The 141,279-nt window shown below is 53.4% G+C and overlaps 2 protein-coding genes and 2 long non-coding RNA genes across 12 annotated transcripts; 2 read left to right on the top strand and 2 right to left on the bottom strand.

Annotated features, from left to right (window-relative positions):
- Window positions 1-35,436: 35,436 nt before the first annotated feature.
- Window positions 35,437-79,108, top strand: SIRPA (signal regulatory protein alpha). Of its 6 annotated transcripts, none has more exons than XM_054723771.1 (9): window positions 35,437-35,552; window positions 36,498-36,585; window positions 54,967-55,326; window positions 61,258-61,578; window positions 62,132-62,455; window positions 64,371-64,481; window positions 67,112-67,136; window positions 74,102-74,153; window positions 76,488-79,108. In XM_054723771.1, the coding sequence occupies exons 2-9, from the start codon at window positions 36,507-36,509 to the stop codon at window positions 76,740-76,742; spliced, it is 1,527 nt and encodes a 508-aa protein (XP_054579746.1). In that variant the 5' UTR covers window positions 35,437-35,552; window positions 36,498-36,506; the 3' UTR covers window positions 76,743-79,108. The 6 variants fall into 6 exon arrangements, with proteins under 6 accessions (XP_054579746.1, XP_054579743.1, XP_054579745.1 ...); XM_054723768.1 differs by lacking the exon at window positions 35,437-35,552 and adding an exon at window positions 35,559-35,678; XM_054723770.1 differs by lacking the exon at window positions 35,437-35,552 and adding an exon at window positions 35,933-36,020.
- LOC129150855 (uncharacterized) lies at window positions 41,846-51,897 on the top strand. Its single transcript, XR_008557608.1, has 3 exons — window positions 41,846-42,137; window positions 42,787-42,913; window positions 51,548-51,897. It is a non-coding gene; the product is annotated as an uncharacterized LOC129150855 (long non-coding RNA).
- Window positions 79,109-90,674: 11,566 nt separating the features above from the next.
- LOC114231331 (uncharacterized) lies at window positions 90,675-122,129 on the bottom strand. Its single transcript, XR_008557737.1, has 3 exons — window positions 121,908-122,129; window positions 108,039-108,188; window positions 90,675-91,431 (listed from the first exon to the last, which is right to left on the bottom strand). It is a non-coding gene; the product is annotated as an uncharacterized LOC114231331 (long non-coding RNA).
- Window positions 122,130-123,681: 1,552 nt separating this feature from the next.
- On the bottom strand, window positions 123,682-138,691 carry PDYN (prodynorphin). 4 transcript variants are annotated; one of them, XM_054724246.1, is made up of 5 exons: window positions 138,311-138,691; window positions 137,029-137,086; window positions 132,803-132,891; window positions 127,207-127,354; window positions 123,682-125,831 (listed from the first exon to the last, which is right to left on the bottom strand). In XM_054724246.1, the coding sequence occupies exons 3-5, from the start codon at window positions 132,805-132,807 to the stop codon at window positions 125,202-125,204; spliced, it is 783 nt and encodes a 260-aa protein (XP_054580221.1). In that variant the 5' UTR covers window positions 132,808-132,891; window positions 137,029-137,086; window positions 138,311-138,691; the 3' UTR covers window positions 123,682-125,201. The 4 variants fall into 4 exon arrangements, with proteins under 4 accessions (XP_054580221.1, XP_008139222.2, XP_028000472.2 ...); XM_008141000.3 differs by lacking the exon at window positions 132,803-132,891 and having other exon boundaries at window positions 127,207-127,351; XM_028144671.2 differs by lacking the exon at window positions 132,803-132,891 and having other exon boundaries at window positions 138,311-138,689.
- Window positions 138,692-141,279: the final 2,588 nt, after the last annotated feature.

Genomic DNA, 141,279 nt, shown 5'->3' with positions numbered 1-141,279 from the left:
GTCCTGCCTCTGCCTCTTGTGTTTCCAAAGCATCTGACAATATTCCAGAAAGTCCACGGCTGTTGTCCCATTCAGGCTATCCCCCTCCAAACGGCCTCTCACCCCCAGATGTAGCGTAGAAACACCTGGTCAGACAACACATCGGGGTGTTGGGGTTTGGACACCTGGCCAGCCCACCTATGCCATGTTTAAGGCAATTCCCTACGCCTCCCAGAACCAAGCACCCAGGAGCCAGCTTCACCCTCCCACTCGGCCTGCTTCTGACCTTTAACCTTGTATTTTCAAGGATCAAGTGGGACCGACCAATCACCTCCCACTCTACACGCGGAACTCTAGTCTTTCCTGCCACTGTCTGGCCTGAGCTCTCAGTAAGAACCTGCCTACCCTTCTTTGGGACTCAATTTCTTCTCTGTCCCAAAGAGGACTGTTAGGGCCCCAGTATCAAATTCCGGACCTCATTCGTCCTATGATTAAAACACTGAACCACTGACCAAGTCATTTCTAAACTTCGGAGCGAGAAGATAGACTTCATAGGTGATGATGATGGTGATGGTGATGGTGATAGGAAGATATACCGAGTACTAGCTAACATTGTTACAATGCTACCTATGCACCAGGCGCTTAATATGCATTATGTTGTTTAATCCTCACACCAACCCTAGGAAGAAGGTGGTATTGTAAGCGCTATTTCATAGGAGATGAGATTAAAGCTCGTCTTGGAAGTGATCCCGGAGCCCATGCTCTGAGCTACCACTCTGATGTACACCCCATGTCTTTTCCCATGGTCCCAAAACGTAGGGCTTATTGGCGCTTTCTCCATTTCTCCATCTGTAAGCCAGACCACACCAGGCCCCTGCGGGCTGAGCAAGATGCTGTGTTTCCCGGGAAACCATCTTGAGCCCCGTAGACTTACGAAGGAGTCCACAAACTTAGGGGAGAGTTTGCAAAAACGGTGCAGCTGACCACAGATCCCCAGAGAGGTGGTAAGCTCCCCATCCCTGCCGGTGTGTAAGCGCATGCCAGACAATAAACTTGGGGGAAGGCTGCAGCACGGATTCCGACGCCAGATGGGGAGGCAGAGAGGATGAGCTAAATCAGTGGCTTTCTGGGAGAAAACAGCAGTGACGAGCCAGACTGCCTGGGTTCGAATCCCACTTTCTCTGCTGTGTGACCTTGGGCAAGTTGCCACCCTATTCTTTGCTCAATGCCATTGCCTTTATAACAGAACTAGTAATAGGACCCAACTCATGGCATTGCTGTAAGGTTACACAAGTTAACGTGTGTGAAGCGTTTAGCAGAGTGCCTGGCACATGGTAAGTCTACAAGACCTTAGCTATTACTTTCAAACTTTTACTTTTAGCTTTGGGAGTCCCACCTTCCAATCAAAACATCAGTGGCTGCCAATACAGATCAAAGAGAGGCTGCCGTCTGAGAAGGTGGGGGCTGGGGGTAGAGTCTGTCAGATCTGCCCCTTAGCCTCAACACCACGTCAGGGGACTGTGGGGCCGACCACAGCCTCTGCCACGGCTGGTCCTCCACCTCGGAGGCTCAGAGTGCTCCCTACCATCCAAATACAGTCTGCTTGGGCCTCTCAAATGATGGCATCCAGCTGCCACGTTTCACAGGTGGGGAAACTGAGGACTGGAGAGGAGTGGGAGCTTGCTGAGGTCATCAGCCAGTTGAGGGACAAGTTCCCGGGCGGGCAGAGGGGCCTCTCAGCCCTTTCCCAGAAAGCACAGACACAGGCCACAGGGGGGCCCCGGGAGCCTCCTCTGGCCCCCTCCTCCCACGCAGGAAGCGGCTGCAGAGCTCAGCTGCTGCTGCTGGGAAGGCAGCAGGAGGAAGTAACATTTAGAGAAGGAAAGAGGGGTGGCAGGAGCCAAGACTGAGTGTGGCAAGAGGAGAGAAGGCTGAGGCTGAGGCTGGAGGAGGGGCGGGCAGCTCACCCTCCCAGAGGCAGAGAGTGTCTCCGCCCAGCACCACCAAGCCTGGGAGGGGGACCTGGGATCAGCCAACCTAGAAGAGCCCCCTGATTTGCCTAAATGTCCCCTCCCGGCCCCTGCTGCCCTCTATGAGGAGACCCACTTGCAGGGAAGGTGTGACCACAGGCTGCCTGAGGGGTGATGTCTGAGTCCCATCAGGGGAGGTCTGTAGAGACCATCGGATTCCAGACCCTCATTACACGGACGGGACCCCAGCCCAGAGAGGGACAGCAGCGTATCCGAAGTTACACAGCAGGCTGGGGCGGGAGGGGCCACCCCTCAGACATTTGGGGCCCGGTTGCTTTCACTGGCATCATAGCCTTATCCTCGTCAGCACCGTCATAATATGAATAACAACCGTAATTCCAGAGCTGCACTTTTTTGAAGTGTAGGGAAGGCACAGGTCTAAGTCCTCATAAAACAACCCCATGGGGCAGGACCATGATCCCCATTTTACAGATGCGGAAACGGAGGCTGGACCCGCCTGAGATCGCACAGCGGGTCCTTGGTGGAGCGGGATTGCACAGCGACTCTGTCGGAGCGGAGCGGAGGCACTTCGGGGTCTGGGGAACCACTCGAGAGCTGTGGAAACATGTGTGGGCAGCTGCCTTCCGTACGGCCTATAGTTCCTGCCACGCTAGCAACAAAAAACCCGAAAGCCAGTTTTCCCAGCTTCCTTTGTGGCTAGGAGTGGAAGGTGACACTGAGCTGGCCAATGAGATCGGGGTAGACACCCCAGAAAGCGCATTGCTCCACCGTGAACAAGCCCTTTCCTCTACACTCATCATCCCTCCCGCGTCTTCCTACAGGAAACAAGGACGCAATGCCCGAGACTCCGCGGTTATTTTGAAACCACGAGGCACCAGAAAGGAGAGCAAAGGGCTGCTTGCTAAAGATGGCAACGATATTGGCAAACAGGCCTCGGTCCCCAGTGGCATCAGTGAGAGCCACCTCGGACCCGGTGGCCTCCCCTGGGTTTCTTGCCACCTCGGACAAGAAGCCGCAAGCCGGTCGTGCCTCCGCAGCGAGGTTCTGTCATTGGCAGCTGAGTGCGTTTCCCCCTTTCCTAACGGCGGGGCCAGATGACACCCAAGGACTGCCTGCTCCCTAATGGGACCACACACACTGTGTCCAGGCGTCGCGCTTTCTCTCTTCCTCTCTCCCCCCAAATGCACCAGCATCAGACCTCTGCCTGGATCCGGGCTCAGGAAAGGCTCCCGAGCAATTGCCCCTGAGGCCACATTGTCACTGCGAACCCAGGGATGAGTAGGGGTCTTGCCCTGCCCCCACCTACCATGAACATTCCAAGGGTTCCGAGTGTCCAAGCACATTGAATGCCCAGGCACCGCCTTTGATCTGACCCACAGTTACCAACTGTACCCACCATTCATTTGACTATTTAAACAAATATCGACTGAGGGCGTGCCGTGTTCCAGGTGCTCACAGGCGAACAAAAAGCCAGCACAGGCCCCGCGGTCAGAGCTCACATCCCAGCGGGGGAGGCCAACAATAAGCAAGCAAATGGGTGGCTCCTCTGAGTACCGCCCTGGCTTTTACGAGGCCCTTCCCGATTTACATCACCTACCTGCATCGCCCCATGGCCCTGCCTGCAAAGTAGGGGCCCTTTCCCTACTTCATAGAGGAACCCACGGCGCCCAATGGGAACTAAGAAGAGATATCCCCAAGACCACCAGCCGTGTCCACAGGCAACAAGGCTGTGGACCGGGGTTGGCCTGGCTGCCAATGCCCTCCCCCAGGCGTGCCATGCCCGCCGTCCACTGGAACAGGCTCATCAGGCCGCTCTGCCGTGGGGGATCTGCTGCTCTGGGCGCCACTGACACAGGCGTCAGAAACAACAGCCTCAAACCCAAAAACAGAGTCAGGCTGGGACGCAGTTTTGCCAGCTACACAGCAACTCCCTCGTCAAGCGGCTGGCACCCGATGGTTCTTTAATTATTCATCCCCACTGAACACAGGCCTAGGGCTTCAGCCATGCGTTTTGGATCTCACCCATGAGGGAGCCCGGGTAATGAGTCCAGGCCTGTCGAGAAGTTTGGAATCTGTCTGCCCACAACCTGTTCCCTGGTCCTCCCACACCCTCCCCAGCACGCACGGCGGCGGGTGACAATGAGCCAGGATGCTTCAACGACTCCAGGGCCCAGGTGGGGTTGCAGTTTTATGGCTAAAACTTCTTGGGCTGATTTCCATTCTGTTCAGCCCAGGGTCTCTCAGGCTTTGAGCTAAGCAGAGTGTTAGGCAACTTGTGAGGATCGGTGGCGAGGAGAGATCGAGGGAGCCATTTCTTCGGGGTGGGAGGCAGTGACTTGAAGAAGCCACCAGACAGGGAAGATCTCTCTTCTCAACATGGGCAGCCAAACGGACCTGCTTACATCTTGGCTTTGCCACTTGCTGGCTATGTGTCCTTTCTAAACAGGCACCTTGAATAGAAAATGGAGATTCATTTACCCCATAAGTGTGTGCTGGGCCCCTAATATGCACCAGGAATTGGGAACATGGAGTGGAAATAGTGGACCAGTCCCTGCTCTCACAGTGGGGTTTTTGTAAAACTCAGAGTTAATATATCGAAAGCTCTGTCTCCCTTATGTAATAAGAACTCAATACACAGTTGTTATTATTACTCTTGCTATGGTAAGAGAATTTAGGCTTTATATATACAACTAGAGGCCTGGTGCATAAAAATTCATGCACTGGAGGGGGTTCCCTCAGCCCGGCCTGCCCCCTCTCACAATCCAGGACTGCTGGCTTCTAACCACTTGCCTGCCTGCTTGCCTGATAGCCCCTAACTGGTCCCCTGCTGGCCTGGTCGCCCCCTAACTGTCCCCCTGCCAGCTTGGTCACCCCCTAACTGTCCGGAAGGAAGTCGAAGTCCAGAAGATGTCCCGTCGACCGGTCTAATTAGCATATTACCCTTTTATTAGTATAGATTATTTTCTATCATCCACCCTGTATGATCATTTTTATTGCAGCAAAAAAGAATCTCCCCCCAACACACACACACATATACACACCCACATGCGTGTGCACACGTACATACATACACTCACACCCACACACACACCGGCCATTTGGAGGGAATTTATTTCCTCCTTCGAAGTTGCCTTTAACATTCATTTTTTTCTAGCCTGTGCGTTTTTTGTCTCGTTCATTTCCCCTGAGTCCTAACCTATCCTGACTTGTCTTGACCTAGCCTGGCATTTAGCAGGATCCAATACGTGTTTTCTTCATCCACTCACTCACTCATCCATTCATTTGCTACACAAACATTTATTAAGTCCTACAGTGTGTCAGCACTTGCTGCAACTAAGACAGATGAAGTCCCTGCCCTCATGGCGTTTTCACCCCGGAAGGGAAGACAGACAGAAAGGTCACTATACCCCCAGGGGTGATGGGTGCCAGAGAGAGTGAGGTGGGAAGGCCATTTCAGATGGGCTTTGATGAGCAGGTGACATTTGAGCAGAGACCTGGGTGGGTGGGGTGGGGAAGGCAGCTTTGTGAACTTGTGGGGAAGTTCCAGGCAGAGGGAACAGAATATGCAAAGCTCTGAAACAAGAAGTAGGTTGGCAAGGAAAGTTAGCCCAAGGATTCCCAATCTGCCATGGGGGAAGTCAGGCATAAGCATAAAAATAGGCACCAATGATGCCTGCCAACTCCCTTAGGCTCACTTAGCCTCCCAGATTAGGGACTTGAGGGTGTTAGAAACTCTCCCAGACTCTCACCCTCTCTGAAGAATTGGGAGAACAGGGACCAGAGAGGGAAAGTGGGTTCCCCAAGGTCACACAGCCAGCAATGGCTGCACTGGACCCAGATCCCACATCTCCTAATTCTAGCCCGTGTGGTCTCCATGAAGTTACTCGTTGCCTCTCTGGGTGTCAGATAAAGGAGTTCAGGAAGGTTCCAAGAGACCCAGAGGGCCACACAGGTTCAGAGAAAGACTAGAGAGAGAAAAACTCAGTCTCCCTCCTCCCCAGCTGTTGCTCGGAGAACCACCAAACAGAGAGAATAGCTCTCATCCTGGCTTTGCATCTGGGAACCATGGTTACGGCTGCCTTTTGATTGGCAGGGGGTCCGGAATGCCTTGAAGCCCCTGGTTCCTAGAGGTTGAGCCAGAAGCAGGGGGAGGGAGGGGGGCAAGGGCTTGGGACAAACTGGAGTCACCAGCAGCCCTTCACCTTCCCCTCCCGAGCTGATCATCCGGGCCCTTCGCCACCACGAAATCCTTTTTAGAGCTCTGAATTAAAAATAAATTTGCAAGCACATAACCAGATGTTACATGGAGAAAAGATAAATAACTCAGCCTGTCAAGGAACTGCCTCATCTCAGTCAACCCTCTCTCTTTCACAAGGTTTTAATTTTTAATTTCACAGCGGTAACTATAGCAACCTGCAAAAATAATATATTCCAAAGCAAAACAACTTTCTTGGTTCTGGCTCTGCATTTCCATGTTCCCTCCTTGCGTCCTCTCTTCCAACTTCCCGCAGGTCTGTGCCCAGAGTTGACGAACATTCTCAGCTTCGAACTCCCTCATTCATTAAGTAATTCATTCATTCATACACAAGTATCTCTTGCCATCCAAATCCATGCCACTCCTAAGTGCAGGGTGCGGGATGTTGGACCATGGGTTCGGAAGCCTGAGGGACTCCATGTTATCCTCAGTGATTTGGTTCCTAAGCTTTGAACAGATAAGAGCAAGAGTTTGGCTAGCAAGGAACACCTGTATTCATTAGAAGCTTAATTTGACCCAGGGACAGTGCTGGGCGTTGAGGGGAGAGCTCTGGAAGACGGAGCCAACTTTCAAGGAATCCACAGTCCTGTGGGGAAGACGTATACATAGATCATTATAATAAGGTAAGACTTGTATAAAAGGGGTGAATAATGTACAGACGGGGCACAAAAGAATGGAGGGGTTGTCAAAGCTAGAGTGGTCTAGGAAGGCTTCAGAGAGGAGGTGACTTCTGAGGGGGGGTCTTGCTGAATGAGTATAACTTTTCTGAGTGACCAAGATAGGAAAGGGCATGCCAGGCAGGGAAACAGCAAGTGCAAGAGACAGGCTAGTAAGACCCACCCTGCACAGGGCGAGGGTTGTGGCTCAGCGGGGTGCTAGTGAGGTCAGTGGAGCAGAAACACACGGAGCCTGGACCACTATGCTGCGGACTCTTGCTTCAAGGCCAGGACACACCAGCAAAGTCATGGGCGTGGACAAAACACATTTTATAAAGGTGGCTCTGGCGACAAGAGTGGGGAATGGATTGGACGGGGGAAAGAGTGGAGACAGAGCCTGTGGGGATACAGGTGGGAGAGGCCTGAGTGGGTGGATGGTAGCAAGGAAGTCATAGTTTGGTTCCTTAAGAAACAGACCCTGAACCAAGGACTCAAGCTTCCGTGGGAGCGATCCCAGGAAGCAGTGAAGGGGGTGGGGAAGGGAGCCAGGGAAGGGAAGGAAGCCAATGAGTGTTTGTTAGCCAGTGACTGACGCTGAGCCCTGCTGGGAGCTCTGGGAGCCAGAGCCTCAGAGTTGTGCCCCCTGAGGGCAAGGGAGCTGGATATTTAAATGCCAGCTGCTGTACTAATTGGCTGAGGGCTGCTCCCCGGAGGCCTGTTCCCTGGCACGTCTGACCTGCGGTGCAGGCTTGGGAGGGAGCAGGCTGCGCTGGCCAGAGAGAGTCTCCACACCGACTCGTGTGCTGGCAGCTGCACACAGGGCCAGTGCGCCCTGAAATAGAAAAGGAAGGCCGAAGGGATGTGAGCGGGGGTTCCACTGTAGCTGCCCCGTGAGGTTCTAGAAGATAGTGAGTGGGCATAACAGAAGACCCGGCACCTGGGAGCCCGGGCAGACTCACTGGCACGTGCAGCCTGGTATGGGGAGGGGGGCAAGGGCAGCAGGACCCGAGTAAGGATGGACCCAAGGCCGTCCTGGGTCTGGGCTGGCTAAGGCCGGTCACATGGGAACTGCCCACATGCTGGCCGGTGCCCCAGCACAGCCCTTGGGGTGGGCCAGCCCTTCCTTCCCGATGGGAGTCCTAGCTCAGGGAGGCAGAGATGCCCCCTCAGTTGCCCCCCTGGTTCAAAGTAGAATATGGCAAGAAAGCGCCCGGCGGGAAAAGGCACGCACAAGGCTGTGTTTGTGCGGAGACGCGGCACGGAGTCGTGACCTGGGGCGAGTGCCGTCACCTGTCCGGGCCTCGGCTTCCTCATCCGTAATCAGACGTGGTTCATGGACGTGCCCCCTGCATAGGCTTGTGCGAGGCTGTGGTTCCATGATGCACTGGGAAGCCTAAAGTCCTCTAATGAGTATTTTGGCTGTTATTACAGTTATTTTCTGAGCATGGTGCACGTGCGAGGCCCCAGGGACACAGTGGCCATCAGACACGGTCCCTGACCGGCCCTTGCGCCGCCCGCAGCCCGTGGACACGCTGAAACGCTTCGTACAGAGCACTAAAGGGAGCAGAGTGAGAACTTGTGCATAAAGCATGTTTCTCATTTCGTTTAAACACACACACACTCACCAAGGCCCGAGGGGTATCTGCCAACCTGTAATGACAGTTAACACTAGACGGTGGAATTAAAGGTGGCTTGTGTCTTAACCATTCTTTTTTTTGTTTTTGTTCTTTTTCTCCTTCTTTTAAAAGTTCACAGTGGCTTGTATTATCTGAGTAGTCGTTTTCCAAAGACAAAGGGAAACAAGCATTCTTCTTTCTCTGGCTCCCTGCTCCTCACACATTTCATCTGCTTGCTCAGGAAGCAGGCACTCCCCCCGTTAGGGCATGCTCATTGGTACCTCCCAGGGTCCCAGGGTCCCAGGGTTCCTGGGTGGGAGGCCTGGCTGATGCCTGAGTAGGGAGGAGAGTTGAGCTCCCTGCAGCCCGCCTGCCCGCCCTCCTGGCCCGTGTAGACGGGCTCTGGCCCTGGGGTCTGAGGACAGTGGTCTGTACTGGTCCATAGACCGTGCCTAGGGGGCACGCCTGCCCGGTTCTGAGAACCAGGGCTGGCAGTTGCATCTGCCTGCGTTTTCTACGCGGCTTTGTCTCCACGCTGGCATTTGTTCTCTATCTCTTGACTCCTAGCTCTCCTTCTACTGTTTCTGAATTTGAGTGGGAGAGAAAAAAAAAAAAAATTATGCTGACACCATAAAATCACAAGGTCCACACCTCGATCTGAGAAATTGCCTATTAATACAGATATTAACCACCAGTTTTTCTCGCTCCCAATCCTCTTTGACACCTGGAACAATGTGGCCGGCCCAATGCTCTTGAAAAATTCCACCAAGGTCTCCCATCGCGGACTTGGTGGTATCATCTGAGTCCCTCTTTGTGACAGGCCTCCCCGCCCCCCAACCACCACCACGTGGCCCCACAGGCCTTCCATCAAGACCATCCAAGCAAGAACCAAAGTGACTTTCCGGGCTTGGGGAGGACATGCACATGGACCTACGGCTTGCAGAAAGAAGCTCTCTCTCCTGCTGGCTGCTGGGCTCCGGGCACTTGAATCTGGGCCCGCGTGTTGGTGACCGTCTTCCCTACGACACGTCGAGAGCCTGTCGCTGCATAAAGCCCAGTGGAAAGACGACGGTTGAGTTCCTCTGTTCAGCCATTCCTGAACCTGCCTTCCTGACCCGAACCAACACATCCCCTTCGTTTCTTAAGTGAGTTTGACTTGGGCTTTTGTCCATTGAAGCCGAAAGAATCCCGACTAGCACATGGGTGTGGACCTCTGTTGGTTGGAAGTGTATGGCCACTCAAATTCATACCCTACGCACCCTTCTAAGCAGCCTCATTGTTTAGGAAAACTGTCTCTCCCCCAGTGAAAATACCTGGAGCAATTTCTGGGTGCTGACACCATTCCCTCCACTCCGACATCACTACCTGGATCCCCAAACATCTCAGGTGAGTTGGCCACGAGCCCCTTCTAAGACCATGAAACCTCCCACATGGTCCTCCATGCCTCCCCCTTTCCTCTCCTCTGATGGGGGATGTACAAGATCCAGGAAAGAACCCTGACCCCAAAGGATATCAGAGCCACTGGGGGGAAGGGCCTGGATCTCTGGATCTCTGCCCCATGTAGGACTGTGACTCAGTGACAAGCAGATTGTGCTGAGCCTCTGAGACTTGGGGAATGTTTGTTACAGCAGTGTAAGGATGGACCCATCCTTCTCGAAGAATGCCCGCCCTTCTCGATAAGGTGGCACTTTGGAGAGCTACCCAAGAGCTATGATCCCGCAGGAATCCCAGAGCTTTGCATTTAAGCACAAGTATATATTGAGCTCCTCCTATTCTGTGCTTACAGAGCTCCCCTGCATTTCTCTTCATTCTACTCTGTCCATGATTGCCCCTTTTCTCATCCGTTTGTCTTCTTCACCTGGAACATAGGTCCCCCAAAGCTGAGTCTTTATCTGTCTTTTTCTATGCAGTGTCCCTGGTGTCTTGTTTAATGCCAGGCACATAGTAAGTGCTCAATAAATATTAACTCATTGCCTTAGCAAAATGGCCAGATGCACACATTTGTTGTGAGTCTTAAGTGAGGTTCTGGTTGTGATGCTACATGGCACACCGTAGGTCCTCAGCAAATACCCATGGAGTGAAAAGGAGCGGACTAAAGACACCTGAGGGCTAGGAAAGGCTTTCAGAGGGAGGGCAGGTTCTAGCCTACCCCAAAGCCAACAGTCTGTTCTCTCTGGTCCCTGGCTGGCGCCGGACTCCACCGGGGAGGCGGGGCCCATGCATAGCAGGACAGGAGAGGGGACCACGTGCTTCTCAGAGGGAGGCCCTGCCCCAGAGGGTTTTGGGGCTTTGGTGGGGATGAGATGACAACACTCGGGGAAATCACATTCTGAAGGCTTTGGCTGTGGGTGCAGACTTCTCACCCTGGCCTCGTGGACGTGGACGTGAGTGTGGGATGCTGCTGTGCTTCTGGGGTAAAGCTTCTCTTTCGCGGTTTGAAATATCATCTCAGGAAAGGTTAACTCCTTGCATCCAGTTCTATTTGCTGGAGACCAGCTTCAGGGATTTAGTCCAAACTGCACGCCTGTGCTTGGGGTGGGGGGTGAGGGGTGTCCAAGCCGCATATGCAGTATGTGCTAGTTAATTGCTTGAGCTCTGGAGCCAGAGTGCCTGGGCTCAAATCCTGGTTCTGGATGATTATTAGCTGTGAGATTTTGGACTAGGTACTTAGCTCCTCTGAGCTTCAGTTTTCTCATCTGTAAAGTGGGATGCTAATAGTAACCACACTAGAAGTTATTGGGAAGATTAAATGAGTTAATGTAAGTCAGGCGCAGGATGCCCTGGGACCACTGGGCCTCTCGCACTTGGTGGTGGGCCGTGTGAGTTTTGTGGCGTCTCTACTCTTGTGCTGTGCAGACCAGTCAACAGCTCCGATGTTTGTTAACCCTGTGACGCACTATGCTGCATTTTACGTGATTGGGTCTTTGGGCTTCCACTTACGATGTCCGGGCAGCTGGGCAGTAAGTCCTTCTTCCTTCAGGGGAGACGGGCACCTACCATGCCCCCTAACTTGCTGTGTGACCTTGTCCTTTTCTGAGCCTCAATTTCCTCATCAACAAAATAAAGGAAATGACTCATAGAGGGATGACGATGAAATGAGATCATCGTTGGTGTTTGCATTAATTCAACAATTGCTTATGTTGAACACCTACTATGTACCAGGAATTGTGCTGGACTCTGGGGATACAGCCACGAACAATACAGACAAGATCCTGTCCTGATGGAGCTGACATCAGAGGGGCAGCCATACACTAAACAGGTAGAATACATAGTGTCTTGGATGGCGATAAAGGGCTGTGAAAAGCAATGTTAATCAAGGAAGAGGCACAGGGAGTGAGGAAGGTACAACTTAAAATAGGATAGTCAGGGCCCTCGCCAGTGTGGCTCAGCGGTTAGAGCGTCAGCCCACACACCGAAGGGGGGTGGGTTCAATTCCTGGTCAAAGGCACATACCTAGATTGAAGGTTTGATCTCCGGCCCCAGGGTGCATGTGGGAGGCAGTCAATTTCTCTCTCTCTCTCTCTCTCTCTTTCTCTCTCTCTCCCCCTCTTCCCTCCTTCCCTTCTACTCTCTCTAAAAATCAATGGGGAAAATACCCACAGGTGAGGATTAACAACAACAACAAAATAAATAATAAAATGGGATAGCCAGGGGAAGGCTTCTGTAAAAAGGATTTGGCAAGGTGCGGGGCCACAGAGATGGCTCAGAGAAGAGCTTTGCCGGCAGAAGGGCCACAGAGTGCCTGCACGTTCCAGAGCCTGTGGCTGGAGCCACGTGGGCACCGGGAAGGGGGCTGGGGTAGGCCCGAGGAGCCGCGGGGGTCAGCGGGGCAGGGCCTCGCAGGCCACTGGAAGGACTTTGGCTTCTCTCTGCGAGCAACAGGGAGCCACAGGAGCGTGCGGAGCAGAGGAGGGCACGACCTCACTTTCATTTTCCTGACAGAGCGCAGCCCAGTGCCAACAGGCGCTCGCAGCCCCCCCCACCCCGCAGGAGGATGCTGGGAGGGGCTCGCGGCCTTCGCCTTGGCAGCCACTCTCCCTCACTCTGCCTTCCAGCTGCACTCCACACGCCCAGGCCCGGGGCTCTCTCCCCGTTCCCTCCTCTTGACTCCTGCCCATCTCCTGGTCTAGCCTAAATCCCAGCTCCTCAGTGAAGCCGGCCCAGAGCCGTAAACCTGCCCTTGTCCCTCCTTTCCCGGAGAACCAAGAAGCAGGACCAATGGACAGGCCTTGGCACCTAAGTACCAGTTTCAAATCCTCCCTGCTTGAACCCCTGTGCCTCAGTGTCCCCATCTGTACGATGGGGTGATGATGACTGACGCACCTCACGTAGTGAGTGGAATCCTGGAGGTCCAATCGTGTAGAATGCAGCCTGGTGTCAGCTCAGCGTTAATGGACATCAGAGCGTTAGCTGGTCTGCACAGTCACAAGAGTAAAGACAGGAAACTCTCACTGCCCCCCTGCACCCCTGGAGAGGGCTCAGGGGCCGCAGGCGTGTTTCCTACCCTCCCCACCCCACTTCCCATTCAACCCAAGACCACCCATGTTTCAGAACAGGTGCTGGACCCAGGTGCTCATCACCGCCCACCTGTGGACAGGGTAGTGGGTCTGTATAGGAAACACCCTTGGGAGTGCCCTGGTGGGCTGGGTGAGTGCCAGCTGCTGCCCATCACATGGGGAGGACCGCCTTCCTCCTCGGCTTGCCCCCGGCCTGTAAGAGGGGGGAGTGAACATGCTCTCGTGTGTCACCAATGCCTAGGGAACAGCAAGGGCTCCATAAATGCTTGTTGGAGGCAACAGAACACAAACAGAGGTAGGTGTGTGTCCTGCTTGTACCATTTCCTGGCGTGTGATCTGGGGTGAGTTACTCTACTTCTCACCAATAAAATGGGAGGACTCGTTCCTCCTGGCCGGTGGATGGGGTGTCCCTGGCTCCCATACCTCAGCTGGGTCCTCACCCAGACACCAGAGGGATACCTGCAGGGCCCCGGGGGACACAGCAGTGCTGTGGAGCCGGGGCAGCATCTGGGCAGAGCTGACGTGGGTGTGAGCTCCGGTGAGTGACAGGTTGAGGACTCCCCGTCAGACCTGGTGAGGGGCTCAGGACTGGGCCTGGCAGCAGCAGGGCTTGAGGGGAGCCGTTGTTCCTGCTCCACCAATGATTCTGTATTGGGTAGGTTTGCCCTGGGCTCAGCGAAGGGCAGGACTCACTGGGAGGGAGCCTCTCCCCCGCCCTTGCCCCAGTTCAGGGTAAAGAGAGCCCCAAGAAACCCACCATTTGTGAGGACCTCTATGTGACCCCTGGGCTTCTAGGTGACCCCTGGGCTTCTAGGTGACCCCTGGGCTTCTAGGTGACCCCTGGGCTTCTATGTGACCCCTGGTGCTTCTAGGTGACCCCTGGACTTCTAGGTGACCCCTGGGCTTCTAGGTGACCCCTGGGCTTCTAGGTGACCCTTGGTGCTTCTAGGTGACCCCTGGGCTTCTAGGTGACCCCTGGGCTTCTAGGTGACCCTTGGTGCTTCTAGGTGACCCCTGGGCTTCTAGGTGACCCTTGGTGCTTCTAGGTGACCCCTGGGCTTCTAGGTGACCCTTGGGCTTCTAGGTGACCCCTGGGCTTCTAGGTGACCCTGGGCTTCTAGGTGACCCCTGGGCTTCTAGGTGACCCCTGGGCTTCTGGGTGACCCCTGGGCTTCTAGGTGACCCTTGGTGCTTCTAGGTGACCCCTGGGCTTCTAGGTGACCCCTGGGCTTCTAGGTGACCCCTGGGCTCTTACTAGTACCGCTATTGTTTGTGTGCTTCTCATGTTCCGTCTCAGATGAGGCCCCTCAATGAGACCGTTTGAGATAGGTCTTATTGCTGTCTCCAATTTACAGGTGGAGAAACTGAGGTACAGAAAAGCAAAGTCGCTTGCCCAGAGTCACACAGAAAGTAAGTGATGAAGCCAAGATTTGGGCAAAGGTCTGAGCCCCTGTTCTGTCTGCCTGGCGGGAGAGAGAGCAGACAGGCCCCAGCCTGCGGCTCCCTGCCAGCTGGGCCTCCAGGGCTGCAGGTAGAGCCCAGACTCCAGCCTAGGCTGTGGGCGAGCTCTGCTGCCCCTGGGAGCTGAAGCCTGGCTCTGCTCCTGGTCTCTCCTCTCTCCAGAGCAGCTTCCACTTACGGGGCAGCCTCGCTCGATGGCCAGAGCCATGGCCTCTTCCAAAGCCAGGCACTGGGGCTCAAAGCCTGGCTCTGCCCCTTTGTTCTCCAGGCCTCGGCTTCCTCATCCAGAAAATGGGAGCAGTAGGACCCATCTGATGGGGCCACAGTGAGGGCCAGGTGAGGGGTTCTGTGTGGACTGCCAGGCAGGCGTCGTCAATAAAGCTCAATCTGGTCCTACCAGGTTGCTCCCTCTCTGAGTTCTGTGGACTTTCCTCAGGTGTCTCTTTCTTTTCTAAAAAATATATTTTGATTGATTTCAGAGAGGAAGGGAGAGGGAGAGAGAGATAGAAACATCAATGATGAGAGAGAATCATTGATTGGTTGCTTCCTGCACGCTCCCTACTGGGGACTGAGCCTGCAACCCAGGCATGTGCCCTGACCAGGAATTGAACCGTGACCACCTGGTTCATAGGTCTATGCTCAACCACTGCGCCACACCGGCTGGGCCCTCAGGTGTCTCTTTCTATGTTGATTCTCTCTCTGCCTCTCTGCCTACTCTTCTGCAGCGTATCTGTCTTGCTTTGAAAAGCTTCTCTTTGTCACTTTCCCCTCTTTCTTGCTCCCTCTGGGTCCTAAGTCCTGGCTCTGTGTGTCTGTGCTGCATACACTTAAGCAGAGTGCGGAGCAGTCATCCAAAGTGGATACTCTCAAACTCTGCTCTCTAGAAAATTCTCCCCGGGGAATTCACCAAATGCTGACTCCTGGCCCCACTCCAGAGATCCCGATTCCATAGGTCCAGGGTAGGGTCAGGGAACCCGCCTTTTATCCATCCCCCTTTCCCTACCTCCCAGGTCAGGTGGGCTGGCTCCTGCACTCGCCTTTGGGAAGCACTGCATTGCCCTCAGTTTCCTCATCTGTAAAATGGGAGCAAACAGAATCTACCTCCAAGGTTGTCAAGATGAAATGAAATGCTTTATCTGGGAAACAGCACATGTGTCTTCATTTCCCCCCGGTCTTGGCTTTTATAGAATTAATTTTGTCTTCGTCTTCCTTCTATTCTCTGTTCTGGTGTTTTGTTTTGCTTTATTTCTTTTTCTCACCTCTCTCCCCACTCTCTACCTGAAAGTGAACCCAACCCCAGAGCCGATGAAAGAATTGAAAAAGAGTGGCCCTTTGGGAAGGGGCTGGGGGCCCCGAGTTGGTCCAAATGGCCTGTCAGCGCCTCCTGGCTCACAACCCCGCTGCCCTCCAAGTCAGAGCCGCTCCCACACCTGCCGCCCCACAGCAGCAAAGCCCGGGGAAGATGGGCTCCGTGGTGCAGGAATGGATGGCCCTGCTGCTATGGAAACCAGCGCTTAGGAACCGCTCAGAGCTGATCCATTCCGGGGAGCAGCCTGGCCTTGGGGGAGGGGGAGAGGCCAAACTCCGCGCCTTAAACTTTGCCCTCCTATTACCGGCCTGTGACGCTGGGCAAGTCACTTAACCTCTCTGAGCCCTCGCTCCCTCACCAGCCTGGGAGCAGCAGCCCCCATTAGCGGTGGGTAATAACGGCCGCCAATGACTGAGCTCCGCGCCGAGGCTTTCAAGCCTGAAGACACAGCAAATTGCCATTTGCTTTCATTACCGCGAGCTCGAAATATTCTAGTGCCAGCTTGCTGTGCGACCCCGTGCCACCTGAGGGCCACGAAACGATTTCCATGATAGAACTCCCTCTTGAAGAGGCGTGGGGTCCACCCTGAGTCACCCTCAAACAGCCCCCACCCCTCCCTCCACACACACACACCCCAGCCACTGAGCTAAGCTGCCCAAACAGCCCCTGACCCCGCGGAGACCTTCGCGCCGTGGTTCCTCTGTGAGGAGGCGAAGGAGAAGTGAGCAGGAGGGCTGGCTGATGACTCCATCTGCAGCTGCCGCCGCAGCGCCGGCAGCCAGGGGACGGCTCTGAGCTCCTCGGGTCTTCCGGCCTAAGTCTGGGCTCATCAGCCTGACCTTGGAGACCCTCCAGCCACAGCCCGACTCTTCCAGAAGGCCTGTCCCCTCCCTGCTCCATGGCATCACCCCCCTCAACTTGGTCCCCATGAGGGGGTGAGAACTGCCTGCCACCCAGCCCCCGAGGGGCGCTAGGCAAGGGCTTTACCCTCTCTGTGCCTTCGCTTCCTCGTTCAGTGAGACACACACTGCACTTGTGTAACACACCCTTGCACACGCCGAGACATAGCTCCCTCCCACACACACTGCAGTGCGGGGCGAGCTCTGGTCCCATGGAAGTCTGGCCCTGCGCTGTCACGCCTCCCGCCCTTGCTCGGGCAGTTTCCTCTCCCTGGAATCTGCTCCCTCACGTTCCCCCAGAACTCTCTGGGATCCCCCTCCCCCCCCCCCCCCCCGAGCCCCACCTCTCCTCACCAATTCGTCTGATTTCCCAGAGGACACTGTGACTTGCCCAAGATCACACAAGAAGTGTGTGGCTGCAGAGCCTGGGTTAGAACCCCGGCCTCGGAGGGGGCGGGGGGGAGAGACACTGAGTCCAGCTGCTCCAAAGAGCATCCGTACATTCATTCAGCCAGCCAGGCGTCTGTTTGCTTCCCCAACAAACACTTATTACACCCCAGGCAGGCTGCTCGGTGCTGGGGACCCAGCCATGAACAGGCCAGACGAGAACAAGAGCGCACAGCCCAGAGAAGCAGACAGATGCTAAACAAGTAATTACAAGCATGATGGATGCCACTGAGGAAAAGCCGAGGGAGCCCTGGGAGGGGACAGGAGGGAGCCGCCGGTTTCCCCCATTTGTATCAGGTTTGACAGCAGCCTTGTCCCAGGGGGCTCCCGCAGCCCCTTGTACCAGAACCCCCCGGGGAGGCCGGTTCAGCCCCCAGGCCTGCAGCCTAGCAGGGCAGGCTTCCTCCTGAACACTTGCCCGGGGAAGGCTGCTCTGAGGTGTGAGGGCCAGATTTAGAGGCCTGGAGGGGGTGGGGTAAATGTTTTCTAATCACCCACCATGTCCTGAGCCCTTCTTTATTTTTATTTTTTTATTGATTTTTACAGAGAAGAAGGGAGGGGGATAGTTAGAAACATCGATGAGAGAGAAACACGGATCAGCTGCCTCCTGCACACCCCCTATTGGGGACTGAGCCCGCAACCAAGGTACATGATCTTGACCGGAATCGAACCCGGAACCCTTCTTCAGTCCGAGGGGCCGATGCTCTATCCGCTGAGCCAAACCGGTTAGGGCTGTCCTGAGCTCTTGCCAGGTCTCTGAGGTGGAGAGAATTAGCCCCAGCTTGCAGGTAAGCAAGCCAAGGCCCAGAAAAGCCAGTGACTAGTGAGGCCGAGCAGGTAAGAACCCCGCCGGCCAGACTCCGGCCCTCCAGCCAGGTCCTCAGAGACGGCCCCGCCCCTGGGTGCCCAGCGCACAGCCCCACGGAATGCGGAAGGGAAGCAGTGAGCCCATGACAGGTGCCGCCTGTGCTTCACAGCAGAGCATCCTACGAACAGAGAGATAAAGGCTCTGGCGTCAGAGTGAGCGGGTGTCTGGCCAGGCGCCTCTGTCTGTCGGCTGTGTGGCCTCAGGCAAGTAGTCTAACCTCTCTGAGCTCAGCCCCTGTCCACAAGAGGGGGATGATGGTGGGACCAGGGTGGTTGTGAGGAGTTTCATTCCTCGGGCCTTGCTGCCTTCCCTCTTCCCTTTTCATCCCTCCAGGCCGCCCGCCCTGGCCTCCAGGCTCTCCTCAAACATGCCAGGTCCCCTCCCTGCTCAGCAGCTTCGCACAGGCTGTTCCCTCTGCCCCAACACTTTTCCTCCAGGCACGGCGCGCACTTCACTGCACGCTTTGGGTCTCTGCTCAAAAATCACCTTTTCAGGAGACCATCATCCTGGCAAAACCAGCCCTGACCATCGCCTTGTGACCCCCGCCGTGCGCTTTATTTTGCTCCCTCGCACCATCTTCGGCTTTTACTCCCATCTCCCTGCACAACAGCAGAGGCTGCAGGAGGGCACACTTGTCCCCCCAGACAAGGCACTTGCCGAGGCCACTGGAGCACACAGGCCGTCTGTCTCCCTGTGGCTGTGCATCTCCCGGCAGCCAGTGGGGGTGTCTGTGAGCGGCCGGTTCTATGCATTCTGCCCTTAGCCTGGCAGATAGCGGGGCCTCGGCATCACCCCCCTCCCCTGCTCAGGCCTCCTCCTGGACCGCAGCTAAGACTCTGGAGAGAGGGGCAGTGAGTGGCCCTGGCCCCGCCCCGAGTGCCCTGGAACTGGCAGGCAGTGGGAAACCAGACCCAGGCTTGGCAGGGGCTTGGCAAGGGGCTCAGTGCCAAGGGGCAAGGCCTTGCCAACCTCCCTCCCCCAAACAGCAACCGATTGTCCCAGCAGCTCCCTAGTCCCCCCAAGACCTCCCAGTGGCCACTGTCTCTCAGGGACGCCTGCTCTCAAAGGGGCCGGCAGTCTGGCTGCTTCCGGCCACGACAGGGCCTGGTGGTCCCCGCCTCGCAGGAGGCCCTGGGACTTCCGGGCCCGTTGGGAACTCACAGGCTGAGCTTGGCGGGGAGCAGGCGAGGACAGATCCCGAGGGCCCCTGTCCTCTTGGCATTTGTATGCAGGTGCAGGCCCCGAACATGAGCTGGAATCCATCACCAGAAAATAAAACACTCAGGGAGAGCGGGCTCAGAAGACAAACGGCTGCGGGCCGAGGGTAATAGCCGCCGTGGCTTGCTGTGCGTTCACTATGTCTCACTCTGGGGGTGTCTCCAAATGGGGACTCATGCAGCCCTCCCAACAGGGAACTTCTGGGATCTCCATGTCTCAGAGAGGGGAGTGGGGCACAGGGAAGGGAAGCCACTTGCCCAGAAATGGGGAGTCAGTGTTAGACCCCAGACCCACGCCCTACGCCCCCCCCTTACCCCCCCCCCCCCGCCCTGCCGCCCAACTCCAGAGGCAGGGCCTTGACTGCTTGGCTGCGCCCCGAACCTTCCTTGCTGGGGCAGCAGATGGGGGTGAGGAGGGGCTGATCACTGGAATCATGTTTCCATGGCAAAGGCCTCCTTCCTGGCCCTCAGAGCAGTGGGCATGAGCCTGGCCTCGGACCCCCTGCATCCAAATGGGGTACAGGGGGCGTGTGGGAAAGCTCATCCCCAGGCCCCCCTGGGTTGCTGGGGATGGCTAACCTGCCTTCTCACAAGATCCTCGTTGATCCGGATACTCAACCTGAGTTTCAGAACCATGGGCTTAGATCAACGCGGACCTAAACGGAAGTCACTCTTGATTTGTTAGGTGACTAGACCCTCAGAAGAGCCGCCTAAGAGGGGTCTAGAGGGGACAACGGGAACTACTGTTTACTGAGCGTTTACTGTGTGCTAAGGTCCTCTTCTACGTGCTTCAAGCTCATTTCGTTCTCAAACAACCCCACAGCGGAGGCAATACGATGAGTTGCCCACAGAGTGTAAGTTCCCCGGTACAAGGTTGTGCGGCTAGAAAGGGGCAGAGCCAGGATTTGAACCCAGGTCCACTCAGGTGAAGGTTTCAAAGCCTGTCCCTCTTACCACCAAGCTAAAATCAGGGTCTTACCTCCACCTACCCAGCCCCCCGCGCCCACCCCCATCCTGGAACCCAAAGGCTAGCGGGGAAGGAAGATGAATGCACAGGTCACGACCCTCATGGGGACGTTCACTAAGGGAGGGGAGCGCCTGGGCTGGGGAGGTACAGGAGAGGGGACCCCTCACCCAGAGGGGGGAGCTTGTTGGAAAAGCCTCCTTCGAGGAGGCCCTTGAGGGTTGGGCTCTGGCAGGTTGCCAGGAGTTGGCCAGGCAGACACTGGGAGGCACACTCAGAGAATTGTCACGTGACAGCCACGTGGGGCTGGGGGAACACTTGGTGACTTCGAAGTCCTGGCATAGGGATCAGACTGCAGGGCGGCATAGGTGCCCCTGAAGGATGGAGGGCACCATCTTTGCCTTCAGAAGCCCACCCTGTGGCCTGGGAAGGCGGGGTTGGAGGCGGAGAGCCTGCAGGCAGGAGGATCCGTGGTGCAGGGGCAGGTGGGGCTGAGCTAGGCTGGCAACAGTGAGCATGGGGCACACAGGACTGCTGGGAGGAACACCTGTGAGAGACCACAGGACTGAGGCCGGGTGGCTATGGAGATGAAGGGAGAGGGAGGCAGGCAAAGGGTGTGTGACACTGGGGGGACAAAGGCACCAGGAGGAGGAGAGGCGGTGGGGGTGACAGCGAGTGTCTTCACAGGCACTTTGGATCTGGGGGCCCGTGGGGCATCCAGGAGGGGTGTCCAGGGGAGAGTCAGAGAGACCTGCGTGGGAGGCACCAGGTGGGGCCGAGCGTCTAGCCTCGAGACGGGTGAGGGCACCTGCTGAGAGGGGCAGTGACCTGGGAAGGGCCCTTCCCACACCAGGTGTCCCGCCCTGACCGGACCCCGCTCCCGCCTACTGTCACACCCGTCCTCTCCCCTCCCCCCGCATCCTCAGCTGGGTGTAGGGAGGTGCCTCTTGTCCGACTGTCCTCTGAGGCTCACACACACTTAGGGGAAGTCCGTCTTCTCCCTGAGCGACCTCAGCACCTTCCGGGGGCCTGCATCTGCCTGAGATACTAAAGGTGAACCAGGCGGGGTGTGTCTGGCAGTGTGGGGTCACGGGATGAAGGCTTTCAAGGCGGCAAGCTTCGGGAGCTCTCCGCCGCACCCCACACTCACACACCCACCTTCCTTGGCTCCCGGACAAGGACAGAGTCCCACCTACACCAGTGTGGCCAGGAGCACATCGCCACCCACCTTCCTCATCTTCGTCTGTAAATAGAGATGCCGATCTGGAACTAACAGAGAAACGGGCTAACGGGATCACATGGATGAAGCCCTAAGGCATGGATGGAGGGTGGGTCAAGCGCTGGAGGGCCTATCCAGACACCCCTGGACCCCATTTGAGGGCAACACAGACTTCCATCTCCAAGCCTGCACAGTAGGGGGTCAGAATTGAATGGAATCCTGTGAAAATTAAGTATGCCCAAGGCCTGCACGCAGCGGGCTTGCTGTAAGGTGGCTGGAACAAGGATTGGTGCCTTCCTGGGCCCGAGCACTGGTGTTGGGGGGTGGGGGTGGGGGTGGGAGGGTGCCCGGGCCTGGTCCAGGCTGGACCTGGAGCAGGAGGCAGCCGGGTCTCAGGGAGAGCTGAGCTGCTGCGGGCTGGCGCTGGCAACAAAAGGTATTTGCATCAGATAATGGGTCTTGTTATTTCATTAACTTCTGTAGCAACGGACTGCCGCAGAGAGAAGGGAGATTTGGAAACCCACAGGGTGGCAGGGGCTGAGGTGGCTGACCTGCACCCAGACTCCGGGCTTCCAGGGGGCCCGGCAGCCTGGACAGGAAGGCGCGGGACAGGGGGTGGCCTTTGGGAGGAGGGGTGTGGGTGAAGCTGGCTTCACCCTAGATCCTCAGCCCCCAGCCTCAGGGCAGGTGACCGAGCTGGAAACAAAATCAAGAAGCCCATCCCCGCCCAGGGCACCTCCACACCAGCAGGCACAGGAAGGCTCAGCAAGAGGAACCAGCGAACACAGAGGCCTCAGCGTGGACTCGGCCAGGGCACCGGGGACGGGGAGGAGGCCAGTGTGGCTGCAGCAGCGTGGGCCGTGAGGATGGTACGCCCTCAGGACCTCCGGACACGGGGGTGGGGAGCGGGGGCGAGGGGAGGGATGGGGGAAGGGGACGGGGCAGAGAGACCACTGTGGGCTCTAGGGTCTGGGTTTGATTTTAAGCGCCATGGCAGCCCCTGGAGGCTCAAAGGCCGGGGAGGGACATGAATGGAGTTGGATTGTTCAGAGGCCTCCTGGCTGCTGGTCGGGGATGGATTGCAGGGGCCGGGGAGGGAGGAGGCTGGTGCTGCGTCCTGGTGCAGATGGTGGTCAGTGAGGATGGTACGGCGGGGGGGGGGGGGGGGGGGGGCGAAGGGCGAGGTGGAAAGAGACAAATGGGCTGGAACGGGGGTTAAAAGGTGCTCTTGACAGGACTTGAGAATGGATAAGGGGGTGAAGGAAAGAGAGAGGATGAGGGGGACCAGGATTACATAAAATTATGTACTAGCAGGTGGGTAAAGGGTTTACTTAGCGTGGCACTTTGCGCACATACTCGATAAATACTGCCCACAGGAACTGAGCACTCTGCACCGAGGCCAACCTTCTACCAGGATCAGCCCTGCCGGCCATGCCGGGGATGGTTTGGTCCCAGTTTCTCGGGCTGGACCAGATGGCCACTGTTCAATGTGTGCGGGGACAGCGTGAGCTCCGGGCGGGGACTTGCCCAAAGTCACTGGGCTGGTTGGGAGCAGAGCAGGACTGGAAACCAGTCTCCTGATGCTGTAAAATCCCCTTTGGGACCCGGAAAGTCTGACTTCCCAGGCGGGGATTCCGACAGCACCTTCCTCCCGCGTCCGCTGAGAAGCTGGCCCTGCAGGCTGTTTCCTTCAGTGGCCGACCTCCAGCCTCCCGGCCTGTGCACTTGTTGTTCTGTCTTCCCGAGCCTTCCCGTGACTGCTCCTCACCCTCCCGGCCCAGCGGCCCTGAGGAGGTCGGCCTGCAGAGCTGACCCAGGCCTCTCCGTCGCAGGATTTCCCAGCAGCTCGGCAGTCCCAAGGGTCAGGCCGTGACTATTGTCTCATCTCCCTCCACGGTTGACTTGGAAGGACTCCCAGCGCTGTGGCTGCCAGCACCCACTCTGTGGCACCACAGGTCCCCACGTGGACTGGCCCTGGCTCCTGGGGGCCGAGCCATACAGGATAGAGCCACTTTTCCTGCTGGGACACGGCCCAGCGGAATCCCCCTTTCTTCCCTCTCGCCCAGCTTGGACATGAGTCAGGAAAGTTCCCATGACATCTTCCTCTCTCCTCCACCGCAGCCCACAAAGGCATAGCAGGCACAGCCTCACCAGGTGAGGGTGGAGGCGAGGGGTGGAGCCAGCTGGAGCCAATGCCCAGCCTCCTTGAGGGTAAGGCCATCCAGAAGCCTCAAGCTCCTAGGTATTCGAGGCTCCTTCTACTGGCCCCAGAATCAGGATCCATGCTTTATACTTAACCCCAGTGTGGCCCTTGCCTCACTCACAGCCAAGTTCAGACAAGAGGCAATCAGGGGCTTAAGTGGCTGCCAGAACAGGCTAGCTTCCTGGTTATTAAATATTAAGAGGCAAGAGCCTGGGAACGTATAATTGCAAATGAGACTTTGAAACAGATGTTGCCAACAGCTTGGACCAGCGTTCACAGTTGGGGCCAACAGGGGATTTCAAGTCCCCAAGCCAGACTGCTCACAACAGCCCCCCATTTACTGGGCACCTGCTGGCTGCCAGGCTCTGAGCTGGATGCTGCAGGTATAAAGGCTGACCAGGTCTGGTCTCAGCTCAAAGGGTCCCCAGTCTGGTAAAGAAGGCGGCCTAGGGTGGTGAGTTCTGGGCTGCCGGAAATCCCACGGGTGGAGTGAGTCCCAGGGAAACACCTGTACGGGAGTGGGGAGTAAAGGCTTCAGAGGGGAAATGTGGAATCAGTTCAAAATTCAGCAAACATTTATTGAATCCCTACTGTGTGCCAAGCATCACTGTAGATTCTGGGAAATCAAGTATTACCTAAGTCAAACACTTTCTCTCATGGTGCTTAATTGAGCGGGAGCCTGCGTTCTACTGATGGACAAGAGTTTGCACCATAAAGAAAAGCCCATGCAAAGATTTGGAGGCATGAGAAAGTAATATACACACACACACATACATACATACACACATACATATATACATATATATTTAAAAATATTTTATTTTATTTTAATATGTTTTATTGATTTTTTTTACAAATAGGAAGGGAGATAGAGAGTTGGAAACATTGATGAGAGAGAAACATCAATCAGCTGCCTCCTGCACACCCTACTGGGGATGTGCCTGAAACCAAGGTACATGCCCTTGACCGGAATCGAACCTGGCACCCTTCGGTCCGCAGGCCAACGCTCTATCCACTGAGCCAAACTGGTTAGGCAAGTAAAATATATTGAAGGTAAGATCTATTGAAGGCTCAGTGAGATATATTGAAGGTAAGCTATAGTGAAGGCTCCATGTGGCTGGACATGTGTGGGAGGGGAGGGTGAGGTGGCTAGCAGTCAAGGCCTGAAAAGCTGCCACGTTGGAGAATTTGGGTGAGTCCTGGTGGATGTCAAGGTGCGATGGAGTGACCTCCCTCGGAGACCATCCATGGCTCCCAAGATCCCTAAGATAGGACTAGTCTGGCCTTTTAAGTCACCATCCTGAGAAGCCTTGAGAGGAAGGAAACACCCCAGTGGACTTCTTGGGGGAGGTGCCTGCTTAGCTGCCCATGCCGCCCCAGCTGGGTTCCTAAACCCCCTCTGTGGGGCCGCAGAGGAGCCCCGCCCCTTGGCTCTCCTCACACCTGCAGCCTGTTATGCCAGCTCCTGAATGGCTGGGAACGCGTCCTGAGAACACAGGCACCTTTGTCTCCGTCGCCGCAGAAAGTCGCGGGGGTAACATGAGAGCCCAGACCGCTTAGGAGACAAGTCCTTGCCAAGGGAGGGTTCCAGGTCAACATCCCAAGAATGTCCAGCTGACTGGGCTGCCCTCTCCACTGCCCTGCCCCAGCCAGGGGGCGGAGGGGTGAACTTTCAAGGTCATTCCCTGGGCGTGATTCTATAGAAAGACAGGCAAGAGAAGGGGGAGGAAGAGGCTAAGACAATGTTTGAAGAGGCTAAGACTGCAGGAGGATTGGAGTCCGGGGATATGATTCTACGAGCCTAGAGTGGCATGAGGCTGAGATTCTAGAATTCTCTAGATCTAAAATCCTAGGATGCTAGAATTCTGTGATTCTAAGACTAGCTTGATGGGGGAGGGCTAACATCCTCTTAATAAAATCCATGCCTCTGGAGAGACCCCCCACACCCTAACTCCAAAGCCAAGCAGGCTGGTTTCCCCCCTCTCTGCCTTTAAATTGTCTTCTCGCTTCTCAGTGTCTGCTCATCTACACACCCCTCACAACCCCTCCTCCAAGCCTGGCAGCCACACATTTGCCATCTGCATATAACCCAGTGATTAGCACAGCTGAGCAGGAGAGGAGGGGTGTGGAGCCCTTGCTGCCTGCCAGTCAGACGGCCTTAAGTCGACCAGGCTGCAAGGAGTCACCCCCAGCTCCCTGAAAGGGCTGAGCAGGGAGACACACTCATGCAGACACACACACACACACACACACACACACACTGAAACACACAGAGAAAGACTCCAGGCACACAGACATACAAAGACAGAGAAAGAGAGAGACATGCACACCACACATGGACATCTGCAGACAGCACACACTCACACACATGCAAACAAACCAAACAAATATAGGCAGACACACGACCCACAGTGACACACCCCTGAATACACAGATATGCAAAGACCCAGAGAAAGACATGCATAGCACACATGTACAGCACACATGGATATTTGTAGTGCAGACACACACACACACACACACACACACACACACACACATCCATAGAGACAAAGCCACTCGGAGAAATACACAGTGGCATACACACATACATGTATGTACAAACACATGTAAACAAACCCAAATAAATAGATGCAAATTACAGAGACCAACACACTCCCAGGGTGACAGGATACTGAGTTACTGCACCCTCCAAATAAGAATTGCTATTCCCACTTGTTTACGGGACATTATTGAAGGCCTACTATGCACATAGCCTGGCTTTGGGCCCTTGGGACACCCCAGAGCTATGACACGGTAGATTGGGAGGCCGTGGAAGCAGCTGGAACACATGGGGCAGTGAGCTCAGAAAACCCTTCCCAGAACAGAACAAAATGGATTGTCCAGAAAGGCAGTGAGCTCCCCGTTGCTAGAGGCAATTTAGTGTAACAGAGAGGTTTGCACATCAGGTGGGAGAGGAGTGCTGGGGGGAGCTGAAGGCCTTTAAAATTCCTTCCAGCTCTAATATTCTTTTCCTATCAATCCCACTGGGCTTCAGAATTTTTTAAATCATATTCCCTGTTAGTAAAAACATTTTAAACATGCACTCCCAGTGTATGTTTATTTGTCTATTTATAAATGCATTATATCCTTTTTGGACTCACATGTACTTTATAGAACAGAAACAAAAATAGAAAAATTTGGAATAATGAGATGAAAATACATAGATCGCTACCCTAAAGGACAGGGAGAATTGGAGGAGAGTGATGTAGCATTTATTGAGTACCTCCTGTGTGCCAGACTTTTGATGAATATTATTTCTTGAATCTTCAAAATATCCCTGAAAAGAATTGTAATGTGTGTAGTGTTTTTTTCCCCCTCTTTGTGCAGATGAGAAACTGAAGCACAGAGAGGCAAAGGCTCTTTCCCAAAGTCACACAGCATGTAGCTGGCAGGGCTGGAACCTGGACCCCACCAGGCTGGCTCTAGATCCCAGGGCTCCACCCATAGGCTTCCGGTCCTGCAGCCTTCAGGTAAGTGGGAGGGACTGCAAAATTTGTCAAGAGCCTCAAATGACATCCCAAAGCATTTGGGCTTGAAACTGAGCAGCAGGTAGGATGCTCGGGCCACAGGCACCGTTGGGCACAGTTGCTACTCAAAGTGCAGTCTGTGGACCAGCAGCTTCGGCTTTACCTGGGAGTTTGTTAGAAATGCAGACTCGCAGGCCCTCACTCTGCTTCCTTTTCCTCAGCAGCTCTCACTGCCTACATAGTATGCATGCATTTATTTTTCATTTCTCCCACAAAGGCTGTTCCAGCACTCAGAACAGCCAAGGCGCATAGTAGGTGCTCAATAAATATGTCGACTGAATGAAGGCCATGCCCCAAGGGGGGCCTTGGGCCTGTGGTGAGGCAGAGGCCTTGGAACCCGGGCCTGGCTTCCCGGGGCCACCATGAGGCCTGCCCCAAGGTTGCACCCCCACACCCCAGTTCCACTGAGGGAAGAGCAGCACCCCCAGCAGCCTGGGACCCTCCAGTTTCTCCAACATGTCCTGCCTCTTCCCCAGTCTCTCCCAAGTCTGTCCAGTAATTCCTTTAGTTTTAGACTTCACCAAAACCCAAGAGGCCTTACTATGGCCCCCTTCTGCCCAAATCCCCGTAGCACCCATGTACGAAGCCCAGTTATTTGCTTGAAACTGTGGAGAAGAAACACTAGGAGGACAAACACAGGCAAACGTGTTCCAACTTGGCCCGTCGGACTTCCCGGCGGTGAGACGGGGCCCCCCCATTCCCCTCTCTGTGCCTCAGTCTTACCCATTTAGGGGTCAGTCACTGCTCTCTTGGCTGGACAAACGCCAAAGGTGGGATCGCAGGTATGAGCCACCCCGTGCCCCAGGCGTTTGGAGAGGGGTAGATTGAGGATAAGGAGGGGAGTAAGGGGTTTTGTAGCAAAAGATCTGGGCTCATCCCCCTTGCTTGCCATTGACCCAGTATGCTGCCCAGGTAGTCAGTCTCTGCCTATCACCGAGCCTCTGTTTGCCCATCGGGTCAAATGGGGGGACGTGAATGGTGCAAAGTCCAGCCAGGTGAGGCCGGCACCCAAGCCCAGCCTTCACACCGCGGACTGTGGGAGTCCATCGAGGTAACAGGCCGAAGAGCTCAGGAATTGACCTCGGAGGCACCTCCTACCCCACCTTCCCCCTCGCTCCAGGGGCAATGGCGCTATCAAGGCCACCCGCTCCCCTGAGGCCACAGTGCCGGCTCCTCAGAAGCTGGGAGCCGAGAAAGCCGTGCGAGTTGCTTGGGTTTTCCCTAAGCGCAGGGCCGCTGCCGCCCCGGGACAGATACTTCCTCTCAGGAGCAGGAATGAGGCCAGCTGGAGCCCTGGCGTCGCTGCCTGGGAAGGAAACCCAAGTTCAACGAGGGCATCTATTCCTCCAGGAAACGCAGGCCAAGCCGGGCCATCAGGGCAGAGGAGCCTGCACGTTTGGCGGAGCTGCCAGTGCTGGCGGACAGTCCTGCTGGCTCCGGCGGCATCTTCCACGCGTTCGCTGAGGCCCCGCTCTGTGCAGGCACCGCTGGAGACCGAAGACCCTGCATGGAGCCCACATTTGAGTGGGGGAAAGGCACAGCAACCAAGAAATGTATCATAGTTCTATGCTTTCAAGAAAATCCCGTGGGGTTAGGGGGTAAGATATGACGGGTCTCCTTTAAATAGAGTGATCGGGACAGGCTTCTCCAAGGAAGGGACTTCTGAGCGAAGATCCAAAGGAAGGGACAGAGCAAGCCAGGCAGCCAGCTGGGTGAGAGGACTCTGTGCACAGGGAGCAGCAAGTGCAAAGGCCCTGGGGAATGCTCAAGGGATGGAGTGAGCCAGAGAAAGAGGGGGGAGGCAAGGTCAGAGAGGGGGCAGTGGGTGGGATCCTAGGGGCTGCGTGGGCCACATTAAGACCTTGGGGTTTTATTCCAAGAGATGAGAGGCAAGGTTATTGGGAGGTTTAGGCTGAAGGAAGGACAAGCTGGGGAGTCCAGTGAGGAAGCAGGAAGCAGGAGAGGAGGTGAGAGATGGAGGTGGGTGGGACCAGAGGGGACACAGGTGGTAAGGATGGTCAGATAATGAGTTTATTTTGAAGGCAAAGCCCAGATGATTGGCTGGCAGTACTGTGAGTGGAGAGGAAGAAAAAGAGAGGGCTCAAGGGAGACACCAAGGAATTTTGCCTGAGCCACCGCAGGAGTGAAACCGGGATGGAGAAGACGGGACGGAGGCAGGCGCCAACCACGGCTCTCAGCTGCAGTCTGCCGATTCCATCTGTCTGTCATTTCCCTCCATCTCCATCCCCCTCCCCTTTTACCCATCAATCCTGCCCTCCACCTGTTTTCAGAGAAGAATGGAGGCTGCGACCCACCCAAGATCGCACAGGCAGTGAGGGGCTCAGCCCGGAGCTCTCCGCCCTGAGCGCTGGTGTCCCATCGCAGCTGAGAGAGTGAGACTCATCTGTTCATTCATCATTTCATTCACCAGATCCTTCCATGCCTACAGCGCCTCAGCAGGCCCAGAAATAATCAAGCCAGAGGGGCCCCGAAATCATCAGCCAGCCCCTGGTGATGGAGGGAGACCAGAGAGGGCACTGTGGGGCCACCCAGGCTCAAAGTCAGAATGTACCGAGGCTGGGAGCAGGGGCTGGGGAATGAGAACACCGGATTCAGAGCCTAGCTCTGCAACGCACAAGGTGTGTGCTCGTGCACAAGTCCCTTAACCTCTCTGTGCCTCAGCTTTCCCATCTGTTAAGGGAAAAGACCTATAGCGAGTGAAAAACTTAAGAGAATAGGGGGTAAGAGCTATAGGGAGTGAAAAACATAAGAGAATCCACTAAAATCCTTTAGGCTTGGAGCTTACTAAGTGCTCCTGCACTTTGCTATGGTTAGTATTGCCACTGGGCAGAGTCAGCACTTGAACTCAGGTCTCCCAGGGTATAGTGAGGCAATCAGTTATTTGTCCTGACGACAATCCCTGCATCACCCACCGCCCTGCAGGGGACCCCGGGCCAGGGGTATTGCAGGGAGGCTCAGCTCTGCACAGCTGGGCTCAGCTCCTGGCAGAGTCAGATCCCCAGAGCCTGAGAACAGTGTTTAGGGCCCGACAGCGTGGTCCCACCCCCGACGAGCTCGGAGAGCTGCTTGCTTGCTGCCGAGTCGCTTAGTCGCTGAGTCGCTGACTTCCCCAGGAAAACATTAATTACAGCATGGCTCCCCTGGGCCCGGCTCTGTGACCTGTCACAGCCCCTCAGCTTCGGGCACTGGCTGCCGTCTCTGAGCCAGTGCTGTCACCCTTTTGCTTCGCCTGGCCGGGGGAGGACAGAAAACAGGGAGAGAGAGAGACGGACAAACAGGAAAACTGGGGCTGGGCACATGACCCATCCCCACCAGCCTGTTCAGGGGTTCTCAGAGGGCGAGCTCAGACCAGCAGCATCGGCATCAGCTGGGGACTGTTGGAAAAGCAGATTTTCAGACCTTCCCCGAGACCTGCGAATCAGCGATTCTGGGGGTGAGCCCTAGGATCCCTGTTTAACAACTCCCTCCAGGTGACACTGATGCCTGCTCACTTGGGAACCACACTGTGCAGCTATGGTGGTGGGGATTGCGAAGTGGCGGCGGGTGGGGGGGGAGACTGGGGAGGGAGGATAGGGGGGACAGGGAGGGGCATGCTGTGAAGAGGTGATTATAAAATGAGATGCCTTGAAGCACAGGCTCAGAGAGACCTACCCACCTTCAAATCCAGACTTGCTGATGTCTTACCATGTGATCTTGTGCAGGTCACTTTTGAAATGAATACATATTTGTTGAAACCTACTCTTTGCTGTTGAAGGCCCTGGAGCTGCATTGCTGGGAGAAAACAATGGCAATAGCCAACATCTTTTCCTGTAGTCACTCATTTAACCCTTACAAGGTATGGTCCTATCATTACCTGGATCTGGGCAGGTGAGGCACAAATGGGCAATGAAACCTGTCCCACCACTAGTTTTAAGCAGCATTGAGGTTTGAGCCATAAATGTGTTCCCAGGGGCAGGTGCCGGGCCTCGGGGCTGCCCTGAGCTGTGGCTAGTTAAGGAGATGGACAAAATGCACTGAAGACATACAACACAGGCAGGCCATGATGTGTGCTTTGAAGACAAAAAATAACACAGGGAAGGGGATTGGGATGGGGGTGGGGACTATTTTCACTGGGTGGGTGGTCTGGCAAGGCCTCTCTGAGGGGGTGACCTGTGAGCAGAGACCTCTCTCTAAAGCAGCTTTTGTATCTGTAAAAGGAATGATTAGCAGCCCTCCCAGGTGCGGTGTGACTATGTTACACAAACATGCCTGGGAAGCATACGTAGTGGATGCTGAGCAAATAGGAATTGTTGTTCCTTGAAGAACTGAGTTCCAACCCTAACTGAGTTGGCTCAGCCCCTCAGTAACCGCGTGTCCCCAGCAAGTCACTATCCCTCTGAACTTTGGTTTCTGCAGCTATAACATGGGTGGCGGAAGCCTTGGAGATAAAGTCAGAGAACAGAACCGGGGTGGGGGGGTTGGGGGGGCGTGTGCAGTAGGGCCCCGCCACCTCCTGCCCCCACCCTGCTTACTCTCCAGGCTGCCAGCAGCTCCTCTCTGGGGCTGTTGGTTCCCTGTTCCAAGCTGCCCAGGAGTCCTTGCTGTTTTTATTTTATTGTTCTGGCTCCAAAGCTGAGGCCTCTCACTCCAAATGGCTCCTCTTGCCCAGAAAAATAGGTCGTTGGCAGCTCCAGCCTCCTGACAGGCCCCAGACAAAAGCGGCCTGACGGGCCTGCCTGCTGCTGCCAGCCCAGGGTTCCAGGAAGTGAGGAGCCGAGCCTAGGCAGGGCTGGTGCCAGGCAGAACTGGGTCCCTGCGGGTTCCAGCATGCCTTGGCAGGCAGAGTGACCCTGGTCAAGTCACTTTCTGCCTCTGGCCTTGTTGCCCCACCTCTGGGAACACACTGCCGTTGCTGCGACTTCAGGGAGACGATGCCTGTAGGAGGGCCAGGCACACACAGGGGCGCTATCACCCCCCTCCCCCACAGAGGCCAACTCCTTAGACGCTCCCACTATGGTTGTGGCAGTACTGCCCCTGGGATCAGGGAGACCTGGTTATTCCCATTTCACAGACGAAGAGACTGAGGCTCATAAAAAAGTCTCATCAGTCAAGTGGGCAGAGTCTTGGCTGCAAAGCCCTTGGTGCTCCCCTCCTCCCGCTCATTCCAGAGTGCTTTCCAACAGGGCAGGGACACGGTCTGGCTTCTATAAAAAGATCCCTCTGGCTGCTGAGTGGAGAATAGACGCAGGAAGAGGGTGCCCGGGAGGGAGATTGGTGGAGGCTTAGACCAGGGCAGTAACAGCTGTGGAGGCGCTGAGAAGGGGTTTGGTTCTGGATTTGAAGGGATGGTCCAGCCAGTGGGATGCGCTGTGGACAGATGGCGCACCAGGAGTGATGGGGAAGAGCCGAGCAATGCAGGGATGGAGCCGCCCCTGGCTTCCCTTGTCGAGTCTTTCAGGCAGTCACTTAAATATCACCTCCTCTGAGGCCTTCACTGACCCCCTTCCCTCTCATTGGCCCTCCTGGGCCCTTCGTCTGCTTTTTTCCCTCCTACAGCTCTATCCCCATATGACAGACTAAACAGTGGACATACCGATTTGCTTGTTTGTCCCTGCTCGAATGTCAGTTCCTTGGGGAAGGAGTTTTTGTCTGTTGTTCCCCCCCCCCCCCCCCCCGGCGCACCTGCTGCATCCGCAGTGCCTAGCACAGAGCCTGGCACATAGTAGATGCATAATTAATACTGTTGATTGCATGAATGAATCGTGTATGTATGAGGCAATTCAATTTTAACCCAGGGCAGCTCGGAGGCCTCCTATGTCTGCCATAGTCTCACTCTGTAACTTCAAACAAATCCCCCCAACCTCAGGATACCCGGCTGGCTGCCCACTGGTCTCAGTGACCTCCCAGCCCTGATGGCTGGCCAAGGGTGATTTTTCTATGGATGCTGGGACAAGAAAACAAGGCCTAGGCCCCCTCCTGGGACAAGTGAAACTGCCCTAGTGTTGGGAAGCCCTGCTGAGTCCTTTGCCAGAGGAGGTGCTATACTAGTATATAAATAGCAGGTGGTCCGATTATTATCCTTCCCTAATCCGCCGTCTCCTAATCCCAGGCAGGGTGTGTGTGTGTGTGTGTGTGTGTGTGTGTCCCCTGGGGAATGGCAGAACCTTCTGGAAGCCCAGGCCAGGAGTCTGCCTCATCTCTGACCTTCATCAGCAGCCCCTGCCCTCATTCCCACCCAGATGGATTCTAATAATGGATTTTCCCAGGAGTCTCAGCTGGTCACCTTCATGGTCTCCGCCAGATGTGGCCTGAAGAGTTAGAGACTCCCTACCTCCCACTCAGATACCAGGACCCCAGAACAGCCTCCTGACCGGTGTTCTGATTCCATGTTCCCCTCCCTGCAGCCCACTCTCCGCTGGAAGCCAGGCTGGCCTGGCCTTTAAACATATGGATCACACCATGGTGCTCTCCTGCTGAAACCCGCCAATGACTTCCTATCTGCAGAATAAATGCATGCTTCACCAAGGCCTGCAAGACCACCCACCTGGACCACTCTCCCCCATCCCTCGCTCATTCCCCTCCAGCCAAACTGGCCCCAGGGCCTTTGTCTATGCTGTTCCCTCTTCCTGGAACAGCAAATCCCCAAATCCTCACCCTGTTACCCCTTCTTGTGATTCAGCTCCCAGCTTCTCAGGGAGGCCTCACCCTTATCTAAATTAGCACACCCTTCTCACTCTCTGAGCTCAATCTTCTGTTGTTCATTAATTATTTCTACTTGTCTACTTATCTGTCTCTCCACCAGAATATAAATGCCTCGTGGTCAGGAACACTGTGAGGGTTCCTGCTGTATCTCCCATACCCACAGAAAAAAAAAACTCCCTCGTACTTCAAATACTGCCCAGAACCCTGTGGGCTCCCAAGGACTGTTGTCAAACACTTTCACTTATTTGTCAAATGCTATGGGGCACTTGGGACATGCGAGACACTCTTTAAAGTGTTGTACAAGTATTAATTCACCCAATCCTCACACCAGCCTTTTTAGGTAGACACTCAGGTTGGCCTCCTTTCAGAGGAGGAAGGTGAAGCACGGAGAGGATAAGGTATTTCCCCAAGTCCACACAGCTCATAAGAGGTAGCTGGCAGGATTGGAACCAAGGAGTCTGGTTCCTGCTCTCAAGCTGTACCCGGCCTGCCTCTCTCTTAGCACAAGACCAGGACCAGCATCTGACAGGGAGGCTGGGATGGGAGTGAGGATACCACTTTGCAAAGGTCTTTATTTAGCCTGGGATTCAAGAAGTCAAAATTGTTTCTACCCCTGGCCTTGCTGTGTGGCCTTAGGCAAGTCCACTTCCTCTCTGGGCTCCCTTTGGTGGCTTCATTCATTTTCTTTACTCAACAGCCTTGCCAAGCAACATTGGATGTCCCTTTATTTCCAAGCCCCAAGCCCTCCAATCAGCAGAGGGCCTTGGGCTCCTTTCCCTCCCACTGTCCTGAGCCACCTTTGCCAGGTGATGAGCCACCTTTGCCAGGTGACCAGCACTCCCGCTCCCTGTCACTGACCTGGCTGCTACTGGGCACACAGCTCAGTTTAAGGAAAAGGGGAGAGAAAGGGGGAGGGGAGGGGGGGGGGGACAGAAAGCCTGAAAGACAGAGACATATTGAGGCTCTGTCCTCTCCAACTCCTAGCCTCTTGCCTCTGTTCCCCTCCTTTGCCCTCATATTATTACTCATTACTTGTCATGTTCCTGGAGCCCAGGACTTCAAATCCCCCTTTCCTGCACCCCCTGAGTCTGCCCCAGAGAGGCACCTGGCAGAGAGAGCCCACCTCCCCAGGGCGGTGAGGACCCTTCCCCTCTAGGTTCCTGGCCACAGCCCTCCCCGCGTTCTTTCTCTACCCTGCGCCTCTTTCCCAGGCAGCACTGAAATCCTTCCTACACACACGCTATTTCTGTACCATCACTCTCTCCTTCCTCTCCCCCTTCCCCCCACATTCACTTACTTCCTGCTTTTCCTGCACCTAGGCCCAGCTCGGACAGAATCGGGGGGCCCCTATGGCCCCAGCGTACCCCCAACGGGGCCTTCCTTTGGAGCAGGGGCAGGGCCACTTGGGAAGGGGCAAAGGCAGACACCCCGGGTCCCCACCACTGCCCCCCTCCTTCGCCGCCTCCAGCCTCCCGGCAGAGGGAAGCGGCGTCTGACCGCGGCCGGAGTCGGGAGGCGAGGGAGGCCGGCCGCAACTTCCCCAGTCCACCTTAAGAGGATGGCGTGCCCGGCTCGCGGCGCCGACCTGAGAAAAACAAGTTTGCGCTGAGTGGAGTGGGGCCCGGACCCCGGCCGCCCGGGCGCTGCCTCCGCCGCCTCCCAGCCCGCGCCGCGCCGCCGGTCCGCGTCCGGCGGGCGGAGGGAGGGAGCGGGAGAGGGGGCGGACCGGGCTGCTGTCAGCCGCGCGGGCTTCTGAACTGGCACATTGTTGTAGGCGGAGGCCGGTCTGGTCCCGGACCGAGCGGGGTGCGCCGGCGGCGGGGGCTGGCGGGCCACCTCCCGGGGCGGCCGCGGTGGGCTCGGGCGGGGTGGGTGCCGGGCCGCGGTGCCGGCGAGGGGGCGACCCCGGCCTCCTGGCCGCGCGTTAGACCCCAGCCCTCGCTCCCTCCCCTGGCGAGCTGCAGGCGGGCGCTCGCCGAGAGGGTGCCGGGCGGCGGGAGCCCCGCAGCCCCCGCGCGGGCTGGAGGGAGGAGGGAGGAGGGGGCGGGCGGGCGGGAGGGGGCCCGGCTCAGCTGGCGGGGGCCGCGGCCCGGACTGCGGCCGGAGCGAGACCAGCCGCGGGCGCCGAGCGGAGTGCGGGCGGGGCAGGTGGGCAGCGGCGGGGGCGGCCGGCGGAGCTGCCCTGGACCCCGACTCGCGGTCCTCCTCTCCGGCGCGTCTGGCTCTGCGCGCCGCCTCGCGCGCTCCTCTCTCTCGGCCCCCTCCTTTCGCTCCCCCCACCCCTCGCCTGCCTGTGTCTCTGGCTCTCTGCCTGGCTACCCTGGTCTGCCTCCCGCTCCCGCCGCCTCTCTCCGGCCGCCCCGCTCTCCTCCTTGCGCGCTCGGGGTCTGTCAGTCTCCCGATCTCTCCGGGGAGTAGGGGGGTGCTCCTAAAATCCTGGCGGTGACGGCGGCTCCCGAGCTGCTCCGGGCGCCCATTCCGGGGAGGGGGGAACCCGGCCGGGAGGGGAGGGGAGGGGAGGGGAGGGCGGGGAGGGGGGAGGAGGGGGGGCTTAGTCATTTCCCCGCTCCAGCCCGCGCTTGCCCGAGCGCGCACTCACGGCCGCTCTCCCTCCTCGCTCCGCAGCCGCGGCCCATGGAGCCCGCCGGCCCGGCCCCCGGCCGCCTCGGGCCGCTGCTCTGCCTGCTGATCGCTGTGTCCTGTACCTGGGCAGGTAAGCACCCCCACCCCTCGCCCCCGCTGCTGGCCCCCAAACTGCGGGCTCCGGCCTCTCGGGCCGCCACTGGGGGCCACCGGGCTGTCAGCAGTAATAGGGGTAGCGACGTCTGTAACCAGGGCTACAGATTCGAAAACTGAGGCCAAGAGAGGGCCACCGAGTTGCCCAAGGTCACACAGCCAAGGAGGGAACCGGATCCTGACTGTGTGCCCCTGTGCTGGGCACCGGAACAGACCCCAGGAGTTGCTCCCCGCCCGATCCGGAGGGGGAGGCAGGCTGCGGGCAGCTTTGCGAGCCAGACACCCCGGCTTCTCTGAAGCTCTCTGCCTGGTCCGATGCTTCCCACAGGTTTGATTTCAGGGTCTGAGAGAAGGGGGTGGGGGGTGGGGGGTCCTCCAGGCACTGCCTAGGATGGAACAGAAACAGGCGTTGCAATTAGGGAAGAGTGAGCCTGCCTGCTGGTGCGCAGAGTGGAACAGTGTTGGTGTGTGTATGGGGGAGCGGAGAAGGGAGGCCGTGGTAACCCTGGGGTGAGCTGCTGCGATCCGATCAACAGATCCTGATACGAAAACACGGTGCATGTCCCTGTGGTAGCCAGAGCCTCTCGCTGGATGGCAGTTCTCCTTGCTGGCTCTCCGCGCCCCCCCCCCCCCGCGCCCCCCCTCCTGCCTTCCCCAGGCTGCCAGGCAGCTCCCTGCAGTTCAGGGGCTCTGTGGGGCTATTACCTGTGGCTCCGAGCAGGTCTTTTTGTTGGCCTACATCAAACACCTGGCTGCCTCCAGCCGGCAGGCTCTGAAGGCTGGCGTGTGTTCGCCAAGGGGTGAGGTCACCATTCAGGAGTCCTGCTTCTTAAAGGGGTTTTTGCAAAACCACGGGTCTCCTGGGAGGGCACGGGGGACAGAGAAATGGCATTTAAGAGGAGGGGTGGGGGAGAAGAAATGAGCATCTTAATTTTTGGCTTCTTGAAGCGGTGTTGCCGGCAGAGGGGTCTCTGCACCTCCCTCCCTGGAGGAAAGAGGCAAAGATGAGCTCAGTACCCACCTCCCCCTTTTGCGTTTGCCTAGAGACGGGTAACCATCTGAAAGCAGTGAGAAACGGAGAACTAGCAAAGAGTGGGTGGAGGGAGAAGTGGGGGTAAACAGCCTCTTCTCTCTGCCCTGCAGTTTCTCCTGAACCCGGGGATCCACATAGGACTCTCCCCCCACATACCCCCGCCCCATTCCCGGGTCTTTCTGTTACAGTTGGGTCCTTGCTGGGCGGAAGGAAGCACTGGTATATTTCTATCTCTCTGGTGAGTGGCATCTCTGATCTGCTCCTTCCTGCCTGAGCCGGCCTTGCATACCCTGCAAAGTCCCAGCCCCTGCCCTGCCATCCTTCCTGGCTGGGAAATGCACGAGCATCTCTCACAAGTGCTTCATTTTCCTAAAACAGGGAATTGGGCACAAGTTAATTTCTAAATGTCTATTCCAGACCCTCCTCCAGTCAGGACCCTGTGGCTTAGTTTCTGGCAAAAAGCGTGGCAACGTTGGTTAACAAGTGTTCAGATGGACAGCGTCCCTTTCCCAGGGCCCTGGCTGGGAACACCCACCACCCTTCCTGTGAGAGGATCTCTCCCTTTTGTCTATAAAAACAATCTATAAAAAGGTAAAGATTAGGCCATAAAACTTTCGTTCCAATCCATTCAGCATCAATAGCCTGAAAAAGTGGGAGCAGCAGAGGGGCCAAGATTAACTTTGAAATAAATAAATCTTGGGAGGCCAGAATACATTTCTTGGCAGAGGGTGGTGGGGAAGGGGTGGGGTGTCTCCATTATAACCGAAGCCTCCCAGCATCCTCCACTCTATGTTCTACAGGGTCCTGGTCACACTCTGGCCCTGGCCTGGCATTCATCTGGTTTGGCTGAGGGATGGGGCTTCAGGCCCCTCCCTCAGTGGATCGAAGCATGGCATACCACAAAGCAGAACAGAGGCAGAGCAGAAGGGCAGGAAGGTAGAAGGAGGCCGTCGTGCAATTTCCTAAGAAACTGGTTTGTTTGAGTGAGAAACTCAAATGTCAGGCTTCGGAAGGCGGCTCTGGATTGAATGACTGTTAGTGTCACATGACTGCCGTGGCTTCACATGGTCACTGTTTGGAGGGGGGCTGGTCACGGGAATTATCTTGCTGGGGGGGAGGCAGGGGAAGAAGTTTCTAAAGATTGCTTTCGCCACAGCTGCTGCCAAAGGGAAATTCTAAAAAGATGCCAGTGAAGTCACCAACCTGTGTTCTGGGAGCCAGTGGGAGGCGTGTTTCGTGAAACAACGCCCCGAGGGAGATTCTGAGGCGGGGAGAAGGGCAGGGGACAGGGGCTTGGGGACATCTGGGCAGCTTGACTTTCTAGCAGCAGCAACAGCATATGGCACTGAACCTGCTGGCTCCTGTCTGGGCCCCACCTAGGTCTTGGGATGTCACCTACTGGGCTGACTTCAAAATGAGCTCCCATTCATTCCTCGCTCTGGCCAGGAGAAGGCCAGGCCAAGTAGGGGCTCGGGTCTGGGGGGGCATCTGGGCCCTCTGGCGAGGCTCTGGCCTGTGGTAGAGGGCGGCATGCTGATGGCTCCTCTGTACTTTCCTAAATGGTGAAACGAATCTCACTTCCTCTTTCACAAGAAGACAAGGGCGGGGGGCTTTCTCCCTGTTGGGCTCAGGCTATTGGAAGGCCCTTAAAGTCCAGTGCTCTTTGGGTAACTTCTGCCCATTAATTATTTACTCCTGTACCGATCCCGCGAGACTCAGGGTGTGATTCATTCCTTGACTTGTAGTCACTCGGCACGCATGAACTCCTAATGTGAACCATGTGTTGAGAGAAGCGAGGAGACCCAAATGTTCTTTGAATGCTAACTGTATTCCAGGCTGCGTGCTGACTGCCTAATCTGCATCAATTCATCGGTCTGCAAACACAGACTGAGCTGGCTGTTATTCCCGTTTTGCAGATAAGGAGAATAGAGTCCCAAACGGGAAAAGTGACTTGTCCGAGGTAGGGAGCCTGGATTTTGAATCCCGGCTTCCTGGCTGTCCCCTCTGAAGGGAGAAGTTCCCCGATTTAATTGGGATGACGTAGCCCGAGCTGGAGGGAGCAAGAGGAGCCCCTCCCGGCTCCGGTGGAAGTTGGTAGAAAGGGTCCCTCCTGGGGCAGGAGTGTTTCACTGAGTCACAGTTGTTTCTCTGGAAATACACGGAGGATGGAAACCCTGGCAGCCCCTTGGCCTCACAAGTGACAAGTCACAAGTGACTCCCGTCAGAGCCCCCCATCTGGGCTGCCGAGCTCTGGAGCCCCCAGAGCTGGAATATTCCTCCGTGCGTGTATCTTCCTGGTGCCCTTTGCAGCAGATGGAGAGGGGGTGTGTGAGAGGAAGGCAGTCTAAAAGTGTTGTGCGGATCCCACACTCACTCGCTTGCTGCTTCCCATGGCTCCGTGTGACAGGTTATTTTTTTATTTGTAGTCTTGGTCCCCCCCCCTCCGCCCTCTTCTTTTTAAGTGAGCTCAGATTTCTGGCCTGTCAACACGACTCAGATCATGTCACTCCCCTGCTCAGAACTGTTGAGTGGGTCCAAATTTTCTTTTAAACACACACACACACACACACACACACACACACACACACACACACAAATTGCACCAGGGCCTCCCTCCCATGACAGGCCTTCTTTCTCAACCACATGTTTGCCAAAGAGCTGACCTATTGACATGCTGCAAGATAACCAGGCTTCCTCTCCGCAGACCCAAGCTTTCCCGGCTACTCAAGCACCTTAGCGCCCAAAAGACCCTGAGAAGTCCCGCGCTTGTCGGATCCCCATTCACAGGAACAAGAGGCGTTTGGTTTGGATAACACTCATTCACTTGGCCTAACCCAGTTTGGTGAATGGTTTTGTACAAATCCATGCCCTTAGCCCAACTCTCTCAAGTATGTTCCTTTGCTTATACTGTTCCTGCCATCAGCAATGCCCTTCCCTGTATCTCCTTACCTCCCTATGTCCAACTCCTCCTCCTCCTTCACAGTTCAGTTCCTGCTGCCTCGTGCTCTCAGGGATCTCTTCCTCCTCTGAACCCGCCCCCAGGATGTTATCAACCCCTGTCTGAGGCTACGCGTCGCCTTCCGCTTGTTTTATCATCCTGTGCGTGCCTGTTTAACTCTGGCACCCGGTGGCCCTGTGGGCGCGGGGATCAGCTGGCCTCTCCGTGTGGACACAGCTAGCCCCGTGCTGAGTCACAGGCTCAGTCAGATCCAGACCCCTGGGTGTGAATCCAGCAAAAACATGTGCATGGACAACTTACTGAGCTCTGCGTCTTGGTTTCCTCATCTGTAAAACAGAATGAATCAACAGCTCTGTTTCCAGGATTAAGTCAATTACTGTGTGTGAAGCGCTTGAAACCATGCCTGGCACGTAGTTAGGTGCTCAGCCAGTGTCGTAATCATCAGTTTTGTTCTGCTTGGATTTCCTCACCCATGAACGCAAGCCGCGCTCTTGTAAAGCACCTAGCCCAGCTCCTAGCACAGAGTGGCTACTCACAGAACAACAGAGCTGATAAGGAGGGTGAATGTCTTCAGCCGGAGGCTTTCCCTTGTCTTTTATGCCGGCAGGGGATGGATAAGTTGAGCAGAAACCCAAGCTGTGTGATTTAATTGTCTGGTAGTGGGACTGAGTGCTGTGCGCACAGCTTGCCTCTAGGTGTCTCTGTCCCTATCCACGGGTCTGGAATAGCGGGCTCCCAGACATGGAGAACCAGAGCGGGGGCCCGAGAGAGCTGCCAGTCCTCTCACCCAGCACCTGAGAGGAAGGGACTGGCGGGCTCACCCAGCAGATCCGTGGCAAGGCGTGGGTGGGACGCCAAGCCCGGCCCCCTGTGGTTCAGGCCGAAGCTTTTTAAAACGGGGGTGTGCTGGAAGTTTCCATCGTTAAAGCTAGAAATCTGACAGGATCCCAAATGCCGTGGGAAAATACTCAAGTAAAAACAATGGGAGTCATCTTTTCTGGCCACTTACTGGGCTCAACACTGAATGTGTACGATCCCAGTGGCACTCACGGCACCCTGGGTAGTATGTGTCGTGACCATCCAATTTGAACAATGAGGAAAGAAGGCTCAGAGAGGTGGAGCAACTTGCACAAGGCCACACAGTAAGTGGCCAAGTGGAGCTGAGGACCCAGATCAGCCCATGCGGTTAACTGGACAGCACTTAGCCCTGTTTGACAGGTAGGGGAACTGCGGCCCGGGCGTGCCAGCATCTTGCTTTCCTGGTACTCCTTTCATATTTCTGTCAATCAGTGTATCCTCCCCGGAGGTGGCAGCTGTTCCCAAGATGTGTTTCCGTCCCACACTGGAGAAGGAAGCATCTATTTTCACAGCTGGAACTGCTTTCCTGTTAGCGTGGCCGTTCCTGGGCAGGTCTTTGTGGGAGCCCTCGGCGAGATGAGTTTTCCCTGCCAGGTGTCCTGCCAGGCCTTCAGTCCACAGAGATGCAAAACAGCTAAGGTGGAAGTCGGAAACGGTGGAAAATTGGATCTTTGTGTCTGTAAGATTTCCTGGCACATCCATTTGGGGGCGCAGGGTGTTAGATGGCTGCAGATTAGTGCCAGGAGCTGAAGGCGATCAGGTGGCCGATCAGGATTGGGAGGGAGGTTGGAAGTGGGGCGTGAGCCGTGAGCTTCCAGCCGGTTGGAGAGGGTGGGTGCCGATGCCAGGGCCGCTCTGTGGCCCCATTATTCAAGGGCACGTGTCCTCCAGAAATGGAAGCTCTTGGTAGCATGGGCTGAGCCTTGAATCTGTGTTTTCCTCCTCTTTTTATTTTGGAAAATTTCAAATATGCACAAAATGGGAAGGAATGGGGTAGGGAACCCCAGCTTCCACACTGATCTGCCATTTTTATTTCACCTGGCAGGGGGTGGGGGTTGGGGGGAGATTGTAACTAAAATGCTAGAGACTGGGGATCATTTCATCCCTCAGTACTTTGATTTGCACCATTGTCTAGTCCTTAAAATGAGCCCCAAAGCATGGAGTCCTTCCTCCCCATTTTACAGAGGAGGACCCTGAGGCTCCCCAAAGCCAAGTTGGGGCTCTTGCCAAAGCCTCATAGCCAGTGAGAGTTAAAGCCGGCTCCACGTTTAATCTTCACCACTTTGTTGTCCTTATGGTTGTTTTCATTGTAAATATTCATTCAACAGGTTTTGCTGAGCATCTGCTATGTTCCAGGGGTGGCTCTAGGTGCTGGGGATACAACTGCGGACCATGCAAACAAAACACTGCTCTCATGGAGCTGAGATTCTAAGGAGGAAATAAAAGCAGACCCCGGTAAACATTCCGTGAGGTGGAGACAAGTGCCGTGAATCAACTAAAGCAGGACGAGGGAATGGAAGGTTGGGTGGGGACAGAGGCAGGGCCTCTCTGAGGAGCAGGGGCCTGCATTAAATGGAGCAGCCATGGGAATAGCAGGAGAAGAGCACTCCACACTGAAGGCATAGCACGTGCAAAGGTCCTGAGGCTGGAATGAGCTTGCTGTGTTCCAGGAACAGAAAGGCTAGTGAGGCTGGAGAAAAAGGGAGATGGGGTGGGAGAGTTGGGAGAATTCAGGGCCAAAGTAGAATCTGGTTCATTGAATACCTGACATTGAACATGTCAGGCCATGTGATAGGATAGTTACTCTGTAGATCAGGCATCCTTAAACTACGGCCCGTGGGCCACATGCGGGTGTTTTTGCCGTTTTGTTTTTTTATTTCAAAATAAGATATGTGCAGTGTGCATAGGAATTTGTTCATAGTTTTTTTTAAAAACTATAGTCCGGCCCTCCAACCGTCTGAGGGACAGTGAACTGGCCCCCTGTTTAAAAAGTTTGAGGACCCCTGCAGTGTAGATAATCTCATTTAATCCTCACCACAGTTCTGTGAGATGGGAACTATTATTGTACCCATTGGACAGATAAAGAAACTGAGACTCAGAGAGGTGAAGTGACTTGCCCAAGGTCACACAGCTTATACATGCAGAGCTAGGATTTGAGCCCAGCCCCCTAAATACTGCAGCGTCCTCATCATTGCTTTCCTACTTCCACTCTGGGCCCTTCAGTCTCTTTACCCATAGGAAGGAGCTGAGTGCATCAAATCCTCTTTGTTCCTGCTCCAAACTTTTCGGTAGTTCTCACTGCCCTTAGAATAAAATCATGCCTCCTTACTTATGAGGCATGGCATTTTCTGGATCACATCTATCTCTCCAGCCTCATCTCGTGTCAGACTCTCCTTCCTCCCTGGGGTGCAGCCACGGCGGCCTTCTTTCTGGTCTTCATAGGCACCAACTTCTTTCCTACCCCAGGGCCTTTGCACTTGCTGTTCTCGCCCCTGGAACACGTCCTCTGGCCGTTGCTTCCTTTGTGTTCCATTTGCAGTCTCCTCTCAGAGATGCCACCCCAGTATAACAGAGGTCCCCACCTTATCATGGCTCCAAAGTTGTCTGTTTCCTGGAACCCCTAACTATTTCTATATTTGTTTCATTATTTCAGCCCTGTCTCCCCCAGTAGGATATAAGCTGCATGAGAGTAGGGACTGTCTGTCTTACTCACTGCGAGGTCTCCTGGAACCTTAGCACAGGGCCTGGCAACATTAGGTGGGTTTATACACATTGGTTGAATGAAGGGAATAGGTGGGTACTAAGATCCCCGTTTTAAGGAAGATGCTCAGAGCCACAAGGTCACCAGGCAGTTATCCTGGCCCAAAGGCCGAGCTGTGCCCTAACTACGACATAGTCCCTCTGTGGCCCGGGCCAGGAGCACACCACAATCCCTGCCCGTCGTGCTGACCTAAGGATCCCTGAAGTATCAGGAAGCACAAAAATATCACTGTCAGCTGGGGTGGGCAGTGTTGGCCAAGCAACCCCAGAATTTGTACTGACGATTTTGGCTACACAAAACCACTTGCCCCCGTGTAGACACCATGATGGAATGAGCAGGCAAAACGTGAAACGTGGCACAGTCCGCTGCACTCTCAGCCAGGGTTTGGTTTGGCGGGCCCGCTCGGGGTCCGGTTCCCCCAGAGGGTCCTTCATTGTATGAGGCCATCTGGTGCTGTGATGAAGATGCAGGTGGAGTCAGATCGTGACCTTGGCCAAATGGCTGTCCCTCCCTGAGCCTCAGTCTTGTCCTCTGTGAAATGGGAGTTGTGATAGCCCTGTCTCGCTGGGCCCCCGTGGAGCTTTGGTGAGGCCTGTCATGCCCCTGGCCATGTCGGTGTTGGATGCTTGTTAGCCATTATTACTGTTACTGTTACTGTTGTGCGATCATCATTTCAGGGTTTGGGGCTGAAAGAGCAGACAGAGCCCTCACTCTCTCACTTACCAGCCAGGAGACCTGAGACTTACGATGCTGCCGCTCTGGGCCTCAATGTCTCCTTCTGTGAAGCAGAGGCTCAGCGTGGCGGCTCTCCTGCAGGTCCCTTCCAGCCCTGATGCCCATCTGTCCTTCCCCTTGATGACACCCCAAAGCCCTTCTCTAGCAGGGCTGGCGGTGAAATGGCACACGCTTTGGGCCACACACCTGAATACGGACCCAGGATGTGCTGCTGCCTGGCTCTGTGCTCGGGAGCACGTGTCTTGCCCGCTCTGCGCCTCAGTGTCTCCCTCTGTGAAATGGAAACACTACCACGATTTCCCCTTGCCCAGGGACTGGTGAGGGTTAAGGGAATTCAGAGCCATGGAAAGTGCTTTCGGAGCTGCAAAAGGCGCTATAAAAGGCATCAGTGAACAGTGTCAGCTCAGGAAGGGGGGGCGGGAATCTCGTCCGTCCGGAGACTGCCTGCTGCAGGCAGCAGTGTGCTGGAACCTTGGCAAATGCCGTTTAATAGATGCGTGTCGCTTTTAAGGGGCCTTTATCTCGGCGGGGAAATGTGTGTGCGTCCTTGGCAGCCTGAGATTCCAACAGCCTGAGCTGGAGGGGACCCTGTCACCAGGAGAGGCGCTTGTACGGGAGCTTCCGTGGCAGACGATGGGTGTGTTCGAGCGCCCTCTCTGCTCTTCCCTGCTTCTCAGGGCCTCAGCTTCCTCACCTGCAGGAAGGGAATGCTGAAGGCAGCACTCGCCTCGCTAGGCTGTCGGCTGTCGTGACAGTTAAGTGAGGGCTGCCCAATCTGGCCTCATCCACTCGTTGTGCCCACGAGAGCACGGAGAGCATGGCCAGCAGCACCGGGCCGTCTAAGGAGCAGTTGGGCCTGGAGGTTGGAAGGACGCCACCTGGGTTCTCAGCTTCCCCAGGCCTCAGTTTCTCCCCTGCAAGAGGGAAGCGGGAAGGTCCTTAGGTTGTCCAGGCACTGGGTGCGGTGAATGGTGGGGGTGCGTGTTCCTGCATGCTGCCCCGCCTCCCCTGGCTCCCCTCGGCCTGGCAAATACAAAGGGCATGTACCGCACACACACACCAATGGTCGTTCCTTCCTGCTTTGCAAACAGGGCCACGCTGCAAGCAGGTCTCGTCTAAACCCAGCAAACACTCACCGGGCCTCTGGCCTTCCCTGCCCCCGGCCGGCCGCCTGGCCAGCAGCCTGCTCTCAGGCCCCGCTCTGAGCTGGGGCTGGGGCAGAGCTGGTGTGGCCTCAGAGTGAATCCTTAGCTTCTCACACTGCAGGCTGTGACCGTGCGTCATCCCCTTCAGCCCGAAATATCTGGGTGTGGGAACGGCTGCCCGCACCGAGCGCTTCCTCTGCGCCAGGCGCCGTGCTGAGAGCTCTGTCCTTCTTTCATCCTAAAGCAACCCTGGTGCTACTACCATGATGGTCATTACCCCCGTTCTGCAGATGAGGAACCAGGGGCGTTGAGACCTGTCCTAGGCCTTTTAAATGCCAGAGTTGGAATCCAAACCAAAACATGCATTCATCCAATGCCGGGCCTGGTATAAGCCTGGAGGGTGCTGCCGGGGACAGAGCTGAATCCTAACCCTCAGAAGGCTTATAAGTACGTCTAGGGTAGGGAGAGGGACCCTAACATAGTATGTTGGCTGGTGGGTGATATGAGATCAATAAAGCAGAGCAAGGGGCATTGAGGGGCAGTATTTTGTACAGGGCGGCCGGGGAAGGCCTCTCGGGTAGGCCTGAAGGAGGTGAGGGAGCCAGCTTGTAGCTATGTAGGGGGTGAGAGTGCCAGGCAGAGGCCGTGGCAAGTGCAAAGGCCCTGGGGTGAGAGGAGAATCTGGCGTGACTGGGAGCAGGGCTGTAGGGTCCTGGTGCCACCGAGGACCCTGGGTCTCACTCAGTGCAGTGGGTCCTGCAGGGGGGTTCTGGGCAAAGGAAGGCTGCTCCCTGGCTCAGGTTTCGGAGAAGGATGCGTTGGAGAGAAGTGAAGTAGAGGCGGGGAGGCCAGTTCAGAAACTGAAACAAAGACCCAGGTGCGGGATGGGATTCAGGAGAGGCGTGAGGAGAGATGAGGCTGACCAAGCCTTGGAAGTCGAGCTGGCAGGATCTGCTAATACAGGGCCATGCTGGGCAAAGGGGAGCTGAGACGTGTCCAGTGCTCAGTCCTGCTTTTCTGACCGCTGACCGTCGAGCCTTAGAGGGAGCGATGGTGGTGCTCCCTTGCTCACAGGTGGGAAAGTGGGGGCTTAGAGAAAAGTGACATTGCAAGCCCCCACCGCCCCCCCAGAAATGAGACATACTGGTCTCTGGCCCCAGAGCCTGAGCTTTAGACTCTGTTGGCACCTTAAGAGTTCACCTGCTACACGGAGGGCCTGCCCGGGCCTACTCTTCCCCTGCAAGGACTTGGCTCAGTGCCAGTTCCCTGAGTTGCCTGGAGCGGGGGTGGAGGAGGGAGTACCCTGAGCCTGCTGGGCCTGCCCCCACCTTATTTGCAAGGCCACGTGTCCCCACTTTTGCTGGCTCCAGTGCAGGTGGTAGCTTCTCCAATACCTGGGGTGTCTTTGCACAGTGGGTTTATACATCTGTAGCAGTAGACGGCTCCCGGTGGCGGCCTGTTGTCCAGACGGCAGCTGAAGCCATCCTGCAGGGTGCCAGGTTAGCCCAGCCTGAGGCTGGCCCTATCCCCTCACAGCCAACAAGCATGCCGCAAGGACTCTGCCCCGGTCGCTGGATTGTCCAGAGCCCTTTTCTCCCCTCTGTACCCTCGCTCATGTGGTTCTGCCCTCCTGGAATGCCTTCCCTTCTCCCTAGCCTTTGTCAGCCTTCAAGACCTAGCTCAGGGGCCACCACCTCCAGGAAGTCATCTCAGATAACACCCCTCTTCCAAGACCCCCACCCCCACGCCTCTTCTTGCTCACTGATCACCCTGCACATGGTATTGCCCATGTCTAGGGTGCTACCCCACAAGGGCAGGGACCTGTCTTACCCAGCTATGTCCTGTGGCATCTAGGTCAGGGACTGGCAGCAGAGTGAGCTTTGAGAGGGCATGAATGAGTCAGTCTGAGTCCAGAGAAAAATCAATGACCAGCCACAGCTGCCGGAGCCCGGTCAACCTGCCTCGGATCCTGAGCTCCCTTGGGAACTGCAGAGTCCACAGCCATCAACCCCCGCGGCCCTTTCTGTCGCCCCCCCCTGCCCCCCGCCATGAGTCAGCCCGGAGACCTTGACCCGCCCAGAGCCCTGAGCTCAGCAGGGCAGCTCCCGGTGGCCTCTTCATCGCAGGCCCTGGCCACACGCAGTAAGCGGGTGTCAGTGAAGGTGTGAGCCTCCTCTCAGGGGCCAGACCTGTGCCAGGAGCCACGCGGGACCCGCCCACCAGATAGACTTAGGAAGCGTCTCTCCCACCCTCCTCCCTATGCTTGTGCCTGGAAACTCACACGTGCCAGGCACGTTCACAGCTGGGCACATGGACACACAGCATGTATACACACAGTGGGCCCCCGCACACTGTCGTCCCTGCTCCCCGCACTGTGTCAGCACACACCTCTCACATCACATGCGCATGTACACCACCCCTGTTGCACACGCAGTCTCCCTGCGCACACACCCTCCACACACACACACACACACATACACACACACACACACATACTCATATACACATCCCACTCACGTGCATGTCTCCCCTGTACTCCCCTTCCTGCCGGCGCATTCAGATGCCCTGTCACGCTCACACCCCTCCCAGGCATCTGCTCACACCCTCAGGCTCAGACACACCCTCTCGTGCCACCCACGTGCTCACACACTCCCACGCCAGCCAGGATTCAGATACTTGTGCACACAGTTCGCACCCCTCGTGCCCCTGTTCGCTGGCCCCCCACACGCGCGTGTGATGTGAGAGGTTGACGGCTGTGGACTCTGCAGTTCCCATTCAGACACTCCGAGCTGTTCTGTCGCACATTCCTGCACACATGCATCATCTCTGCACACGCTCACCTGTGTACACGCCCCCATGCATACGTGTGTGAATGCTTGCACTTGGCACCCTCAGGCACATGTGTACACACTCCCACATCTGCTCCCTTTCCCGCCCACGTGCGGACTCGCAGCCACACTCCCGCACTGCACACTCACAGCCATCGGATCATAACCCAGAAGGCGCCTTGGCGGCGCCTGAGGGGGCGCTGCTGTGCTCCTGGGCTGATAAACCAGCAGCCCCCCCTCCCCAACCTCCACCCCCGCCATAATGGTCATGATTGTAGTCAGGGAAGGGGTGCCCGCTTCCCCTGCTGTGAGGCTGAGCGGGGCTGGTGGGGTGTCATTTGAACCATCTGGGGATGCTGAGCCTCAGCTTCTCAAGTTTGCAGAAACCTGGTGGGTGGCCTCCATCCAGTCCTGAGGCCCCTCCCGCGTGAGAGGCAGTGAGCACTGGTCTGGGAAAGGCTGGCTCTGGGCAGCCGTGTGCTTCCGCTGTGTTCTCTGCCTCGATGCGACAGGCGTCTGCAGGAATCATGTCCAGGGAATCACAGTGGCCCCGTTTCTTTCCAGCAAGTTCCGGTTCTCAGCTGATTTGTTTTCCCATCTCAGAAAAGCACCCATGCTTATTTTTTTTCACTCTTAATGAACATCGTTTTCATTTTTTCTTAGTCTCAAAAGCCAGGCATGAACACAGAGAAACATATACCCAGGCCCGCTGGTCCCTTCTCAGCCCCCGTCTGGCTTCATCTCACCCTCCCCGGCCTGTTCGGCCTGTTCGTGGAGGAGACTGGGCGGGGGGAGCAGCAGGTCACGGGATGGGGTCAGAGATGGCAGCAGGAGGCACTTGTCTGAGAGGTTGTGGTTCATTCCCAACGTAATCACTTGGTTTATTTCTTTAAAGTCTATCTTCTCTGCTCGTGAGCAAGCTCCAGGAGGCCCAGGACAGAGCCGTCCACAGCCCTTCGCCCAGGGCCTGGCGCACGGTAGATTCTAGTAATTCATCGCTGACCGCCCCGGCCCTGTGGGCTCCCGCTTCCTGTGGACACAGTTCCTCTTACAGCAAGCACACAGGGCAGGCACCACCCACTGTGCTGACTTCTCCTTAGAAAACTTCCTCACACGTTTTATTTCATTACTTTAGTGTTTTTCCCAGAGCAGTAAATGTTCACTGAAAAAAAGAAAAAAGAGGCTTCAGTATATTGTTTTCCATAGAGTAAAAAGAAAATGTGCCCACCCTGGTCTTATTTCCCAGTCATAACACACCTCAACAATACGGTGTTTATCATTCCAGACCCTTTCCCCTAGACATGCGATCCGTCAGTCAGTCTGCAAATGTTTATTGAGCATCTACTGTGTGCCACGCACTGTATCAGGAGTAGTGAACGAAACAGGCCAGCTTCTTGGAGGGGAGGTTCGGTCCAACAACAAACATGTATGTCACCTACATATTACACACATAGGTTTTTCTCATGACTCAGTGGGAGACTGTAAATATTCTTTAATATTCATCTAGTTTAGAAAATCTGAAAAATCCCCAAAATAGAAGGAAAAGAGAAACCCATCGGCTTTAGATTCACGATCCAAAGGGAGAGGTGTTTTATAGCCTTGTATACCACCTTGCAGCTGTTTGTTTATATACAGATTTATTTTGTTTTACGAAGTCATGAGCGTACCGAGAGCATAGCTTTTCCCTTCTTTTTTTATTGCACCAGTAATGCAAACAGAACACATAAAAACAAAATCCCTTGTAAGTCTACTGCTCACAATTAATCACTGCTAATCTTTAATATCATATATCATTTTTTTCAAAACTAGAAGTTTGGGATCACGCGGAAAATGTCACTCAGCAGCTCCTTGTGAATTTCTAATATATCTCGGTGTCGATAATTGAAATTCTACACCATTGTTTTCGTGGCTGTAGACTCGGCCATCACGTGGGGGGGGTTCAACATCATGGGACCAACCAGCCTCCTTTTCTTAGACATTAGGGTATTTCCAATTTTTCATTTTGGTCAGAACTGAATAAATGAAGCCAAAGGTTTGCACATACTGGTAGCCTTATTTATCTGAGTCTGATTTTACATGGTTTTTATTCACTCATATTTTAACTACATCAAAATGTTGATCTCAGTTGTCCTTGATGGTATTCTGTGATCATTATTTTGTTTTTATACTTTTTTTGTTTTCTCTAAATGCTTTGCAACGAACAGGTTTTATTTGCATAATCACAACATCATTTCAAATTATGCCATGCAGAAATTTCCAGATTGCCACAGGCCTCAGGATGGCCGCTTTTTATGGCTACCTGCAATTGCATTTAGGGCAGCGGTTCTCAACCTGTGGGTCGTGACCCCTTTGGGGGTCGAACGACCCTTTCACAGGGGTCGCCTAAGACCATTGGAAAACACAGATATTTACATTACGGTTCATTAACGGTAGCAAAATTACAGTTATGAAGTAGCAATGAAAATAACTTTATGGTTGGGGGTCACCACAACATGAGGAGCTGTATTAAAGGGTCATGGCATTAGGAAGGTTGAGAACCACTAATCTAGGGGATAGGCCACAGTTCCCTGAACCAACCCCTTTCATTGACTGTTTGGGGTTTTCCCCAACTTTTTTGCAGGAACCCCACTTCAAACAGCTCCCACCCCTTTGGTGCATTCTGCCTCACTGCTTTCCCAAAAGGATGCTCCAATTTCCACACCCACCAGCAGCGTGTGAGAATGCCCGCCCAGCCGCCCTCCGCCCAGACGGGCGGTTCAGGCCCTGGACAGCCTCTCTGTCTGCCAGGAGGGCAGGAGAGGGTTTTGTCCGGGATGCCAGGATGATGACCCCGGACCCAGAACCGCAGGAGTGAGTTTTAACAAGCCCGGTTCCCAGAACAGAACCTGCAGAGAAAAAGAAAAGCAAGCAGGAAAAACACTCGCTGCTGGAAAACACACACACATACACAGATTAAAATAATATTTGGCACTTACGTCGCACTTTTAAAATTCTTCAAACGCTTTATAAACACCAGCTAATTAATTAAGCCGCCGAAATCTGGCTGCCGTTGGTAGAGAGAACTTAAAAGGGGGTGGGGAGGGCAGCCCTGCACAGCTCCGGATTTTATTGTCGCCTGCCCGGGTGTGATTGCGCGCCTCCGACGGCACCACAAGAATAGACCTGCTCCGACACGCGCACGCCTGCTCTGCAGCCTCTCCTGCTCACACCGCTCCCCTCACAACCGCTGACTCACAGCCCGCGTGGTGTTATTGATGAAGATAATAATAACTGCCATGGATCACAGCCACCTTCTGTGGGCCAGGCGCAGTCCCAGGCTCCAGGCCTGCCTGTCGCCGGGATATGCCTGTAGCAGCTCCATGAGATAAGGAAAGAGGCTGGGAGAGGGGTTTTCCTGGGAGCAAGTAAACCCCTCCTTACTTCGTTCATGCGTGCCCTCGACATGTGTGTATTGAGGGCCTGGTGTGTGTCAGACACGGTTGTAGACGGGGTGGGAAAGAGACCCTGTGGATCCTACGTCTTGCTTGGGGGACTGTGAGAAGCCAGAGAAAATCAGGTATATAAGTAATACATCTGATCATAATGGGGCCACAAGCGCAAGTTTAAGCAGCATCCGTGCAGCAATCATCCACGTCCAGCGGTGTCAGGTCCTCCTAGTTATGGTGGGGGCGGGTGGAGTGGAGGCCCAGGGAGGGCGGGGCCCAGCTGGCTAGCGGGGGCGCAGCTCCCCAGGCCTGCTGGTCCCAGCCTGAGCTGCCCCCCACCCCCCGGCGGCATTTCCAGTTCCCCCGGTCTCCGTGCTGGAAGGCAGGCCCACTGGGATGTACCTGGCCGGATGCTGTTGGCAGCTGCTGGTGCTGCCTCCTCTGTGTGCCTCTCACAACTGGTCCCCAGTTGCACCCCAGCCCCTGTCCTCTGTGGACTCAGGGTTCTTCCCTGTACCCGTGAGGGTCTGGCTGCCCTCAGGCTGCCGATGTGAGTCATGGCTCACCTACCATAGGAATGAGGGCTGGGACAACAGGCAGGGGAGGGACGAGAGGCCTGTCCTGAGGCCCTGGGCTGTTCGCAGTGAGGGCGGATGGAGTCCCTGGCCTCCCTTCCCTCGGACTCCCTGCTCCTGCCTGTGGGGTGGTGGCGGACCACTGGCTGGTGGGCAAATGTACAAAGTCTCCCTCCTGCCCGACCAGAGGCAGAGGGGGCTGCTCGGGGCATCAGCTGACACCCTGTCTGATGTCCAAGGCCATGGTGGCCTAGGCCAGGGCAGGACAGGGCCACATTGTGGGTGAGGGGAGCACCAGGCAGAGACCAGATGGTCTGCAGCTAGAGCAGGCTGCCACCCTCATCCCCACCCCACCCCTATTCTGTCTCTCTCACTTCGTCTCCCTCTGCCTATCTCGGGGTCTCTGCAGTGTCAAGTTAATCTGTGTGTGTGTCTCCAAGGTCTTTAAGATCTGTCCTTTCTCCCCACCCCCCACCTTCCGAATCGGGGCCCTGGCTGCGACTTGCTCTGGGCACCTGTGGTCCTTCTCACAGCATCTTCACCTGCCTGTTCGTCCTCCTGGCCGTGGCCTCCCCTCCCCCAACTCCTCCACCCACATCTGTCTCAGGTGCCCCAGTTCTCTCCAATGTGGGGCTCAGGCCCCTCCCACCCCCGGCCTCTAGGACTCCTTCCAGCTGCCAAGCCTAGAGCCCTTGCAGCCTGACCATGCCCCCCTCCTGTGGGTCCCCAGCACCCGGGTCTGCAGGACCATCAGCGCCAGCAACATACCTCCCTGGCGTGTTCCTTATACAATGACAGTAGCTTCCCCTGTGCCCAGCTTGGTGCTAAGTGACTTAAAGAGAGGGCTAGGGGTGTCTTCATCTTATAGCCAAGGAAATAGGCTCAAAACCAACGGATAAACTAGGTTACATGTAAATAAAAGGTGAGCCAGGTTACAGACCAGGTCAGATGGCTTCAAAGACCAGACACTTCCTTTTTTATTTTATTTTATTTTTCAAGGGAGAAGGAGAGAGAGAGAGAAACATCAATGATGAGAGAGAATCATTGATCGGCTGCTTTCTGCACACCCCCCACTGGGGATTGAGCCAGGGCCCAGATGCTTCCTTTTGACCCTGTCCTGGCCCAGGCCTGTTGGTTGGTCTGTGGAAAAGGGGCCATATAACTGACAGATGAGGACAGAAGAGGGACCTGCCACACTAAGGGCAGTGCTCACATTCACAGTGTCAAGCCCACTCACGAGAGTCCCTGTTGGAACTTGTCGGTGGCCCAAGTGATGGCCAAGGTCACACAGTCGTAAGACCTGAGCCAAACCCAAGTCCTCCTACGTCAGTGGTTGGCAAACTGCGGCTCACAACCCACATGCGGCTCTTTGGCCCCTTGAGTTTTTAGCAAAGGCCAGCTTAGGAGTACCCTAATTAAGTTAATAACAGTGTACCTACCTATATAGTTTAAGTTTAAAAAATTTGGCTCTCAAAAGAAATTTCAATTGTTGTACTGTTGATATTTGGCTCTGTTGACTAATGAGTTTGCCGACCACTGTCCTACGTCACTGCTTCACAGCCTGCTCCAGCCCAGCTGCTGAGTCTGGCTTCCCTGCTGGTGGCTTGCTTCCTGGGCCAGGCCCCAGACAGAGCCTCAACTCCCAGAGAACCACCTCCCACACACCATGCTGCCTCCACCTCTGAGCCTTGGCCCATGCTGTTCCCTCTGATAGGAACACTGTGCCCCTTTCTTCCTGGTAAGTTCAGATTTGAATTCAGAGCCCAGCTCAGACATGACACTTCCAGGGAGGGCTCAGGTCTCAAACCCACTCTGCCACATCACTTAACTTCCTCTCTGTGCCTCAGTTTCCTCTTATGTTATAAGCTCCCTCGTTACAGGTTGGTTGTGAGGGTTACATGTATGACACATGCAAAGTGCTGGGCTGAAGGCCCGCTCAGGGTGTGCACTCGGTCGATGAAAGCTGCTGTTGATAAATACTGACCGCGCCCACAGGCTCCCAGATGCTGAGTCAATAACTGCTCTGTGCTTCCCTCCAGGAGCGGCAGGTGAGGAGGAGCTGCAGGTGATTCAGCCGCAGAAGTCAGTGTCCGTCGCAGCTGGAGAGACGGCCACTCTGAGCTGCACTGTGACCACCCTGCTCCCCGTGGGGCCCATCCTGTGGTTCAGAGGGACAGGGCCAGGCCGGGAGTTAATCTACAGTTTCAAAGGAGGCCACTTCCCCCGAGTAACAAGTGTTGCAGACGCCACGAGGAGAGACAACATGGACTTTTCCATCCGCATCAGTAACATCACCCCAGCAGACACAGGGACCTACTACTGTGTGAAGTTCCGGAAAGGAGGCAGTGATAATGACACGGAGCTCAAGTCTGGAGCAGGCACTCAGCTCACCGTGAGTGGTGAGTACAGGGGGATCCTGTGTCCCTCGTGTGTGACAACAAGTCAGTAAGAACGACTTCCATCTTTGAGTAACAACTAAGAGTCAGGTGCGGAGGTGGGTGCTTATAGTCAGGATCTGATTCATTGTCTGATTCACCCCGTCTGCAGACCAGGGAAGCTGAGGCCTGGAGATGTCATGCTATTTGCTCAGGCCCCACGGCTGGTCAGTGGTGGGAAAAGTCTGGAACGCCCGTTTGTCTGGCTCCCCAGCCCTGGCCTTTCAATCCTGTCAGCCCCTTGGTGCCAGGGATGAGGGAACTGAAGGGCTGAGTGACTTGCCCATCACAAGGCCAGACCTCACCCACCTCCAGGGAGTGCTCCCCTCCATGTGGCCGAGGCTCCTCCTCAGTGACACCCACTGGGTACCTGCTGTGAGCCAGGCTCTGCGCTGGGTGCTGAGGCAGCTGCAGAACAAAGCAGGCAACGGCTCTTTCCTCAAAGCTTCGTTCCTTCTCTCCAGTGGGAGAAACCTGCCAGGGCAGAGAGAGGGGAACGTTTCCTTCATTTCACCCTCGGAAGCACCATGAGAGAAGAATTCCTAAGACGCACAGATGCGCTGTGGACTCTGCAGCCCTGGGGGAGGGGACGCCCAGAGGCTGGCATTCACTGTGGGTCTGTCCCTCTATTGCAGGGACCCAGTCACACTGCCCCTGAGGCTCCGAGCAGAGTGATCGCACACTGTCCCTCACAGGGAGGAGGCTCCCCATGGGGGACTTAGGAGTCATCCCGTAAGGCAGCAAAAGTGCTCAGTTCAGGTTTTCTGCCAGAGGCCCAGCATCCTGAATCCTGGGATGTCAGCACCTTTAGACCCTCCTTCCCAACCCACCCAGGCACAGAAGGCGCCTGAGGCCACGAGGTGACAGGCCCTCAGTCACGTGGCCAGTTAGTGAGGGGACCATTCCAAAACCCAGTCTGATTCCAGGCAGGTTCCTTCCTGCCGGTTGTAGGACCCTCTCCCCATGGAAGACCTGACGCATAGTAGGTGCTGAATAAAAGCTAATTATACCAAATCATTGAACAAGGAGCCAGAATGCTCCTTCCATTGTTTCCTCAAAGGTTCAGATGCCCCTCACATTCAGACACTGATCCCCAAGGTGATTGGGCATCTCCCCGTACCTCCAGCCACATCGCCCCAAATGGAGCACCCACATCAGCACCTAGAGCTGCCCCTCCTCCACCAGCTGCCTCCCCTCCCGCCTGTGGAGACAGCGCCGTTCATTCACTGTCTTCTGTTGATGGGTGTGAGCTGTTCCCAGCCTTGGCTATTCACACAGTGACACGGGATACCTTGTCCATGGGTCACCCTACTTTAGAGGGAGGTGCTCATGGAAGCGGCATTGCTAGGTCACAGGGTGCGTGCATTTTAATTTGTGGGGGTATCGCCAAGTTTCCCGCCTAGACATGGTGGCAACGGGGTCTCCCCACAGCTTCTGGACACAGGCAGGGAAGGAGGCTTTATCCCAAATTTTCAGGTATTACAACAGTTCCCAATAGTGTGTCCCTTCCTAGGCATCACAGGTGTCAGTGGCTCCATCGCCACTCAGATCTGCTGCCCCTGGGAGAGAGCTCCCACCCCTTCCCCACCTGCCTGCGCAGGTGCCCTGGCTGAGAGAGCGGCGGCGGGAGCGGTCAGGAGCCTTGTCTTCCACGTGGCATTTACTCCTGTAGCCAGCGCGGTGGCGGGGGCTCTCTGTTGGCCCTTTTGAGAGAGGAGGACACTGAGGCTCAGAGGGAGGACCTAACCGATGAGCAGGTACAGAAGCTGAGATGGAACCCCGAGCGGCCTCACAGCCCTGCTTTCTGCCACACCCCACCGTGCTCGTCCAAGTGGAGACGCTCCAAACCTCTCCTCGTAAAAGCTTGAATAGTTCTGCTCTTCATCAAGAAGCGTTTTACAAAAAGGTCCTGTGAGAGAGGCAGGTCAGCTTCACGGCCCACATCAGACATGTACACAGCTGTCTCCCGATGGGCTGAGCCTGTTCCCAGCGACACGGCTCGGCACAGAGAAGCAGCCAGGAGGCCTTTCCCTTCTTGTGGTGTTTTCCTCACTGAGCAGCCGCAGGAGCCGCCTGGCACAGTGGCCTGGATGGAGCAGAGAGGGGTCGCTGAGCCCCAGCACCGCCGTGGGCAGCATCCCTGTCTCTGCAGGCTGAGGCAGAGGAGGGGGCATTTCCTAGAGGGCCCTGTGCCCAGTGAGCAGGAGTTCATATTCTAGACTCACTGCCAGGAGCCCCTTCCCCCATTTATTGCCGCAGGGTCCCCGGCCAGGGCACTGGAGGGCACTCCTCCCTGTCATTCTTTGAAGTCAGGAATCTCAGGGGGGAGAGGAGGCTGGCGGTCAGTGTGGGGGTTGTGAGGTGGTGCACTTACTCTGCTGGTGGGCGTGAAGCCTGGGGCCACAGGAAATGCCCTGGGACAGAGTGCTGGCGGAGGAGACAGCCCCTCCTCTTGTCTCGGCTGTTTTCTTACCTGTAAAACGATAATAATCATGGAGTCCTTTTAGGAGAGGTGAAGGATTTGAGGGGCTCTGTCTGAATCACCCCAGCACAGAGTAGCACCCCAAAATCAGGTGCTGTTTCATGGTGTGGCCTAGTTTCTTTTGCTGGGCCTCAGTTTCCCCACCTGCAGACAGTGGATGGTCTCACTACCCTTTGCAGAGAGGCGTGAGTATATAGTGAGTCTGCTGAGAGGACAGACCCCCAGTGAGCAGTGGTGTCACCCCACCGCTGGGCGCTCTCAGGCAAGTCTCGGTTTCCCAGGAGTCCTCAGTTTCCACCTCTGTGAAATGGCAACAATCACAGCTCCCGCTCAGGGGTCTGTGAAGGTAGGAGAGGAAGGATGTCTAGAAAGTCATAGAGTGGTTCAGGGTGTTATCGAGGGTCAGTGCCCAGTGAATGAGAGCATGGGCCAGCCCCCTGCATGAGCTCACATCCCAGCTCTTGCCACTTCCCAGCTCTGTGACCTCTGACCCGTCACTCCCCACACTGCCTCGGTGTCCTCATCCGTCAGTGACAGCACTGACCTCACAGGCAGCTACGAGGCCTGAGTGAATACACGTGAGGTGCTTAGAGCAAGGCCTGGCATGTAGTAAATGTTCAGTGAACATCATGTGACAGCTGTGCACATGTCAGCCCATCATGAGATGCACATGTCTGATGTGAGCTGTGATACGCCAAAGCCACGGGACCGGGACAGGTCACTCTCCTCTCTGGGCCTCAGTATAAATGGGCATAAAGGTGGGATTCAGTGCCTTTCAGCTTTGGCTGCTCATGAGAATCACCTGGGAAACTGTGGTCCCTAGTCCCTGGCTCCACCCTAGGAAGTCTGACTTAATTGCTCAGACGCCGGCCTGGCCGCTGAACTGTTAACTCCCAGAGGATGCTAATGCAGAGCCAGGCAGAGAGCCTGAGCTAGGTGCTCTCTGAGGCCTCAGGAAACCTTGCATTCCCCCCCCACCCCTGAAAAGGTGCCCCCCTCCCTGCTGGTTGGACTGAGAGAACAGCAGCTTTGGGGGTGCAGGTGCTTCAGGATAGCATGTGCCCGTGACAGCTCATCGGAGGCCCAAGAAAATGAGCCCGACTGGAGTGGCAGGGACACCTCTTACGGCACAGGCCTGGGCTGGGAGTGGCACCCTGCCCTCTCCACCCCGGGGAGGGGCCGCCCCGCACCCTGTTCAGATCCGAGCTCCATTGCTGGGGACACCTGTGTGTCTAAACGGGGTCGGAATCCCCGCAGACACCCCTGCTCAGCCCGAGCCCTTCCTGCCCCAGCCCACCAAAACGTCTCTGACAGAACCTGTCCTCCCTTTCTGCAAAACGCTTCCTGCTTCTGGAAAGAGCTAACCTGTAGGGAAACGCCTGTGATCTCGTGTGCGTTCTGAAAGCCATTTTGCCGAACTTGTTTCCTGAGGGGATCATTACAAAAAGAGGGAGAGAACCATGATTTGGTGGTTTCTCTGCCTTTTTCAGCTGAGTTTTGCACGGCAGCTGTGGGGAGCAGGATTTGAGACTTTTCTTGGAGTTTCTGCTATGCTTTTGTTTTGCAGTCTTACTGCCTAAAGAACAAAGAGGGCCCGGCCAGGGGGGCTCAGTCAGTGGTTGAGCATCGACCTCTGAACCAGGAAGTCGTGGTTTGATCGGCTCAATCCCCAGTGTGGGGCGTGCAGGAGGCAGCCGATCAATGATTCTCTCTCATCATTGATGTTTCTCTCTCTCTCTCTCGCTCTCTCTCTCTGTCTCTCTCTCTCTCTCTTTCTCTCTCCATTCCTCTCAGAAATCAATAAAAATATATGTATTTTAAAAAGAACAAATAGGTAGTTTCAGAACTAGTAAGGCCAGGTCTTATGATAACAATGGTAGGTGTTATTTATTAAGCACCTACTGTACAGGGGTGGGCAAAAGTAGGTTAGCAGTTGTTTATATGGAAAATAATACAGTAATTAATAAGAATACAAGAAGCTCTGTGTTTTGCCCGCCCCCGTATGCCAGGCTCTGTGTGACAGACATCCTCACTCCCCTTCCCAGGGTGGTGCTCTCGGCCACTCTGCACAGAGCCAGACCCCGAGGCTCAAGGATGAAGAACCGAGATGCTAAAACTAATCGGTCCTGTGAGTGGTGAGATGAGCCCTGCCTTTGCCCCCTGTGCCCTTGACCAGCCGGGTCCTCGCTCAGCCTCATCCCCTAAGTGAGACCCCGCAGGGCCTGCCTTCAGGGCGGCGGGAAAACGAGGGGCTGAGGGCACAGAGGGACCCGCCCAGCATCAGGATGCCAGGTTTTCTCAATAAACGGTCACTGATCCCAGCATCTCTAGGGGCGTCCAGGCCGATGGTGCTTTTACCACGTGATGATTTCAAGTGACACTCCCTTATCTCTGTCCTCAAATGTTGGACGAGTTTCAGGAAGCAAGTTAGATATTTACAGATGCAAGTGCTTGGTGATATCTGCTGTCCGCCCACGGGGAGCGAAGGGGCTGGGTAATGACTCACAGTGTGGAGGCGCCCTGCAGGCCCTTTCCACCGGGAGAAACCGCTCTCGCTTTTGATCCCCGTGTGTGGACGCTTTCAGGACACAGGAGTCCCGCCCGCTCCTAGGCCCGCGTCGGTGCCTCTTCTAATTGAATACCGATTAAGGCACAAACCCCCTTTGGCGTTCTCAGCACTCAGTTATCTGTGTGTTCAAACCCAAGACTAGCCCAAGAGGAGAACCCAGATTCAGAGAAAACCATCCCATTGTCTTCTCCCTGTCAAACTCAGGGATTGGCCCCGGATGAGATAGACCCCGCTGGAGTATCTGTGGAACGAATGGGAACTGTGGAGTAACTCATAAGTCCCCGAAGGGAGAGCTCTGGATAAACATGAAGTTCAAAACGGATCCGTGTTTCTTCATTTTTGTGAAGCATCTTCTGTTCTGCTCAGAGCAAAAATGCTTCCATTGCCGGATGTAACCCTCAGGGCAGTCCGGGAAGGAGAGATGCCTGCTGCCCCATTTCACAGATGGGAACTGGGATGCTCCCTGGCCAGCCGGGGGCCAGCTGTCATGGGGTCCTGCTACCCCAGAAACATCTGGAAGGTTTCCAGGAGAGGCCAGCTGGGAGGGTTAATATGGAGAGGGAGGCTGCTCAGTAACTCTGTCCCCGGGCCAACTGGTGGGACATCAGCTGGAGAGGAAAGAAGGTGACTGAACTCAGGCCTGGATTTGCTTGTTGGCCCTGCCCCTCCCTCACTCAGGGGACCTGAGTGTCCCCCCAAGTAAGATGGGGATGATGACACCCCGGAATTAATAGAAGGATTAAAAAACAAACAGTATGTGAGAAGGTTTTGACAGTGTCGAATGCGTATTCATTAGTGGTGATATTCACAATCATATTCGTTGTTTATTATGTTCCTTTTAAAGCCAAACCCTCTCCCCCTGTGGTATCGGGCCCCACGGGCAGGTCGCCGCCTGGGCAGACAGTGAACTTCACCTGCAAGTCCCACGGCTTCTCCCCGAGAAACATCGTCCTGAAGTGGTTCAAGGATGGGAATGAGCTGCCAGCCTCCCAGACCACCGTGGACCCAGAGGGAGACAGCCCTTCCTACAGCATCTCCAGCACAGCCAGGGTGCGGCTGGCCCCGGGGGATGTTCGCTCCCAGGTCATCTGCCAGGTGGCCCACGACACCCTAAAGGGGGACCCTCCTCTTCGTGGGACTGCCAACTTGTCGGAGGCCATCCGAGGTAGATGCCCCTCCCACCCAGCCCAAGCCCACACCGGGCCCCTGGCCTCCAAGCCTGCTCCTCCCCCTGCCTTTTGCTCCAGAGTTTGATTTTCCTGGAATCTAATTCCTGACGGTCCTTCCCTTCACCAGGCACCTGCATGTGCCCATCACTCACCCCTGTCCAATGGCGGCTGGCAGGTGCACACCCACCACTGTGCTTAGTACTTTCAACTACTTTACCAACAGCAACTCCAGTAACTGAGCACCTACTATAAGCCAAGCTCCCATGTGCTTGGCGATTTCATTTATTTTCCTACAGTTACAGTGTCCCACTGCATGCGGGCTGTGCTTTTTCACTTCCATCATATTACTCTCACAGGAGCTGCGAGTGCCTGAGCACCTACTGTGTGCAGGCTCCCGTGCTTGGTGATTTCATTCATATGAAAGAGCACCATCGGTGTCTGAGCACCTGCCCTTTGAGATGCCCGTCCTGTGGTGGGGGAGCTAAGGTTGGAGCTCTCCTCCGTGGCCTGTGTTCCATGAGGTCAGAGCTGTGCCCTGTGCTGTTTCAGTGCCGCCCACCTTGGAGGTTACCCAGCACACGGTGTCAGAGAAACAGAAGAAGCTCACCTGCCTGGTGAAGAACTTCTACCCGCAGCGCCTACAGCTGGCCTGGCTGGAGAACGGAAACACGTCCCGAACAGAAACGGCCCCGACCCTCGTAGAGAACAAGGATGGGACCTTCAGCTGGCAGAGCTGGCTCCTCGTGAACCTGTCTGCCCACAGGGAGGATGCGATGTTCACCTGCCAGGTGGAGCACGATGGGCAGCCGGCGGTCACCAAAATCGTCACCGTGGAGGCCCTGGCTCCCCAGAAGGACCCAGATGAACCCTCTGGTGAGGCCCCGCTTTAACTGACCCGGCTCCGACTAAAGTTTATCTCTACTTTTACTCTTACAAGTAGTGATTCATGCTTATTACAGAATAACCTAGAGGTCTGTAGGTAGAAAGTAGCATTTTGAAGTGAGCTCCCCTCCCCAGACCCCACACTCCATCGTCATCCCTGGTAAGAGCTGGGCACCCACCTTGATAGGTCTTTTGAGATCAGTGTACATTGAGAAAAGGAAGAGCGAGGGAGGGCGGGAGGCCACCACAGCGCCTGCCTCTTGCTTTCTCCTCACAGTCATGCGTTCACCGGCCATGTCGGCCCCTGCCTCCTCCTGGCTCTGTCTAACCTCTGCCTGGTCCCCTGGCTGCCGTTGCACATCTGCCCCCAGGGGAGCGGGGCGGGGCTTCCGGATGTGTGTGCCTTCTGTCCAGTGTAACCGCTGCTGCAGTACATGCCCTTGTGCATATTGTGTTACATGTGCAGCTCTTTCCGTGGGACCATTTCCCAAAGGGCATTTCCAGGCCCGAGTGCGTGCTCCCCGAAGACTCCGGTAATGCTGCCGCCTCCTGGGAGAGTCAGAGGTGCCAGGGTGTCCTCCTCTCAGCACCCCTCCGGCGTGTTGGCCTGCGTCCCCCTTCTTCTTCACAATGGCAGCACCTAGACGGCGCTTCGGTGCCAGCGTGGAATGTTCCATCGTTAGCATGGCTGTGCCCTGGACACAGCAGACCCTTGGAGTGGGTTAGAATAAAGGCCATTTCTTTCCTTCGTGCGTCCTTCAAGGGGCCAGAGAGCTCCAGGGAAGGCCGGGGCCCTGTCAGGGTGCCCTTAGATGTCACCGATGCCTGCTTCTCATAGGGCGAGCAGCACGTGCGGTCGATCTCTGGCCCTGTCCCAGACCTGCTGAGTGACCTCGGACGCGTCAGTGCCTCTCTCTCTGGGCCTCCGATTGCTCCCGGCGGTGCCGAAGGAGAGGAGCTGTGACCCTAGCTCGGAGTCTCAGCTGCTAGGAACCCCGGCACCGCAGCTTCAGCACCTGGCCCACAGCCCAGCACATAGTAGGAAACCCCCTTAGAAAGGAGGGAAGAGTGAGTGAGGTGGTTGGTTGGTTGGTTGCTGATTAATCCTCAGGGCCATCCAACGTGGTAGAGATTATTCTTGGCCTCAATAACACAAGAGGAAGCCAGTGTGTGGAGGTTTAGGTGACCGGCTCAAGGTCACACACTAAGGGCAGTGATGGCGAACCTATGACACACGTGTCAGCGCTGACACGCGTAGCCACTTCTGATGAAACATTTGCGCAATAATGTTTTTTTCCTCCAAGTGACACACTACCCGAGTTATGCTCAGTTTTTTTTGGCGAAGTTTGACACACCGGGCCCAAAAGGTTGCCCCTCACTGCACGAGGGGCACGGATTTGAACCCACATTTCTGCAGCTCAGCCCTGCTCCCGCGGCCCACTGTGCTCCGGTGGAGGTTCCCTCCCTGTGCCCCGGGGCCAGCCAAGTCCTTGCTTCATTCAGTGTCTGGGTTCAGAGCCCCTCTGCCTGGGTCCCGGGCACCAATCAGTGGGCAGCCCCTGAGAGCCCACTAGGCACCTGCAAACGGTGGTTCGGAGTCTCAATGGGCCGGGCCGCCTCGGTGGCCACCGGCTCAGGCCGATGCGGAGAACGGGCTGTGTTCCTGCGGAGTGATATGTCTGCCCCCGTCCTGCACCTCGGCCTGGTTTGTGTGTTCCCCGCAGCTGACCCGTGTGGGGACGTGTGTGCGGAACCATGAACGTGCCCATGAGGTTCGAAACGTCCGAGAAGACCCAGCCCGATGCTCTCAGTTAATGGGGCCGTCCAGGGGTGCAAAGAGGCGGTGGGTGGCGCCTCTCTGGTTCTCCTTTGCGCGCCTGAAGCCTCTGTTCTGCCTTGTCTCCAGATACCAGTAGGAACTTGAAGGGTATCTTCATTGCGGTGGGCGTGGTGTGTGTCTTGCTGGTGGCCCTGCTGATGGCCGCCCTCTATCTCCTGCGAGTCCGACAGAAGAAAGGTGGGTGCATTCCCTGCTTCTCCCCCAGGAGTCTGCCCCCGGGCTGTCCTTTCCAAAGGGGGAGGCTGCAGGAGGGCATTGGGCGCCGCCTCGCTTGACCGTTAGGATGTGCAGTTACTCCCAGGAATGAGATAGAAGTCCAGAGGGAGCAGTGCCAGCTGGCGCGACACCCTCACCCCGTGGGTCTGGGTGGGTCCCTCCCGGGCCTTCCCCTCGTGGCTGCAAGACAGCATCTCTGCTCCAGTCCATGCCTCCTCGTGGCACCTCTGCGAGGTGGGAAATGGAGCTGCAGGGTGGGCAGAGGGTCTCAGAGAGCAAGTAATATTCCCAGGAACCTCCGGCCAACGTTTGCTTTCCTCTTACCTGTCCAGTTACACGCCCAGCCCCGAGGCAGGAGGCTGGAAGAGGGTGGGGATCACACCAGCATCCACCTCCTAGGCCGTTGGGAGGATGAAGTGGGTGATATATATAAAAGTTAGGAGAGTACCTGGCACACAGCAAGTGCTCAATAAATGTTACCTCCTGCCGTCGGCATTAAACATGAGCCACCTCCCTGGGAAACTCCCCTCCGGGTGGCAGGAAGGGACATTGTGTCGTGTGTGTGTGTGTGTGTGTGTGTGTGTGTGTGGTTGTGTAGCTCCTGTTGTGACAAGGCCTCTGCCTTTGGAGTCAAGACAAACCAGGGCTGTTATAGGTTCTAAACAATCAGTTTGGCCTCCAGGAGCCTCAGTTTGCTCACCTGCAAAATGGGTATAGCAATGCCTCTGTTGAAGGATAGTTATGAAACCAAAGGAGCTCATGTGAAATAACAGCTCTGACACATTCTCAGGCCTCAAAAAAATGCAAGTTCTCTTTTCTGCTCTTGAAGGAGACAAGTTTAAGCCAGTGTTTCTGAAACTTACTTGACTACAAGTGATAGAAATACATTTTATATGTCAACCTGACACATGCGCGCCCCACAGATGAAATTAGAACTGTGATATTTTCTTTTCTGTCAGAGTCTATCCTAAGTTCTCTGAAAAGTACTGGTGGCGAACTACCATGTGCCACATTTGCCAGCGTGGAATGTTCCGCCCGTCAGTCACACACCTCTTCTGCCCCCTCCCCTCTGCCCCCAGGCTGCCCCTCCCTCCTGGGCTGGCTGGAAGGCTCAGCGATGAGTACTGGCTGAGCCTCAAGCTCTCCGTCCAGGAGGGCTAGAGTCAGGCCCATGTCTCTGGAATCTGGAGGAGCTTCTGCAAGTGGTCTACCCAGGGGTTTCCCTAAAGTTCCTGGGAAGCCCCACACAGGAAGGACTCCTTGCCCACCATTGAGGGGAGAGCTCACGGTGGCAGTTAGGGAAATCCCAGCCCTTCGTCTAGACTCTAGAGCCTCATCCCTGGGCACCGTGTCACTCCTGGCACACCTGAGCTCATTACTGGGGGCTCAGGCATCTGCGACCAGGTGTTCCAGAGGAGGAGTGGCGGTTTGGAGAGCTGTAGACATGGGTGCGGGCCACCCAGACCTGGGTGGTGGGTCTGTACGTGCAGAGCCCAGCTCTCAAACATACGCTCCAGTGACAGTGACAACTAGCACTCCCACAGCCCTTCTGATGTGTCAGGCACTGTTCTTACCACAGACTTCTGCAGTGGTATTATTAAACCCACTTTACAGATGAGGAAACTGAGGCATGGGTAAGTTGTAAAACTTGCTCAGGGCCTCCCAACTGGCACGTGGTGGAGTCAGGATTCAAACTCCCTGGGACATCTCATGTCCTAGTGCTCTGCAACCCATCAGCCTCCATTCAGATGTCAGATGCTGAGCTGCAACCTTCCCACTGCTACCCGCTCACCTGAAACCCACTACCTGCCCAGGCCCCGAGCATTAGCCCAGCAGTGAGAACGGCTGCATGGTGGCAGCCTCCAGCCTGCTGACACGAGGTGCAGAGCACATTTGAGTGTGCGTGTTGCTTTTTAATTACAATTTTGCAGTGAAATTCGAGTCAAATGGTGGCTGAACCCCAGCGGCTTCTCTGTGGGATGCCCCATATCACAGGTTTAAAAACCTCTGAACCAGATGGACTCTCTCTGTCCTCCCAAGATCCTTTTTGGGAAAGGTGACATGACAATAAAGGAACGCCCAGCCCAGTCCTGTGAGTCAGAGAGCTGAAATCCAAGCTCAGAGAGAAAGGGCCCATCCAGGCCCACACAGCGAGCGAGCGAGCGGGTGGCAGAAGTGGGATTCGCACCTGCTCCCCGGCTCACGGCCCTGCTGGGATCTGTTCTCCAGCAGGGAACGGCCACGGCTGGGACCCAGGCTTGATGCAGGGTCTCGGGTGAGGAGTGTGGCGAAGTGCAGACCAGGGCTAGGGCAGGTGGCCCCTCCAGGCTGAAGGCTGCTTTGGGATCTGACCTTTGGCAGTTCCCAGAGGTGAGAAAGCAGGAAGGCCCAGCTCCTGGTTTTCCCCAATGGAAGATAATGGGCCACCCTGGGGTGAGCGCGGGGTGGGAGGGAGGATATGATTTTATGAGTTCCTCCCAGTGTCACTGGAGGCAAATGTTTGCCCTCCCCTCCCCCCAAAACAACAACAACAAAACAACAAAGTATGTTTCTCGGTTAAATCACTGGCTTTTGTTTCTTTTCTCTTGCAGCCAAGGGCTCCACTTCTTCGACAAGGTAAGCGCATCTCGGCTGGGATGCTTCTGCAGTTGTTACTTAGTTGTCTGACTGCCCCAAACCGAAAAGCGGAATCCACACCCGCCGACCCCCCAGCTCTGCCAGCCAGCCTTTCTGCCCTTGCTTTGGAAGTGCCTCAAGCCAGGCCCATTTTAATGACTGACCCCAGGGGCCTGGAGGGGACTTCCACAGACAAGCAGACTCCTATGAAGTCCTGTTTGGACGGAGGCAGGAGCACAGTCCAGACACACCACCCAGATCCAGGTTGTGTACTTGGCTCTTCCCTTCGCTCCTTAAATATTTATGAAGTGCTCTGGCACGGTGGCCCGGGGACCCTGGACGAGTAGGACAGAAAGCGTCTGCGCCGTCCTGACGCCCGCGCCCTGGTCAGAGGCTAAGGTGATGACCTTGTGTCGCAAATGGTGTCTTAGTTTGTGGATTCATATTTTCAGTGATTCTTACTGAGTCCCTACTATGTGCCGGCTCAGTTCTGGGTGCTGGGGATACAGCAGTGAACAAAAATCGGTCCAGACTTGCCCTGGCCAGTGTTGTTCAGTGGTTAGAGGGTCGAAGCTCACTGAAGGGTCACGGGTTCAATTCCTAGTCAAGGATATGGACCTGGGTTGCAGGTTCGATCCCTGGCCCGATAGGGGTGTGTGTGGGAGGCAACCAATCAATGTGTCTCTCTCACTCTCTCTCTCTCTCTCTCTCTCTCTCTCTCTCCCCCTCCTTTCTTCCCTTCCACTCTCTCTAAAAACCAATGAGGGGAAAAATGTATATGTATATATACTTTTATACATATAAAAGTATATATACATATATATACTTATAAAAGTATATATATATATATATATATATATATATATATATATATATACACACACACACACACACACACACACACACACACATACCCATCCTGGGTGAGTATTAACAAAAAAAAAAATAATCAGTCCAGACCCAAATGGGGTTCACACACCAGTGAGAGAAGCCGGCAGTAAGCACAGAGGTAAATGATATGTAATGTCATGTGACAAATCAGACAGCGCAAAGGGATGGAGATTTATGGCAGGTCTATCTTAGGCAGGAGGAGGGGCCTCCTCTGAAGATGTGAGCAGGTTCTGAGCCAGGGAGCTCTGAAGCAGAGGTGTGTGCAGGGGGAGACAGCAGGTGTGGCCACGGCCCGAGGTGAGCGGTGACAGGCGGCCTGTGCACTGGGGCAGAGGAAGGAGAGGAAGGCGGGAGATGAGCTCAGGGAGGTGCAGGCCCGCAGGCTCTTAGCTGAGGCCCATGCAGCCAGATGTGTTACTCATCCAGGCTGTCCAGCTCTAGGGAGGCCGACGTTCGCCCCAGCAGAATAGAAGCAGCACGCCGCAATCTACTACGTGAATGTACCGGCTTGGAAATATACGAACATCTGTACTAAGAGCAATAAATAAAAACTATAAATAGCTTCACGTTTAGGTCAGGTTTTGCCACCAAATGGGTTTTGCAAGTATTTTGATTTTGTAGAGCTTTGTGGATTTCAGAATTAAAGAGCAGGAACTGAGGGTCTGAAGGGGAGACCAGTGGTCTAGGGCTGTGGCCACTAGGACCTGGGACTTCACTCCCAGTGGAATGAGGAGCCAGAGGAGGGAGATGATCTGACTTGTGTAAAAAGGAACACCTTGAGTGTCGTGTGGGCACCCGGCCATAGGGGATGAGTGTGGGGGCAGAGAGGCGACTTCTGCAGTGGTCCAAGCAGATGGTGGTGGCCTTGACCAAGGTGGCGGGATGGGATGGGAAATGGTAGATGCTGGATACTTTGTGGAGGTACAGCCCAGAGGACTTGCTGATGGATTGGATGTAGAGTCAAGGACAATTCCAAGGTTGGGGGCGGTGGGGGTGCTATGTGTGTGTGTGTGTGTGTGTGCACCAAGTGTACTCTTTTGCAAGGCCAAGACTCAGCTTCCATCCTTTGCCTAAAAACCTTTGGTGGCTCTCGTGGTCATCAAGATAGTCCAGGTGCCCTACTGAGGCCTTCAAATCCCTCATGGTCCGGCCCCTGCTGACACGGACAGTTTCACTTCTGGCCACGCCCCAGTGTTTCATTCTGTGGCTCAGCCAGGCCGCACTCCCTTCTCTCCTCCCTCAGGCCTCACTCTCTCCAAGGTGTGGTCCCCCACCCCTGCTCACTCACCACCCAGGGTCTCCACAATTCCAGGCGGCAGTCAGGGGGCTCTGTGAATGGCACTCCCTGGACTTGTGTGACACGGAAGCTAGAGTGGGCACCCTCCTTTCACCGGGTTACCTCCTGCTCTTCCTCTGGGCTCGGCGAGGGCATAATCTCCTCCACGATCGGGAGTCCCTCATGGGAACTCTCCTGGTGCCCCTGCATTGACATCCTGACATGCTCAAGCCATCCCTGCACTTGGCCCCAGATGATAACCCATCCCTCCTGAGGGCAGGTTCACTTCCCTCATGTTCGGTGCTGGCCATGGCACCCGGCCGAGAATGGAATAGGTGCCGAGCAAAGGTTTGTTAGATGAACAAGTGAATCAATGAATGAATGCCACCCTAACCCACTGCAGCAGTCTCCATCTCCTCCTCTGAATCCCTAAAACTCTCCCCTCAGTGGCTTCACGACCCCAAATATGAAAGGATCTCTCTTTTTCTGTTTTTGTTTTCATGGTTGTCATTATTTTTTATTTGTCTTGTCTTCCCAATTAGACAGTAAGTTCTGGGAGGAACAGGCAATGCCAATAATAATAATGACAACAGCATCAGCAGCTAACGTGTATTGAGCCTCACCGGGATCCAGGAACCGATCTATGCCTTTGCCGGTATTAGCCCAAAGGTGATTTTAATGATCACAAAAAAAACCCTGTGATTTACTGTTATCCCATGTAATTGAGCAGGGGTTCTCAGACTCGGGTGTGTAGCGGATCCTCCGGAGGGCTTGTTAAAACACGGACTTCTGGCCCCGTCCCCAGAGCGTCTAATGCAGAACGTGTGTCTCTGACAAGTTCTCAGGTGGTGCGGATGTTGCTGCTCCTGAGCCACCCCCGTTTAGAAGGTTATTGTTGTCCCCGTGTATGGGTGAGGAAGCTGAGGCTCCGAGAGGTCGTGTGACCTTCCCAAGGTCCCACAGCTCGCGAGGGCTGGCGCCGCGACTCCCTCCCGTCTCCTCCACGCCGAAGCTGACGCTCTTTGTCTGCGCCAACGCTCTCGCTCTCGCTGCCTGCTTCTTCCTCCCCAGAGAAGCCAGCCGTTTCTGCCTGTGTTTTATTTTCCATCAGGAGCCTGCCCAGGGAGCCTGCTCCCTTTCATCTCTCTAAACCAAAGCAATAGCTAGCGAGCCGTAATGGTGGTTTCCCGTGTAGCAGCCGCTTCCGCTGGGCTGGCTGGAATCAGACGCTTTCCAGAGGACGCTGGCATGGGTAGCACTGCGCGCCACAGGGAGGGTGCCACGGGGGATGCCGCCGCTTTGAGCTCAAAGCGCCCCTCAGGCTGCAGAGCCGGTGGAGGGACTGGCGATCCCACCTTCCGGGGTGAGGAACGTACAGGCAGGACACCGTCTGCAATCTTCCCCAGCTCTCACGGCACATGTGTCTGCTCCCTTAATTGGGCACCGGGGTTCATTCAGTTGGCCATTTGTTCGCTTGTCAGACATTGACTGCGTTTGTTCTTGGAATACATAGGGCTTCCCTGATTCTTTCATTTATTCATCTTGTCGAGCCCAGCTCAGTGCCAGGCCTTAAGCTGGGAGATTGCAAAGGGGAGCAAAACTGACACGGAGGCCTGATTTCATGGCACTTTTGATCCAGTGGAACAGACGTTGATGGATGGATGGATGGATGGATTCATTCATTCATTCATTCATTCATCCATTTAGTCCTCAAACATTTACTGCACGCTAATGACCCACCAGTTCATTACTGGGAGTCAGGGCTCCAGTGGTGAATCCGATGGGCCTAGTCCCTGCTCACATGGAGTCCACGGTCCCCTGGGAGGCAGGTGATCAAACAAGCCAGGAGGTTACTACACAGGGGGATGCAGGTGCTGATTAAACAAAATACAGCTGGGCTCAGAGCAGAGCAGGAGGTGGGGTGTGGTGGGTGATCAGGGAAGGCTTCTCTGAGGGGGTGACATCTAGAGGATAGCTGGAGGATGGGAAGTCACGAGCCACGGGGTTATCTGGGACAAGAGTGGGCCCGGCAGAAGGTACAGCCAACGCCAAGAGCCCGAGGCGGGAGCAGTTGGAGACGTTCATGGACATGGAGCGGGCCAGGGCAGCTGGAGTGGAGTGAGCCAGGGAAGAGAGATGGGCGATGGGGGGCAGGCCATGCGGGCCTCGCCAGAGAGGACGCTCACTGCAGGGTTGAGGGTTTTGAGCAGAAACATGACACGACGTCCTCTATGCATTTTTACATGTGGAGAGTGGTATGCAGAGTCGGGAATGGGAGCAGGAACACAGGGACGAGGCACCTCGGGGAATCTAGGGAGCTGGGGGGTGGAGGCGATGGAGCACTTGGGTGTGATATGTATTGTGGGGGCCGAGTCAACAAGCCTTACGTAGCGTAGACATGGTTGTAAGGAGGAGAGAGGAGGCTCGGGTGGCTCCCACCTCTTTAGCCCGAGCAGAGGGGTGAGTGAGAGCAGCACCGCTCACGGCGGTAGGAGAGGCCAGAGAAGAGGCAGACACTCACACACCAAGGAAAACGTCTTCCAGCCTGAAGTGCTGTCCGAAAGAAAGGAGCCCAGTGTTCCGAGAGAGGAGTTGGGGGGCTCAGTGGAAGTTTCCCGGAGAAAGGACTCTTTGAAACAGGGATTGAGGGAAGAGAAGGAGTGAACTAGATGAAGAGGCAGGGAAGACTGTGCAAAGGCCCTGGGGCAGTCTGGCTGGCATTCATTCCCAGTCACTTTTGAGCACTTTTTGAGCATCCGTCCGGTAAGGAAGCATGGCAGGCAGGCAGGCAGGCAGGCAGACAGACACATACACCAGACGGGAACAGACATAAGGAGGTTTGAAATTGTCCTCAGGCTCAGCCCAGCCAGCCCGAGGACATGACACCACAGTGGAGTCTTGCTTGAATGATGCACGAGTTAACTAAAACAAAAAAAGTGGCTAAGAAGGTCATTCAAGGATGTTGCTGATGACACCTAAAGTATGTCGTATCGTAATATTTGGAGGGTGGGTAGTGGGGAAATGAGGACAGGGGAATGAATGAGGCCCCGGGGTGAGGGGTCAGTAGGGGCCAGACCACATGGGGCTTAGGAGCAGGGTGATGAGTTGGACTTGAACCGGAGACATTGGGAGCCCCAGAGGGTTGGAAGCAGGTGGGATGTGGATAGAGCTTGCGTGACCTTCCCTACCAGACGCTGTCCCTGCTCCTGGGGAGGGTCGTTTCTGTGGGCAGGTGAGGCCCATCATGCCCAGAACTGCTTTCTGAGCCAAGCACTCATGCTAAATCCATGACTAACCCCGCGGCCAAGGCCCATTGCTCGCTTCTGACATTATCCAGGCTAACATCCCCGGAGTGTGGCCTGAGAATGTATACCGCTCCTGCGGAACCAGTGGCTCTGACTTGCTCACCACCTTGACCGTGACCCTGCAGTGAGTCAGGCCATGGCCTCCAATTACAGAATCAAGCGCATGAATGGCTTCTTTGATTAACCAGGACACTTGATCCTTCCTTCTTCTTCTTCTTTTTTTTTTTTAAATCCTCACTGGAGGATAATTTTTCCATTGATTTTAGAGAGTGGAAGGGAGGGGGAGGGTGAAAGAGGAAAGGGAGAGAGAAACATGGATGCGAGAGACCCACATCAATTGGTTGCCTCCCCCCCCCCCCGCCCCCACACGTGCCCCAGCCAGGGTGAGGAACCTGCAGCCAAGGTGCGTGCCCTTGACCAGAATCCAGCCTGTGGGTGCTCTGACCACTGAGAACACCAGCCTGGGCCCTCTCCTTTTCCAATGATAAAACCCAGATGTGTATGATATGGAACAGTGGGAGAATAAGGGAAACTAGAAAGAAGAAAAAATACCACCCAAAGACCACTGCTGTTAGCATTTTACTGTTTCCTTCCAGTGTTATCCACACATTTTTCATAATTAAGATCATTCCACTGAGAATTTTGTTTTTGCACTTATCTTTTAATGTAATCATTCATAATTTAAAGAAAGAAACTTCTTCATAAACCTTTTAAATCTTTATCAGCGAGTCTATCCTAATTTCCTGAGGCAGTCCCCACTGGCAGAGCTGTTAGGTGTGACGCCCTCCCCCACCCTGCCTTGCACCAGTGTCTCTGTGCAGACAGCTTTTTGGATATTTTGAATCCCCCCCCACCCCCAATGCAATTATGAATCCAAAGGTGATGACACCTTCCAAGCTCTTGGTCTGCCTAACTAAGCTGCTTCCCAAAAGGGTTGCCTCAATTTGCCCCTCCCACCAGCAATATATGAAAACTAGAAGCCCAGTTCACGAATTCATGCACGGGTGGGGTCTGGCCAGCCCGCCCCATGGGGGCCCATCAGGCTGAGCTGGCGGGGGACAGGGGCCATGGGCAGTTGGCTGGCCAGCCCCACCCTCGATCGGGGTGTTGGGAGCCGATGGGGGGCTGGATCAGGCTGGTTGGCTGCCGCAGTGCACGTCATAACCACCGGTCGTTCTGGTCATTCTGCCGTTCCGGTCGCTGGGCTTTTATATATATAGATGCCAGTTTCACCATATCTTCCCCGGCACCAAGTGTTATAATTTTCAAAGATCCTTACTGATAGAGTAGCTTTAAACATTGCTTCAAATTCCTTTTTTTTGTGAGACGGACCATCTGCCCAAACACTTGATAAGCAGCTGTATTTCCGTTGTGAACCACTCGTCCATGTCCTCCACCCCAAAGGAAGTGAACCTCAATGTTAATCTTATCAATTTACATGAGCGCTTGAGATAGGGAGGATATTTTTATCTGTGTGTCTCTTTCCTTTTTAGGCTGCACGAGCCCGAGAAGAACGCCAGAGAAATAACCCAGGTACAGCCCTTGGTGAGGTGCCCTTCCTGGGAAACTGGATGGTGTGATTTTCTTGCACCAGCCGGAGCGGCAGATTCGGTTCTAAATTAAGACTCCTTTCCCAGGGTGGGAGGGAGGGTGAGGAGCATCTTTACCTTCCTCCCTGCCCCCTGGTTCCCTGCACATTCTCTCCCTCCACTCCAAGCCAGGATGTCTGTCTCCACCTCCTTGACTCAGTGCCCCCACTGCACACCTGCAGGGGGCACCCTTCACCCTTCACAGCTCTGTGTCAGTGGAGTCGGGCCTTTGCCCAGGCCAGCCCCTCCAGCGGGAGCACCTTGCCCGGTTCCCTCCTGGCTCCTCCCGCTGCCTCTCACGCCGAGCAGCACGGCGCACGGCGCTGCCAGAGCCTGCCTTTCTGATGGGAAGACCCTGTGCCGTTAATGCCTCCAGCTGGCAGCGTCTCCGCATCACGGCTGAGGAGGTTTCGCGGGCAGCGCGGCTGGCCTGTTTCCGAGAAACCCGGCCTTGCTCCTTCCCCGCGGACGCTGTCAGCCCGTGGAGGCAAAGGGCTCCCCTGTGTCTTGTAACAAGACAGGCCCTGCCCTGAACCTTGGAACGCGCGCGCGCCAGCTGTCCCTGACATTTCCCTGGCTGCTGTCATCATCGTAGATGTAATCTGTTGGAGAGAACCGGGGCTGCTAACAGACATGATGCTCGTAGGCCAACATGTGGTGTCCTGCTCCCCGGCCCAGTGCGGCCCCCCAGTGCCCTGGGCACGGGCTCAGGTGATACTTAGAAACACACGACAATGCCCAGACGTGGGAGGAGGGAACCTTCTCCCCAGCCATTTTACCTCTGGACTTCTTTTAGGGAAAGTTATGGTAAAAAGGACTGGTCAAGGAAACCTGAACGAAATTCAGTCAGCAAAGACTTGCTGAGCACCCACTCTGTGCCTGACCCTGGGCAGTGAGCAGGGCACTCACAACCCAGCGCTGGTGGCGGTGGCGGGCTGGTGTCTGGGATTCCTGGTGCCAGGTGGCAGCCCTCACGAGGGCTGGGTTTCCTAGAGAGAAGTGTGAACGTGCAGGTTGGGACAGAGGAGCTGTGTGTGGTCAGACCACAGCTTTAGAACCCAACAGACTGGCTCTTCTCCAGCTGTGTGACTTGGACCAAATTATTTAACCTCCCCAGGTCTCAGTTTGCTCACCTGTAAACTGGGTACATCATCCGACCCAGCCGGGCTGTGATAGGGCCTACATGAGGTGACCCAGGTGGTGGCGTGGTGCTGATAGCCGTCGGGAACTGAGATCTGTGGTGGTTATCACGCACCAACCAGAGTTACCCTTGCCGGCAGCTCCTCTCCGCCTCTGCAGCATGGGTGCCAGGCACAGAGGAAGCCAAGCTTACCATTCCCGATGGGCTATTTTAAGGCGCAGTTGCAAGTGATAAGATTAGCACATGGGAGATAGATGTTCAGGTTTGCTGGGTGGCTGATAATTGTGGCCATTATTGAACATAAAGTGCTTATTCAGTGCGTGCCAGGCTCCATTCTAAGAGCTTCCCCTGGTTGATCTCACCCGATCCTCCCAGCGATCCTGGTGATAGATATGATTATTATTCCCACTTTAGAGATGGGAAAACTGAGGCCCGGGAAGGTGACGTGAATTGCCCAAAGCCTCTCAGCTAGAAAGAGCAGAAGCAGGATTTGAACTCCAGGCTTCTGACACCCCGAGTGAGGCTGAAATTGTTGCCATTCACTCGTTCGTTCATTCAACACCGATCAAGCTTCCTCAGTGCCAGCCTTGGTTTCTGCATCCGAACAAATGCCTAGGGAATATTTGTTGACTAAAAGAGTACATGAATGCATGGCCCCTCCCCCTGGGGGATCAGCATGTACTCAGACCCCCGGACAGACACAGTCCTGGGGGTGGGTGCTGTCAGGGAGAAACACGGGTGGAGGAAGCACAGAGAAGGAGCCCTGGACCCAGCCAGTGGGCAGGTCTCAGGATGAAGCAACGCTTGTTCTTAAATGTACAGGGTGGGTTGGAGTCATCCCCAGGAGAAGGAGGGGGAGGACTCCAGGCAGAGGGAGGAGTAGGACAAGGCAGGGCAGAACTGTGGGAGGAGGTGACACTGAGTCAGCCTGGGAGGCGACCACGGTGACGTTTAGAAGATCCCCACGCTGTGTGAGGAGGGAGGTGGACTGGAAGGGTCAGGCTGCAGGCAGGTAACCTTGGCCAGAGAGGAGCTGGGTGTGAACTTCGGCTGAGTCAGTGGAGGAAACAGAAGCATCCAGACCTGTGGGTACTGACGAGTGGGTGAGAGGCTACGGGCTCAGAGTGACCTTCTCTCCATCCCATTCAGGTCCAGGACAACAATGACATCACATATGCAGACCTGAACCTGCCCAAGAGGAAGAAGTCGGCCCCCCGGGCCGCTGAGTCCAACAACCACACGGAATACGCCAGCATTCAGGCCGTCCGCCCGCCCGCGCCTGAGGACAACCTTACCTATGCCGACCTGGACATGGTCCACCTCAACCGGGTCCCCAAGCCGCCGGCCCCCAAGCCCGAGCCATCTCACTCGGAGTATGCCAGCGTCCAGGTCCAGAGGAAGTGAACGGGGCCTCGGTCGTCTCTGGGTCTGTGCCCATGAGCCTTCCTGTCCCACGTGGGGCAGCCACCCCAGTTCCTGGAGGGCCTGGGTGGTGCAGGTCTTGGGACCCAAGGATGAGGCTGGATCTTGTCTCCCCAACCCGCTTGGCTCTCTAGCATTTCCAGGGTGGCCACAGCCCCCCACCACCCCACATTGCCACACATGGAGGCCGATGCTGCCAGACCAGCCGGGGAGCCCACGTGGGAACTGGCCAGAGCTGCCAGGGGCCCAGGAATTCTCATGCCTCTCTCCATCAACCAAGGGTCTTGGCCATGGTCTTGGCGACTCTTGACAGCTTCCTAGATGCTCTGCAGCCTGATCTTCCAAGGTGAGGAGGGAGAAAACCCCACCTGCTCCTCTCACCACCACCACCATCCAGCTGGGGCTCTGGGAAAAGCTCTGTTTCGATTCAAATGCCCCATCCATGGAGAATTTAGAAAACAAACTTGGGGGCCACATCCCGAGACTCAGTGAGGTTGCTGCCAACGGTCCTGCCCTCCCGCCTCCCTGGACTGACACGTCACAAGCCCTGGGGAGGAGGGGACCCGCCCGGAAACCCTTCAGCACCCCCAGGACTGAGGAACAAGACCCTCCTCCTCCTGCCCTCCGAGGCTCCTTGAGGACCAGCATCCTGACCGTGACACTCCACCTGGACCCGCCTCGCCTTCTAGACCTGAGCTTGCTTCCTCCAGCTCGCACTAACTCAGCAACAGCTCGCTGTGGACGCCTGTAAATTATTGATAAATGTGAAACGTGCAATCTTGAAACTGAGGTGTAAGAAAATTTGATCTGTGGTGTTTCGTTTCGTTTTGTTTTTTTTTCTTAAAACAACGGCAGCATTATCTTGGCTCCTTGTCATGTGTTGAAGTACATGGTTGGGTCTTGTGCTGGCCACGGTTCAGCAGTTGGTTCCTGGAGGGAGTGTCCTACAGCAGAAAACGAGTTCCTCCGTGTCCCAGAGCCCTGAGGATGGGGAAGAAGGTTCCGTTCTGGCTGCTCCGTGGAGATGCTTAGCCTTCCTTCTCTCCAGGACTAAATTGGCCACGTCCTCAGCCAAGCCGCGTGGCTGGTACTACTGCCTTCCTGCCCTGGGCACGCGCGGTAAGTCTGAACCAGCCAGTGTGCTTCTGCAGGCTGCCTCCCCCACCCTGCGGTCTTGTCCGGACCTCATGCCTCGGTCTGCTCACCTGGACAGGGGAGAGGAAGGTGCCTTCCCTCCCCGCCATTCCTCATAAGCACTTTAGGGCCACGCAGGGTAGGAAGTTGTGCCTGGCTTTCCCCCCACACCCCCTACCCCTTAGCGACCTTCCCCCATTCCAGCTCTCTGAGCTGATTTCTGCAAGAGAAATCTTCCATTTCTGCTCTCAAACCCTATTGGGATCAAACTGGAATCAATTCAAGACAGACAGGCAGTCTGGGCAGCTGTAAGACCAGGACTGACCCACCCTTCTGTCCTTTTGTCTCAGGAGGGTGGGCAGAAGCTGTGACCCACTGTCCTCTGACCCCCCCCACCCCCTCACCCCCTTCCAAATCAGCGAGGGAGCCTGGCTGGGCCCAGGGCAAGCAAAAGGTGCACGCTGTGCGTTTGGTCTCCACGTGTAACTGATCAGCTCTTAGAACTGAGACACTAATCCTCGCTGCTCCCCCCTCCGCCCCCGCCGGGGTCCAGAGATTTGGGGCCCAAGGGATTGCTGCTCAGGCCAGCAGAGCAAGAGAGAAGCTGACCATCCTGCCCTCCATGTGGCCCGCAGACGGGATTCTGGGAGCTCCGCCCAGGCCCGGCTCCCTGGGGGACCGTGCGTTGGTGTTTGACATGATGGCATCCAGGAATGCGCTGAGCCAACAGGCCATGTGGGCAGCTTTGGCCCACGAGCTGGAGCTTCTCTGTGGCATCTGGGAGCGCAGTGTCCCAGCCACCTGCCTCGGACTATTTCCAAATCCCCAAAGGTCGGCTTGTGAACCATCGTCTCCCTGTCTTCTGCCCAGAGAAGACGCAGACACGCGGACACGCACACGGAATCGCGAAAGAATGTTTTCTTGGTGCCATTTTAATTTAATTTAATTTTGAATTTTGGAAGGGGAGTGAGGGAAGGAGGCCAGGGGAGCCGTGTAGCTTTAGCTGCAGGCTGGCAGCCTGGCGATTCTCCTACCTTGTGTATCGAACCCCAGGAAAAGGAAGAGGTCGAGACAGCCGTGCGGAAGGAGCGTGGTTTGGAGAGTTTATTTTAAGACTGCTGGGAAGGAAACAGGCCCCATTTTGTATATAGTTGCAACTTAAACTTTTTGGCTTGCAAAATATTTTTGTAATAAAGATTTCTGGGTAACAACGACCCCTCTGGGTGTTGAGTGTCTTTGTGTCTCTGAGTGTGGCCCCCTGCCCCCCCCACCAGGAAGCCGGGAGAGGATCGCATGTGGGCCTGGGGCTCGGCAGTGATCGTGGCGTTTGGTCCTCTCTCTGGGGTTTTGAAGAGACGCGGAGACTTTGTGTCGGTGGCTCAGAGGGAGTCGGGATAAGGTTGTGCCCAAGTCACCGGTATAAGCAGAATTCTGACAAGGCAACTGAGTTTGAATCCGGCTCTGCCACTTTGTAGCTACAGGAATTCAAGCCACTCACCTCTCTAAGACTCAGGTCAGTCCTCGGCACAGTGGGGACAGTAATACCCCCAGCCAGGGGTACTCTGGGGACTGAGGGGGTCACGGGGCGCCAAGCCCTGTGCGTGGGACACGCAGTCCTTCAGGAAGCATTGGGCCTTTTCTCCCACCAGAACGGCACCCTGGGGTCTGGCTACCCCTCACCAGCCATGGGGTCCTGGACAAGCAGAGCCTCACTCCCTCCTCTACCGAATGCAGCAACCTAACGCTGGTCCTAGAACATCCTTGATGATTCATGTCAACTGCTAGTATACAGTAGGTCAGTGGTCAGCAAACTGCGGCTCGCGAGCCACATGCGGCTCTTTGGCCCCTTGAGGGTGGCTCTTCCACAAAATACCACGGCCTGGACGAGTCTATTTTGAAGATGTGGCGTTAGAAGAAATTTAAGTTTAAAAAATTTGGCTCTCAAAAGAAATTTCAATCGTTGTACTGTTGATAGTTGCTCTGTTGACTAATGAGTTTGCCGACCACTGCAGTAGGTGCTCAATAAATGTTCGCTTACTTACCCCTTCCATTAGTATCGTAATAGTCTTAATGGCAATTACATAATATTTAATGCTTCCTGAGAGTTGGCACTTTTCATTGGTTCGCTCTTCTGAGCCTCACAACTCGAAGTAGGTAATATTCTTGATCTCCTTTTATGAATAAGACACAGAGAAGCAATGTAACTTAAACAGGGTCACACAGCTGATGAGTGATGTTGCTGGGACTCAAACTCCAGCCTTCTGACTTCGGTGCCCAACATCTAACCTCTGAGCTAATATCAATACATTGTGTATTATTACTGACTATGTAGTATGGTAAGTAATATGCCAAGTCCTTTAGAGTTATTAACTCATTTAATCCCCCAACCACCGTGTGAGGGAGGAACTCTTGTTAGCCATATTTTACAGATGAGTAAACCGAGGAACTCTTGTTAGCCATATTTTACAGATGAGTAAACCGAGGCACAGAGAAGTTAAGTCATTTCCCCAGTGTCCCATAGCAGAGCCAGGGTTTGAGCCCGAGGAGTCTGGCTCTTCCCCACTGCCTCCTTTAATCCTCATCACTGTCAGCAGTGCTCATGCCCATTTCACAGAGAAGGAGAGTTGAGGCTCAGGACGTCCACGTGACCTGACCACGTCCTGACCAATCCCTTACAAGGAATCTTTAATTGAGCTGGGACTTGCACTCAGATAGATCCATAAGAGCTCCCGGGACCATCCCTGAGCCCTTGGCCTGGTCCAGGTGAGCAGGCTCCTGAGGCAAAGAGCCTCCTGCGGGGCTCAGAGGTCACCTGCCTCCCAGGCCAGGACCTTGGCTGTGATGGAGACCGCGGCTCTGTGAAATCTGTGTGCTGCTGTGGGGATGAGGTGTTCAGGCCTGAATCCAGGGAACGCCTTCCGTTTCCTGGGAAGGTGCGGGGTGAAGGACCGTGTGTCCAGGCAAGGAGACTCGGGGAATGTATTTCATGCAGCACCTGGGCCTGGCTTCTCCACGGCTCAGATCCCCAGGGCCGCAGGTGGGCAGGCAAATGAGAGTTGCCAGGAGCCACGTGACCCTCTTGCTGCCCGCCAGGAAGTCCGTCAGGCTCTCGGTATTCATCGGGCACCTCCTCCGTGTTCTTCATTCTGCAAAGGAGAATGACAGGAACCCCCACTCCATGGGGACCCAGAGGCCCCGCCCACTTTACACGATCATCCGAAAAGTCTCTGTCCCTCCTCAAGATTCTAATGCCCAACTGTCAAGCCCCCGTGTCTTCTAGCGGACTCCCTCCAGTTAAATGTGGATCCAGTTTGCTTTATTTTTACATAAGCACCTACTGTGTACCAACAGTCCCATAAATTCTGTACAAATAGTAAGTTATGTGGTATCAATTCACTCCATCCCCTTAACACACCTGTCAGGTAGACACTATGATTGTCCCGTTTAACAGAGAAATTAAAGCACAGAGATGTTACGCATCTTGTTCAAGGGCCGCCATCCAGGAAGTGGTGCAGCTGTGGGTGTGGGTGGGCACTGGGTGGGCAGGTCGGGGTCTGGGGGTTGCTGGAAAGACAGCAGGGCCCTCAGAGAGTGTTGGGGTGCATTGAGCTCTAACAAGGAGCCAGAAAACATCACATGGCCTCACCCCTGAAGATAAGAGCAGTCCCAGTCACCTGGCTGACCACCAGCCAGCACATGTACCCTTGGGCCTCCCCAAGGCTGGGCCTGCCCCCACTGGGGTCCCCCACTGTCCCCATCCGTTAACCATGGCACTGTGTTAGACCAGGGTCCGGATTTGTTTTCTGAATGCAAGATTATGAGATTGTAAATGCTTTAGAAAAACAAGCGCTCAAAAACAAGATGTTCAAAAACAGGCAAAACCTTGGTGACAGAGGTCCGAGGGGCTATCCTTGGAAGGGGCAGCGATGGAGGAGCCGGAGGGGCTCTGGGTGACGGGATGTTCCGAGTCTCCATCTGAGTGGTGGTTACGTGGGGCCTTGCAGATACAAAAATCCATCAATGCATCCTTAACGTGTCTGCATTTCCCTGTGTGTAAGTTATACCTCAACGTTTCAAAAAGACCGGTGCCCTGTCCCCCTGGGGGTTCAACCCCCAACTTTGATGCATGCCCCAGCCTGACGGTTTCTTAAAGATGGTGTCAATGCTTTATCTTTGTCCTCGGGCCAGCCGAGGGCCTGGCTCCTGTGAGGGGCTGGGGGAGTGTTGCTGAGTTCATTTGAAAGCCAGCATCCCAGTGATCAAAATAGCACATGAAACGTGAAAGAAAAAGTGCCAACCTGGGCCAGGAGACCAAGGCTGGCCACGAGGATAAACCATTTATCTGTCATCTCTCCATCTACTGAGACCCTAATCACTCTCCCGCTCACCTGTGCCCCTCCTGCTTTCCCCGAGGCTATAGGCTGCTGCACACACAGTCCTCACCCTGTGGCCTTGGGCAAACGGCTTCACCTCTGCCTTGGGTTAGCCACCTGAGAAATGGGGCAGTAGATGTCTGCACCCCACAGGCTTCTCATGAAGGTTAAATAGAGTCTAGATCAAGACCCTGAGCAACAGAGTGGGCAGACAGCAGTCAACTCACACACGCTCACTCACTCTCACACCCACATGCTCACACACATACACACACACATACACACACATTCACACCCACATGCTCACACATGTAGACACACACACACACACATTCACCCCCACATGCTCACACACATTCACACATACATACTCACACATTCACACCCACATGCTCACACACATTCACACATACACACTCACACATTCACACCCACATGCTCACACACATACACACACACACACTCACACATTCACACCCACATGCTCACACACATTCACACATACACACACACAATCACATTCACACCCACATGCTCACACACACACACATACACAACACACACACACATTCACACCCACATGCTCACACACATTCACACATACACACACACAATCACACTCACACATTCACACACATGCACACACACATTCACACACCCTCACACATTCACACCCACATGCTCACACACCATACACACATACACACTCACACACATACACACAACACACATTCACACCCCCACACTCACACATTCACACCCACATGCTCACACACATTCACACATACACACACACAATCACACACTCACACCCACATGCTCACACACCATACACACATACACACTCACACACATACACACATGCTCACACACATTCACACATACACACTCACACATTCATACCCACATGCTCACACACATACACACACACAATCACACTCACACATTCACACCCACATGCTCACACACATTCACACACCACACACACGTTCACACCCCCACACTCACACATTCACACCCACATGCTCACACACATACACACACACACACCCCGAGGCCAGGTTCTCAGAGGAGCTCAGCAATGGTGGGCCTCCTCTCCTGGCTGAAATAATTGTATCGAGTCCCTCCTCCCTCCCTAGCCTGGCTCCCTCCTACCAACTTTGGAGAACACAATCCCAGCCTGGTTTTCAGGGTCATCTTCCTTCACCCCACTTGACCTTTTTAAGGACACTTCCTGCTCTTCCCCAGCCCAGCCTGGATTCTGGCCAGGTTAGCCTTCTCGTCCCATCAAATACCAAGTAGACCCATGGGTGACTGCCCTGGTCACACAGCGGGTCACACAGTGCTCCCCAACCAGACACGGCCTCCCCACCACCAGAACTGCACTTCCTCCCTTTAGGATCCAGCCCCGGGGAAGTGGCACTGAAGACCATGTGCCAGGCAGGATCCGGCGCCTGACTTCTTTATTTCTCTGAACCCTACTTCCTTTGGATGTTTGATGGGTGCTATGGTGTCCATTTCTCAGATAAGAAAATCGGGGTTCAGAACAGTAAAGAGATATAAGCTCAAGGTCACTCACTCAGCCAATAATTACTGTGACCCTGACCCTGTGCAAAAAATCTGAGGCTACCATGTTGACAAAAGATGGGCCACACCCCTGTGAGCTCATGGGCTGTGAGGGAGCCAGCACCTCTGGCAGTTCCAATATGTGCATGAGTGTTGCTAGGACGAGGGGCTGTCAGCGTGTGATTTTCAGGAAGCTATAAAACATGATACATGCAACTACAGAATGAGCACATTAATGAGTGAGCCAGCAGGAGGGGACGGCCGATTCCAAGAGGAAATGGGTATTTACAGACTTTTGAAAAAGGAATATAGAATAACATTTTTAGGTTACATGTAAAACTGGTTAGTGTTCTACAAAACAATAAAAATCAGACCTTTGGAGCGAGCGTTTCTAAAGACAGAAGTCAGTTATACCTCTCCTGGACAAGAAAGCACAAAAGCTGGGCCCTAATCGAATACAAAGTCAAACTCGAATGCATAGAATTAACTAACCCTTTAGTGGGCCTTTTTAAACAATGCCCCAGTATGGCAATAAAAGGAAGTGATACCTTCTTTTGTCTTAATTATAAGTTTCAGATACTTTTTGTTATTAGGAGAAAATGCACAGTTCTCACTCAGCCTACATAGGGCAGAAAAGGCTTTTTGAAAAGGAAGTGCTTTCAGCTCGGACCTAAAAGATGTGTATGAATGAGCCAATGAAAGAGGGTATGAAGGAGGCAATGGCGGGCAGAAGCAAGCCTTCCGCATATGGGCCGGCCCCTGCCAAACTCTGCAGCCCCGCAATGGACTGCTCTCCCCCCTCACTCTCTGCAACAACAGTGTCCCGACAGCTCCTGAAATGAACCACAGGCCCTTTGCATATGCTGCTCCCTCTACCTGGAACCCTTATTATTCTTGTCCTCCAGTCCAAAAACTGGGCCAAGTTCCTTTGTTCAACACCATCCTAACCCTGCCCAGAACTTCTTCTTGTAACCTTGTCACCATTTGCAACTATACATTGACCCTATGATTGCTTGATTAACATCCCTCACCACCACCACCACTGCCTCCACCTGGGAGCTGCCTTGGGGCAAAGTAGGTATTGCCTTTGTCACCAATGTAACTCCAGTGCTCAGCCCAGAGAAGGCATCCGATAAGTATTTGTTGGCTGGATGAGAGGAGGAGTGGAGGGATGGGAGGATGGAGGATGAGAGGATGAATGAATGGGAAGATGGATAGATGGAAAGGAGGGAGAGAGGATGAATGGCTGGATGGATAGATGCATGGGAGAATGGATATATGGGAAGGAAGGAAGGAAGGAAGGAAGGAAGGAAGGAAGGAAGGAAGGAAGGAAGGAAGGAAGGAAGGAGGGAGGGAAGGAGAAGGGAGGGAGGGAGGAAGGGAGAAGGGAGGGAGGAGGGAGGGATGGAAGGAGGGAGGAAAGGTGGGGAAGAACATAGGAGTGTAAAGAAGCCTCAGAGCTGGGGACCGCGTGGCATCTTAGAGCTGAGAGTGCCCGGCTGGCAGGTTGGGAAGAGGAATGAAAGCCCAGACCACCTGGCTTTTCCCACCGAGTCCGTCTGCCTTTCACCGTGACCCTGGCTTCCGAGCAGTCTCTGTGTAAAAAACTGGCACGCCTTTGATGCCTTATCTGGGGAAGCTGGGGCCACACTGAGAAATCAGGGTGACAGACGGCGAAGAGCCTTCCCTGCCCTGAAACTGCACGACCTGGCACCGCGGGTGGGGGTCCCACCTTCAAGGGCTGGTGGGGCTGGGCTGCTCAGCGAAAGCGGCTCCTTGGCCGCGCTTCAAGGACAGCAGGCCAAGGCCTCCGGGCGAAGGGGCTGCTCCCAGCCGCCGGGCCCTGTGCCCCCGCAGGCCGCTCTGGGCAGGGTCAGCTGGTGCAGCCGCCGGTCACATGGATCTGGGCCACAGACCCGTCTCCAGAACGAGGCCGGGGGCGCGTTTAATGGCGAGGAGGCTGTGGGCTGACGAGGCTGTCAGCTCCTTTCAGCCCGCTCCCCGGGTGCCCGTAAACAGACCCCCGTGCACAGGCGGGCGAATGCATTACCGCCAACATTCTGTGCGGGTTGCAAAGGCGCCGGGGTGGCCGGGCCCGGAGCTGCCATTACCGCAGGACCTTTCGCTGAAAAATATTTCTTGGGGCAATTAAATCTTCAGCTGTCTCCTTGCAGGGAGTGCCAGCTTGCATTTTAATTATCCTTAAAAGAGGGAAGTAGGGGAAAGGACACAGGCAAAGGATTAAAAAGTAACAGTCTGCTTTATAAACACAGCCATCATCTCAGGAAGTTTCTCCCCTGTCAACTCACAAGCCCTGACCCTTGGGCCCCAGGATCCCAGAGGGGCCATCTGGGGGGTCATGGGGAGGTGGTGGTGTGGGCGGGGGGCGGGGGGAGCATGCCTGAGTGTGGGCTGCAGGTCCCCTGTGGGGGAATCACCGTGGCCGAGGTTTAGCCATTGCTACTTTCTACCAGGTGGAAATTATTAACCTAATTTTACAGATGAGGAAACGGAAACTGAGAAAATGATTGTTAATAACATGAGCTACTGCAATAAAAAGGAACAAACTACCAATACCCACCACAGCGTGGCTGAACCTCGGAAACACATTACGCCGAGCCAAATCAACCAGACCCTAAAGAGTGCACCCTGTATGGTTTCACTGGTCTCAAGTTCTCGAACCAGCAAAAGAAATCCATCAGGACAGAAAGCAGAGAAGAGGCTGTGGGGAAAGGAGGAGGGATTGACTGGAGGGCAGAGGGAACTTTGGGGAGATTGAAATGTCCTTTGTTTGACTGAGGTGGTGCTTTCTTGGGTGTGTAGATCTATCAGAACTCACCGGACAGTCTTCTTAAAAGGAGTGCATTTTATTGTTTGCAAGTTACACCTTAAGAACGTTGATGTGATCGTTATTCTACAATACATACATACAAGTGACTGTTTATCTAGACCTTACTCTTTCCCGGTCCTTATGGTAAGTGCCCTCCCTGTGTGAAGCCGCTCATTTATCCTTCACAGCAGTCTGTGACGTGGGCACTTGATGAGGAAACCGAGGCACAGAGAAGTTGAGAAACTTTCCCGAGGGAGGCAGAGCCTGGGTTCAAATCCAGACAGGCTGCCTCTCAAGCCTTATAGCTTTGAAGGCCAAGTCCAAGTTGCCCAGGGCCTTTCCAACCTGACAAAACGGGCGGAAGGGGAAATTCATTCAAGAACTATTTCTCCAGCAACTGCTTTAGGTCACACTGTGGACACAGGGCGCAACAGAAAAGTCCCAGGTCCTTTCAGGGGGAGGGAACAGGTGAGGCAGGGATTGCCAAATAATCACAAAAATGAATGTGACCTGGCCGGTGTGACTCAGCTGGTTGGCCGTCATCCCATACACGGAAAGGTCACTGGTTCAATTCCCAGTCAGGGCACACGCCCAGGTTGTGGGTTCGATCCCAAGTTGGGGTGTGCACAGGGGGCAGCTGATCAATGTTCTCTCTAACACTGTCATTTCTCTCTCTCTCTCTCTCTCTCTCTCTCTCTCTCTCTCTCTCTCTAACACTGTCATTTCTCTCTCTCTCTCTCTCTCTCTCTCTCTCTCTCTCTCTCTCTCTCTCTCTCCCCCCTCCTTTTCTCTCTAAAATCAATAAAAAATATATATATATTTTTTAAATGAATGTGAACTTGCAGTCCATGATGAGTGCTCAGAAGGGGAGGTTACCGGGGACCCAAAGGCACAATGCACCCTGGGAGTTTGCCCACGACCACACCCTCCAGTGGGAACAGAGCTGCTGGGGCAGGCAACAGATTCCTGAACCACCTGCTGGGAACTCAATTTCCCTTCCAAGCTGCAGGCTCTGCTGATTCAGGACAAGTTTTACAATCTTGTCTTTCCAGTGGGCAGAGGCCCTTTGAAATCGTGCCTGCCCTGCTCTTAGCACCTTGAGCTTCCAGCTCAGCTATGTCAAGAATGCCCCCTATGCCGGCCACCCAGGGAGTCACATTCCAGTGCAGTGGGAGCAGCATGCTGGCTGGCAGCTGGGAGCCGGGCCCCTGAGGAAAGACCCTGGCCTTGAGCCAAGCACCCAGGCCCTACAGAGACTCCATGTGGCCTTGGTTCCAGAAAATGGAACAGGATTTTTTTGGCAGTGAAGGTTAGACCTGTTCCCAATGCTCACAACCTTGGCTGATAGGTACCTGGGTACATTAGCCAACTTATTCCTCTCAGTGAGCTCTGGACCACCCCCTGGGCTCCCAGGGAGCACAGAGAAGGGGGGTGACTTGCCGAGACCACACCCCAAGAATAGACTTGGCATCTGGCTCCCTCCCTTGACATCCAGGGCCTCCCGAATCTCACCTCAGCCTCACCTTCACCGAGGGACTCACTCATCACCACTTAGTGAATATGTTTCTGGAAGCCAGACTCTTTGGATTCATTTTCTGGCTCCCCTGCTTTCCAGCTGACCTTGGGCAACTTTCTCAACCTCTCAGTGTCAGATTCCTCCTCTGCGGAATGGTGCTCGTGACAGGACCTTCCCCGGAGGGTTGCTGGGACGATCCAAGGAGATGAGACAATAAATGTAAAAGTGGTTACCACTGGGTCCAGGTGGACAGAAAGTGGTAGCTATTCTTATTGCATGTGTCTTGTTTTTACATAAATGGGCTCATACCCAACTACTTTGTGTTTGGGGCACCTTTCCAAATACCTCATTCTTCTAAACAGCGTCATAGAATTCTTATCTTCATTTGTTCATTCATCCTTTCATTTGCCAAACATGAATGTGTAGTATCAGCTTCTTATACACCCGGCAAGGACACACAACATATTAAGTCCTTGCTCTCAGTTCTCGTAGAGAGACAATTAACAAGCACACAAATAAATAATCGAGATCATTTCACCTGCCGAGTGCTACGAAGAAAATAAGATGGTGCAAAGTGATGGAGAGAGACTGGGTGGCGAGAGAGAAAGCCATTGAAATGCAGTGTTCTAATTCCCCGAAGAGATGGCATTCAGACTGCCACCAGCAGAAGGAGAAGGGGGGAGGCCAGGGAAGAACCGGGGCTAGAATATTCCAGGCAGAGGGAAGAGCAAGGGCAAAGGTCGTGAGTCTGGACTGAGCTCAGTGCCCTTTGACTGGAGGTAGGGAATGAGCATTTTTGAAATGATGGTGGAGAGGCCAGCTGGGGCCCAGCGGGTGGGGCCATGGTGGGAGCTCGGCTTTTATCCTGAGAGAATCAGGGAGCCACTGGAGCAGGGGAGACGCCTGCTCTAACACGAATTTTCACAAACCACTCTGGCTGCCGGGGGGGAATGAACTGGAGGGGCACTGATGGCAGAATGAGGGAGGGCACACATGCCCCCTCGGTGGAGGTTTGGGCTGTTTCTGTTTTCTCCCTCTTTGTACACAGTTTTGCAATAGAATTCTTATCTTGCACAGAAACTCCTGGAAGTGGGATGGTCGGGTTGAGCACACGAACATTTTTTTTTTTTTTTATCGTGTCCAGATTGCCACACTGCCTTCCATTTCTCCCCCGCGGTGCAGGCAGCAGTGCCATTCCCGGCTGCACTTTGTCCACCTGCTTTGGCTTTGCTCCGGGGAACACTCCCCCAACCTCGCCAGCCCTGGCCCACACCCCCTGTCCTGAATGCAATCGTATTTCTTGTTAAAAAGAAAAGCGTAGAATCAGGCCAAGTGGCTGAAAAAACTGCCCAGAGGCCACCTGTTCTAGTGGGAGTCATAAAAAGGCCTCCAGCACCCCAACAGGACCAATTTACCCTATTCTTCCAACCATGGTGACGTTGCCTCCCCCCCCCCCCCCCCCCCCCCCCCCGTTCAGCCATGAAAACAAGGCACGGCACTGAGATGGCAGTGAGAACAGGCCCTGAGTTTTCAAATGATCAAGGACCAGGAATGGAGAAAGCTGGGATCCTCTGAGCCCTCCGCCTCCCACCCCTCCGGGGCCACACCAGGCCTTATCAGCGCCCCCTAGTGGCCACCACCTGCCGGGCCGCCTCCAGACTTGCATTCCACGCCCACTCCACTGCCCAGACTTCCCTTTTCATGACTGGCCTTTTCAAAGAAAGAATTTCCTTTTAATCAGCAGCCACAGCATCTGCGGCAGTGTCAAAGCATAATTCTACTATCTTCTCATCACTTAGGGCTCATTTGTGCTGTCTGTTTGGGAGAAGGGGAAGGTGGCTGAGACTTATAACGAGCATGATTTTAATCTGGGCATTTGGAGATGCTTTTGAAGAAGGTTTATGTTATCTTTCCCAGACTGACCTGGTGAGTTACTTAATTGGGAGAGGATTTTGCAACATACTGTTTCTTAATATTTTATCTTTTAAGGCGAGTGACTTCTTTTTCCCGTAGCAAAATAGACGGATAGCAAACGCTTGGAAGCAAGTAGTCATTATTATTCATTAACTGCTGATGAGGTGGCAGCTGTCAGATTAGACTCATTGTCTCATTCTATCTTCTCAGCAACTCTATAATGGAGGTATGGATTTTGTAAAAATTTTACAAAAGAGGAAACCCAGGCACGGAGAAGTTAACTTACCCAAGGTTACGAGCTGGTCAAGGGCAGAACTGGGATGCCTTCCTTTGTAACCATGCTTTGCGCCGGCCACAGGGCCTTGGGCTGTCTCACGTTAGCCAAGCTGGAGTCATGTGACCCAGAATTCCCGTTGCATGTGGTGCTGGGTTGACACTGGCCACGTGCAACATTTTGCTCCAGGTTGCCAAGGCAGGAGTTAAGAAGCCACCATCTGTTCTTAAAAATATTTTTATTGATTTGAGAAAGGAAGGGAGAGGGAGAGAGAGAACATCAGCGATGAGAACCATTGATCGGCTGCCTCCTGCACGCCCAATACCAGGGATTGAGCCTGCAACCCAGCATGTGCCCTGACCTTTTTATGACTCCCACTAGAACAGGCGGGCCTCTGGGCAGTTTTTTCAGCCACTTGGCCTGATTCTACGCTTTTCTTTTTTCAGCCACCAGGAGGTCACGGTTCCACTCCTGCACGCCCATTACCAGGGATTGAGCCTGCAGCCCAGCATGTGCCCTGACCAGGAGTGGAACCGTGACCTCCTGGTTCATTGGTTGACACTCAACCACTAAGCCACGCCAGCTAGGTGCCACCATCGTTTCCTGCACTGAAGGTCAGTGCCCGGTGCCAGGCAGAGAGCCACTCACGCACGTCGGCGCTGACCTGCTGTCCACCTCGTTGGCATGGGGGCGACGCTCAGGTTCAGAGCTCCCACCAGACGGATCTCCCTGAGCTTCTCGAGTCCTGGGCCAGGAGCACCCGTTCCCCGACAGGTCGTTTTTGCATTGAGGCTGGTGACAGATAGATGCAATTTCCAGTTTGTCCTTGCTCTCGCCCACAGCGGCTCTTCTTTCTGCTGACCCGTAGAACCTTCCAGCTCACACTAAACGCAGGGGCGGCAGCCGGCACAGACAGCTCCACCGGCTCCCACACTGCTGAGGCCACAGCCCTACGGTGACTGTCTCCTCCCAGACCACTCGTAAGGGCTCTGCTTCTCTGATGGGACTCTCCCTGATGCACGGGGATTGGAAGTTGATTTAGAAAGTGACCAGCTCTCCTCCACCTAAATTTGACAGATTCAGCAAATAAAAACACAGGACATTCTATTAGACTTGAATTTCACACAAACAATGAACACCTGTTTAGTGTAAGTATATCTTATGCAATATTTGGGACATGCTTATACTAAAAACTTATCTGTCATTTATCTGAAATTCAAATTCCACTGGGAATAGGCATCTGTACTTTATCCGGCCACCCTATCGGTATCCCCCACACATGCCCTCCCAGGGAGAAGCACATCACTGAGCCTCTCCCATTTGCCAGACCTGACAAGAAGAACATTCGAGAAAGCACGCAACCAGCGTGTGGGAGCCTGGGAGGATGGAGCCGGACAGGCTGAGCTTGGTCCTTGCAGGACCTCAGTTCGCCCTCCTGGGCTATGCTGAAAGGCTGGGGAGTTCCCGAGGGACCCCGAGGGACCCCGAGTCCACACACTGATCATCACCACCTCAGGATAAAGTTCCAGTTCTTTCTTTTTAAAAAAAGTATGTATTTTAAATGTTTCATTTATTGATTTTTTAGAGAGCAGGAGATGTGGGGGTGGAGAGAGAGAGAGAAAGAGAGAGAGAGAGAGATAGAGAGAGAGAGAGAGAGACAGAGAGAGAGAGAGAGAGAGAGAGAGAGAGAGAGAGAGAGAGAGATCTGTTGTTTTGCTTATTTATGCATTCATTGCTTGGTTCTTGTATGTGCCCTGACTGGGATCGAACTGCAACCTTGGCGTATCAGGACGATGCTGTAACCAACTGAGCTGCCTGGCCAGTTCTTACGTGAGGCATTTAAGGGTCCAGCCTGCCACCCACCTCACCTCTTGCCTACCTCATAAGACCACCTAGAAAGATGATATTCCCCAAAGACAATCTCTCCTCACCTGCAGGGCTTCACCTTCACTCTTCTCCTTGCCTGGAATGCCTCTCCCTCCCTTGAATATCCTTTAAACTCCTACTCACCCTTTACCCCTTTAAGATCACCTCCTCCCTGAAGCCTTCCCTGACCACAGCAGTCAGAGAAGGCACAACAGTGCCTTCACGTCTCTGGACCTTTGGGCTTCTTTCACACTTAGATTACAATGGAATCATAGCTTATACCTGTTTAATATGCTCTTAAGACAAAAGAAAAAAAGAGCCGAAACCGGTTTGGCTCAGTGGATAGAGCATCGGCCTGCGGACTGAAAGGTCCCAGGTTCGATTCCGGTCAAGGGCATGTACCTTGGTTGCGGGCACATCCCCAGTAGGGGGTGTGCAGGAGGCAGCTGATCGATGTTTCTCTCTCATCGATGTTTCTAACTCTCTATCCCTCTCTCTTCCTCTCTGTAAAAAATCAATAAAAAATATATATATATAAAAAAAAAAGAAAAAAAGAAAAGAAAGGTGAATAATTAAATTTTGGCACCAGTGGTTCAATGGATGTGAGATGCAGGGGAGAATCTGTGAGAATCTTTATTTTTTTTTATTTATGCATGGGACTTTAATGGACATTCAGGTTTTTCACTTACGGTGTCAAAAAAAAAATAGCATGACACAACTATATTGGAATGCAGTGTTAGATACATTCCAGCATAATGTAACCCTCAGTCCCCCGGGCCTCTCATCCTACAACTCCTGATACGGGTAGGCTTTAGAGATAAATGGTTTTGGTTCTTGTGAAGTAGCAGCACAGTGGTCAGGAATGAGGGGGTTGGCAGTCCAGACTGGTCTGAGGTGAGATTCCAGCTCGGCCACTTACTCTTCTATAAACTTGAGCAATTTGCCAGCACCTCGGTGCCTCGGGCTCCTCATCTGTAAACCGGGTGTAAGGAGAGTGTCTTCTCCGTCAGGCAGCGCCTCACACCCACCGATGCTGCACCAGGCCCCGGCGCTGCAGGGGCGGGAAGGCAGCGGGCTCCCCAGGAGGCCAGGCGCGGGTCTCCCACCTGTGTCTCCAAGGACACGCCAAGTCCATTTTCATTATCCTGGAGTTTCACGCTCCAAGCGGACTCCGGCATAGCACCCTCAGAAGAATGAACCCAGCAGACAGGCCTGGGATAAAGTCCCAGCCGGCCATTTCCAGTCGTGTGACCTTGAGCAAGTCCCTGCAGCCTTGCTCATCTCACCTGTCCGATGGAGACGATGGTACCCACCGCGCAGGGCACCTGTGCTCATACGTTTGACACCTGGCTTCTTTAGATTACTGTTCCTACGGCTGGTACCACTCTGTGCTGCATTTTCCGTTTGCGTGTGGTTCTCCCCACAGCCTGGGAACCCTTGAGGATGGGCATTAGTTCCAATTAGTCCAGGTTTCAAGGTCAAGTCTGTACTCAGAATCAAGAAGGCATCCACATATGGGGAAAGAAGGAGGGAGGGAGGGAGGGAGGGAGGGAGGGAAGAAAGAAAGGAAGGGAGGAAGAGGAAAGGAGGAAGGAAGGGAGGGAGGAAGGGAAAGAGGGAAGGAAGGAAGGAAGGAAGGAAGGAAGGAAGGAAGGAAGGAAGGAAGGAAGGAAGGAAGGAAGGAAAGAAAGGGAGGGAGGGAGGGAGGGAGGGAGGGAGGGAGGGAGGGAGGGAGGAAAGAAGGAAGGGAGGAAGGGAGGGAGGGAGGAAGGGAGTGAGGGAGGGAGGGAGGGAGGGGAGGGAGGGAGGAAGGAAGGAAGGGAGGGAGGGAGGAAAGAAGGAAGGGAGGAAGGGAGGGAGGGAGGAAAGGGAGGGAGGGAGGAAAGAAGGAAGGGAGGAAGGGAGGGAGGGAGGAAAGAAGGAAGGGAGGGAGGGAGGGAGGGAGGGAGGGAGGGGAGGAAGGGAGGAGGGAAGGAGGACCATCTCCTTTCTCTGGCCCCCAGCTTGTCTGACAAGGGTCTGATCAGAGGAATGGATCAACAGCCCCTGTTCACTCTCATACCTCCTTCTGGAATCACAACTTAGGTTTCTAGCTGTCTAATTTATTATTACATGGTGCAGTGCGGGGTAATTATACACTGTGGTATAATTTGTTATAACTTGGGCTGAGGCCTGTAACTGTATAATTTATTATTATACAGTACCGTGCTGAATAATACGAAGAGTATATAATTTCTCTCAGGCTTACGAGCAGCCTAACCTGTAATCCAACTGCAGCACGTGGACTGTGTGGATGAGTTAATGTTTCTACGGAAACCTCAACTTGGAGGTTGCTCCATTGCTAACTTCTTTCCTGGGGCCTCGAAAAACACCTCCTGGCTGCGAGTTGCCAAGTTCCTGGTACTCCCTGGTGTGCCCGAGGCTGAAAGCTCAGGCAGCCCTGGCCCTGGCCCTGGCCCAGGCTGAGCGGGTCGGACATCGGGTCACAGAAAAGGAGGGCCCAGAATTGTCACCCTGCCGAGGGAACACGGTGAGGCCACCGCTTGCCTGGGAGGATGCCGGCAGCAGGTGCAGAACTGCGATCCAAACAATTCTCAGGGGGAAGGGGGTGTGAGGGTGTGGGAAGAGATTGGACAAAGGTCTTACACCTATGGATGAAGACAGTGGCGGGGGGTAAGGGCATGGGGTGGGGTGGGGAATCAGGTGGAGGGGAGCTATGGGGGGGGGGGGAAGAGGAACACCTGTAATAATCTGAACAATAAAGATTTATTTAAAACAAACCAAAACAGTGTCCTGGGTGCCCAGCGGGGCGCCCGCTTGCAGGGCCTCAGCGCTGTGGCTGATAACGCTTGTGTTCTGCTCTCAGCTCCGGGGACACATCGTTGAACCAGGAAAGGTCCCCATGGAGCTCACATTCTGCGAGTCCAGAGCTTACCCCTCTCACGTCCCTGTTTCTCCAAGCGCGGTCCCTGGACCTGCCTCACCGGAGGCTGTTTGGAAATCCAGAACCTCAGCCACCCTCCCTGCTGCATCGGCTGCGTGTTCACACGCCCCCTGGGGATTCAGACGCACTGGGCTCTGGCGGCGCTGCCACAGGACTTAGGAAAGCACCACTTCCCGCCACAGACCCCCTATTCCCCGAGCTTCAGTGCAGACCTCCTTCTCCCTGGGGACTTGCTTCTTCTTGTTTAAAGAATATGTTTTTTTCCTGGTCACACAAGTTTACTGTGAAACGTTTGGAAATGACCAAAAAAAGCTCACAAAGAAGAAAATTGAAATCACCCAGAGTTCTGCCATCCAGAGATGACATTGTTAATATTTTAGTGACTAATTCATCGGAGACTTTTTCTACATACATGTACCTTTCCTAAACAAAACTTCAAGGAAGAGTGGAATGGTGTGGAGCAGCGGTTTCACACATCCCGTGAGCATCCATCTGAAAGGCTCGCTCTGACACACATGGCTGCCCCCCCCCCCCCCCCACCTCCCTGGAGCTTCTGACCTGAGGGCCTGGAGCCGGCCTGGAGCCGGCCTGGGGATTGCCCTTCATGTGGAGCTGCTGGTCCAGGCCCCGCATTGTGGGAAGAGCTGGTGTGGCTGGTAAGGTCCTGGACTCTGGGATTTTTAGCGACAGAGGTTGGAATCCTGACTCGACCACCTGCCACTGCCTGCAGGGAAGTCTCTCTGCTCCAGCTCCTACAAGGACTGTGTCTGCCTCCGACGATCATTGTAGGGGCTGAATGAGTTCATGGAATAAGTAAAGCACATAGGAAGCATTGATTCTGATTAAATGCAGATCATTTTATAGTCGAGATTTCTTAAACAACTGCTTACAAACATGTTCCAAGTCATTATTCTGCGTCTTTGTTTTTAAAGGTTGCAGGGTTGTCTTTCAAACTGATGCGCTCACCAGGTCCCTCGTTGTGAATGGATGTAATACACACACGGCTGCAATGCGTGTTCTCATGGATAAATCACGGTGCGCCTGCCCGATGTCTCCTTGGGATAGAATGTTCTAGATGTGAAATTGCTGGCTCCAACGATATGAACATAGCTAAGGGTCTTGATAAGCTTTATTAAATGGCCTTTCAGAAAAAAAAAATTATACTGATTTGTGATGCCATCAGCAGCGCACGAGAGCATGCGTACAACAGTTTTTGGAACCATGCTAATATTTTGTTTGTTCACTGGGATTTTTCCGATGACTACTGAAGTTGAATATCACCCCCTCCAATATCTTAGGATTAAAAAATAATGTGTTTTAATCCCTCTAAGCCTGTGTTTATATGAAAGCACCCAGCCCTTTTCCCCTCTAATGAACTGACTGTAGCTTGGCATCACGCCACACTCCTCGCCCCCGTGGGCGCAGAGGCGTCAGCGCACAGGTAACAGCTGCCGGATTTAAATCCCACCTGTGCTGCCGGTAACAGACCTCCCACTTAATGGGCAGGTGTGGACGAGAGCAGGCATGAAACAGGAAGGGGGCGAACAGATGGAGAGAAGTCATTTGTTCAACAGAAATTCCTCCATCATCTCCCACGCGTCAGGCCCTCTGCTAAAGATGGAGGGGCGGGAGGGAGGGGAGGACGTCTCGAAGGCCAGGGAGGGGAGAGCAAGCCCGGGAGCCCGCCCTGCAGAACACACACAGCCAACACACACGGCAAAGTGAACTGTAACGGGCGGATGAGGAAAAGGGGTAGGGGTTTGTGTAGGAAATGGCACTGGCTTGGAAGTCAGAGAGGACCTGCATTCACATCCTGTCTCTTGCCCTGGCCGGTTTGGCTCAGTGGATAGAGCGTCGGCCTGTGGACTCAAGGGTCCCAGGTTCGATTCCGGTCAAGGGCCTGTACCTTGGTTGCGGGCACATCCCCAGTGCGGGGTGTGCAGGAGGCAGCAGATCGATGTTTCTAGCTCTCTATCCCTCTCCCCTTCCTCTCTGTAAAAAATCAATAAAATATATATATTTTTAAAAGAGTTGCTTTAAAAAAAAAAAAAATCCTGTCTCTCCCAGCTCCGGGCTTTGGGCAGGTTGCTAACCTTTTCGAGTCTTCTGCCTTTGTAAAATGTAAGGAATATCCATTTTGAGGCTTAAACAAGTTAAAACAACAAGTAAAAAAAATATCTGGAAACAGGTAGGGTATAAGTCTCAAAGCACCAAAAAAAATAGACTCTAAGAAGGTCTTATTTAGTCCATCCAGTGTTTTTGAAAACGATTTAAAAGAGGAATTAGGAAGGCTTCGATCAATGGTTCTCCCTAATTGCTCCATAGAAACACCTGGAGATAGATTGGTTCCTGGCGAAGAGATCTAAGCTCATTCATCGACTTTCCTTCTGGCCAAGAGGGAGTAACAGTGAATGAGTTTATCCTCTCGCCTAAAACAAAAAGCTGGGGAAAGATGTGAAACAACAGTTTTCAAGACGTGGACGTCAGACGGCATCGGCATCGATCCCGGGGAGATAGAAAACCAAAGAGGGAGCCCGGTGCTGGCCGCAGGCCGCGGGGCAGCGGGGAGCCAGGCGGAGCCCAGCGTCTGTCTCCCTGAGTTGCAGCTCCAAGATGCAGCGGGGAGGTCAAGGTGGCTGGACTTCACAGGGCGGAGTGTCACTGGGGAGCAAGCTGCACAGAATGAGATGGGGGCAGGGGGGCGGGGGGATTGAAAGTGAAAAAGAGCGAGAGCACGAGCAAGCCCGGGAGCCCGCCCTGCAGAACACCTTCTTCTGAGCGCTGTGAGCACGTCTCTGTCAGCGATTCTCCAGGGAAGCGAGCCAAGAGGGAGAAGAGGCGTCTATCATAACCCCGGCCCCCCTTATCTGCGGTCTCCCTTCCCGTGGTTTCAGTTGCCAGCGGTCAACCATGGTCTGAAAATATTAAATGGAAATTTTAGACATACTCCATTCGTGAGTTTTAAATTGCGTGCTGTTCTGAGTAGCGCGATGAAATCTCACACTCTACCGTGCCTTCCTGCCAGAGACATAAATCATCCCTTTGTCCAGCTGCATACACTATCCGCCCGTGAGTCACTTAGAAGCTGTCTCAGTTATCAGATGGACTGTCGTGGTTTTTGCAGTGCTTGTGTTCAAGTAACCCTTATTTTACTCAATAACGGCCCTGAAATGCACGCGCAGTGATGCTGGCAATTCGGATATGCCAAAGACAAGCTGCAAAGTGTATGTATGCATAGAAAAAAAAAAACACAAAACATAGTATACATGGGGCTCAGCACTATCTGTGGTTTGAGGCATCTACTGGGCAGGTCTTGGAATGTACCCCCCACAAATGGGGGGGAGGGGGGGGCGGACAACTCATGTAGGTATGGAGGCTAAGAAGTCCTAAGATCTGCTCTCTGCAAGCTGGACAACCAGGAAAGCTGTGTGGTGATTCCATCGGAGTCTAAAGGCTTGAGAACCAGGGGAACTGGCAGTGTACGTCCAAGTTCAAGTCTAAAACCCTGAGAACCAGGAACGCTGGTGTCTGATGTCCCAGGACAGGAGAAGATGGATGTCTGAGCTCAAGCAAAGAGCAAATTCATCCTTCCTTCCTCCACCTTTCCATTCTCATCAGGCCCTCAGGGGACTGGATGAGACCCACCCACATTGGTGAGGGTGATCCTTGGTCACATGCTACTCTCTTCCAAAACCACTGTCACAGACACACTCAGGAATGAACCAAAGAACTTATATACTTATACGCATAGCCCATGGATGAGGGCAATAGGGCGTGAAGACGAGGGATGGGGGTGGGAAGGAGGGGCTGGGAGGAGGGGGATAAGGGAGAGTAAACAGGAGACACTGTATATCAACTAAAAATATACATTAAAAAAATAGAAAATGTAAAAAAATAAAAAGAAATGTTTTGCCAGGTCTCTGGGCATCCCTTAGCCCAGTAAAGTACATACATAAATTAACTGTCACAACATGTGTGAAAACTATCTGCGGTTCATAACCATCATCAGTCCACCCCTTGCCAATTTGGTACATATCAATATCACCCTTAAACCACACTGAACCTCCAAATAAAGACAATAAAAGGTCATAATACCATCTAACACGATAGAATTATCCTGTGTACAACCAAAATACACTAATCCCTTCCCCAGAAGAGGAGATACAGTCCTTAAGTGATGTTTACTCTTCTCCTGATGTTCCATAGCGAAAACGTTATGATACAAAATTAACACTTAAATACTGCCATCAGGTCAACACGTCTTCTGTTACATGATAAAGGTAATAAGAGAAGAAAGAAAACAAAGGTATTTACTTAACACCTGTATATGTACACACAAAGGTAGCCACCACAAAATAAGGAGGATACTCATGGCAATGACAGTCCTTGTTTCTGTAACCCAGGGGTCCTCAAACTTTTTAAACAGGGGGCCAGTTCACTGTCCCTCAGACCGTTGGAGGGCCGGACTATAGTTAAAAAAAAAAACTATGAACAAATTCCTATGCACACTGCGTATATCTTATTTTGAAGTAAAAAAACAAAACAGCAAAAACACGCGCATGTGGCCCGCGGGCCGTAGTTTGAGGACGCCTGCAACTGGATCTGCTGGATCAGGCGGCCAAGTGGCGAGCCTGACCAGCCGCACGCCTTCTCTTCTGAGCCCCACTCAACACCGGCAGCTTTCAGATCACTCAGTAAATGGGCTGGAGCAGCACGCCCAAATGAGGAATCCGTCGCCTCCCAAATCCAGAGGTGCCCTAGGCCTTGAGCCTCTTTCCGGGTTGTGGAAAGGGCCAGATGCAGCAACTCACCCTTCACCTTAAGAAGCGTATCTCAACGTGCTAGAAATTTCACCGAGGAAGAAGGCTACTGAATTTTTGTCGTATTTATGCCCTGTGCTCCAACGCACACACGGGTTATACCAATAAGTCTAGAGCATACTACTTCCTGCTCACTAAGTCCAGACAGCATCATGCCATCAATGTAGTGGGTCCGTGTGGTGGCTTGTGGAAAGGAAAGGAGACCAAGATCCCTGCAAGCTACATTAAGACATAGGGCTGGAGAGTTGATATACCTCAGAGGGAGGACAGTGAAAGTGTATTGCTGGCCTTCCCAGCTCAACGCAAACTGCTTCTGGTGGGCCATATAGGCATGTACGAGCAAAAAGGCATTTGCCAGGTCAATAGCTACAAACCAGGTACAGGGAGTGGGAGGTGTGCGTGTTAATATGCTCAAGGAATGAAACCACATCTGGCACAGAAGCTGCAATTAGAGTCACCCCCTTGGTTGAGCCTAGGACAGCCCACTGTCATTCAAGATTCATCTGTCTTTTGCACCAAATAGGAGAGTTGAATGGGGATACACTGGAATCGCTGCTGCTGCATTTTCAAGTCCTCGGTGGTGGCACTAATCCCTGCAGTCCCTCCAGGGATGTGGTATGGCTTTTGATTAACTATGTTCCTAAGTAGGGGCAGTTCTAATGGCTTCTGCTTGGCCTTTCCCACCATAATACCCCTCACCCCAGAGGTCAGGGAACCCATGTGGGGATTCTGCAAGCTGCTACGTAGTTGATTCCAATTACACATTCTTGAACGGGGAAATAAGCGCAGGGCGAGTCTAGGGACCCACGGTGAGATGGATCTTATCCACAGCCTCATTGATCACCTGAGCTCCATAAGCCCTACTCTGAATGGTGGGCCACAATGGCATTTGTGTCTCCGGGAATCAATGTCAGTTCAGAGCCAGTGTCCAGTTGTAATAGGCAGTTAGACAGACATGAGCAGAGCGAGGTTGATGGGCCAGATATAGAAGGTCACCAGGGCTGGTGACCTAGCAAGGGACAAAACTGGGAAAACAAGGACCTCGCCCCCAGGGTAACCTTTCATCCCCAGTGAGAGGGTTAACTTGAAACACAGGCAGACAGGGCAGGGGCCCAGGGGAAAACAGAGGCAGGTGGGACACAGGCTGGGGCAGACACGGCTGTTTGAGCAGCCCAATCACAGAAACCAACCAAGCAGGAGTAACAAAACGTTTCTGGACTCAAAGCGGGAGGCAAGGGAAACCAAGGGAGGGCCCGCAACAATGAGGTGTACGAACTCATAGAAACAGAGAAAGTTCAGCATAGGGACAGAGAAAGAACACACAGAAACAGGGAAAGTTCAGGTTCGTTGCTGGGCAAGAACAACTGAGGGACTCAGTCAGGTGATGACATGGATACAGAATCAGGCTTGGAGCGAATATCTATCCCTGGACTACAAGGCTTTAACGGACAGCCCATTACTGGGGAGTCTGAATCGGCTTGTAATAAATTTCCCACACGTTTGCTTAAATCTTCTGGTCCGCGGAGCTCATTCTTCGGCGTCGCAAGACATGACCCCGGGGGGAAAACCCTTGTCTCACTGTTCCGGTCATCACCAGCATATCACTGGTCTTGTGGTTTGGACCCCCTGACCTTTCATATCACTGGTCTTGTGGTTTGGACCCCCTGACCTTTCATATCACTGGTCTTGTGGTTTGGACCCCCTGACCTTTCATATCACTGGTCTTGTGGTTTGGACCCCCTGACTTTTCCTCCCTAAGGATAACATCTAGGCCTCAGTTGTATTTCAGCTCCAGGCCCAGGAAAGCAGCAAAACCAGATAAGTGATGCCTCAGGACCAGCTGCATTGTCTAATGACCCCCCCACCCTGTCCTGGGCTGACCGATGAGTGGGGGCCATGACCCTAAAAGAGCGCACATGGTAAGTAGATGAATATTCTACTGAGACCCTCCCCTGAGACCCTCCCCTATCATTCCCCCGTGTGTGTGTGTGTGTGTGTGTGTGAGTGAGTGTGTGTGTGAGAGAGAGAGAGAGAGAGAGAGAGAGAAAGAGAGAGAGAGAGAGAGAAATACCCCCAGGGTAAAGGGACCCAGGGCATTAGGTATGAAGGGGCCTCGGGAGACTTGCAACCAGGGGAACAAGGGGCAGCTGCGATTTGTCCCAGGCTAACCCCTGAACCTGTCTCCAAGGCCTCTTTTTCTCTGACTGCCCAGCCTAGGCTCTCCTGCTGCTGCTTCTACGATAAGCCCGTCCTTGTTCCACTGTCCCCAGCTTTAATAAATGTCCCATCTGCATGAGCTTTTTCTGTGGCCAATAACTTCCTGCTTCCTTTGCTGCACTGTGTCTCTTGACTGAAATCTTTTCTTCAAGAAGACCAGAACCGAGGTCTCCTTGTCTCACCAGGAGCACAGTAATCCCCAAACGCTCTGATTATTTCCTGTTCCCTAATGTAAGGGACCATGGGCCTTTAGGGAGAAGCCTGGGATTAACAGTACACATTTTCAGAAGTGTATGGGATCCTTCCTCCAGGGGACCTGGTCTCCCTTCCTTCGAGGGGGGTCTGGGTCTATAAACCAGCTCTGGTCTGGGAATTACTTGAGGGACCATAACTCTGTTAGTATGACTCAGATTTGACTCTTGTTCACTTGACCTAGCATTTTTCTGCTTACGCGGGTCAAGTAAGAATTCAGTAGGCTTCCTATCTATTTCACATCTCCAAACACCATTATTGACTAGCCAACGCCATAGGTCTATGAGGGTCGAACTATTCTGATTGCTGCTTTGATTCTCCTGTCCACTGTGGTAACCACGCCCACCTTGCCTTTGGTGGATCCGTGTAGCCACGTGCCTCCTACCACCCCGGGACCCAATAACTTCCATTGCATTTAGGTTTTTGCAGTTCCCACTGTGAGGTCTTGCCTACAGAGGAGAGTGATTATGGAGCTCCTCAAGATGCTGGAACTCCTCCCACAAATTTATTTCTCACAGTATTGGTAAAACGTGTGTCTTCTGGACCCTCCCAGTGTGAGGTAGTAGATCTTAAATGACAAATCCACTGTAACATTCGAATCTCCCCAAACCTCTGAATCCCTTCCTTTGCATTAAACCACAGGAGGTTGAGCATTTCCAATTCATTTACCGTGAGCCATCTTTTGGTCCATGTTTCAGCCAATCAGACAATTACGCCCTTCCTGACTTCCTGAGCTACAACAGTGAATGCAGACTCTCTGCTTAGTGAGCCCATGTCAATCAACTTGGAATGACCCTTCCACCATTATCCCGACACCCTTCGTGTCGTTCCTACACATGTTCCTGGGATTCATTGCAAAACTCAAGAAGTTCTTTTGGAGTGTGGCTCACCTTGTGACCCAAGTTTACGGACCTGCTGGGATTTAAGTCTAGCCACGGCTCTGGAAGCAACAAAAGGGTGATAGTGGTTGATCCTGGGGAGAATCAGCATTGTGCGGCATCACAACTGTCTTGGGAGGTCATTACAGTTTCCTCAGGTGACACAGGGTTAATCCCCTTACCTGAAGGTGGAAAGTGAATACCTCTGGGGTTGGGGAAGCCACTTTTGCTGGGGAAGGAGAGGGGCAATTATCCTGGGGGTCAGGAAACCTCTTCCACTGGCAAAGAAGACTCATCAGAATTTAGAGGTTCAGTGTCCCCACACACCCACTTTCCAACTTCAGGATCTCAGCCTTCCCAATCAACACCTTCACTGGAACAGCAGACGCCCTGTGAGGCTGAGAGTCCAACTTGCGTTGTAATTCAGCCAGTCGCAGGATGATGTTCTGTATTTGCTTTTCAGCAGTTTCACCCTTGCGGACTCCTTCAGGGCACACATAGCCGCTCTCAGGCCACTTACACTGAGTTTGAGCTGGGAATTTGAATCCCTGAACTCATTCTTTTCCTCCCCCACTTTGTTCAGCGACACTAGGCCAAGCAACCAATGTCATTATATTCCCTAGTTTCCCAAAAATGTTTACAAGTATCATACACCGTCACCCAGCTCCTTGCTTTGTATTGATTAGGTTGAATAGGAGTATCCAAGGCAGCTATTTTGTGTATCGCTATAAATAGTTCACACCATGGGAAGCAAGGAACAGACTGCAGAATCTTGGAGGGAAGGCAAGGGATGGAGGGTGGGTGGGAGGTAATCAACCAAAGACCTTGTATGCATATATGCATAACCCATGGACACAGACAATGGGGTGGTGAAGGCCTGGGGCAGTGGCGGGGGGGGGGGCGGGCTGGAGAGGGTCAATGGAGGGAAAAAGGGGACATATGTAATACTTTCAACAATAAAGAATTATTTTAAAAAATAGTTCACACCATGTAATATCAGCTCTCTTTACTACTGAATATAGAGTCATTTGCATCTATAAATCTAATCATATTAGAGAACCTATTCCAAAAATGCCAGAACCAATTCAGAAAATTGATTCTTAAAATTCTGTTCCTCAGGGTTCTCTAGAGAAACAGAATCAATATAGAAAATCTGAGAGAGGGAAAGAGAGAGAGAGATTTATTATAGGAATTAGCTCATTTGATTATGGAGGCAAAGAAGTCCCACTAGGAAAGCTGATGATGTAATTCAATCCAAGTGCCAAGACCCAAGAACTGAGGAGGGGGACTGATGTTATAAGTCCTGACCCAAGTTCAGAAGATGAGAACCAAGAGCACCAATATCTTCCCTGGCCAGGTAGCTCAGTTGGTTAGAGCATCATCCCTATACCACAAGGTTGCAGGTTCAATCCTGTCAGGGCAGACACAGAATCGACCTATGAATATATAAATAAATGGAACAACAAATAGATGTGTTCCTCTCTCTTTCTCTAAAAAAACAAACAAACAAACAAATAAATAAATAGAGCACCAATATCTGAGGGCAAAATGGATGAAAGTTCCAGCTCAAGCAAAGAGCAAATTCATCCTTCCTCAACATTTTTGTTCTATTCAGGCCCTCAACGGATTGGATGAGGCCCACCCACATTGGTGAGGGTGATCTTTGCTCAGTCTACAGATTTGAATGCTAACCTCTTCCAGGAACACCCCCACAGACACATGCAGAAGTACTAGTTTACCAGCGATTTAGGCATTTCTTAGCCCAGCCAAGTTGACATTCAATTAGCCATCAAAACATGTATGTGTGGAAACTACCTGAGGCCAGCAAAGATGAAAGGAAACAATCCCAGGAGCCCACACAGGGCTGGGAATAGTTCCCAGGAGCCTAGGTGGAAAATCTCATAATGCACAGGGAAATAGAGCACTGACAACATTTATGCCTCAGTAGTGGGACAAAATTAGGGCAGTGAAGCTACTCTTTATGATACTATAATGGTGGATAAATGTCACTATATGTTTGTCCAAACATACAACACCAAGAGTGTATCCTAATGTAAACTATGGACTTTGGGTGATAACGATGTGCCAATATAGGTTCATCAGTTGTAACTAATGTACCACTGTGGTGGGGGATGTTGATCATGGAAGAGGCTGTACATGTGTGAGAGTAGGGGGCATATGAGAAATCTCTGTACCTTCCTCTCAATTTTGTTGTGAACTTAACATGGATCTAAAAAATTTAAGACTTTATATATGAAAAAGAAAAGTCTTATCTACTAAGCCAACAAAGGAGATAAAATGGAATCCTAAGAAATATTCAATACAAAAGAAAAAAATGGAAAAAAAGAAACAAAAGATAAATAGGACAAATAGAAAACAAATATCAAGATGGTGGGTTAAATGCAACCATATCAATTGTTACATAAAATGTAAATAGTCGCCCTAACCGGTTTGGCTCAGTGGATAGAGCGTTGGCCTGTGGACTCAAGGGTCCCAGGTTCGATTCTGGTCAAGGGCATGTACCTTGGTTGCAGGCACATACCCAGTAGGGAGGGTGCAGGAGGCAGCTGATCGACGTTTCTCTCTCATGGGTATTTCTAGCTCTCTATCCCTCTCCCGTCCTTCCTGTAAAAAATCAATAAAAAAAAATATATATATATATTTTTTTTAAAATGTAAGTAGTCGAAATACCCTATTCAACAGGCAAAAATTGTCAGGTTGGATTAAAAGTCCACAATATGCTTGGCCTCTTTAGGTTCTTGAGTTTGCTGCCCTTCTAATAAAGACTCAGTAAACGATAAAAGCTAACTCTTACTGACCATTTCCTGTGAGCCTGATAGTGTTTTAAGGGCTTGAGATATATTATCTCATCTAATCCTCTCAACAGCCCCAGGAGGTAGGAACTAATGTCACCCCTGCATTAAATCTGAGTTTATAAAGTGAGGCCCAATGAAGTGAAGGAAATTGTCAAGTTCACCTCACAGTAGAGCGGAGCAAGGCAGCCCCAGCAGCTTGCTCTACCTTCCCACCGAGCTGCCTCTTGGACGTGTGGTCCCTTCTCTGGGGGCCAAAGAATAAGGCAGGACCATCTGTGTTGGGGATAAGAATGGCGAGGACTTCCCAGCCTGTGCCAAGGGAATGTCAGCACGGAGATGCAGCCAGTTAGCCTCAGGAAACAGCTGCCAGAACCTCAGAATGAACCTTTATCCACCACCACTTTCTCCCCAAGGGCCTTGACTTTGATTCCAGGGTTCAGCTGTCAGCCCAGCATATGGATAATCTCTGTGTGGCCGATCCCACCCTTAGGATGCTGTTCTGCCAGTCAACCGTAGAGACAGGATCTCTTTGGGAAAACAAGCCTTTGGAAGCGGTTCCAAATACCAAGCAACAAGATTATTCCAGCATTCTCAGGCGACGTGAGGTGGGCCGTTGTCAAAGGTCGCAGAGCTGCTCCCATGGCGGGATCAATGGCCAGGTTGGACACAAACTTCAGAAGACCAGGAAGGGTTATTGGCCTGATTTAGACACAGACATCCATAAAGACATTTTGTTCATTCATCCATTCTCCCATAGAAGAGTTACATAGCACCTTCAGTGTGCCTCTCACTGCTCTCTCAGCCCTGGTGATGCAGTAAGAACTGTGGAAAGATTCCTGCCTCCCCGGGGTTCCCAGTCTAGGGGAGGGATGCAAAATAAGTCTTTGCAATAAAGCATGATGACTGAGGAAACAGCTCCATGGCAAGGTATAATGGATGCACCCAACCATGTTTTGAAGGATGAACAGGAGTCTTCTGGGGTGGGGGTGGGGGTGGGGTGAGGCAGAGAAGACCATCATAGGCAGACAGCCAGAAGTCACAGAGGCAGGAGCGAGTAGGGGCAGAACATGTGGGGATTTCCAGGCTTGGATAAGCAAGGAGGGTACAGGTGAGAAGGTGGAATTGGGCAAGCCTGGAGAAATAGAATGAGCCAGATAGGAAAGGACTTTCAATGCCTGGCCATGGAGTTTGGGCATGACCCTCTGGCCTGAAGCAAGGTGCCCTGGAAGAGTTTTATGTAGGTGGATAACATGAGAATATTGGAGTTTCAGAGGGGCCACACCAGAGGCAGAGGGACAGCCATGTCGGGGCTGAGGGAAGCTACTAGAAGCAGAGATATGAGAGAGGGGGCTGGTAGGAAGATGCTGGCAAGAGATAATGAGGGTCTGATTTAGGCCAATGTCAATCTGGCTGACAAAGGGGTTGGAAAGAGTGAAGAGGTGGAATGGGCAGGACCTGCAGGCCTATCAGATGCGGGGAGGGGGAGCAGAAGCTGGGAAAGGCTGTGATGGAGTGGACCTAGAAGATATTTCTGTGGAGGTGCATTGTGCAGAGTATGACCACAGACAGAGGGGAGGGTTAAGGGAGACTCTTCACCACTGGCTCTGACTGATCAGGAGAGGTGGGTGCTGTCACCAGGGACACTGTGGGGGAGCCTGGACTTCTTGCAGACCTGCAGGCTGTTCTCTCAGAGCTGATGGGTGCCAGAAGGGGATTAGGGCAGACCGAGCTCCAAACATGCCATCCTCACAATACACAAAGCTAAAGATCTTAAGAGTCAATACCAGAAAGAAAGGAGTGTGACCCCAGGCAGTCAGACCCACCCCTCACTGCCTCCCTACCCTTCCCTCTGTTTCTACTAGTAAGTTCCAGACTCACTTGCAGGTCCCATCACTCTGTGCCTGTTCTGCTTTCAGGAGTATGTACAGCAGGTCCTCCAATAATATTGTTTCATTCAATGCCGGAAGCTAATTCCAGCATGTCAGCAGGGCTGAATCATCTGGAGTGGCTAAGGGCATTTCCCCACACCTGAAAAGGATGCATAAATGATTGCTTGCTGCCAGACAGCTGAGGGCATTTCAATCTACATGTTATTGCCTCCTGCTGGCCAAATGCCTGAACAGCGGAAAGCAGTTTCCCCAATCCGACAATGGATTCTGTATACTAAACCTTGGCCTTTGATGTGTGTATCTACCTTGCCTTAGGACAATTTGTGTTAATAAAGAGCAAGGGGTCCTGAGACAAGGAGAACTTGGTTCCTTTAGCTAAGTCTTCTCTGGCTCCCCAAAATGCCTTCCAAAATTATGTTTCATCTTTAGACTCTTTATTAATTTACACACAGCGCCTTCTCCAGATTCCTGAACCCCTTCTAGATGCTGAGAAACACACACCAACAATTCAACATTGTTTTGTCATAATGTTGATGAGATGCTATAGGAACTTAACTCTTGTTTATATCAATCAGCCTATGGTGAAATTGGTTTCATTATATATCATTTTGCTTAAAGTCACAGAACCTATTGTTGACATTAAGTGAAGACTTACTGTACCTATTATTCCCTCTGCCTAAAATTCTTACTGCCTCCATCACGCTCCAACTGGCTAATTCTTCCTTTAGGGCGTGGCCTTCATTTCCTCCAAAATTTCTCATTTCCCAGATGATTTATTAATTTATTTTGTTTTAAAATATATTTTTATTGATTTTTAGAGAGAGAGGAAGGAACAGGGGTAGAGCGATAGAAACATCAATGAGAAAGGAACATCATTGATTGGCTGCCTCCTGCATGCACTGAAGGACATGTGACCTGACCAGGAATAGAACCAGCGACCTCTTGATTCCTGGGTTGAAGCTCAACCACTGCACTACACTGGCTGGGCCTCCCAGATGATTTAGAATCCCTCTGTATTCTACCAACCCCTTGACATAGTTTTAATCACAACAAAGTGATAGCCTTTCTTCTTATTTACTACCATTTAAGGATATAAGTGCCTTTGAGGTTGGAATTGGGTTTTATCTATTCTTAATTTTCAGGGTCAACATGAGGCCTGAAAAGATGGATAGGTGGATGGAGGCATGGATGAACTGAGGGATGGATGGATGGATAAAAAGATGTACAAATAAGTGAATGTATGGATTATTGAAGAGGTGAATAAATTAGTGAATGATTGGAGTAAGACAAAGAACAAATAATGAGCAAATAAATAAATAGTCATAAGTGAATGAGTGGATGAGTGAATAAATGAGAAAATAAGTAACTGGGAGAATGAATGAATAAGTAACTAAGTAAACTCCTTGCATGAACAAAATTAAGCACAAATAGATAAGTGAAGGGGAGAATGCCATGGGAAATCTGGGCCATCCAAGCAATCATAGCTATGTTTATCTGGTGCATAGTAGTGTGAGAATAAACAAGTCATCTTTTCTGTCAAAGAACATTTTTAGTCAAAAAACATGTTCTGTCAAAGAACATTTTAGACTGTGTGACTTGGCAGCCACCATGTTGGCTGCATGGCTTGCAGCTCCCCTGGGGGCCACCATCTTGAAACAGCAAAGGCCAGCCCCTCCCTTTGAATTAGCCAATCCCAAAAGACTGTGCATCTGAGCTCCAATCAAGAGCAAAGGACAGGTCACGTGTGTAAGGGATTATAAACCCGAGCAGCCCGCCTGCTTGGTGTGCACGCACTTCCAGACCATGTGTGCGCACCCTGCTACGTAGAAGTAAAGATGTTTGCCTTGCTGCCTGGCTCCCGAGTATGTTTTGTGTTCTACCAGGACCCCTGACTTGGGGGGCTGGCCTTCTTTCTAACAGTAGGTACTCAATAAACATCTGTTGAATAAATGAGTAACCAAATGAATGTTGGTAGACCAGTTGACTCAGTGACAAACATCAGAGCTGACATTAAGAGACTTGGATTCAAATCCCAGCCTTTTGACTTTCAATGATGTCACTTTGAGTTTAACTCCGCCCCCCCCTCTGTTTCCTCATCTATAAAATGGGATGACCCTCTTTATTTGTCAAATCTCTTGTAAAGATGCAATAAGAGCTACGTGGCTATAATAGGGGCTCAAAAAATGTTAGCTCACTCTAGTTCTCCCACTCTCTTTGTACTATTTGAAATACCTTCTGGATATGTATTTTTTAATATTACAAAGCTCCTACTATGTCTCCCCTCTCCTAGAAGTAGAGTTGGCCATTTATACATCTAAGCAGCTGAATCCCACCCAGGGATTCTGCTCTGTACTCATAAAATGCTCTTCCACTAAGGGATTTCAATCTTAGTTGAGAGCCCTCGGCATGTATAGTTTATTATTGTTGCTTTTATCATTACCATTATTATTTAAAATTTCTCCCCGAGCTTCTGGCAACTCCCGGTGACAAAATAAGTTGGGCCTGCTTTCATCTGTATTTTAAATTTTGAATGGGTGGAGAAAGAAACATACTTTGTTTTCTAGTGAGGCTTAAATTTCTGAAAGCCAACTGCCCAAGCTCCCTCTCCACCGGTGTAGATGAGAGCTAGGGCGAGCTTATTTCCTTTGCTTTGTGGTGGGGAAATTGCTTAATCATTTGCAGCCAAAGAGAAAAGACAGCACTGAAGATTGGCCTGCTTTCAGAGGAAGTACCAAGAAGACTTCTCATTGTAGTGCTAGCAACTGCCCATTTGAATTAAATAGGTGCCTGAGCTCCTGCCTTAAATCCTTATTTTCTTTTTGTCTCCTAGAGTTTGAACCACAAGACCACCTGGATGGTGGAAAAAAACCTCCCTCAACATGTATTGCTCGGTCTCGCCACGAGGGGGAGCTCCCAGATCAGACACAGGTAACTACCAGCCACCTGCCCCTTTGCTGCCACCTCCTGTGGACGCAGACCTACCCAGCAGAGTTGGACCAGGGGGCTCCTGCCCTCTGAAGATCTCCATGAAGACCAGGTGCAGCCCTGAAGGCTGGAGCAAGGTCACTACAGAGGAGCAGGATGCTTTTGGGGACTTCTCTGGATCACCACGGAAGAGACTGGGGCTGTGGGGAGGCAATGGGAACTAACTTGAGGGCCTACTATGTGACAGGGCTTTCCATAACTCAAGCCCTTCATCCCACAAAGTCCTTGCTTGTGCCTTGGCCATACAGTGATGCCAGTCTTGCGGAGCGTGTGTGTGTGTGGGGGGGGGGCAATAGCACAGGGGGGTTGGCAGGCCTTTGGTGATGGTTACCCAGTGTGGGAGGAAGCTGCGGTGCAAGCAGGAAACTTGTCCCTCAGATGAGTTTGACTGGTGGCCATGTTGCTAAGCAAGAAAGTGGTCTCAGCTGTGGACTAGCCTCAGCCTGATCCCAGGTGAGCCTTGGAGTGTGAATGGCACCCGCATGGTATTTTGCACCCTCGGGCCTGGGGTGAGGGAGGGTAGACTCACGGGGAAGAGACAGTGGCGATGAGCACCTAGACTCAGAGCAGCAGGGGTCTGGGTGAGGCTCCACAGTCCGAGCTGCAGAAGTCAGTGACGAATGTTCCAGATTATTATCATGCCCTGGACGTGTCCCTTCCTAGGCACAGAGAGCAGGGGTGGCTCAGGGAGACGCCCCCTCTTCCTGAACTTCTCTGCCGGCCTCAGTGCCAGCCCTGACTCGTTCACGAGTGTCTCCCAGGGCCTCTTCCTCTCTCCAGGGGAAGTCTCCAGTGTGCGGCCCTGGGAGGTTGAGATGATGGGAGGGGGCAGTGGGGATCTTCCCAGCGGCTCCTGCGGCTACGTGGGCTCGCTGAGCACACACGCCTGTGCCCAGCCTGCAGGCAGTTCATTCTCAATAAGCCTTTTCTCTTGTCCCAACCCATCCAGGCAGGTGTCCTGTCCTGCCAACCCCCCTCCCCCACTCCGCAAGGCTGGCATCACTGTATGGCCAAGGCACAAGCAAGGACTTTGGGGTCACCCCCAAAATCCCAACCTAACTCTTTTTTTTTGTAATGAGGATGCTGCCATGTTTTATATATTTTTGTTGATTTCAGAGAGGAAGGGAGAGGGAGAGAGAAATAGAAACATCAATGATGGCAATCACTGATTAACTGCCTCCTGCATGCCCCCTACTGGGGATCGAGTCCACAACCTGGGCATGTGCCCTTGACAGGAATCGAACCCGGGACCCCTCAGTCAGCAAACCGGCTAGGGCCCAACTTAACTCTTGAGTGAGCTTGGGAATGTCAGTGTCAGGGAAATATTTTGTATACAGAAAAAATTCCTCGTAAGTGCTTTTTATTTAATTAGTATTCAGTGTATTATAGTTGCTTTTTAAAATAGCCTAGTCATTCCTAAGCCTGCAAGTTCAGTTCACAAACCATTCTTCTATTTCTATACAGTCACTTCTAAGGGGCTTTTGATTAATGGCCAATCCACTCACACAGTCCAACGATCCATCCCATTTACAAACTTGGTTAATTAAATTATCTTCAACATTTTACGCAGGACTTACTAATTTAACACATTCCATTTCCATTCTTAAACACGTCCATTGCCTGACCCGACAAGCAAAACTTTCCAAAGTACTTAAACCGCTTTGGAAAATCTAATTTGAAAACTTGCACATACAGCGAGTCTCAAGATCTCTTATACATTCTGGTATCATTTAGGAATTTTGTATAAGAAGGTCCGTATGCTTCTTGACAGAAGGCTCACAAGCCTAAAATCAATTACACATTTTAAATTGGAGTCACAAGGCTAATTTGTTCATACTCTAATATGCCAAAAAAAGTCTCTTCAATGTGATAAATACTTTAAATACCAAATACACAATTACATGGGTTTGACTTCTAAACCTTTTCAGAATTACTGTCATATGCCTAATAAGGGGACATTTCTATGTCCTTACTGGATTGAAGTGACTTCCTTCAGTACATTGTACCATCTCAGGGGCAAAGGTTTCATATTTTGACAGAAACCACTGGGTCCCATGCTCCCCTTCCTTCTTAGAATGAGGACCTCAGATTCCAAGTCAGCATTTTGCCATCTGGAATAAAGACAGTAGTATTTCCCAGCCTCCCTTGCAGCTAAGTATGGTGATGTAACTAAGATCTGTCCCGTGAGATATAAGCGGAAATGTTTTGTGGCAACATCCAGAAGCCTGTCTGGAAACACAGTTAGTGTGTGTGTCTTCTCCCCAGCCCCCGCTTTTTTTGCCACCTGGACCGTGGGTGTGATGGTCGGCATTAGCTACTCTCTTGAACCCACGAGGAAGGGCCCCAGGAGGGTCCTGAGATTCTGGTGATTTCATGAAGCAAAGCATCTATTTCAGCCTGTGATTGGTTGTTGGAAAGATCTCCTCTATCCCAGTGCCTCTTGGCAAAGTGACTCTGCCCTCCTCCCGTCAAGAGATGAAGTCTGTTTCCCTCCCCTGAATCTGGACGGGTCCTGCGACTTGCTTTGGTCAGTCATATGCGACAGACTCCGGCATTGGTGATTTCTGAGGCGAGGCCATCAGGCGCCGCCCAGCTCCCATATTTTTGTCTTCTTGGAGCCTGAGCTGAGACCCCATGTGAGGAGGCCATTGTAGCTTAGCACGGGATGAGGTCCCAGCCAGGAGCACCAGTTGCCAGGCTCGAGAATGATGCCACATGGGCCCTCCCAAGCCAGGCAACCCTCCGGCTGACTGCGGCTGCTTGAGGGAAATCCACAGTGGAGGCCCCGCTCCCCCATCACACAGAATAAGAAGAAATAAACCGGCACTGTTTTCAGCCGCTACGTTTTAGGGCAGTTTGTTTATGCAGCAAAGACTAACTAAGACCCAGCCCTAGGCTGGCCACCGCTGACTTTTTCATGAGAATGAAACTGATCTGGTTTAAGCCATCATCATTGTGGGTTTTGGGTGCACCTGTGGACCAGGGATTCTCGCTGGGAAGCGAGAGCTCAGTGTCCAGGGTGATTCTCTCTTGTGCTGATGACCATCTGAGCCCTTTTAAAATTGGTTGCCATGACAACAAGGGACTCCATTTCCTCTAACAAGGTTGGTCTCATAGCAATTAGATTCTGGCTATACCCATTACCTAATTCTTCTGTCTGATCTGAAGCTATAACCCACCCCCCCACACTCACACACACACTCCCAGCCTTGCCCACCCACTGCCCCGGGGTCAAAGCCGACTTCCTTTGCTAATCTCCTTACCGCATAATTGAATTCTGAAGCTGTTTCTTACCCTTGCCATCTGCCCACGCTGCAACTCAGATAGATAATAGGAGGCTTCCTTTGGATTCTACATCTCCCTCGCCATGCTCGGTGCAGCAACACCCCTGAAGGTGAGTTAGACACGGACCGGGCGCTTTCTCCTGCTCCAAGCCTGGTTTCTGACCTGCAAGTGGAGACCTGTCGTCCCACCTCATGGGGCTGCTGGGAGATCCCTGAGATAATGTTGGCAACACCGGTTGGTTGTCAGGTTGGTTGTCAGCCCTAACTCCCGGCCTTAAGGCCCCAGACGACCTCCCAGAGCACTGGCACTGAAGTCTCAGGTGCTCACCGTGGCCTGGGGCCTGCCTCGGCTCCTCCTCCTCCACTCACACCAGCCACACTGGCCCCTGCCACTCCCACACCTGAGAGCTCCCCACTGAGGGCCTTTGCCCCGAAGGCCCCTCCCTCTGTTGGGATGCTCTCACTCAGCTCTCCCAGGGCCCCTGCTCTACCCTTTAGGTCTTCTTTAGAAAGTCACCTTCCCTGAGGGTGTTGCCAAAATAACCAAACTGTCTCATCTTACCCCCGCCCATCAAAAGGAATAAAAATAACTTTAGCTAAGAATGAAATTATAACTTTAATATAAAGTAAAGCTCTTGGGTGAAAACTCACACCCACACAAAGACCTGCACAAGGATGTTTACTGCAGCCTTAGTCATAATGGTCAAAACTTTGTCCTCTGGGAGGTGAATGGATACATAAATTGAGGTGCAGCCAGATAATGGAATATTATTTAGTGCTAAGAAGAAATGAGCTATCAAGCCATGCAAAGGCATGGAGGAAACGTAAATGCATATTACCAAGTGAAAGAAGCCAATCTGAAAAGGCTACACGCGGTATGACTCCAACTATTTAACATTCTGGAAACGACTTAACTATGGAGACAGTAGATCAGTGGGTGTCAAAGGTTAGGGGAGGGAAGCGGGGAGGGTGAATAGATGGAGTAAAGGGGACTGAAGCTATTATTCTATACTAGAGGCCTGGTGCATGAAATTCATACATGGGGGGGGGTGTCCCTCAGCCCTGCCTGCACCCTCTCCAATCTGGGACCCCTTGGGGGTGTCCGACTGCCAGTTTAGGCCCGATCCCTGTGAGGGATCAGACATCCCTCTCACAATCCAGGACTGCTGGCTCCTAACCGCTCACCTGCCTGCCTGCCTGCCTGCCTGATTTCCCCTAACCGCTTCTGCCTGCCAGCCTGATAGCCCCCTAACTGCTCCCCTGCCAGCCCAATCATCCCCAACTGCCCTCCCTTGCCAGCTTGGTTGCCCCCAACTGCTCTCCCCTGCTGGCCTGGTCACCCCCAACTGCCCTCCCCTGCAAGCCTGTTTGCTCCCAACTGCCCTCCCCTGTTGGCCTGATTGCCCACAACTGCCTTCCCCTGCCGGCCATCTTGTGGTGGCCATCTTGTGATGATGTGAGGGTGGCCATCTTGTGATGATGTCATGTGAGGGCGTGACCCCACCTAGGCTTTTATTATATAGGACTAGAGGCCTGGTGCATGAAAATTCATGCACTGGAGGGGGGGGTCCCTCAGCCCGGCCTGCCCCTCTCACAGTCTGGAAGCCTTCAGGGCGGGAGGTGACCCAGTGATCAGGGGAAGGCGATGCCCCATCACACCTCTGCTGCTGCCACTGCCAGCAGCAAAAGTCTCAGCCGGCCCTGGTTACCTGAGCCTCAGGTGGCCCTGGGTGGCTGGGCAGCCACCATCTGAGGCTTGCCTGCACTTTGGGCCGGCCCTGGGTGGTGGGGGGCTGAGGGGACTGGGGAACTCCAGAGGCAAGCTGCTGCCCCAGTGGGGCTGAGGGGACTGGGTGCTGCCATCTTGTGGCTGTGGGCACCGCCATCTTTGAGGGTGTGTCAGTCAATTAGCATATTCCCTCCTTATTGGCTGTGGGCACTGCCATCTTTGAGGGTGTGTCAGTCAATTAGCATATTCCCTCCTTATTGGCTGTGGGCACCACCATTTTTTAGGGTGGGGCAGTCAATTAGCATGTTTCCTCTTTATTGGCTGTGGGCGCCGCCATCTTTGTGACAGCATCAGGGTCAATTAGCATATTCCCTCTTTATTAGATAGGATGATACTGTAATGATGAATACATGTCCTTATACATTTGTAAAAACCCATAGAATATACAGCACGAAGGGTGAACCCAAATAATAACACATCAATGCTGGCTGCACTATAACCAATGCAGAATGTTAAGTAACAGGGGGAACTGGATGTACTGGGGAAGGTGATGGGGTACATGGAACTCTGTAAACCTGAAATTAAAAAGTGGCCTATTAATCTTTTTAAATTAAAGCTCTCACAGCATTTAATTTATATAAAGTTAAAATGGGGTTTTATTTGTCACTGTTTCATCCTTTAGACCGTGAACTCCAAGAGAACAGGAAGCTAGTCTGTGAGCCCCCAAAACGAACGAGTGAATGAATGAATGAATAGTGAATGAGTGAGTGACTCCGTGTGAGTCAGTTGGCAGCTCTGGGCTCGGCACAGAACAGCATTCATTATATGAAAAACCCTTGGAGTGAATTCTGAACTTATTTCCATGTGCAAAGCCACGATCTGAAGCTACCTTAGCCCCCAGTGATGACGCTGAGCTCAGCCTGGCCCCAGGAGACCTAGAGGGAGAAAGGCTCTTTGAAACCTGATTCCATTAAAGAGAAAAGCTCCCTTGGATGCTGGAGTCTTAGCATCCCTGTTATGCTCCAACACTTTCTTTCTCCTGCGTCTAGCAGGATGCAGCCCAGAGCTGGTCCCTCGCCGTATTGTTCCTTGGATTCACTGTTATGCAGCTTTCATTAATAGGATCTACTACTGCCTTTCCACTCATGGTAGTAACATGAAGTTTCCTTCTGTAATCGCCTCATTCTCAGAAGGTTCTAAGAAGTTTTTTTTTAAAATAGGTTGAATTTAAAATAATGTTCGGACAGGATAGTGTCGGGAGTGTGCGGCTGCGGCAGATGGCACGTGGACTCGGACAGGATAGTGTCGGGAGTGTGCGGCTGCGGCAGATGGCACGTGGACGTCTGAAGTTTGACGAACACCACAAGGGGAATGCTGCGGGCCCTTTCAGCAAGGACTGGTGTGCCTCTATGGTTTATTCAGGCCGCGTGACTGAAATATATTCATCACAGGGTTACTTGCAACGGCAGTAACAGTAATATTCGCAACAATGTAAGCCACTCACATGTTTACCCCGTAGGAAGGGTGACTCGATAACTTTTCATCCAGGACTCTTAAGAGTGAGAGAGGGGCTAGCAACCATGACATCAGAGCTAAGGCACAAACTTGGCAATATTCCAGGCAAACAGGGACGTTCTGTCTCTACCCGTCAGGAAATGCTTGAGTAAGTGTTGGTATATTCAATTTGTGAGCTATGATGATTATGTAGATTTATAAATGACATCTATAAAGAATGTGTAAAAAGTGCTTAAGACATAGGATGTTATGTGATGAAAGCATACAATCCAGTGTTCAGAGACAAGCAGGGAACTGCCCTGGGAGGAACTATGCTGAAATATTCATCACAGCTATCTCTAAGAAAAGGAATCAAATAGTAGTTTGCTTTGTTGATGGTTTATATATAAACTAGAGGCACCTGGGGGAGGGAAGGGGGGTCCTTCAGCCCGGCCTGTGCCCTTTTGTAGTCTGGGAGCCCTTGGAGGATGTCTGACTGATGGCTAGCTTAAGCCCAAGCGGGCCTAAGCTGTCAGTCAGACATCCTTAGTGCTGCTGTGGAGGCAGGCCACTGTGCTCGCCAGCTGTCAGCCCAGCTTGTGTTGAGCATCTGTCCCCTGGTGGTCAGTGTGCATCATAGTGACCAGTCATTCCACCGTTCAGTCGATTTGCATATTACCCTTTTATTATATAGGGATATTTATGCCTCGCCCTGTTCTAGAAAACTCTGGTTCAGCACACCTGATCATGTCACTTTTCTGCTTGAAATCCTCTACTTTCTTCCCTTGTTCTTGAAATAAAGCTCCCTCCCCCAATCACAACACGACCTACAGGTCTTGTGAGATCAAGCTTCCTCTCCATGTCCCTGCTCAGCCACCCTGGCTTTCCTCTAGACTCTTATGCACACAGTATTCCTTCCACCTCTGACCTCTGCCCATGTTGGTCCTTGGACCCGCCTCCCCTCCCCCCTCACCACCCCACACTCATGCCCAGCTAACTCCTGCTCCTCCAGCTCTCAGCTTCAAGTCACATCTGGAAGCCTCCCTAGCACCCCCATCAGGCCAGGCCCCTGTTCTCCCTTAGCTATACACCCCACAACTCCCTTAGCTATACACCCCCCCCCCCAGAGAAAATCTTCCTTCATTTTTCATAGCAATTTGTTCTATGAGGTCTTCCCTGCTGAACAGTAAATCCTTGAGGGCAAAGGTTATGCATGTTTGGATCCCCACTGTGCCTTGGCCAGAGTAAGGGCTCAGTAAACCTATGGTGTCTAAACCCTGACTGTTGGTTCATTTCACATGAACCTTCTTGATGCTTTTCCGAGATTTCAAATGTTCCTTAATGGGCAAGAGACACTGTTGCAATCCGTAAAATCAATAAGGTAATTGAATAGCAATATTCCCCAGTGCATTTAAATACAATTTGATTTGCAAAAATTTCATGTATACACTTTCCAATGGTGCATCTTTTATGGAATGTAAGTCCCCAATTCAGGGAATTTTCTCCCCAAAAGCTCAAAGCTCACACCACCAAGGCTGCATTTTTTAAGGCTTAGGTGTGGCGGGGACAGGAGAGGGTGCTGCCCGTTGGCTTCCGCAGACTGATTCAGGGGCAGCCCAGCAGCACCATGGGCGGCGTCCTGAGCACCAGCCTCGGCCTGACCTTGGCCTGGAGCCCACTGCCGCCTGTTGAGGGGAGCACATTGTGCCTAGGGCATCAGCCTGATGCCTGCATCTTTGGTGGGTGCCGTTTGCCCTTGTGCTCCCTGCAGCTGGCCCTCCACACCGCAGCCAGCCTGGCCCACTCAAATCCACGTCAGATCATACCTCTCCTACCCTTACCGCCCTCCCGTGCTCCCTTCCCACCCAGAGCAAAAGTCAAGGTCCTTTCCATGGTCCATACGTTAGGCAACAATATGGCTTAGTGTCCAAACCAGGGCACTTTGAGAGTGAAGGAGGCCCTACTCACCCCACGGGTAACAGCGGAGACCAGGACAGGGCTGGGTCCCGGGAGGGCCTGTGCGATCGGGTCCCCCCAGCTGCTTCTGTGACCTGTTCCCTACCCTCTGCCCCCGCTCAGCCCCTCAGCATCCTGACTCTTCCTTATACAACCCGAGCCCTCCTCCGGGCCCTGCACTTGCTGTTCTCCTGCCTGGAATGCTGCCACCTCCACGTAGACACCCACCGTGCCCTCACCTCCTACACATCTCTGCTCACGTCCCCGCTTCGGAGAGGTTTCCGTGACCTCTGTGACTGGCACCTCCCACCTGCCGTCACTCATGCCCCACCCCCTTTTATTTTCCTTCACAGCACTCGGCCACCTGAAACACGGACCCATTTGTTCAGTTATAGACTATTATCTCTGCCCCCCTCCCCGAAGTGAGCCCTGTGAAGTAGGGGCTCTACTTAACCACCCACTGCTGAATCCCCTGCCCCCCTCCCACCCCCCAATGCAGGGTACACAACAGGTGGTGGGGGCGCCCAGCTCTCTACATGGACCTGAACCCCAGTGAGACACTTTCAACAACCAGCCCTTCTGCTCTGAGGACTTCCTCTCACTGAGAAGTTCTAACCGCCATGGAGGCCCAGGGCTTCCAGGACCCAGGTGCCCCCTGACAGGCCTGTGCCCACGAGCCTGAGGCTTCTGCTGGGCCTCGCTGTGCACTCATGCTGCAGAGACCTCCCAGGGTGGGGCCCTCTCATCCTGAACCAGCCAACTCCATTCCCAGGGGCCTGCGGAGAAGCCTGGACCCACAGAGCCTTCTCCAGCCCCCCTCCTCCTCGCCAGCCAGGGCGTCTAGCTCTCCTGCAGTCTCTCCGGCGGCCCCATTCCTGCTCCGTGTCGCCGCAGTGACCTGCTTCCCAGGACCCCATCCAGACTCCTCAGCGTGTCGAGCTTGTCTCATGCAGTGCTTCCCACCTCCACTTCGTCGGGCCCACAAGTCCACGTGCCAGGTCTGCACCCTCCCAGCTCCCTGCCCACATGGCACCTTCCCCAGGAGCCTGTCTGCATGGCACGTGCCCTCCCCTGCCTCCCTGTCCCAGCCCTGTGGTCGGTGACACAGCGTGATTTTCTAGTGCTGCCCCCTCGCCCCGTCCGCCCTGCCTGCCTGCCTCTGCCCCGGACTCGTGCACGGCAGGTGCCAAGTGCAGATCGGCCAGGGAGCACTGCAGGGAGCAGCCCTCCTGCCCATGACCTCCTTCAGCTGGTGCTGAGGGCCTGGGCACCCGGGAGGGAAGAGGGGAGGAGCAGGCACCTAAGTGGTTGAGCTGCAGCAGCCTGGGCTGCAGGTGCCAAGGTGACTGCCCTCCAGCCAACCCCTGAGGGTCCCTAAAACCACACCTGCCCGTCTGCACACGGTGCTTGCTCTTCCTGCGGGTGTTCGTCCTCCCTCCTTCCACCTACTCAGCTGTCCTCTGAGCCAGGCCACCGTGGGGCTGGAGAAAGGACCAGGGACGCTTGGGCAAACAGTGAACCTGTTCAGAACTCAGTTTCCCCAGCTGTAGAATGGGGCCAGCCATCAGCTCTGCTGCCCCCCTGCCTTGCTATCCCCCCCAGGACTGTTGAAAAGCTGTGAGGGGAAAGGGGCTGGGAGGTGGAGTCACCGCTTACCCACCACCCAGATCACCGCGGCCCTTCCTCGGAGCCCCTCCTGCCCTCACCTGCATTTTGGATTCATCAAACACAGTCTCGTCCCACAGAAAACGAAGTAAGTTATTCTGAAAAGCGCTTGGATGAATGTGGGTGGAGGGCATGAGCCCTGATTAAGCAACAGCTTTGGGCCCTGTGTCACCTCACGTGACCCCCACTACCCGCCAGGGTGGACGTCATCAGCCCATTTCCCGACGAGGAAACTGAGGGTCGCTTGCTTCTTCACGTATTGACTCAGTACCTGATGCTGAGCAGGTGCCATGTGCCAGCTCAGAAAGGACAAAGGCCTTTCGATACTGTCTGCACCATTTTACTGAAAACCATGTCCTGAAGGACTCAACGCCCACCTCCCACAGCAGGGACAGGGCCACACTCAGGTCCCCAGGCCCCTGGACTCTCTGTCCAGTGCTCCTTCTCCAAGTCTGAACGTCACAGGGATCGGACCTGTGATGGGAAAGCGCTCCCACACCAGGGCCGGTCCCTTAGGAGCCAAGCCAGCGTGATGGGGGAGGGGAAGTGCGGGGCGGGGCGTGTATTACGAGTGAGACAGGTGGGCATTTTCAGACGGCCAGCTTCACGTCAAAGGAGATTAAGGATGAGGGGAGCCCTGGGGACAAGAATAACGGGGCTTGGACTGAGTTAGACAGAGACAAGCCCAACAGGGTGGGAGTACAACTTATGGGCACATTTGCATATTAGAAGAGTAATTACAAACCTTTGTGATGAATCTCCACAGCTACAATGAGAGGAGACATGAATCAAGAATGCTGAGATGACATCTATTAGGGCCCCATTGTTCCTGACACTGTTGTGGGGCTTCTCACTGTCTTCGCTTTGGGGCCGTTAATTAACAGACAAGCCCCGTCGCTGGGCTGGTTCGTGTGAAGGGCTTGGAGTTGGGGGTGGGAGAGGGGCGGTGCGGATCCGAGGGGATCATTGTGAGTGTCATGATCATTATGACAAGACTTTCCTCTCTGGCAGTGGTGTACGGCGTTGTCGTGGAAACTGCGTGCTTATAAGTAACATGATGTTTTAAGGTTGCCGGGACGTTGGCCTCCCGTAACCAATGCCTGCTTTATGATCGCTGCACAGTGGCCTTGGAGACATGGACAAAGAATCGGCACTCCGCAAGGCCGGTGATGGTTTTATTCCCATTTTTCCTCTGGCTTGCTCTCCATCTCCACAAACAGCTCATAAAAAAAATAATCTCCCCTCTGGGGTGCTGCCAACGTCCTATATTGTGACTGGGTAGTGGTCACAGGGGCGTAAACATATATAAGAATCCGTTGAGCCACGCACTTACGATTAAGTGTACTTGATAGCACATAAGTTATAGTCAATAAAAAATGTTCAATTTCATCCTTTTCTTATCACCTGGAGATTTTTTGTCCTTTCAACCGCACTCAGGTGACATCTGAAGGGGGGCAGCAGCTTGTGCCATACACCCCTTGAATGCCAGTGGATCACAAACCTGGTATCATTGAGTCCTCACCGCTGTCTGGAGAACTCAGTGTTTTCTCCCCATTTGACAGATTAGAAACTGAGGCTCCGTGAGTGCAGTGGCTTGCCCAGAGTCCCCATGGAAGGGGGACCTGAGCCCAGGTCTCTGTGACCCCTAGCCCTGCTCTGTCCACCTTGTATGGGCATGCCTCCTTGACCAAATGAAACAACAATGCATCCAGAAAAGGAATTCTGGAATCCATCCCATATGGGGAAATTAAAAATGAAAAACAAAAGGAGTGTTTCTTGTTTTAAAAAGAGGTCACAAAAGAGTAGTGAGAGAGTGATGTGTCTCATCCCAAACATGTTGTTTGTCCTGCTCATTACTTAAAAAAATTACTTGCCTGCATTGGGGAAAAGAAAAAAAAAGCAAAGCCAGATTTCTGCAGTCTCTGAGAAATCAGAGCTGGCTACTCTGGGCCTGTATTCCCATGTACACACTCTCCAGCTTGCCCTGCTCTCCACCCAGCCACCTTCACTCACTAGTGGGTGACAAGCTACCATTGGATGGTCTGGCATTCATTCATTCTCCTATGGGGACCCATGCTCCAGTGTTCCTCTTGAGAGTCACCCCCTTTCCTACTCCTAGTCCAGCTACTTTGAGTTGGGTTGAATCCATCCCTGGTTCTAATTATCCATGTAGTTCAGTGCTGACAGATCCTGGCATCATGTTAAATCTAGCCACAATGATTGGCATTAGCTCAGAATTGGAAGTATGACCCCATCAGAGCCAATGAAGGTGCAGAGAGGCCAACTGACTTACCTAAGGCCACACAGATCTCAAACTTAGGGCTATGGCACTCTAACATTTGTGCTCTTTCTATTAACTTACATTTAGTTTTCTAACATAAAAATGTGTGTGTGTGTGTGTGTGTGTGTGTGTGTGTGCGCGCGCGCGCCTATGTATTTTTCATTTCCCAGCACTCCTTTCTGCAAATGGTATTTTCACTCTCTAGGGACTTGAGGCAAACATACACAGAGCCCCCAAGTCATCAGCAATTTAATTTATTTATTGCACTTAGGGAGTGGGAAATAGCACAGGCCCACTAAGGATCAAGCAAATTCCAAGTAAATTGCATAAATGGGATTTTTAAAAAGCACACAAAATAACCCTAAAACAATCAATACATGTCAGAACATCATGAGAGAGCTGGGAGTTGCGCATGAAGAGGTGTGCTCAGTAGGATCTTATACAAATTAACCAAACTCAAGTCCATTCCCTCTCCTATCCATTCCAGCCTCCTGGACCCACCAACCAAACCATAGTGCCTGGGGACAGTTGAGCAGGAGAGACAGAGAGAGAGAGAAAACTCTGGTTGAAATCGAGGCGTCGGGAGATCCCTGCCTCTGATTCTGGGCTGTGTGAATCAAGGGAACTCATCTGGCATTAAGCACTTCATCATTTCCTTCCTCTCTCTGGTTTCCTTTTGACACTAAGAGGAAAGCATCCTCCTGGGGGTTGAGGAGGGCCTTCTCGCTGTCTCACTGTTGCTCCTGGATCCCCCTGCTCAGTGCCCACTGCATATGTTTGGCCAGATGGCCTGGACGCTTGGCGGCAGACTCAGCTGCTCAAGAACATGGCTGTGCTTAACCTCATCAACTCGACTCAGCTTCAGTTCATCCTGGGGTGGGAGTGTGATACCCATCAGTTTAATTAGTTTAATGAGGGCTGAGGGAGCTGGTCCACATTTTGAGTTGGTTGCACAGAACAAATTGGTTTGCCGCGCTCCCTCCTGGATCATTTCAGCATTCAGAGGGAGAACTGCTATCCTCAACCACTTCGGGAAGGGGCTGTCCCTCCCTTCTCCTGGGAGAAGTTGGGCGCTGTCCATGGTACCAACATGGACTGAAGTCCGGGAACTCAATTCTTCCAGATGTGTGTTTCTAAACAACGGGAACTCAGAGTACCACCACGCTGGCTGAACATTTAACCCGCTAGAAACTGAACCCTCTAGCGTAGCAACTCCTGCTCCAATAAAAGGCAGTGTCTGAGCATTTTACCTAAAGCATAGTCTTCAAAGTGGGGTGCACAGGAGGTGCTTTAAGGTTTGGGAATAAAACATAAGGATATCTATTTGTTTATTTCTATCTTTGCTGTGCTTTATGGTAAGTGAGAACATCTGCATGGGGGGTGTGCTCGTGTTTCTTCTGAGAGGGGCATGTGACCAGCAAAGCTTGGAGACAACAGATCTAGAGGCATGAAGGCGTCAGCCTGGGTTTCTGGACCTGGGGAGTCCCATGAATGGGGTGGAGGGGCTGACAGGAACAGTGGTGGTTTTAGAAGTCTAGGGTGGAGCCAAGCACAAGCCTCCTGAAGAGGGGAACCGCCCTCCTTCCCCCTCGCTGACCCAGACAAACACTGCGCTCCAGGCAGAAGAGAGGCAGGCTGGGTAGGATGCTTTGTGGACAATGCTGAACTGAGCGTGGGGACGGGGATCGGGGAGGAGGAAGAATGAGTGCACTCCTCTCTGGGGGAAGCTCCTAACTCGCCTCCACGATGGGGAGGTGTTTAAGCATCAAAGAGCTCTGTGGAGTAGGCATCGGGGGCCTCCTCGGACCGAGTCACCACCTTGAACTGGCGCCGGAGAAACCCACCATAGCGCTTCTGGTTGTCCCACTTGAGCTTGGGACGGATGCGCCGCAAGAAGCCCCCGTAGCGTTTGTACAGGTCCTCGTGGCCCACACCATCCCCCTCCCCGGCCACCTCTGAGCTCCTCTTGGGGTATTTGCGCAAGAAGCCCCCATAGCGTTTGACCTGCTCCTTGGGGTCCTCCTCGTCGGAACCCAGGGCTCCAGCTTCCAGGGCGCCATAGTTCAGCTGAGTGTCCCCCATAAGCTCCGGCTCTGATCCCTCCTCCAACCTGCCGGAGAGACCCCCGAGCCTCTCTGCCAGGCTCCTGCTCAGAGCATTCTCCTCTGCCGGAGTGCCGAGTGCGAATCTGCTTTTCTCCAGCTCTTTCAGGAAGGGTCCCCCGCGCTTGGCCAGCTCACTGTACGCCTCTTCCAAAGCTGCCTTGCTCTCCGAGTCTTCCTTACTGTTGAGCCCCAGGGGGAAGGCGGTGAGAACGGACAGGAGGCCCTGGCACCTCTCCCACTCCTCAGTGGGTAGCAGGACAGCCTGGCATTCCAGGGAGCAAATCTGCAAAAGACCCCAAAAGACCACAGTAGTAATGTCACCCCCACTGAACTGTCAAAGCGTGTGTACCCCCCCTACCCAATGTCTGAGAAAATCAACGTAAGCTGTGATCACTAAGCCCAGGCTGCCCACTTTAATGCTTCCAGCAGTGCATCAAGGTAGGTGACTCTGTGCCTACGCAGAAGATGAGGAAACAGATGTGGACAAATGAAACAGCCCTCCCAAGGGCACATGGCTCCAGGTGGCAATGCCAACCCCAGAAGTAAGATCTTCCCAAAGCGCTCTGCTGAGCTCACCTGTCTCTTCCACTTCCGACTCCAGAGAGAGCAGTGGGCTCTCCCAACCTTTCCTAGGTGTGTGGGAGCTGCAGACACTTTATAGAGCAGGACAAGAGCCATGAAGAATGGTGGAAAGAACACACGAGGGGACGTTTGAGGGTTCATCAAATCTGGGGGACAACAGTGTCTACTTCATAGGCGTGTTGGGAGAATTCAAACATGATGATGAGGAGGAGGAGGACGATGACGACAACATGATGATGACAATACTGGACAACTCTGGAACTGGGACCCAGGCAGTCTAATGTCACAAGTCCTCATGCTTAACCGCTGTTCCCTGCTGGGATCATGTATGAGCAGCACCTGGCAAGCTGTGCTCATCTCCATAAAGAGTGGCTAGAATTGTAAATTTAAAACTTTGCATCATCATCATGTAATGGAATCACTCCCATTTTGCAGATGAGGAAACTAAGGTTCAGAGAGAAGTTTCCAAGGTCATGGAACTAGAAAGTAGCAGAACCAAACCTGCATTTTGTCCACCACACCCTTGGTACCTCTACTCCAGATTTCTGTCACAGGAGAGGAACGTGGGGAAGCTTGACTCAAAGCAAAGCCAGTAAGGTTGGGTCAAGGGATGCTAAGACCCAAGAAAAGGGTCAAGACTTGGATCCCATTAACCAGATCCTGGTATTTAGGAGAGGTGGAGAGAGCTCCTTCCATGGGAGCGACTAGAATTGGAGGTGCCCATCAGCCTGGTGGTAAGAAGCCCTGAGAAGTTACTCTAAGGATGCTGACTCCCAAAGTCAGCACACCTCATGAAGGACACTCCTTGTTGCCAGGCATCAGGCTCCTTGGAAACCTGAGTCAGCCTCAGACCTGAGTCAGCCCATACTGTTGAGGTCGGGAAAGGGAATGGGAGCTAGAAAGCAGCAGTCCCAGGCTCCCAGGCTGACCACAGAGCAGGGCATGCCCTGCACAGATGGGACGAGTCTACAGGACAGGCACAGCGCTGTCCAGGCCTGCCTTCTTCCCTCTCTGGGTTCTATACACAGATGGGCCCTTCCACTGCCTGGCATCCAGGAGCCTTGCCTGAAACCTACCAGGGGGTTGATGGGTTTGGGCCCATCCTGGGTCTTCACAGCACACAAGGAGCAGCGGGACAGGCAGTCCGCTGAGGCAGAGGGGAGCACGAGGAGGCAAGCAGCCAGCACCAGCCCCTGCCACTCCATTCTGTCTTGGTTCTTCCTGCTGGGAGGGGAGAAAGAGCAGACGATGAGATCTGTGACCGCCTATCCTGTGGGGTGTATCCTGAGCCTGCAGTTAACTCACCAATTCCTGCTGGCAGGCTACAAGGCAAGCATTCTCGTTCCCCCTCTACAGATGACAAAACAGAGGCCCAGAGAGGCACAGTGGGGGCCCCAGGCCAAGGGTCAAGGGAGGTAATAAACATGCAGTGAGCGCCTCTGCTATGTGCCAGGGGCTTTCCCACACAGCTCGCATTTAATCGGCACAACCGCTCTGAAGGTAGGTAGGCTGTGCCATTGGATAGATGGGGACATTGAGGCTCAGAGAGGGGGAGTGATTGCCCACACAGCTGGGCAGTGCATAAGCCAGGACTTGACCTGAGTTAATCATCCTTCAAACCCCACTCTGATTACGTACCAAGACGGAAGACACTGGGCCATCTGCTTTCCCGGGTTCCCTGAGGTTTCCCTCACCTGCCTGTCCCCTGCTGCTCAGGCTGTCCCCAGGCCAGGCCTTTCTGCTGTGTAAGGTCTCTGGAATTTGCCTTCTCCACCCCAGCACTTCTACTCACCCTGGCCACCTTCACCTTCCCCTCCACGCTGGCCTCCCTGCCTCCGGTTCCTTCTCTGACCCCTCCTGCTCACCCTGCTCAGCCATATCCATTCTGTGATCAGACCTGCTGGCGTGGGCCACGTGTGGCCCTTCTCCTAATGTCAGGGACAGCCTCAATCCCACGCCTACACCCCAACACTTCAGCTCTGGGCTCCAACCACATCCAGCTACTTAGTTACCATATGACTCTATCAGGCCCTGTCCCACCTCTGGGCCTTCACACATCCTGTTCCTTCTGCCTGGAAATCCTTCCTCTCTTCTTCTGGTACCTGTCATGTGGGTCCTCGATTAGATATCACCTCATCCAGGCTGCTCCCCCCGATTCCCTAGGCTATGCGGGAAGCTCCTCCTTGCATTATCCCAGGCACCGGTGCCTCCTCCATGAAAACATCCCGCTATCTGGTAATTAGCTGTGTGAGGCTTCAGGCGTTGTTCCCATGAAGGCAGGAGCCGTGTCCTGTCTGTGTCTCTGTAATACTCTCTCTGTGCTCCTCGAACATGCCATGCTGGCTCCTACCCCAGGGCCTTTGCGCTTTCTGTTCCCCTGGCTGCAGTGCTCTGACCTGATTTTCCCATGGGTCGCTCCTTCTTGTAACCAAGTGAATTCAATATCCCATCGCCAGGGAGGCGTTCATTTGCTGACCCCTGCATTTAACATTTCCCATTTCCCGGGCCTCTCTCACATCACCCTGCTGTGTTGACATCACCACTTCGTGCTGTCCTGTTATTTGATGTTAGTTATTTCCCCCACTGAAACATTAGCTCCTTTAGAGCATAGATGTTATTGGTCATAGTCCCTGCTGTGTCAGCACCGACAAATCTGACCAACACATAGTAGGGCCTCAATAAACACTAAGCAGATGAATTAATGCCTCACAATAGTATGTTAAAAGTTGTTTCTTTCATAAACCAAATATCAAGGCCCAAAGCTATTCAAATGGGGGCACAAGGCAATTCTCCCAACTGGCAATGGGGAGTTCCCCCAAGATTCCCACCCGGGGCAGGGCTCCATGCCCCTCCCTGCCTGGTCTTTGTAGCCCGAATCTTCTAATGCCACTGCCAGGGATGGCTGTCCTCCTTCCCTCTTCCAAGGGCCCCAATCCTGCAAACTGCCCTGTTTGCTCATGTGTTTAGGGATTCGAAAGATTCCACGGCGTGCCTCAGAGCCCCACGCTGCAGCCCAGAGCAGCTCTCCCTCCTCAGAACCCACAGTCGGTTCCCCCATCAAAGCCAGCCTGAGAGTGGTCCCAGCCACCATTTACGAAGCCCCTACTGTGCTTCAGGCCTCGAGCTACACCCCTAAATGCCTCGTCTCATTTACCCCTCCCAGTGAGGGGGCACTTCCAGTGCGATGAATTGCCCATCCCTCCCGTGAATGGAAGCTGGGATGCAAAGTCATCCTGTTTGACTCACCACAAGTGTAACCCTTAATGATCACAGTTTCTAGAACAGCTGACTCATTAACAGCTGAACCCTCCATGAGGCCCCGAGGGCCCCATGCACAGGTCTTTGACTTGTATATTGTTCTCAATCCACTCGCCAACTCTGAGAGGTGGGCATCGCTATCCCCACTTTATAAATCAGCAACCAGGAGCTCAGAGAGGCGTAGTGAACCCCCTGAGGTTGCAGAGCAACTAAAGGTGAGGACTCAGGTCCATCTGCCTCTCTGGCTGGGCAAGAGGCTGCTCTGAGGTGGGAGGCTCAGAAAAGAGAACAGAGGGAGGTGACCTGTGTCCCTCCCACGTCCTCACCTGCCCTCGAGTTTCTCTCACACTCTACCAGCTGCTGACAGGACTTGGGTTCCAGGTGGGTGAGTGGTGCCTCTTATATGCAGACACAGAGCAGGCAGCTCATGTTTTCTTTGATTCCAGCGACGGCTGGGCTGGGCTGTTACAAGCTGAGCAGTGAATTAACCAGCTGGGGAAGGAAGCCTACACTGCCCTCTGCCTCCTGGCCGGAGGCTCCCCACACAGCGAGGTTGCTGTGGTAGGAGGTCTGATTTGAGCTCTCCTTGTCCCGGGCAAAAGCAGTGTCAGCATCCTTGCCTTTCATCCGTTAGCTTTATAGTTAACAGCAATCATTCTAGCTGGTCTAATGGCTGTTGAGCACTTCCGAAGCTCTGAGCAATTCTGAGGATGAACTCGTTTATACTCACAGCAACGGCATGCTGTGAGCACCGTTATCATGCTGCTTTACAGAGGAGGAAACCGAGTTAAGACGCCTGCTGAGAGTCAAAAGCTAGTAGGTGGCCAAGCTGGTATGCGTACCCAGGCGGTCTGGCTCCTGGAGCTCACCTTGGTAACCACGGTTACTGTCCCAGCCCCTTCATCCCACCCCTCCCAACCTCCTGCTTCTCCCTCCAGGGGTCCATAGCAGTCTCCTCCTGGCCCCAGAGCAGCCTCATGTTGCCTCTCAGGGCTTTCCTGCTGAGAAGGGCTGACATTGATCAGGGCACACGGAGTCCCATACGCATCTTAATGTAAGGGGTCTTTATAACAACCCATACAGCTGGGACTAATAGTCTCCCCATTCTACAGGTGAGGAAATGGAGGCACAGAGAGATTATGCCATCTGTCCAAGGTACCCCAGCAAATGCACAGCACCCACACTGGGTGTAGACTCTGTTGGACCTGGGCCTGGCCACACTCAAACAAGCACCCCCGCTTCTCCCAAGCTTTTGCACACGTAGTTCCCTCTACTTGGAAGGCCTTTTTCTCAAGGACAAGGATGCAGAAGTTAGGGGTCCGGTAGGGTCAGGCGGGGCAGAGGCCTCTGGTTTCCTCCTCCCAGCCTCGCATAGTGTTCAAAGGTGCCAACTGGCCACCTGCAGGACAAACTCAGCAGATGGGCAAAGGCTGGGCTGATGTGCATAGGGATTTTAAAAACATTGTTGCTATTATTTTAAAATGGGGAGATTTTTACATTTTAAAAGTTTCAATTTCCAACTTGTCTTAAAAAATCAAAAGCCTTAGCCCAGCCGGCATGGCTCAGTGGTTGAGCACCGATCTATGAATCAGGAGGTCACGGTTTGATTCTTGGTCAGGGCACATGTCCAGATTGCAGGCTCGATCACCAGTGTGGGGCGTGCAGGAGGCAGCTAATCAGGGATTCTCTCTCATCGTTGATGTTTCTTTTTTTAAAAAAAAAAATATATATATGTATGTTTTAAAATATATATATATATATTATTTATTTTTTTTTTTTTACAGAGAGGAAGGGAGAGGGAGAGAGAGTTAGAATATCCATGAGAGAGAAAAACATCAATCAGCTGCACACACACCCCCCCCCACTGGGGATGTGCCCACAACCAAGGTACATGCCCTTGACTGGAATCGAACCCGGGACCCTTCAGTCCGCAGGCCGATGCTCTATCCACTGAGCCAAACCGGCTAGGGCTCATCATTGATGTTTCTATCTCTTTCTCCCTCCCCCTTCCTCTCTGAAATCAATTTTAAAATGTATATATTTTTTAAAATCGAAAGCCTCGGAGACATCAGGTCTGCATTCTAATCTGGCAACAGTCACAGAGAGGCCCCATTCAGCATGGTCCCCACTGTCCCCGCCCTGTGGCTTCCCCCGTGTCTGTCCCTGTTGAGCACCTGGTAGACGGTAGGGTTTGCAGCCCCTGGATTGCCTAACAACTCTAACAACTTGGAGGAGCACACAGGGAAGTAGGGCACAGCTGACGAGAAAGGAGAGGTGAGACCTCTGATTCCCTCCTGACCCAGAAGCAAGGTCACCAAGTGGCCAGCAATGTGGACTCGGACCACAGCCCACCACTCATTGCCAGCTTGGAGAAATTACCTCACTCTGCTGTGCCTCGATTTTCTCTGCTATAAAAGGCATCTAATAATAACACTTCAGAGGATTGGTGTAGGAATTTAAAAAATGATCATGTATAGAGTGTTTAGCACATAGTAGGTGATTTAAAAAGTAAAGTAGGAAGGCTCCATTCCAATATTACTTGGGCTACAGGAGGTGGGAAATGAAGAGGGCAAAAAGAAGTGCTAATTTAGAGTCTGGGACACTAGAAACAAACAAACAAGAGTTGTTGAATGAATTGACTATCAGATGTGGAAGACCTACTGGGTGCCAGGCAGGGCTGAGTGCTCCTTATTCGTAGTCACATCAATCCAAAAATAGCCACCACTTCTCAAGAGCCTACTAGGTGCCAGGCTGTGTGTTACCACTTGAAACACATTATTCTAATCCTCAGACAACCCAGAGGTGAGTGTCTTTATACCTAATATACAGAGGACAAATCTGAGGCTGAGAGAGAAGTTCACTCGGCTTGGAAATGGGAGTGTTGGGCTTTCGGACTGGATGTCTCTGGGTTAAAAGGTGACTCTAATGGAGATGCATCAGCCCTGAGATTTTCCTAAGACATTCTGTTTCTTTCCTTTGGTGAAATAAACCAATTACTGAGCAATGTCAGATGGGTCCCGGGGGAGTATTTTCTCTTCTGCTATGGGGATTTGCTCGAAAGTCATACATCAGAGGTAGCCCTGCCTGCTTGTTGCCTCTGATTTAGGATGAGCTAAAGAGAAAAGGAACTTGGCCATTCATTGGTACGAGAAGCAGACAGCAAACGCCTTGGTGGCGGCAGGCACACAGACCCCGCTGGAGAGCTCGCGTGACCCCCCGTGACGGAGGAGCCTCTTTCATGGACTTGGCAGGCCAGAGGGCCTCCTAAGAGCCTCCCAAAGAAAAACCCTCCACACGCCCAGGTTTCTTTGGGAAGCATTTCCTTAGCCACTGCCTCACGGTGCTTCGCGACAGCCCAGCGAGGGAAGCCTGGGCTGGGGGAGGAGGACATTTTGGACCCACCAGCCTCCTTACCACATGATTCAATTCCTTACGATAAATCTCCTTCACATCCTCTCGTCTCGATATCCCATTCCGTTTGTTGCCGTAGTGTCCATGGCTGCCTTCATGCTCAAAAGCACGGTTGCATATTGAAACAGGGACCGAAAGACCCAGAATGCCAAAAATACTTAACTGTCTGACCCTTTGCTGATCCCTGCCTTCATTAATTTTGTAACCATTTTATAACTTTAATTGTTCTAATAGTTATCAAGCTGATTTTCTTGGGAAAGTAAGAGGGGAATCACGCCTCTCTCCAAACCTCAGTATCCTCATCTGTAAATGAGGTACCACCCTCCTGCCATGTCTCCATAAGGACCGACTAAAACACCATCATTTATAGGGCCAGCACATAGTAGGCCCTTTTTATGTTTTTTGGGTTTTTTGTTTTTTTTTAGAAAAAGTGAGTTTTTAAATTCATTTTTGTTGTGATTGTTGTTAATCCTCACCAGAGGATATTTTTTTATTTTTTTTTTTTTGAGAGAGAGAGTGGAAGGGAGGTTGGGAAAGAGAGAGAGAAACATTGATGTGAAAGAGACACATCGATTGGTTGCCGCCTCCACATGCCCTGATTTGGGGATCAAGCCTGCAACCCAGGGATCTACCCTTAACCAGGAATCAAACCCAAGACCCGTCAGTACGTGGGCCAGTGCTCTAACAACTGAGCAACACCAGCCAGGGCTTAATGATTTTTTAGAGAGAAACATCAATGTGAGAGAGAAACATCGATCGGTTGCCATGAGCCCGACCTCGAATGGAACCCGCAATCTGGGCATGTGCTCTGAAGGGAAATCAAAACCAGGATCCTTCCGTGCACAGGTCGACCCTCCAACCAACTGAGCCACTCCGACCAGGGCAGGCCCTTTTACACCGAGGGCCCAGAGTTCCTTGAAAGGGAAAACACTGCTTGCCCTATTATCTCCTCTTGATGATATTTCTATATTGTATTCAGAGGGCTTGGAGGAACAGGGAGCGTTTTTGTTTAAAAAGCCAGCATGGAATAATAATGGCTTGATTTAACATCGCAATTATCTCCCCAAGCACTTTATCGCATATGATTATCCCTATTTGATAGAAGAGGAAATGGGAAAAGGTAGAAATGAAATCACTTGTTTAAGGTCACATCACGAATCAGGAGGGAAATGGAGCCGGAGCTGGGGCCTCCCACACCGGGCGGGCGTGGTGACTCTGACTCGAAGGGAGGGGATGGCGTCCTCTCAATGACCCTCAGCAGCACACATCACAACAGCCTGCAAGCCCTGAGCCCTGCGCTGCTGCTTGTGCAGCCCGCGCCCCCCCCCTCCCCGGAGCCCGCCCGCCGCAGGGGCTCTGATTACAGTCTCAGGTTCCAGGGAGGAAGAGTGAGAACCAAGTGACAAAGTGCCTCCAAGGTCCCGAGCACCATGGGCAGGGCAGAGCTGAACTCCACTGTGGAAGGCACAGCCCTGGGGCCAAGCTCATTGCTGTCTGTTTTAGTTCAATGATTGCATGTTGACCCTCTGGAGAATCCAGTAGCCTGGGCACTGAGTCCCATTTTCTAGATGGGGAAACAGAGACTCAGAAAAGTGAAATGGCTGGGTCGAGGCAAGGCAGAGCAGAAACTGGCTGACAGTCAGTCTGTGACTCCACTCCCCACACCATCCCTGAGGTGCAGGTACGCATGGAATGCCCATCAAATCCCCCCACCAAACTATCATATTCCTGAAGGTGAGACTATTTCAGGAGTTTTATTTCACTCACAAATATATAAAGTTCACCCTGGCCGGCATGCTCAGTGGTTAGAGTGTTGGCCTGTGCTCTGAAGGGTCATGGGTTTGATTCCCAGTCAAGGGCATACACTTGGGTTACAGGTTCGAACCCGGGCACACGCAGGAGGCAACCGATTCTCTCTCTCTCTCTCTCTCTCCCCTCCCTCCCTTTCACTCTCTCTAAAAAAATAAATCTTTTCTCTTAGAAAAGAAAAGAAAATACATAGCGTTCATCTTTGTGGGTCTCTAGTGGGCTGGCAAAGGGACACCCCAAAACTAGAGCTTTTGTTAGGCCTTCAGCGTCATTAACAAAGAATGAATGATCATTTTAGGGAGATGGGGAGCTCGGATCTGAATGGAAAGTGAAGCCATTATTTAGTTCTGCAGGAATTAAAACACAGAACCTAGGATGAGGGCCCACACCGAAGGTTGGCCAATCTCTCAGGCCACTTGTCCAGGAACCAGAGTGACAGAGCCTTGCCCTTGATGGTCACCGCGGGATTGTTAGTCCACGCTTTTACAAGAACGTATTTCAAAAGCAGGACTCACATGGAATGCCCACCCTTTGTCACTTGATGCAATTCAGGGATGGGGAGAAAGGAAGGAAAAGGAGGGTGGACCAGAGAGAGATGGCAGCGAAGAGACACGCACAGAGAGGGAGAGACAAAAAAGAACAGCAGAGATGCAGCTCGCATGCACAGAGAAATGACACCTAGAAACCAGAGTGAGATGGGGCAGGCTGACAGACCTCAGGGGAGGGCGGGTGGGGAGCCCCGAGCCGGGAAGAGGTTAACCAAATAACTTATATGCATCTATGCGTAGCCCCAGGACACAGACGATAGTGTGGTGAAGGCCTGGGTCGGGCAGGGGCTGGGAGGGGAGGGGCAAAGGGGGGAAGAGGGGGACATCTGTAATACTGTCAACAATAATAAAGAAAATCAAAATGTGAGGCGACAAACAACGTGGGAGATGGAGAGTGAATGGGAACGAGAGGAAGAAGGTACAGGAAAAGGAAGGGGGGGAAGGGCAAAAAGAGGAGGGAAGGGAACAAGAGGAGAGAGAAAAGGAAGGAAAGGAAGGGGACCTTGATTCAGGAGGTTGACCTACTATGTGAATCACAAATATCAGTTTTCTCCTCCTGCCAGTGCATTGAAGACCCAATTGCATAATAACTGTTCCATAAACCCTTGTCAGGTTAAACTGAACTGTCCAGGAATAGGTCAAGGAGCCAAGTGATGGCGGACAAATGGCCCCTGGCGAATAGGCCTGCAGCCTGCGGCCCACCGCGCTGGCCAGCAGGTGGGCTGGATGGGCTCAGAGAGAAGCCCCCAAGGCAAGAGATGTGTCCATTTCCCCTCCTTCTGCCAAGAGCATCATCTGCACCCAGAGTGGGCGGAGTTAATGAGGTCCACCTGAAAGGACGCAGGGACACCTCTCCATCCCCGGGGCCTGGTCCTGGCTAACCTGGGTGTCTCCAGTGAGGTTTACTGCCCACCACGATGGCCAGCTCTGTCTTCGTGAAATCGTTTTAGACCTTTGTCAAACCCAGTGAGATTACCCATCACTTATGGGCTGAGATGAGCGAAAATGATGAGAGAAATCAGCTAGCTGGACACACTTGCTCAGACACGCATTGAAATCAAACCACCAACTATTGATCCCGCTCAGACTGATGGAAGACATCTAATAAATACAACAATTGTGTGAGAATGACCCGAGGAGGTTGGCAGTGGGCCGGGGAGTCAGGGAAGATCGATCCAATGAAGAAATAAAGTCTTCTGTTGTGTGGAGAGAAGGGGGTGGGGAGGGGAGAGCAGTGCCCGCCGCCCCACAAACAGAAAAAATAGACTTTAGATGCTTCTTTGTGGATATTACACTCAACATAATGAGTGAGGTGATCAAGGATTAGAGCAGATTGGGGGGGAGGGAGGAGAAGGGGTCCAACTCTGCCACTGGGAACAGGGAGAACCTGAGCAGTCCAACTAGCATTTATTGAGTACCTAGTAAATGCCAGGCATAGCATTACAATAGCCCATAGAGGTCTCACAATAGCCCCAGGAGGTGAATGGGTGAAGAATTAACGCTCAGAAAGGGACAGCTACTATCCCCAAATCACACAGCAAAAGAGTGGAGGGATTTGAACCCAGCACTGTCTCGGGTGTTGTGAGGCAGGCATTTAGATGCTATATGGAGTTACCTCACGACCCTAATCCCTTTCCCTGTGTTTTAAGGAAATTGCAAATTTCTCCAACAGCCCCAGGACTGGTCTGTTTGCCTGCTCCTCTGAAATGTGCTGGGTTCCTCAGGAACCACTGGGACACCCGCTCCCAGCCGCCGCCAGCCCATCACAGGACTTACCTGCCACCCCTCACACCTCTAGCTCACCTGGGGCAAAGCGGTGGGCCTGAGATCCCTTCAACTAATGCAAACCTCCCCCCAGGCAGGGTAACTCACCTGCTTGGGCTGCTGCAACCGCTCCCCTAGCAGATCTCAAAGCCTGGAGATAAATGACCTGCAAAAATAGAACAAAAGGCAAGAAGAGGTGGGGCTGGGGTGGCAGGTTCAATAGTGGGGCGGGCGGGGGTGGGGGAGGGGAGGGGGAGGGAGGAAATGAAGATAAAAGGATTCACATTCTGAAACGGCACGGATCTTGGCTGGAATGCCTGTCAAATGAGAAAGACAAGCCTCGTCTATTTTACCAGCCCTCCTGAGAAAGATGGTAGGGAAGGCTTCGATCTGTGGGAGGGGAATTGAAATCAGACCCAGTAACGGAAAGAGCTGGTTCCCCTTCCGAGCTTAGAGGCTCCATGAAGGGATGTTTGTACAGATTCCACATGAAAGATACCACGGAAAAAGTAGCAGGTCTCAGAATTCACTCCTCAGCCTCAGAGTCCTGAGCAGGCTCCAGACCGCCCTTCCGCCCCCCGCAAACTCAGTAGCTGTTTTGCTACAGTCAAACTTTGAGGCGCTGTAACACTTCCCTTGAGTGTGGATATCTTGACCAGGGAGCAAAGGGCTCCGTCCCACCTGACTAGACTCCTGGGGCTGCAATTTACATGAAAGCAACAAGTCCTTTCAAAGTAAAATGGCCAAGCAAAGCCCTCCGAGGCTGCTTCGGCTGGCTGGTGTCCCTCTCTTGCCCACCCCCCTCCCAACAAGGCAGCCCCACGCTTCATTTCTGGGTGGAATTACGTCCAAGGGAGCCACTCAAGCCAGTACTCTGTCAGCAATTAAACTCGATCCGAAAAGGATGAAGAGGCTGAACTCTGTTGTACGTTGATGTACATGACTCGCAGTAAATGCCAGAGCCCGGGACCTCATTAATGTCCCGAAGCCCTTGTTCTCGAAGTCCGGTGAGAATCGCTGACCTTTGAAACCACTCCGATTAGCTAAAACTCTCCCTTCTTCCACCCAGGGGCCGGTCCCACTCTCCCATGGGAACTGCTGGGAGGTGGACTGTAGGACCAAGGAGACCCTGGAGCTAAAACGGAGGGTGGTCCTCCTGGGAGAGAGAAACCCACCTGTTTCAGCCGGGGCTGTGGGGAGAGGGAAATTCCAAAGAGCAGTCTGTCTCCCCCTGATCTGTCTTTTGTAAACTAGCCTCCTAACTGTAACTATGTCTTCCAGGTAATTAGACCCAAACCCCAAATCCCCCAGCCAGAGCGCCCACCACCGCCAGGTTCAGAGGACCAGCAAAACCAAACCAGAAGAGATTCCAGCACCCCTCTGGCCTTACCTGTGCTCTCTCTTCTTCGTCCTGGGCAGCTTCTGCCCCAGCAGGTCGGAGGGTGGTAGCAGGTGGCAGCAGGTGGTCGGTCCAAGACTCAAAGGGCCACTCTGACTCCGGCTTGGAAGGAGGTGCCCTAGAGGCGGCTGTGAGCACCACCAAAGCCCCTTCGAATGGCAGTTCTGGTGCCTCACCCCCCTTTTATGGACGAGAGCCTCCCCCTGTGGCTCAGCCCTTGCTGAGCGCAAGCGGCTCGGAGCCAATGGGGAGGTAGCGCTGAGCAGTCAGAGGCGCAGAGCCCAGGGCCCTTCAACTTGAACTCCCTGGGCCCCACACAATAGGCTTCGTGACAGGGGATGTGGAGGAGGAAGCAGTGCGGTGGGAGGGGTGGATTCTGGGTGGAGTGCTGTTTGTCACTTGAAATCCGGCCACTTCAGTCTTTGATGCATTTCCAAGAGAGTTTCACGGAGAGGGGAAAAAAGAGAGAGGTAGGGGAGGACAGAGGCAGAAGGAGTCAGAGAAAGACAGAGAGACACCGAAAGGGAGTCAGAGAGGGACAGACAGACAGTCAGAGATAGTCAGATGGACATGGGGTTTGGGGGGTTGGGGCGGGGGGGAAGGGGAATGAGAGGAAGAGAGAGAGACAGATGGAGAGAGTGTCAGATGGATATAGAGGCAGATGGAGACAGAGAGAGTCAGACAAACAGAGAACAAAACAGAAAAGATTCAGAGAGAATCAGAAACAGGGAGACACCACGAGTGTCCAGAGGGTCAGAGATGAGGATTCCCAAAGAGACAGGGAGAAACAGAGTCCAAGGAAGAGAGATAAGGAAACCAGGGAAGAAGAGAGACTCAGAACCCTCACAGACAGACACACACGTTGAGGCAGGGGCAGAGGGTCCGGGAACACAGGAAGAGAAGGGGAAGTGGCCGCGGAAGCCGGCAGGGCTTGCAGCACCTGTGCGGTGTGCTGTGGCAACTCCGTGTGTGGCTGGTGCACGTGTGTGCTGGGCTGTGTTTGTGCACACATTTGTCTGCAAACGACAGCTGATGCTGAAACAAGCCTGAGCCGGTGCCAGGCACCAGCAGCCCTGGCAGAAGTACAGCCCTTCCCAGCAGCCAGGAGCTGCAGTTGACTTTTCTCTGGCGGCAACACAAAGCGGGTATCGTGAAACCCCCCTCAAAATATGGGCTGTGATGTCTCTGCATGCGCGCCGGGCGGGGGGGCATACCCGCCTCGAGTCCCCTTGCCACCGCCGCGCCGGGGCCAGCAGCAGCTTGCAGGCTGCGCTCTCCATGGCTACAAACACCCTCCAGACGGCAGGGTCTCCACGTTGGAAGAGAACATGGGAGTCTCTCCTCAGGCAACAGCAGACACTTTCTGGTGGGAGGCATGACTGTTTCAGCAGTCTGCCAGGGGCTGCCCATTTTGTGGGCGCGTATCTGCACCAGGCAGTTAGCCGAAGCCGTCGGGTTTAATCCTCCCGACCTGGCCAGGGAGTGACTAGTATCCCCACCTTGAAGATGAGGAAAAAGAGCCTTGATGGCTGAGGAACTTGCCTACAGACATGCAGAAAATAAGTCACCAAGCTAGAATCCAAACCCAGGTTTATCTGACCCAAAGTCCCTGCCCACTCCCTCCCCGCTCCTTGGGCAGGAAGCCTGAATCTGCCCACCATGGGAGGAGGCTGGGAGCTTCCTTCTCTGGGACTCGGTCTCTCCACCTGCACAATGTAGAAGAGGGCTGAGCCTAATAACATTTAGGATGTGACTTTGATTCCCAGCTCCGCCACTCACCAGTGGAGAGACCTTAAAGAAGTTTCCAGCTTCAGGCTCAGTTTGCTCATCTGTGAAATGGGGGTAATGGTATCCAGGACATCGGGCTCTTGTGAGGGTGAAACAAGAGGACAGGACGTGCGCAACAGCACTTAATGCAGCAACACTTCCTGAGGGCTCCACCCCCCAGTGGCTAATCACATCATTCGCTCTCTGACACATCCCCGCTTCTCTGGGGCCTCATCCTCTCCCTGTTCATTCTGAGGAGGAAAATGGAAGGGGCCGTTTGCTGAGCACCTACTATGTTTGAGACACTTCCCATGTTTCACCGGACCCTCACAGCAGGCAAACATGTGGCCTGGGTATCACCATGCATCCTCAAAACGATAGGCAGCTGAAGTTCTGGGGGGTCCTAGCCACACAGGGAGGGAGGAGGAGTGGATCCCAGCCCCAAAGCTCAGCCCCTGCACACACCCCTCCAGCCTCGAGATGAGGTCTCCCTCCTCCCTCCTCCCTCCGGGGTGCTGGGGGGACTCCTCAGGACCCTGTCTTCCTTCTCCTCCTGCTCCCTATTCCCAGGCAGCACACTGGGTGTGACAGGCAGATACAAACGACTTCCAGGTGCCCTCTGTGGAAACCCCAGCCCCAGTGTCTGATGGCCATGGCCGAGGTCTAACGTTCAGCCTAGCAACCCCTGGACTTGGGTGGAGTCTGTTGACTGATTCCCTGGGAATATGAGAGGCCGGGGTAAGCTTCTTCTCCCCTCCCTCAAGTGCAAATCCTCACCGCCGTTGCTCTCTACCCTCCTCATTTTTCACCTCCTCCTCCTCCTCTTCCTGAGCGCTGCCTCTATAAGCTCTTGGTAATAACGTTGGGATAAACAACGTCTCCAAGAGGTGGGATAAATGGCTTCCATTCCTGGAAGCCAGCAGGCGCTGGCCCAGAGGAGGGGGGCCTCTCTTGGCTATTGTTCATCATAAAGAGAAGGAAAGGCAGGGAGGGCGGCGATGCTGCGGATGAGCCTGCTGTGAGCCATTACTGTTGAACATCCCTCGCCCCCGGAGTCTATTGTCTGCCTCTCGGCAAATGGTTCACTCACTTGCTTTTCCTTTCCGTCTACAATGTCCTTTACACACGCACCGCAGGACAAGGCAGGGAATCGCTTACTCCCCTCGTCCCAGAGAGGCCTGTCAGACAGCTCA

This window comes from Eptesicus fuscus, chromosome 12 (genome assembly GCF_027574615.1).
Source record: "Eptesicus fuscus isolate TK198812 chromosome 12, DD_ASM_mEF_20220401, whole genome shotgun sequence".
NCBI classification, from domain to species: Eukaryota; Metazoa; Chordata; class Mammalia; order Chiroptera; family Vespertilionidae; genus Eptesicus; species Eptesicus fuscus.
Note: the sequence above shows the minus strand (reverse complement) of the source record. Positions and strands in the feature narration are given on the sequence as shown.

Excerpts from the sequence above, each read along its gene's own strand:
- SIRPA (XM_054723771.1), top strand. The coding sequence starts at position 36,507 with ATGGAGCCCGCCGGCCCGGCCCCCGGCCGCCTCGGGCCGCTGCTCTGC. Across the intron at positions 62,456-64,370 it reads GGACCCAGATGAACCCTCTG|ATACCAGTAGGAACTTGAAG; the intron begins GTGAGGCCCCGC and ends CCTTGTCTCCAG. Across the intron at positions 74,154-76,487 it reads TAACCCAGGTACAGCCCTTG|GTCCAGGACAACAATGACAT; the intron begins GTGAGGTGCCCT and ends CATCCCATTCAG.
- PDYN (XM_054724246.1), bottom strand. Across the intron at positions 125,832-127,206 it reads CCAAACCCATCAACCCCCTG|ATTTGCTCCCTGGAATGCCA; the intron begins GTAGGTTTCAGG and ends GGTCTTTTGCAG.